This window comes from Macrotis lagotis, chromosome 5, assembly GCF_037893015.1.
Source record: "Macrotis lagotis isolate mMagLag1 chromosome 5, bilby.v1.9.chrom.fasta, whole genome shotgun sequence".
NCBI classification, from domain to species: domain Eukaryota; kingdom Metazoa; phylum Chordata; class Mammalia; order Peramelemorphia; family Peramelidae; genus Macrotis; species Macrotis lagotis.
The window spans coordinates 141806574-141950752 of record NC_133662.1 but is presented as its reverse complement, the minus strand read 5'-3'; the positions used below and the strand labels follow the sequence as shown (position 1 = coordinate 141950752).

The following is a 144179-nucleotide window of genomic DNA, read 5'->3' as shown; positions in this document are numbered from 1 at the left end:
CTGCGCCCAGAGTCATATTCAATTTCCTGATCTATGAAGTGACACAGGAACCAGATGGCTCTGGAGGAAAAGGTGACTTTGCAAAGCCCTAACTCGCTTAAATCCAATTCACTTGCATGTCATGGCATCAACTCCTTGATGTCTCTGCCAGTCATCAAAGTCTAATGGTAGCACAAAAATTGGACAGGCAATGACCTGGGGAGCACATTGATATATTTAATGTCTGGTCAAGTACTCCCTGGGAACTATTATAACTATCTTCATGTCTATTTTAATAAATTGTTTTCATCTGACCATTCTGAGGATTTCAAGAGGGGGTGGGAATTCTTCACCTGCTTGAGGTAGACCTAGCTCTAAATCAATTGATGACTTTGAGATCTCTTGGTTATCTTCAATTTTGTTTGCCTGTTTGCCAAAGCAGTTTTACTCAAATTTGACTGCTATACTTGCTACAGTTCCTTAAAACTAGAGGTGAGAATTAGGTGGCAGATAGATATCAGAGGTGGAGAAGCAGCCCTGAAAAGGGCTTATCAAGCCCTCATACCAGAGGTGCTAGTCCTCCTGGAACATCCTACACATCCTATGAATGATACAGCTTATTTCATTTCTCTGAGGAACTTATGGTATGAACACTCCCTCTGACAATGACAACTGACAACTTATCTGTCATTTATAAAACCTGAAAATTGGCTGCGGATCCTGATAGGGTATATGACTTGTGCTTGATCACAAGTATATTAAATGTTAGAGGTGGGGTAGGATTCCAAGACCCCAAGTCAATATTCTGACTTCAAACCAAGCCTCAATCCACAATGTCATGAAGCCTCTCTTCATTCCTCAGGAAAAAAGTAGATAAGTGTATGAATTAGCTATAAAATGACTATTATAAATATGAAGATAGTAAGAGTCTGTTTGGACAGCTAGATTTGAAGTAGCTAGAGTGCTGGGTCTGAAGTCAGGAAGACTCATTTTCCTGAGTCCAAATTTGATCTCAGACACTTACTAAATGTGTGACTCTGAGCAAGTCACTTAACCTTGTTGGCTTCAGGTCTTCATCTGTTAAAAGAACTGGAGAAAGAAATAGCACCACTGTCTTTGCCAAGAGAACTCTACATAAGGTCACAGAGTCAGACATAAATGAAATGACTGAATAAAAAAGCCCCTGATTAAAATGAGCACAGTTTCTAAGAAGCACAAACTTTTCTCAGATCCAATAGAGGAGAAATCGATGTTCTTCAAGGCTGTGTCACTATGGATGCATCTAGAATGGCATACCCTAGGTTGACTGGAAACTGAGTAGTACCTCTGAACATAGACTATTTAGAGTTCCAGGTTTTGTTCTTCTAATGATCAGTATGGGAATGAACTTGCCCTGTCAGCCTATTTTGATTTCAAATACCAACACTGAAGCCATGACACTCAACTGTCAGGTTGAAGGAGACTCTCTGGACTTAGAGAGAGGCCTTCTCAACTGCCCACCATCATTGGCAATATCACAGCTGACAGCTGTAACCTTTAAATATTAGAAAGGAAAAGAGACAATTCTTGAATCTGACTCCTAAAAGTATGGGAATGGGGGCAGGTGGGTGGCACAGTGCATAGAGCATTGGGCCTGGTGTCAGGAGGATCTGAGTTAAAATCCAGCCTCAGACACTTAATAATTACCTAGCTGTGAGAATTTGGGCAAATCACTTAATCCCATTACCTTACCAAAATAAAAAAAAAGTATTGGAATTATTAAGGAAGCAAACTTGGAAGGAAACAAAAAAGAAAGAAATCAAATCATGAGTAAATATTTCATAGAACCTCTCTGAAGTAGGAACTTAATGCTTCTTGGTTGATTAATTGGTTGGTTCTTGTCCTTCATTATCAAAGAAGACCAAAATGATGTCATTATATTTGAGACTAATTACAGTGAGTCCAACTGTGCCTGATCAGACCAATATGAGCTTGGAATGCTCTTCCACAGGTTGGGCACAAATAGTACACATGAACACCTTTGGGGTAGGTATCTAAATTTATGTATATCACATTTCCTTTGAATTGCTTCAATTCTGCCTTCCTCATAGAGTTCAGCACCACCTCTGATAAGAGCATACTATGCTGGGCAGTCCTGTGCCAGGGTCTCCTAAATGCTGTACAATCAATTCTAAAGTTCTTTAATGAAGACCTTCAGGGTGTCTTGGTATCTTTCTTCTGACCCCCTTGTGAATGCCTGCCCTATGTGAGTTCTCCATAAAATAGTCTTTTTGGCAAGATTCTGACATTTTAATAAATTGCCTGGTTCATTATAGTTGCACTCTGTGTAGTAGTGTTGGAATGTTAGGCAGTTTAGCTCGAAAAAGGACCTCAATGTCTGATATCTTCTCCTGCCAGGTGATCTTCAGAATCTTTGTAAGACAATTTAAATGGAAGTGATTGTTTCCTGGCATGGCACTGGTAGACTGTCCAGATTTCACAGACATATAGCAATGAGGGCACTACAACAACTCTATAGACCTTCAGTTTGGTAGTAAGTCTAATACCTCTTCTCTCCCATACTTTCTCTCAGAGTCTCTGAGATACTGCTCTAGCTCTGGCAATGCAGGTGTCAACCTCATTGTCAATATGTGCTTCCTTGGAAAGGACCCTGCACAGGTAAGTAAACTTGTCCACAGTACTCAAAACTTCTCCATTTGCTGTAATTGATTGTTCCACATATGGATGGATGGTGCTGGCTGTTGGAGCACCTGCATTTTCTTGATGTTAATTGTTAGACCAAAATGAGCACAAGCAGCAGAGAATCAATCCATACTTTGTTGCATCTCTGCTTCAGAGACTGCATTAAGTACGCAATCATCTGAAAATAGAAAATCATGCACCATCATTCCTTACACTTTGGTCTTAATTTGTAACCTTTTCAATGGGGTATATGCACTTAATGAATACTGATTGACTGATTGATACTGACTGAAGCTAAACCTGCTTCTACTAGTAAAATAATGTCCCATGCTATTTTTTTATGTAAGATTTTTTTTGCAAGGCAATGGGGTTAAGTGGCTTGCCCAGGGCCACACAGCTAGGTAATTATTAAGTGTCTGAGGTCAGATTTGAACTCAGGTACTCCTGACTCCAGGGCCAGTGCTCTATCCACTGTGCCACCTAGCTGACCCAAACCCCATGTTCTTTTTAATCTCATTTTGTAGATGACAAACAGACAGAAATTAAATAACTTGTCCAGGGTCACATAGTAAGTATCTGAGGCTAGATTTTGAACTCAGGTGTCCTCCTGATTCCATGTTCAGCTCTATACTGTACCACCTACTTCAGTAGTGAGCAGTCAAGGAATTATATCTCAAATTCCCTCTCCACTGTTTATTTTAACCCTCTTCTAAATTGTAAATTCACTATTAGAAATCAAATTCAGCCCCTTACCCTTACCCCTCTTCCCTTTGTCTGGCTCTTAGCTTTCCAAGGTGGATGCTTGATCCACTATCAGGCGGATCAATCCTTGACTCTTCCTCCCTGTTACTCCTTCCTGCACAAGACTAGGTCTAGGCTCTCTATAAAAGTTCAGCTCAAGCCCTTCTCCATTCTGGATCCACGTTAATCTAAACCCAGTCACCTAGTCACTGTCTTGTGGCTGTTTCATTTCCTCCTTAGCTGTCCTTGTTATTCTCTTCAGTTCAGCTAGTAGCTCTGTCTTCTTTGTTTAAACTTACTATGTTCTTAAAAACTCACATTCTTTAACTTGTTAAAGAACCTAACCTGTGAGCTTTTTGTAGTAACATGTGAACTTTTTCAGCAACCTGTGAATTAAAGTCTTATTTTTTTATATCCTCTTGAGTTACAAAGTCTGGTGATTTCCTCACCAGACCAAAGAACCACAGAGCCACCAAAGAACCACAGCTCTCTCTCTATGATGTCCCCACCCCAGCTGTTCTGACAGTAAAGTCCAGAGAAGAGAATTACAGCAATGACTGCGAAGAACTGGGACAAGGAGATCCAAGGGATGCTCTTTCATCTTAGAGGGCTGGGATACATTACAGCTGGAGAGATAGGTCATTTGGGGATGGGGTTGGGATATTTACAAATGGCTTTGTTTTGGAAAAGTTTCCTAATTGGGAGTCTACTTTGTCCCTCCTCAAAAATACAAGAGTTCTTATCTATTTGGGTCCTGAATGTAAGATCCTCAGGAGAAGAGAGTATTTCATTTGCCTAGATACTGAATGTTGGATGGATGAATAAATGGATTGGCCATCTACAAATGATAGCATATCTACAAATGAAGGAAGGACATGGCTTATGTGCAAGAAAGCAAATGAGCCATCCTGCAAAGGAGAAGAGATGTACAGAAGAGGGAGATTGAAATTATCAGGTTTTACATATGGCATTACATTTGGTGAAAGTATGGACTTCTAAAATGTTAATGAAAAATAAGAATAAAAGTAACAAGTGAAAAAGAGACCAAAGGGAATCTTGCCTTTTTCCTTCCTTACTCCTATAATGTTTTAAAGCAAAAAACAAAAAACAAGCAAACAAACAACAAATCCAATCCCTTGCTGTCAAGACAGGTATTTTATATAAAGAACAATTTGTATTCTGGTGTATTAAAGATTTCATAATGATGGGCTAGTCAGATGAATCTTTAAGAACATAGTAAGTTTAAACAAAGAAGACAGAGCTGCTAGCTGAACTGAAGAGAACAGCACAAGACAGTGACTGGGTGACTGGTTTAGATTAATGTGGATCCAGAATAGTCTTGAATAGGACTTGAGCTGAAATTTTATAGAGAGTCTGGACCTAGTCTTGTGCAGGAAGGAGTAACAGGTAGGGAGAGTCAAGGATTGATCCACCTACTAAAGTGGTGGTTAACAGACTACAACAGAATGGGCAGGGGACTTAAACCATACTTTCAGAAGAAGGGTGAGGAATGTTTCTGAACCAGTTTTTATTGGCAATCAAGGATTAAGTTATATACCATTGATAGATCAACAAATGACATCACAGCTATAAGTAGTTAAAGGCTGCTAGGTGTCATAGTGGAGAGAGCTCACAAATGGAGTGAGGACATGACTTTTTGAAGTCAAGAAGAACTGAGTTCAAATTCTGCTTCAGATCTTTACTAGTTGTGTAACCCTGGGCAAATCACTTACTTCTCCTGCTATAGTTTCTTCCCCTATACAATAGGGTCAATAATATTTGCCTCCCAAAGTAGTTATGAGTATCCAATGAGCTAATATATTTAAAGAGATTTACAAATCTTAAAGAACTATAGGAATAATAGCTATTAGTATAATTTTCTCTTAATAATGCAGTGTTATTTAAAGCAAGGTATATGCATTGAATTTTTGTGGAAAAATGTTCCATAACAAAAGAATGACCTATGGAAAATGGTTTAAGTTTTTTTTTTATACTTGGATTCAGACTTGGATGTTGTATCTAAGAGATCCATTTTGGTTTAGTACAAAGGTAAGACTAGGTGTTATAGTGGGCAGAAAACTGGACTTCCAGTTAGGAAGACCTGAGTTCAAATCTAACTTCAGACACTTAATATCTATGTAACACTGGACACACTTAACCTCTACCTGCCTCAGTTTCCTTATCTGTAAAATAATTCCTAGTACTATCAATTACCTTCTTTAGTAATTGCTTGTTGGGAGGATAAAATCCAATAAACAAATATAAAAATAATTTATAAGCCTTAATTGCATAAATTCTTTCTAGAGTAGAGAAAATACTATTTCTGGAACTAGCAGGACATGATTTCAAATACAGCCTCAGGTAATTATTAGTAGATCCTGGGTCAGTCATTCAATCTATCAGTCTTGGCCTCCTCATCTCTAAAATACTTCTCAAAATTGTTACAAGAATCAAATGAGATAACAAATGTTTACTATTAGGGTATAAGACAGAACTTTCTATTCAAAATTAGACTAGGCTACCACCAGAGGCAGAATTCCTGAACACAAGAGATATTTAAGCAGAAGGATCTTTTGGAAGGAATCCTTGAATAGTGAAGGGTACCGCTAGGACTATTATTCTGAGACAGACAGCATATTAGAGTGAAATGTTCAATTAGCTTTGGCGCATTAGAAAATCCATGTCTGCCATTTTTATCCATAAAATTTTGTACATGTCACTTGCCATTACTACATTTCTAAGTTGTTTAAAACTTTTTTTTAAAAAAATTCAAGCAAGGTTATAGGTCAGGATGATTTAACCCCAAAGGCTCTAAGCAATGGTATCAAGTGGAATTTCAGCTGAACCTGAAATGAAAGGTGGGACTTAATGTATGTGGAAAAGGGAGCCAAATTAAAGATGTGAACAAGTCAACAGATGTAAAAATATATTTGGTGTTTCAGGAGCATTGTAGAAGTTCAGTGTAATATTAGGTAGAGAAACTTTATTTAGGGGAGAAGAAAATATGGTGACATAGATCAGTTCCCAATTTTGGAGGGTCTTGTATATCTACCTTGTATGCAAGTCATAGAAAAATTTGAGTTTTTCATAATCCATATATTTAGAACTGAAAGCAACCTTATATGTCATTGAATTTACTTCACAAATTTTATAGATGAGGGAAATGAGACCCAGAAAAGGTTAAGTGATGTGTTCAAGGTAATAGATTGAAAATGGGAGAGCCAGAATTCACACTCAAACCTCCTTACTCCATGATTATCCCTCTTTCCCCTGTTTTATGCTTCTTTCCTTTAATTTCCACCTAGATTATATATTTGGTAAGAACAGATACAATTTCTAATCATTATTTGAATCCCCATTTTGTCTACTACTTAACTGAGGATCACCTAGTGTCTGTTGCTTGAATTTGTTGGATGATTTATTAATTCCTATTATAAAATACTAAATTTATGCAAAAAATCATTGATTTTGAAAGTTAATTGAAACAAATATCTCAAAATACAGTTGTAAATTATTTTTATTATCTGTAAAAGAATACTGTACATACACATTTAAAGGAATTTGACTACATGGGCTAGTGAAATGAAACAAGGATTCATCAATTCATCAATCACTAATATGCCAAGTAATTGATAAGCCACATTCAATGCTGTGAGATAAGGACACATTTGGCTATGGGGCAACTGAAATGAAAAAAAAAACCAAATCACATATTTTCAAGATGTCCCATAGACATCAATCCTGATCTCTTTTCCAGAGGTATAATTTTTACTTTGACTATCTGACCTAAATATCTGTTATCACTTGTATTGAAAGCAAATATTGAATTATTTTATATTGCAAAAAGACCTTAAACATGTCACATAAGAAAGATGACAGAAAATAGACTACTATGACTGATAAGACCATAAATGTGTGTGTCTGTGTGTGTGTGTGTGTGTGTGTGTGTGTGTGTGTGTGTGTGTGTATGGTTTATGTGAAAGCAGAAAGTCTGACCTGACAGTGGTCCAGTTATTCAGGCAGAAACTGATATAGAACAAGGACACAGGAAAGTGAAACATAGCTCTTGGAAGACTGATTCTGAGAAACAATGTTCTAATATTTCTCAAATAATAGAGGATGAGGAGAAATACTTAGAAGAAGAGTGAGAAGTGCTGGGGGGGATAAAAAGGAAAATAGCTTAAGGTTTCATAGTAGAAAAAGAATCTGTCAATAAATGAGTGCCATTTATTATCTAGGAAAGTTAGGTACAAGGAATACAAACAGAAATTCAAGAACATTTCTGTTCTCAAGATGTTTTATTTTAGGGAGAGGTTGTGGTGGTAATAGTCTGATATAATGTTCAAAGATAAATAAATATATATATATATTATATTATATGTAGCTACATATATATGTATAAGCTGAAGGGCATCACAGTGACTCCCACCAAAAAATCAGCACAGGCCAAAGAGCTAATGAGAAAATTGGCTGGAGAGTGCAATTGCTTGAAATGAAAGATAGAAATCATTACCAGTAGGTTTCCAAATATTGCAAGTAAAGCTCCAGAGCTCGTGTATACACATATGTGTGTGTGTATATATATATATATATATATATATTATATATAATATATATATGTATATATATGTGCATGCATATATATGTACATATATACATATATAAATGCTTTTTAAAAATGAGTGGATACAACTGTGGTTCTTGAGTTGTTTTGTAGAGCAATGGTAGGGACTCCAACATAAAGAGCTCAAGAGGGAAACCATTAAAGATATAGGGGGACCATTAAAGTCATAGAGAGACTATACAAAGACATAGAAGGCTGGAGAGGAATTTTTGGGATGGGAAACAAGAAGTCCAGCTTGTTTTGACAGATGATGTGAAACAAAAGGTTAGTAGGCTGGAGGAAGAAAATGAGATTTACTCAAGAGATTACAGAGGTCCTTAGTTAATCCTGCATAATTTAAGTAAGCAAAATCTTTTGCTCTAGTCATCAGGAAATCTACACATTCTAAGGCACAAGACACGAAGAAGTCTTATGACTAGCCCTATTTAATTTAAATTTATTTTTTCCTCTTTTGAAAGTCAACATTTTCTTGTTTCCTCTCTATATTTATGTAGCAATTATAAATACATTCAGAAATCATAAATACATAGGAATATGTTGCAAAATTCTTTATTCTAATGCTTTGCTTTGCTCAGAGAATAAATTCATGGTTGAAGAGCTGTCCTGTAAGATTTTCCCAGTTACAATCAGTTTTATTGCTTTCCTAAACCATGGATAAAAGAAAGCATAAATCAAAGGGTTCATGGCAGAGTTATAATAACCAAACCAACAAAGGATTTCATAAATATAGGCAGGGGTGATGAAGCCTATGAAGGCATCAATTAATGCATCAATAGAATAGGGTAACCATGAAATCAGAAATGCAATCACAGCAATGCCCAATGTTTTTGCTGCTTTTCTCTCTCTCTTGGCCACTCTGGCTTTGTAACTATCTGAGGATGAAGATTCCCCTTTGCTACTTGTGTTTTCAATCATTCTAGCTTGGAGTTTAGCTACAAGAAAAATCTTAGAGTAAAGAATGACAATAACCAGTGTGGGGATTAAGAACAACAAAAAATCTACCAGCACCCAATTTTGATTCACATAAACCTGACAGCTCCCTACACAGGTGAGAGCACTTATTAATTCCTCCAATCCATCATCATTGGCACCTGTGTAGAAAACAGAACCACTGTAAGTAATGGGGATAATCCAGGAGAGAGCAATGCACAGTCCAGAAATATTCACAGTGAACTTGGTTGGATAGATCAGAGGGTCAGTGACAGCAATATATCTATCGATGGAGATGAAGCACAAATGAAAGAGGGATGCATAACAAAATGCTACATCCCCACAGCTATGAAATATACAGAAAGTCTCCCCAAAATACCAGCAACTCTCCACAGATCTCACCATGCTGAAGGGCATCACAGTGACTCCCACCAAAAAATCAGCACAGGCCAAAGAGGCAATGAGAAAATTGGCTGGAGAGTGCAATTGCTTGAAATGAAAGATAGAAATCATTACCAGCAGGTTTCCAAATACTGCAAGCAAAGCTCCAGAACCAAATGCCATATAGAGGATCACACGGGGTCCTTGGGAATAGGAATTTTTAATACAGGACCCATTTACATTTTCAAAGCAGAAAAGCACAGTTGCAGGCTGGGACTCTGAGCTGTTACTCATTATTCTTCTCTTAGAAAAATCTGTTTTCTTGATGTTCTTGAAATTCTCAGTTTCCCTATAGAAAGACACATTACATTGAAATAAGTAGCATAATTTAATGCCCCCAAATTTTACTTCACCTGAATTCAGTATGATCCTATTCCTGTTTCATTTAAACTCCAAATTGTTATGCATAATTACAAGATGAACTTATAAGTGTATTTTCAATGTTTCCAGTAAATAAAAGCAAATGAATTAAATTACTAATGGTGAGCACATCTCCTTTGGATATGCATATGCAGAAGAAATGCTATACCTGCTCCTTTGATTATATTTCCCACTTCTTGTGCTTGTGCTCCTGCTAAATCATCTTTTATTAGAGTTGCCTGCCCTATGTTGTTAGTTCAAATTAATGCCCAAAGCACATTTTACTTTCAGGAACTTTGCCAAAGAAGTCCCATCTATGAAAACCCTTAAGATAGAATTCCCCATAGTGTAAGGTGTGAACTAAGAGGCTAAACTTGTTTTTTTCCTAGTATCATTATCTAGAAAGTTTTCCTTCAAAGTTGCACTTAATAATCCTGGATAACATATACCCATATTTAGAGGCATAGGATATATGCATGAATCTACATACAAAACAATACAATGTACAAGTATGCAATTATATTGTTATATATTTTACATGCCTGCTTATATATTACATATAAATAGCCATATAATAATATACTGTATATACATTTATTCATTTCATGGATGGTTTAAGATAAAATAAAGTTACCAAATTGCTGCTTACTTTATGAATCTCAACATAATAATAATTCTCTACTTATAGATTATAAAAATACAAGTTATTTACAAACCCATGTACAATGCAGTATAAATACATGTTGGATGTATCTTTCTATGCCCATATGTATCATGCCTAAGCATAATTTATTCAAAGTAGGCATTATGCACATTATTCTAACACATACACATATTTGTGTTCATATGCAGGTATATGTGTATATATATATGTAAATGTTCATGAGTATAATGTTCCTATGTAGTAATAATAGCCTAGAGGATAGAAAGTCAGTCTCAGGCTCAAGAAGATCAGGATTCTTACTTACTATATGTCCTTCTATTACTGCCTCAGCAATTCCATAAAATTCTAAGTTGCAGAACAAACACTAATCTATATTGGTAGAGGGAGCTTGCTATATTAAAGAAATTACAGGCTTGCCAACATAACGACAACAACAATAACTCATATGTGCTCATATTAACTACTCTTGAATCCTCTAAGACTGATTAAAGAACTTTTTGACACCTTATTATTCAGTTCCTCCAATATATTTTTAGTTTTATGGCTAGATTTCTTAAGGACCATACCTTAAACCCAAATCACTTTGATTGTCATTAATTAACCAATATCAGGTCCCAGATCAAGCTTCGATTGTCATTGTTTGGGAAATAATTAGACCAGAGTGAATATAAATGATGATGGTGATGATGATGGTGATGATGATGATGTTGTCCTTCCTTCTTGAAGTAGACCATGACCTACTGGAGGTGATGCCATGACAAGTAAGTAAATTGAATTTGAATGAAGGAACCTTACTTTCTTCTGGGTTCATCTCATTCCATTACTTAGATATGAATGAGGAAGACTGGAGATGGCCCTGGATGCAAAGCAATGAGTTAAGTAACTTGCCCAAGGTCACACAACTAGGAAGTGTCAAGTGTCTAAAGTCAAATTTGAATTCAGATTCTCCTGATTCCAGAGCTGGTGCTCTATCCATTGCACCACCTAGCTGTTTGAACTTGGAGATCTTTCCCTTCTAGATTGATTTTTTATTGACTAGTTAAAAGAGGCCATTCTCTGTCTTTGTTATTTAGCCTTAATCACTAAGTAGGCATTACCTCAGTCAAACTGAGACCTGTTAAAGACCTTGACTTAAAAAACCCAAGGTCTCCCACTGCACAGGCCTCTCTTAATTTATATCTTGCTGTAACTAGATGCCTCTGGAGGAGAAAGAGAGGAGACTAGTGGATTTACAGAGCCTTCCCTCTGCAATTCATTTGCATGTCATGGCATCATCTCCTTGATGCCACCAATCTCTTTTATTTTTATTCTATTTTTTAAATCGAGGGCAATAGGGTTGAGTGACTTGTCCAAGGTCACATGGCAATTATTACGAACGTATCTGAGGTTGGATTTGAACTCAGGTCCTCCTTACTAAAGGGCCTGTGCTCTATCCACCTAGCTGCCCCAGTGGATTTCTAGAATAAAGGACAAACAACAACAACAACATCTATTTGACAATAATGATTGATTCAGTCAAACCAGGTCAAACTAGTCCCACACAGGCAGCATAAGTCAAAGAACAAAAGTTTTTTTTTTTCAGAGTGATTAAAATGATTTTTATTAAGATATCTTAAAAAAATGGCACACTTCTCTCATGGTGGGAGAGAGGGGTGGGGAAACCCCAACATACAAGCTCTTTTATGTACTTTGAAAGACTTTGTTCCTTCCCCCTCATGCCAACCATAGGCCGGGGTCACAAATCTAATTGATACATTGGTTCCTATACATTTCCCCACCCTGCTCTTTATATTAATGAGCAAGAACATATAGATCTCCTTGAGCATGTGCAAAGGAGAAGGTCAAAACTCTAGATTACTCTTGACCAGTTAAGGACTAGTTTCTTCTAATGTTGGGTTTGTCATTTTTGGAATGGGATTAGGAGAAGTCTCCCAGTTTTGTGACTGGCTGGGACCATTCTCCCTTTGTAATGGGTTTCAAAGGGGCCCCCCTCCACACCCTGTGAAGACCAACAATGCCCTACATTCCTCACAACTCCCCCCCTTTTCTTTTTAATAGCAACTTAGTCTTCACACTTTAATAGTAGTGTCTTCCTCAAATTAATTCACAATCATCATTCTAGATAGGACTACTGACTTTTCCTATCAATAATTTTCTTAACCTCTTCATTATTAGAGGTGTACACCCATCCTAATTTACTGATAGAATTTTGTGTTATTTGACTTATTAACTGGATCATACATGAGAGACACACGAGGATAATGGGATTATCCCACTTGGAGTCAATAGTAAGATGCCCAGCAACTGTTTCCACCATGAACTAGTAAATCCATTCATCCAAGAGGTACTACTAAAGGGGTTTGTCCAGGTTTGGATTAGAACATGTGCCAACTTTCTGATATCTCTGGTTATCTCCTTTACCACTTGCCCATTGTCATGTATCTTTAGACAACAATTTGATAAATTCAGTCTACCCCAGACTCTTCCTTCTTCAGCCAACAGGTAGTCTATAACTAATTTATGTTGAATAATCACCTCTCTTGCTAGCATGGCTTGGTTAGCCAGTAAGTCTAAGGCCATAGTTGTTTGGTAATTTTTCCACTATACTTTGGAGTCTTATTAGTCTATTCAAGATAGACTTATTCAGGATAGACTATTCAATTGGAGTTCCATAGTCCAAAATTGCATCCTATGCCCAGGTAGTAGTCTAGATAACAACTCCCTGATCAAACCTATGTAGCAACTCCCTGACCAACTCTTTGGACAACTGGATGTAGACAGTAGTCCTACAAATCCAATGTCCCTTTAGTGTTAGTTGGTCTTCCAAGAATATAGTTTCCAATAAATGAATAATACTGTTCTTCTTTACTTCCAAGGGGTCCTCTTAAATAGGCCATATAATCATCATGATAATAGGTACATTTCCAAAGTTGCTGTACCTCCTTACACTGGCAAGTTTTTGTGCCAATGTCTTTAGAACAGTCTCCCTGTCTCCAAAATGTATCAAAATAAATTCCTGATTCTGTACCATTGGACCAACCCAAGAATAGCTAATATACCTAGTGATGTTCATTAAATTATTTTTTTTCAAATGGCCATTTCAGCACTTTCCTTACAAGTCCACCCTAACCCATAATCAATTTCCCTTAACAAATGCCCCAGTTTGTGAATCTTTACAAGGGATCCAGGTACCATCATTACATTTCACATGAGTCTCAGTCCACCTATCTCTAAGTTGTACAGTCCAGAATATATGTACCCTGCTTCTGGACATGTCCAGACATTTTCTACTCCCCAGAAAAATATCCTGGCCAGACTGGTGTAAACAATAGTCGCCCTAAACTGACTCAGTCATATGCCACTGGTGTTTCTCTCTTCTGGATCAGAATCCTGTGACACAGTGCACCTCTGACCAGGAACTGAGAATCTAGGCCAGACCCAGGGGTACTGCTACCCAAGGCCAATTCTCAAACTGCTGTAAACTACTGCAAGTCCAACAGTTAGCAATACCAAAAGACTGGGTATTGACTTCTATCAGCTAGATTCTCCTCCCATCTTTATTATACTCCATTTGTTTAAATCTGAGATAGGACTCTCCTTAGATAGGATATACAGACTCATGTAGTTTATAATCATGCCACCCAATAATCTCCCTCTTGTTCTCTCCATGGAGAACATCTTTACCCTGCTTCTCCTCCATAAGGAGAAGACAAAAGTAGGGTATCACATTTACAGAGTCAAGGGGAAGTTACAGATAAACAGTGTACACATAGGCAAGAGATGGAGATGAACTGAAAAGAATAATAGTTTATGTGAGGTGTGAATCCAAAAGTGCCTTTGAGTTTAATCAAGACATATCAAAATCCTCTGACAAGTGGTTAAATAATTTGTGTTTGAAAACCTCAAATTGAAAACCTTAGTCGTATTTTTGGCCAGCTCTAATGATTAAAAGATAAATTGTCTTTTCTTTTTTTTTCTTTTTTCTTTTTTGATTTTCATTCTTGGATTCCACTTCTCATTTCATCACTCAATTGGTAACAGAAAAATAAAATTAAAAATGTTTTCTCTTCACTAGACTAAGCATCTCTTTTTCTTTCAAATAATCCTCATGTCATATTTTCAAGTCCTCTCACCATATACTTCAATCTTCTATAGAGACATATTGATATTTTGACATTTTTCCAAATACATGGTGCCCAGAATGGCAAAGGGTCAAAACTGTAGATATGATCTAAAAAAGAGCAAAAGACAACTATCCTACCTTATTTACCTGAAGACTGCCCTTTAGGGGTTAAGTAAATTCTCTTGGTCTTATTCTTCTCAGCCATTAAAATGAGGCATGTGTACCCTGATTGCTTTTAGGTTTAAATTTATGACTCTATGACCTATGCTCCTATGACTTCAGAACCCCTACCTTTCTCATTTTGTTAGAATTATTTTGAATATTTGTCAGTCTTGAGCATTGAATGTATAATTTTTCTGTTTACTTTGTGTTCAGGAGTTCCTTTTAGCATTTTCTGCATGATATTCCTTTTTTTCCCCAAGACAGCATACTGCCCACAGCAAAACAGAGAACAGTCCATGGGCTGAAATGATGGGAAGGCCTGGCAATTCATTGATATCAGCAGTATAGATCCTGTTCCATTGGTAAAGTAAAAAAAAATTATCCTTAGAAAAAGTTTTCCAACCCTTTCTATCCTGTGTAGTTTTTGGTCTTACCTATTCAGCATTATCCACTGCCACATCTACCATTATGTGCAAAACACAAGAATCTGGCACAAATCCTGAGTAAATGATGGGATCTGCATCTCATCCCCTTGCCTCTACCTCCTCATCTCTCCTTCACTTTCTTTCCTCCCCATCACCATCTAATTCAACTCACTATTTGTCCCTCATCTCTTTCCCTTCCCATCTTCTTTCATCTCCCACTTCTCCTCTAGCTTGAAGAACTTAAACCAAGTTAAATACTAAGAAACCTGTACATTCATATTATACCACCTTCCAAATGAAGGTAAAATATAAATTCTAAAAGTTTTAGCAGCACCAGGAAAGGGTGGGAAAAGATGATGTTACAGACACAGACAGGTATGATTTTACTTCATGTGTCATCTTTCACATATTGAGTGTAGCATGTTGAGTCTCTGACTACATCTTCTTTGTACCCAATGGGAAGAAAATAGCTAAAGGTGTGAACATGGATGTTTGAAAGTCAATAGACTGATCCTAGTTTTTTCTAGAAGGAAGGACTTACATTAGCTTTAAACAAACCAAAAAAAGGTAGAATTGGTGATGGGGTCAACATCCTTACAGAGGTAGGGGAAAGGTTACTGTCCATGCCACAGTTCCCAGACCAGAGTCAGGGTCGAGAGACTGATTAAAGAGATAATACTGAACTGGATTAAAGTCCAGATAATTTGAAATCTTTTCCCTGACACTCTCCAGATTTTGCTATACCATAGATCAAGAACCAGTAGCTTGTTAATAAACACACAAAGGAATGAATATATAAATGAATGGATAGACAAAGAAATAATTGAACGAATGAAGAACTAAACAAAATGAACAAGGGAATATAGTTAGGGAGATAGACATAAATAAATAAATAATGCACATAAATTCACGAATAAATAAAAGAATGGAAACTTGTTTAAAAAACCAAATAATAGACTGAAAGGAAAATGATAAAGGATGGCAATGACTGATGTCTTCAATGGTCACTCTAGATCATCTTAGCCAAGACCAGGATCCAGGACAGATTTGTTGATAAAACATAGTGTCTCGAAGAAAGATGGTCTCATATTTTTGCATTTCAATACTTTCTCCCATTATTCTTCAGAATGAGTTGAATCCATGACTAATAACCAGCAATGCCCCTCACTATGACCACTTTCTTTCTTTTTTTTTTTTTAGGTTTGTGGTTTTTTTTTAAGGCAATGGGGTTAAGTGGCTTGCCTAAGGCTATGGCCTTAGGTCATTATTAGCTAGGTCATCATTAAGTGTCTAAGGTAGGATTTGAACTCAGGAACTCCTGACTCCATAGCCGATGCTTTATCTTCTGCGCCACCTAGCCACCCCTACCACTGCATTTCAGAAGAAGCATTCTATTAATTTTCAAAAGAAGATATTCAAAAAAGTACTTAATAAATTCTAATACTATATCACAAGAGTTGGATTCTAAGCAAAAGACAGACAAAATTAGGATCCTAGGAACTTTCATTGAATCAGAAAAGATAAATGTATTTTGAAAGATTATAATAATTAACACTTGACAGATCGGTAGAATTCAGGACATTGAGGCAAGATATTGCATAAAATGAACTTTTATTGCTATCTTTAGTTATGACACTCTTGTTTTTCGCCTATAGACTTTCCTATTCATTTTCTCCCAGATTTTTTTTTTTAGGTTTTTGCAAGGCAAATGGGGTTTAGTGGCTTGCTCAAAGGCCACACAGGTCCTCCTGACTCCAGGGCTGGTGCTTTATCCACTATGCCACCTAGCCCCCCCCCCCCCCCAGATATTTCAACAAAGAAGTCATTTTAAAATAACATGGATACTTTTTTATGTCTCAAATTAAAAATCAGATTATTTTCATCCAACAGTCATTGGCTAAAGGATTAAGGTAAAACAATTCTGATCTAAAAGTTTAGATATAAGTACTATTGGTAACCTTTAGGCCCATTACTATGAACGAGGGAAAAAAGAGGTGAAAATACACTCCCAATGTAGAAACTAGAAGTACTTAGGGAAATATGAGTTCTCTCTTTGAAGGAAGATTAAAGGAAGGAGTTGTAAAAAGACACCAACAACTTAGTTCCAAAATCTTTTCCACTCATTTCTGAGTGGAATATCTGTAGAAAGAAATTAGAAATAAGTATCTATCACTTTGGGAAAAAATGAAATCTTTATGTTAAAAAAAGATATTAGTAAATCTGTAAAACTGTAAGAAGAAACAAAAATCAGAGACTGGGGGGGAAAAACAATTTAAAAATAACTAAAGGATGCCTAGGGAGTTTTCACTTGGAATTGAAGGGCTAGACTACTCTAGTTTGAAAGACCTAGGTGTGAATATCATTGTGAACTCTGGTGTTACCATACCTAAGGACAAATGTTCTAACTAAACCCTATACCAGAGATGGAAAATATTTTTATTTACAGAACAAAGTAGTTCTCACCTATTGTGGGTAGAGTAAAGGGAGGGACTAACTGAAGGAAGACATTTAAAGAGTCCTAAAAATTTTTGGTGTCAGAACTAAAGGAAAAGAACTAGTGTTATATATCCTGAGAATAGGAAAGGACAGAATTAGAGGTAAGCTTTTATTTGTAAAATATTTTTTTTTATCGCTACAAACTCTTTTAAAAAGTAATCTCAGTCCAGGAAAGGAATAATGAATTACTGAGGGGACAAAAATGAGAGACTGAGGAAGGGGAAAAAGCATATGTTTAAGGTCTATTTTGGGAGGAGGAGAGGAAAAGTTAGTGGCACAAAGAGAGTGACTTGGATTTTCATTGCCTTGTTGTGTTAGATAAGCAGAAATATGATTGTCCTCAATCTTTAAAATGAAAATAGTTATTTTCAACCTACTTATAAAGTAGCAGGATTGGTCAAATCTTTCAGTAGTATTTAAGATAGAGTAAAGATGTTTTCTTCAGAAGATGGTGATCCTGAAATGTGGGTAAGAGGAAGAGAAAGTGAGAGTAAGAACTAGTAAAAGATAATTCCATCACCTTGATTCTTAGGAGGAAAGAGCCTCTTCAAGAAGACTATCAATGAGATTTCCTATAAGCTGGGCTTCATGTGGATTCTCTGAGACACACAATTTTTAGGTCACCTGACTCTATTTGAAAGCAAACGTAACATATCTAATGGATTCGTTTAGTATGTCTGGTGGATTATGAGATCACCTCACATGCGGACTCACTTTGACCTCTGAATCTTTGTAGCACAACCTTGCATGGAACAGGAATGCTCTGGTCGGAATTTTCGATGACTCTTTCTCAGGTCTAGGAATGTGGATGCCAAAGGTTTACTTGAACACCTAAAAGCAGATCTCACTTGCTCCATCTGTCTGGGCTACTTTACTGATCCAGTGACTGTCAAATGTGGTCATAACTTCTGCACAGAATATCTTCTCCAGTGTGGGGAGGAAGCTGGTGGCATATGAAACTGCCCAGAATGCAGGCAAGTTATCCACATCAAGATTTAGTGCCCAACAAGAGCCTGCAGAATCTGTCCACCACTGGCAAAGTGATCAGACTTCATTTACTTCAGAGCATGGTAGGCCTGACCATCTGTAATCAACACTGGGAAAAAGAGAAGGTCTTCTGCAAAAACGACCAGAAGTCTATATGTGAGTCTTGTGTTTTAGCTCCAGAACACAAGGATCACCAAGTCCTTCCCTTGGATAAGGCTGCTGAGAAATGCAAGGTAAAAGTGTCTGCTCCCTATCAATCTATCCCAGGGTAGAAAGGGTGGCTGTTGATTCAAATCTCTGTTTTGGCCCCTTGGGGCTACTGTCATATTGGATATACAGCTCAACCTAATGCATCCAAGGAAAATCTAGGGACTTCACATCAATGACTTTAATAGCAAATATAAAGCTCACTTATTTTTTTGGCCTTGCATATCAGTTTTGGCTTCAATATTCTCATCTTAAAAAAAAGAGTAATAACAATAGTCATTAATTTTTATGGTTATTGTGATGTTCCAATGAAACAATGAAAAAGACATAAAAACTTTGAGATCCTCAAAGTGATAAATAAATTCTAGTTCTAGTCAATAATTATAAATCATGTGGCCCTCTTTATTTAAAAACTGATTTGAGTAAGCTTTTATTTTTCTTACAGGAGAAGCTCCAGAACACAGGGAAAATTTTAAAAGGAAAAGAGAAATCATGTAAAATTTCACTGGACAAAATTCAAAGTAGAGAGGCACAATGTAAGGTCAGTGTCTAGTTTCTTGATGAGGAAGAATTAATGATAAAAATGGTAGTCAAGGAGTGCTTTTTTCTGCAAAGAAATAGGTTTATAATGTAATCAAATGATGAAATTTATTGTAACTTTTTTGGGGGAATAATCTGACAATGATAGTAGAAGAACTGTGTTTTTATGTAAACTGCTAAATTATATGCAAAAAGAAATACTTTCTAGGTATGATTTGTGTATTTTTAGGGGAAAAATTTGTCTCTGGTGTATTTTTGAATTCCTTTACACAGCATCACTTTCTCTATTCTCTTCATCATGAACTAGTCTTTAAAAGATCTTTTAAAGGGTAGTATAACTGAAAATTCTAGAAATGGAAGATGGGAACCAATCAGTCAGAAAAGCTGTGTCTGAAAATAGTCCATGAATCTTCTTTGATGACCAATGACATTTTTATTATTATTTTTCAACTTTTTACATAAATTTTATTTATTTTGAGTTTACAGTTTTCCCCCTGATCTTACTTCCCCCCCCACAGAAGGCAGTTTGTTAGCCTTTACATTGTTTCCATGTTGTACATTGATCCAAATTGAATGTGATGAGAGAGAAATCATATCCTTAAGGAAGAAACATAAAGTATAAGAGATAGCAAGATCATACAATAAGATATCAGTTTTTTTCTAAATTAAAGGTAATAGTCCTTGGTCTTTGTTCAAATTCCACAGTTCTTTCTCTGGATACAGATGGTATTCTCCATTGCAGAGAGCCCCAAATTGTCCCCAATTGTTGCACTGGTGGAATGAGCAAATCCATCAAGGTTGATCATCACCCCCATGTTGCTGTTAGGGTATATAGTGTTTTTCTGGTTCTGCTCATCTCACTCAGCATCAGTTCATGCAAATCCCTCCAAGCTTCCCTGAATTCCCATCCCTCCTGGTTTCTAATAGAACAATAGTGTTCCATGACATACCACAGTTTACTAAACCATTCCCTAATTGAAGGACATTTACTTGATTTCCAATTCTTTGCCACCACAAGCTGGGCTGCTAGGAATATTTTTGTACAAGTGATGTTTTTACCCTTTTTCATCATCTTTTCAGAGTATAGACCCAGTAGCAGTATTGCTGGATCAAAGGGTATGCATATTTTTGTTGCCCTTTGGGTGTAGTTCCAAATTTCTCTCCAGAAAGGTTGGATGAGTTCACAGCTCTACCAGCAATGTAATAGTGTCCCAGGTTTCCCACAACCATTCCAACAATGATCATCATCCTTTCTGGTCATATTGGCCAGTCTGAGAGGTGTGAGGTGGTACCTCAAAGAAGCTTTAATTTGCATTTCTCTAATAAGTAATGATTTAGAGAAATTTTGCATATGACTATGGATTGCTTTGATCTCATCTGTAATTTGCCTTTGCATATCATTTGACCATTTGATGACCAATAACATTTAACAGGGAAAATAAATGATGGTCACTCACTCCTTCTAACATATGGTTTTCATTTCTTTTCTTTATCCTAACTTCTCTTGGGGCAGGAGGAGATATATATATATATATATATATATATATATATATATATATATATATATATATATATTATCAAAAAATCTGTTACATCAGAATATGAAAAAATGCATGACTTCTTGTGGGAGGAAGAATATATATCTATATCTATCTATATATCTATCTATCTATCTCTATCTCTATCTCTCTATTTATCTAACTACAAAGACTGGACCAGGAATCCAGAAAGAAATCAAGGAGATGAAGTCCAAACTGTCCCAGCAAATTGAGAATCTACAGCAAATGTTATTAGAAATAGAGGGGAATTTGGAAAAGGCTCCCTTGAAAATGCTTCAGGTGAGTATATGAAACATGAAACATGGTAGAGTGGATCAGTTTAGGTTTCTCAATGGATTCTGCAAATGCATTTGGTTTCTGATGATCAGGCTTAGGGCTAAATCTCTCCCTCAGACAATCTGTAGCACAGGGATTCACAAAGACTGGATCATTTCAGTAAAACGTTATGAGTTTCAATACCTCTAACAGGTTGTGTTGAACCCAAATTTGTAATCACATAATCACACTTGAATGTCCTGATTCTTTTAAACAGTCATATACCTCATTCCTTGGTGAAATGGGTAGAAGTAGATCATTATATAAAGGTTCTTTTCAAGAGGAATAGTTAATGATTCTATAATTCTATCTAGACTATGAGGTCATGAGCAATTTATAAAACAATCAGGCAACCAATTAAGCAGGATCTTCCATGTGCTAGGTACTATACCAGGCTCCGCAAAAAAAAAAAAAAACAGTGAAAAGAGTCAAAAATCCTGAGTAATGAGTAAACTGGCAATGTTCTTGAAACAGAAAGGCAAAGAAGTTGATGGAGGAAATAAGTAAAGTCATCTGAAGGAAAATGGCAAAGTTAAGCTGTATCTTCAAGAAATAGGGGAATTCTTGGTTCTGTATAAGAGATGATGATAGAGTTAATTCCTGACTTGGGGAATTTACAGTGATCTCCCTCAAAAAATATGGGAATCTTTAAGCAAAAGTATTGCTTTTTATTCATGGTACATTCAACATTTGAGGAGTCTCAACAACAAGGAATGGGTCAAGAAAAAATTGTCTTGGATGATAGAGAAGATTCAATTCTATGTCCCAAGGTATTAGTTGTAAAAACAGAATGTTTAGAATTGTAGAAATGTTTGAAGGGAAATGTTATATCTATTCAGGCACTTGATAGGAGAATAAATTAATCTTTCAGGTACATGGGACAGAACTAGGACTAATGGGTTGCATAAAAACCAAGTAGTTTGGGGGTTTGAGATTCCAAAATGGCTGACATAATATCTTGTGAGTGAGTCATGATTACCCTTTGAATTGTTAAAGAGATTTTACTATCCCCATTCCATAGAGAAGGACAATGAACTGCAGAGCAATTGAAAAGCTCCCCTTGTGGGATGGCTAGGTGGCACAGTGGATAGAGCACCGGCCTTGGAGTCAGGAGTACCTGGGTTCAAATCCATTCTCAGACACTTAATAATTACCTAGCTGTATGGCCTTGGGCAAGCCACTTAACCCCATTTGCCTTGCAAAAATCTTTTTTAAAAAAAGCTCCCCTTGGATCAGAAAGATATCACCAGAAGTAATATTTAAGCTCATTTCCTAATGACTCCAAATTTCATATCATGTCATGCCATCACTTTGCAAACATGCTGTACAAAATTAGTTTGTCAGCCTTTAGATGTGATTTCCTCCCCTTGGTAAATCTTTAAAAGGAATTTGAATGAACACTTTTAAGTTCTGTAGACACCATTTATATGTCATGTCCATTGGCCTAAATCACTTCTCAGCTCCTTTTTTAACTCTCATATTCTATTTTACTACCTACCCCCTCTAACAATCAACACATTCATTTTTCTAATGGGAGGAGATATATGGACTGATGATTTTATTTTTTAAGTATGACAAAACTTTCATTTTTGGCCAATTTCAATCAAAAATGATTTTCAACATTCATTCTTTTGCGTTCAAGTTCCACATTTTTCTACAATCCTCCCTTCTCTCCCCGCTTCCATGGCAGTGAACAATTTGATATATGTTGTACACGGACAATGATGTTTAACCTACTTCCATATTAGTCATTTTGTGAACTAAGAGGGGGAAAAAACATGAGAAAGAAAGAAATAATATAAAAGAAGTTTTAAAAAGTGAACATCATATGGTTTGCTCTGCATTCAGACTTCATATTTTTCCTCTGGATGTGGATGGCATTTTCCATAATAGGTCTTTCAGGATTATCCTTGATCATTGACCTGCTAAGAAGGGTGCGCCGATGATTTCTTTGCTTCTTTGTATTCTAATATGATAGTGCTTGGATAGGTAGAGCCTCATTGCCAAACGTACCCTAGTAGGAAACTTCAGTTCAAGTTCTTTAAATTCTTTAATTACAATTAAATTTCTATAATATGGCACCATGCCAGTATTGTTTCAGAACTCACACTTCTCACTCACATCAACCATCAAAAAGGGTGACTCCCAGTCTCACATACCCTTAAATATTTTGCAGCTTTTTTTTTTATTAATTATTCTGTCATTTAGAGTAAGCAAAAGTTTTACTGTCAAATGACAGTGTGTAAGGGAGGGAGGGAGAAGGACAGAGCAGAATAGCACTTCTCTCACAGTGAAATTATTTCTTCATCTTCAAGAGGGTGGTAGGGGCATGAGACCAATCAGAGACCAATCAAAGACAAGTCAAAGGCTAGTTTGAAATTTTGCACAGACAAATTGAGTAATGCTCCAGGAAAAGATTTCTAATTGAAGTGGTGTGGTGGTATGTCTGGGCTGTCTGGAAAAGGCAATATTATAGAAATGGACTAAGGACCAAAACACTAAAGCTCTCTAATTTCTTCCCTCAGGATATAAAAGAGACCTTGGCAAGGTAAGTGTCTATTCTGTATTCAACTATTCAGAAATACTGGATCCAGAAGGGAATCCACTTTTTTTGAATGAGCAAACTCAGTTTTATTGTGCTGAAATACAATGAAGTATTTGATCTGGAAAGGGCTCTGAATCTCTGTGTAGAACGCAAAGGCAACCAAGTGTATTTATCCTTTTTGTAGGAATCAGGAGCTGTTACTCCAAGAACCAGAGGTTGCTTTCCCCACATGGAGCACCTGCTCCATTAGTGGCTTGAGAAAAATGCTCATGAACTTCCACAGTAAGTCACCATATCAGTCTCAATTAATGTTGGGGAAATTTCCAGGAGTTCCCATAAGCTTTACAATGGATTTCTTTAGTATGTGCTAGTACACACAAATTATTCCTTTTCTCAGTCTCTGCTATCCCATAGAGATCTTTTCTTTCCTCTTACATCTATTGAGAGTTTTTTCCAAATTTTTACTATCTCAATAGTGAAATAGGGCTATCTTGTAAGGCTTGAATGATCCTACTTATTTCAGTCATAAGCCCAAGTATGTTTTTGCAAATAGTTGGAGTATTTCAAAGTTGTAGCCGCAGTGAATTAATGTGTTTAATATCTCACTTCAACAGCAATATTGAATTTTTCTTTGTTTTGTTTTTAACCTCCTAGGTCTACAAACTAAGGCTAATTATCTTTTTTTTCTTTTTTTCTCTCTAGGAGATATAACTTTGGATCCTGAAATAGTCCAACCTCAACTCATCCTGTCTGAAGATTTGAAGAGTGTCACTTATACAAGTGTCCTACAGGAAATACCTGACAACAACAAAAGATTTGACTGTGCTCTTACTGTGTTGGGCACCCAGACTTTCACTTCAGGAAAACACTATTGAGAAGTGAAGATGGATGATCAGATGGAATGGTCACTGGGTATACAGATTCAGTCAGAAGAAAGGGGAGACTCTCCCTCTTATCCAAGGATATACAAATTCTAGTTGGCTTCAAATATGGAAATAATTTTTATTTCTGGAGTTCACAAGATGGGTTTCATGAGAATTCCACCTATCCACAAACTTGGCATTTTTCTTGATTATGAAATGGGACATATAGCATTTTATGATGTCTCAGACAGATCTCTTCTCCATAGTCCCCCCCCCCCCAATCTTTTCAAGGGCCTCTTCTTCCTTACTTGTCTCCTTGCTGCCCTAATAAAGAATGGATCCCTGGAGGCCCCTGGAATAATCAGGAGATGACTGTCAATGGCACTCATTGCTTTGGGAGTCTCTCACTGAAAAGTGACTGAAAAATGACACAGAAAATGCCTTTCTCTTCATTTGATCTTATGTTGAAGTGACCAATAAAGTTATGGGTGATTATCAAAACTAATGACAACAAAGTTCATCTTATTTATTCTTGGTTTCAGCCCTAGTGTCTCTCATTTTATATCAAAACCCAATGTGTCCCACTTCACTGACACTATGCTTAGAGCTTCAGCAATATTTTGCAAAGCTAATCTATACATGGAAATATTATTTTCCCATAGGAAATGAAATTGGATATCATACATAAATACTATATGTGTAATGCATTTCTTATATAGTATATATGCACACATATGCTTATTTTTCTTTGTATATGAACTTATATGTCTGCATGTGATTTCTTATTATTTTTCCTTCACCAGGTTATTTTCCAAGTACACTATATGCCCAATACCTTTGGCTCATTATTGATAAAATCTAAAAAGTTCTGCATTATTCTGTAGCTTGAAACATAGAGAACCGTATCATTTGCATAACTAATTCTCTAAGAAATATCATCATTAAAAAAAAACCTTTTCCACATCATGGCTCTATAGTGGAGCCCCAGGACATGCTTATCTTTTCAAGACTGCCTTGAAAACAGCCTTGTTAATACAAATATATCCCAAAAGGCTATGTGAAAATGCCTTATGCATTTGAATAGGTTGAATTACAGAGGAGAACCAGGCCTCATTCAGTTATAGTGTGAAAAATAGGTTGGTAATATGCTTTTCAGAAACATGAAATAACAATAAATCCCCCCTAGTATCATGTGTGGTTGTTCCCATGTTGAAATGATAGGAAATGGAATTTCCATGTTAACACTGTCACATTAAAGGAGAATAAAGACAAGAATAACAGAAGATGGAAAAGAGCTAGTGGAGGATAGAGGGGTCTGGTGAGCTATGGTCCATGATTTTACAAAGATTCTGAACACTACTGAATAAGTGCGAATCATCAACAAATATTTTTTGATCTTCCTCTTTAGAAGCTTGTGTGAAATCACAAAGGAATTATAATTTTATATGATAACAATGCCTTATAGGGTTCTGACTAGTCCATTCCCTCCAGGAAATAAGAAAACAATCTTGAGGAATATTAATAAATGTTACTACCTTCAAGATAATATAGAGAATGACAGAGCCCTTAACCCATGGCATGAGGGGGACACCTAGATGAAGCAGTATGCAAAGTTCCATTGAGAAATACTTTAGGGACTTCCAGCCAAGATGGTGGAGAGAAGCCAGGCACTGTGCTAAGGTATCCTGGCTTTCCCTCAGAATTAATATGAATTAAGCCTCTTAACAAAATTCACATACATAAAATCTATAGAAGAGCAAAGGAGAAGAACATCTACCAACAAGGTCTGTCTTAGGGGAATATGACTGAGCTGGGGGCAGAGAGCAGAGAGCCAGCCCAGGGCAGTGGGGTGAGATGTGGTTATACCCTGAGAACAGCCTCAGAAGCTGGAAGAGTGGGAGCTCCAGAGAAGTAACTAGATATCAATCTGCTCAGCTCCGCTCGTCTGGAAGAACAGGGCCATGATCTCTGTATTTTCAGCAGAGTTACCCTGTTTCCAGTTTAATCCTCTCCCCAACCCCATCCCTGTGGGAGAAAGAGTCTCTTTACAGAACAAACACAGTTATAATCTCCCCACCACCAACCACACCAGGATCCAGGCCTTGCTGCTCTCCCCCACCCCCTCAGACCTAGGGAGTGGGTTGCAAATCAAGGTCACAGAAACTCCAACACACTTGGAGTTACTAAACCCGGTGAGTTAAGCCTCTAGGGATTTTAACTCACAAGGTCTGTGAGCCCGCCTCCTCCCCAATACAAGATCCTAGGAAAATGAAGAAAGGGATCCATTGAAAGCTACCTTGAAGACAAAACCCTAACTCAGAGAGAGCTAGAACTTCTGAGGAGAATAAGAAATAAGAATATGAAGAAATACTTCTTAGAAGAGATCAAGAAGGAGTTTAAAAATCAATTGGAAAAATTGGGAAAAGAAATCCAAGAGAAAATTAACACCCTGCAACAAGTAAATCTTTGGAAAATACAATTGGGTAAATGGAAAACTCCTTCAAAAATAGAAATGACCAATTGGAAAAGGAGTTGCAAAAGGTAAATGTATGGAATCTGTGGAAACTAATGCCTTCATGAGACACCAAGAATCTGTTAAACAAATCCAAAAAATTGAAGAAAATGTAAAATACCTCATCAGCAAAATCATTGACCTAGGGGAATGGACCCAGAGAGTCAAATTAAGAATCATTGGTCTTCCTGAATACATTGAGGATAAAAAAAAAACAGCCTGGACTCAATATTTCAGGATCTATTGAAAGTAAACTGCTCTGATATAATGGAACCAGAGGCAAAAATAGATTGAAAGAATACATCAATCCCCCTCCTGAAAGGGATCCTCAAATGAAAAGACCAAGACATATTGTGGCCAAATTCCAGAAATATAAGATAAAAGAAAAAATCCTGCAAGCAGCCAGAAAGAAACAATTTAGATACCAAGGAGCTACAGTAAGGATTACAAAGGATGTGGCTGCATCAACATTAAGGGACTGAAGGGTTTAGAATATGATATTCTGAAGAGCAAGGGAGCTTGTAATGCAAGCAAGAATTCACTATCTGGCAAAACTGAGGCTTCTCATCCAGGAGGAAAGATGGACATTTAACAAAATAGGAGACTTCCAACTTTTCCTGACAAAAAGACCAGAGCTAAATAGAAAATTTGGACTTCAAACAGGAGGCTTAAGAGACACATGAAAAAGCAAAAAAAAAAAGGGAAAAGAAAAAAAATTGCTATTCAATAAGGTGATACTGGAAATATCCCCATATGGGAGAAAGATTCTCATAACTCTTGAGAATTGTAACTCTATTAGAGAGAATACACTTAGCCAGAAGTAATGGATACTCATGACTTAGCCATCACTCAGAATGATTTAAAAACAATATCTACTTAAAAAAGGGTGACATTAAAAAGATGGAAGAATGAAGGAGATTGAATGTGGGTAAATCACATTACATGAAGAGGTATAAAGGACCTATTGCAATAGAGGGGAAGAGGGGAGGAGGTGAGAACTGCCTGAATCTTACTCTCATCAGATTTAGCTCAAAGAAGGATTAACATGCACACACTTAAGTTAAGAAACTTATCTTAGCTTTCAAGTATTAAAAGGGGAAAAAGGGAGGGGTGAAGGAAAAGAAGAATTAACAGAAGGAAAAGAAGGAAGAAGGGGCAAAGGGAAAGGGTAAAGATGAGGAGGGCTGGATATAAGGGGGAAAACACACTGAAGGAGGTATGTTTGAAGTAAAATACTGGGAAATATGGATAAAGTGAAAAAAGGGGGGGAATAGAAACAGAGGGAAGAGAGCATAGAGGGCAATAAAGAGTTAGTAATTATAACTTTGAATGTGAGTGGGATAAATTCTACCATAAAATGTAAGCAAATAGCAGAGTGGATTAAAAACCAGAATCCTATAATATGCTGCTTACAAGAAACCCATGTGAAGTAGAGAGATACATATAGAGTAAAGTAAAAGGTTAGAGCAGAATATATTTTGCTTCAGCCAAGGTGAAAAAGGCAGGAATAGCAATCTTTATCTTAGACAAAGCAGTTGCAAAAATAGATCTCATTAAAAGAGATAAGGAAGGAAACTATATCCTCTTAAAAGGTACTGTAGACAGTGAAGCAATTTCAATACTAAATATGTATGCACCAAGTGGTCTGGCATCCAAATTCTTAGAAGAGAAGCTGAATGAGTTACAGGAAGACATAAACATCAAAACTCTACTGGTGGGAGATATCAAACCCCCTCTCTCAGATTTAGATAAACTTAACCATTAAAATAAACAAGAAGGAAGTTAAGGAGGTAAATAGAATGTTAGAAAACCTACATGATAGACCTTTGGAGAGAAGTGGATGGGGATAGAAAGAAATATGCTTTTTCTTCCTGCAGTACATGGCACTCACACAAAAACTGACCTTGTACGAGGGCATTAAAAACCTTATAATGAAATTCAGAATGGCAGAAATAGTGAATACTTCCTTCTCTGATCATAATGCAATAAAAATCACATGCAATAATGGGCCATGGAGTGATAGACCTAAAACTAATTGAAAACTAAATAGCCTCATTTTAAAGAATGAGTGGATCAAACAACAAATTATAGACAGAATTAATGATTTCATCCTAGATAATGACAATACCAAGACAACATACCAAAACTTATGTGATACAGCCAAGGCAGTTGTTAGGGGATATATTATAACTTTACTGCACACATGAATAAATTAAAGAAAGAGGAATCAGTTAATTAAGTATGCAACTAAAAAATTAGAGAAAGAATAAATTTAAAATGTCAATTAAATATCAAATTAGAAATTCTAAAAATTAAAGGAGAAATTAATAAAATCAAAAGCAAGAAAACTATTGAACTCATAAAATCAGGAGTTAGTTTAATGAAAACATCAATAAACATTGACAAACCTTTGGTTAATTTGATTTAAAAAAAGACAGAAAAACAAATTACTAGTATCAAATGAAAAATGTGAACTCACCACCAATGAGGAGGAAATTAACATGATAATTTGGATTTTGCCCAACTGTATGCCATTAAATTTGATAATCTAAGTGAAATGAATGGATATTTACAAAAATATAAGTTGCCCCAGTTAAATGAAGAGGAAATTAAATACCTAATAGCTCTATCTCAGAAAAAGAAATTCAAGAATCTATTACTGAACTCTCTAAGAAAAAATCTCCAGGGTCAGATGGATTCACAAGTAGGTTAAGACAGAACTCTGCCTAACTCCTTCTATGACACCATTATGGTGCTGATACCTAAACCAGGAAGAGTCAAAACAGAGAATAAAAATATAGACCAATTTTCCTAATGAATATGGATGCAAAAATCTTAAATAAGATCTTAACAAAGTGATTACAGTAAGTTATCACTAGGATAATACACTGTGACCAGATAGGATTTATCCCAGGAAAGTAGAGTTGGTTCAATATTAGGAAAACTGTTAGTATAATTGACTGTATCAATAACAAACCTAACGGAAATCATATGATTATCTCAATTAAAAGCTTTAACAAAGTACAGCACCCATTCCTATTAAAAACACTAGAGAGCTAGGAATAAATGAATTGTTCCTTAGAATGATAAGCAGTGTCTATCTGAAACCATCAACAGGCATCATCTGCAATGGGGATAAACTAGAAGCATTCCCAAGTAAGATCAGGGTGAAACAAGGAGGCCTGTTTTCACCACTACTATTCAATATTGTGTTAGAAATGTTAGCTTCAGCAATAAGAGAAGAAAAAGAAATACAAGGAATTAAAATTGGGAAGGAATAACAAAACTCTTACTCTACAGAAAACATGATGATATACCTAGAGAATCCTAAAAAATAATCTAAAAAAACTACTAGAAACAATTAGCAACTTTAGCCAAGTCACAGTATATAAAATAAACCCATAAATCCTCAACATTTCTATGTATTAATATCAGGATACTGCAAGAGCTAAAAAAGAGAAATTCTTATCTAAAGTAACTTCAGATATTATAAAATACTTTGGAGTCTACTTGCTAAGGCAAAAAAAATCATTTTTTTTGCCAAGGCAAAAATTCAGAAATTCAATGAAAACAACTATAAAATACTTTTCACACAAATAAAATTAGATTTAAATAAGTGGGCAATTATCAACTTTTCATGGTTAGGCTGGGCTAATATAATAAAGTTGACAATTCTACCTAAACCGAACTACTTATTTAGTGCCTTGCCAATTAAACTCCCCAAAAATTACTTTAAGAACTAGAAAAATTGTAACTAAATTTATATGGAGAAACACAAAGCCAAGACTCTCCAGGGATTTAATGAAAAAAAAGTACAAAAGAAGGTAGCTTAGTTTTACCATTATATTATAAAGCATCAGTCATCAAAACTGGTTGGTACTGGCTAAGAAACAGATGGTGGATCAGTGGAATAGATTGGGTACAAAAGAGACAACAGGAAATGATTATAGTAATCTGCTGTTTAATAAACCCAAATAGTCCAGCTTCTGGGATAAGAACTTTCTCTTTGATAAAAAACTGTTGGGAAAATTATAAATTAGTATATTAGAAACTGGGAAGAGACCAACATCTCACACCCTATATCAAGATAAGATCAAAATGAGATTTTTGACATAAAAGGAATTAGACATAAAAGACAATATTATAAGAAAACTAGAATATCAAGGAATAGTTTACCTGTCAGATCTATGGAAAGGGAAGCAGTTTATGACCAAGGAAGAGATGGAGAACATCATTAAAAATAAATTAGATAATTTTGATTACATTAAATTAAAAAACTTTTGCACAAACAAAACCACTGTAACCAAGATCAAAAGAAATGTAATAAACTGGGAAACAATTTTTACAGCTAGTATTTCTGACAAAGGATTAATTTCTAAAATATATAGAGAGAACTGAGTCAAATTTATAAAAAAAGGCCTTTCTCCAATTGACAAATGGTCAAAGGATATGCAAAGGCAATTTACAGATGAGGAAATCAAACTATCCATAGTCTTAAGAAAAATTTATGAAAAATGCAAATTAAAGCAGCTATGAGGTACCATCTCACATGTATAAGATTGGCCAATACGACCAGAAAGGACAATGTTCAATGTTGAAAGGGATGTGAAAAATCTGGGATGCTAATATATTGTTGATGGAACTGTGAACTCATCCAATCTTTCTGGAGAGCAATATGGAATTATGCCCAAAGGGAAATAAATATATACCTACCCTTTGATCCAGCAATACCACTACTGGGTATAAAGAGATCATAGAAAAGGCAAAAACATCACTTGTACAAAAATATTCATAGCATTCTGTTTGTAGTAGCAAAGAATTGGAAATTGACTGAATGTTCATGAATTAGGGATGAACAAATTACAATACATTTGTATTATGGAACACTATTATTCTATTAGAAACCAAGAGGGATGGGATTTCAGAGAAACCTGGAAAGACTTTCATGAACTGATCTTGGGCAAGAGGAGTAAAGGCAGAAGAACATTTTACATCTAACAGCAACATGGGGGTGATGATCAACCTTAATGGACTGCTCATTTCATCAATGCCATAATCAGGGACAATTTTAGAATACCCATGGTGGAGAATACCATCTATATCCAGAGAAAGACCTGTGGAGTTTAAATAAGGACCAAAGTCTATTACCTTCAACTTAAAAAAGTGTCTTATGTGCTACATAATTTTGCTATCTCTAATATTATATTTTTCCTCAAGAATATGATTTCTCTCTCAACACAATGGAAACAATATAAAGATTATCAGACTGCCTTCTGTAGTGGGATGGGGGGGGAGGAAAGGGAGGGTAAGGAAAGAAGTGTAAAATTTAAAATCTTACAAAATTAATAGGTAGACACTATTATTGTATATAATTGGAAAACAAATAAAATATTAAAAAAAGAGAGAAATACCTTAATTGAAATCTGGCCTGACATACTAGCTTTATTACCCTAGGCAAGTCACTTTACTTCTGATTACTTCAGTTGCCTCACCTGTAAAATAATGATACTTGCACCTACCTGGCAGAGTTGCTATGAGGATTGAATGAGACAATATTTGTAAAGCACTTGGTTATATACAATGTCTGATACAGAATAGGTACTATAAAAATGTTGATTCCTTTCCTCTTCCCTTCTTCATTAGTGACTTAGACCATTTTCCCTAACAGAAAGTTGTTTGTTAGGCACAATGTCTTCTGTGATGAACAGAACCTGTTATTCTATTTCATTTTTATTTGTTAGAGTATCATCACTGAGTAACAGCTACAAGAATAAAAGACTCATCTCACACCTTTCTAACACTTTCTATCTAGCTATCTATCTATATGTCAGGTAAACCCTTGTTCCCCACATTACCTTTTCCCCTTCTCCAATCTGTACCACTTGCTTCTCCACATTTCTTTCCTTTTTTCCTCTTCTCCACCTTCTTTCCCTTCTACCTTTTCCATTGTGTCTCTACTTCCTACTTGACTTTCCTCTCCCTTTTCATCTTCTCACTCCTCCTTTTCCCTGTCCTATCTTCTAACTGCCTTCTACTTCTGCTTCTACAGTGAGATTGTTAAGCAAAGTCAGAGACCCCCAAACCTAAATATTCAATCCTATTCTTCCATAAAGATAAAAACAGAATACAGTGAATTTTTGCTAGGACTACAATCGGTTTAGATAAGGAGAGTGATTGGGCTGAGCAGCTGGGAAATGATTCAGTCTCCATGATTTTAGGGCCAGAATCATGTATTTAGCCAAGACTTTGGGAGCCTCAGAATATGTTCTTCCTTTGCCCAATATTGAAAGAGAAAGACTTTAGGTGTGAGCAGAAATTTCTTTCAGGCCCTCATTAGCCCCAGGCTCTACAAAAGGAAGGGTCTTATAGGTCATGAATGCAAAAAGCAAATACAAATTTCCATTTCTGGGTCAGGAAGCAGGCAGATCCTAAGTGAGATACAAAGTCAGATAAAGTCATACAGACTTCAAAGAAGTTCCACTAGATCAAGGAAAATAAGACATGTAGAAAAACTCTTGTTTTAAACAAGAGATTACACTAAATAAGAATGGCAAAATGCAAAGGATGGAAAAAATATGAGATAGCAGTAAGAAGTTTCTCAAAATAAATTTTGAATGAGGTTGACTATCTATTACTTCTCTAATTTATTTTTTCCTGTCCAGAAACAAATTTTCAGTCAAGGCATGATGAAAATCAGACTATATTCTTCCTCAGTTTCACCCAGAAAGAGAATACATGTTCCTATAGATCAATAGATTGTCCTGAGACTGTCTTGAAGTATTGCCTTATTGTATCTAGATCAGCCCCCCCGCCCCACCAATGAAGAAGCATACAAATAAACAAAGGAACTAACAAATCTGAGAAAGTTAAGACCTGAAGTGGGGCAGAATCTTTATCCTTCAAATCTGATCTTAGATACTTACTACCTGTGTGACCCTGGGAAAGGCATTTATTCCTGTTTACCTCAGTTTCCTTATCTGTTAAATGAGCTGGAGAAGAATATAGAAAACTATTTTAGTACCTTTTCCCAGGAAACCCCAAATTTGATCAAGATGAGTTAAACAGTTAAACAGGACTGGAACCACTACATAAGAGAAGGATAAAAAGTTTCTATGAAGGATGTATATCATATTTCTTTTTTAATATCATTTTATTTTTTCCAATCCATGCAAAGATAGTTTTCAATATTTATTATTTTGGCAAGCTTTTGAGTGCCATATTTTTCTATCAATCTCCCTTCCCTTCTCTCATCCCTATGGCATCAAGTAATTTCATATAGGCTGCATATATATATATGTATACACACACATACATATATATGTATATGTATACATATATATGTATGTGTATGTAATTGTGTTTAACATTTTCATATTGGTCATGTTGTGAAAGAATAATTAGAAATAAAGGGGATAAACATGAGGAAGAATAAAAAAATCAAAAAAGAAGTTTCAAAAAGTGAACATAGTATGATTTCCTCTACATTCAGAATCCAGAGTTTTTTCTATGGATGTAAATGGCATTTTCCATCACAGATCTTTTAGAATTGTCCTTGATCACTGAACTGCTGAGAGGAGTGGAGTCCATTATACTTGATTATCTCACAATGTTTCTATTAAAGTGCACAATGTTTTCTTTTAATTCTTTTCTTTTCTTTTCTCTTTCTTTTCTTTTTCTTTTCTTTTTGTTTTGTTTTGTTTTGTTTTGTTTTGTTTTGTTTTCTTTTCTTTTCTTTGGTGCCTCCCCACCCCTCTGCTCCATTCATAGCTCTTAGCTTCCACAAGAAACTAGCTTATTTATAATAGTTCACCTATCTCATTTAAACTACAAGGAAATTGTTTCAAAGGAAAAGTAGATCATCAAGAAATGTTCACTGCCAGGATGATCCCTTAGCAAGTTAGGATATAATCCCAATTTGGAGTGAAAATACTATCCCATGATTTTATGTTCTCCCATTTATCTTTGATATTAACCTTCAGGGGTCTAGACACTTCATTTGACTATTTCTCTTTCCTGAGTGATATAACTGGAATCTGAAACAGTCAATTCCCATCTCCTTTTGTCAGATGATTTGAAGAATGATAAATATGTTGGTGCCCATTAGAAAAGGCTTGACAACTAAGAAAGATCTATTAAAAAGACCCTCACCATTAAAAGCCCCAAACTTCACCCTGGAGGAACATTAATGGAGGTGGAGATAAGACAGGATGGGAAGTGATTATATCAATATACAGTGTTTAAACACAGATTGAAGCAGATTTTTTTAAAATTATATTTTTCTTGAAGTTTTTTGGGGTCTTTTTTTCAGAATATGACTAATAAGGAAATATGTTTTACGTGACTTACACAAGAATGACTCAATTTTTTTCTCAATGAGTGAGGATGGGAAGGGAAGAAGAGAATTTGGAACTAATTTTTAAAAACAAATGTTAAATATTGCTTTTGCATGTATTTGGGGGAAAGTAAAATACTAAATAAATATTAAAAGTAAGTTTGTAAATCTGACCAAATAACTCCATTACTTTGGGCTTCAGTTTCCTTATCTTTAAAGTTGCAGGACTGAAGTAATGCTCTTTAATTCCATCCCTAACACAGTATGATTGTGTTTTCTATGGTTTTCATCCAGTTGTTTTATCTTTAAAGTAATACAGGTAGTACACTTTTTGAAAGAAAAATTATTTTACATATTGTGGAAAGGAGAGACTATTGAACTTAGAGACTAACCCTGGTGCCATTCCTGTGTGATAGTAGGTAAGCCATTTGTCTTCTTGGACCTTGGGTTTCCTTACCTATAAAGTGAGGGTACAGTACCAGGAACTTATTAAGGTTCTTCTAAATCCTATAAATGTATGATCCCACTTATCTAAGTGACCCTTCTAAGTCAATCAAATGACAGCCACTGTTATGACCAATTTCTTGAAATTCTCTTCTATTCATACAACAAAATAGTCAGGCATGAAATTCAATGTATTTTGCTTTTGGTGTGACTGACCTGGTGTGACTGACCTAGCCAACATTGTTAATATAAACACCCGCAGTTGAAAATGAAAAAGGAATTTCCATTCTGCCTGCCAATCTACCTATTTAGTCATTCATTTAGAAAATGTTTATGTCATAAGTCTTTGTAGCACAGTCACCTTCATACAAGTCCTCTTTCCTTGCCTTCCACATTATAACTTTTAACAAAGAAAAACAGTTATGCAACAAGATAACCAATATATTAACAACTTCATTTAATATATGCAACATACTCTGCTGGGAAGAGGCAAGTATATTGGACCAATATTGGTTTTTCAATTATTCAGAATTCAATTTCATTTTAAATAATATTTTCATTTATGTTTTCTTAGGTAAAAGAAAATTGTTCTTCTGGGTTTATATATCAGATCAAGAGATTTCATCTCTAGGGGTTCCATTTTGCCTCTTAGACAAGATACAAACTCCTCTGTATTTTAAAACCCTTGACAACTAGAATCAAGCATATCTTTCTGCCTTTTCTATGCATTATTTTCTTCAAGCACATTATCTCTAGCTTTCTGTGTTGTTTTTCAAAGAAGAAATACAACCTCCCATATTTGTACTTTTTACTCAGGGCTGTCAAAATGCTTGGAGCACATTTCTCCTCAATTCTATCTCTTATAATCCCCCAACTTCTTTCAAAAATTATTTTAAGTATCATCTTTGACAAGAAAGCTTCTCTAAATACCCCGCATTGTTAGGGCCTCCTATCCTATCCTTTGAAATTAGCCTGTATTTGGGCAGCTAGGTGGCACAGTGGATAGAGCACTGGCCCTGGAGTCAGGAGTACCTGAGTTCAAATCTGGCCTCAGACATTTAATAATTATCTAGCTGTGTGGCCTTGGGTAAGCCACTTAACCCCATTGCCTTGCAAAAAATCCTAAAAAACAATTAGCCTATATTTAGATGATCAAAGATCTGTGAGAGACTTTGGAAATTCCAGAATGTGAAAGTTTGTTTAGAAATGTCATTTCAAGTCAGGTCTATAGACCTCCAAGTTTACTTTTCTTTCCATTATATTACATTGTCTCCATATCTTAGCAGATAGGCTAACCTAGGTTGAAGTTAGGAACTAAATGACAGACTTCAAACCCTTTGGTAAGTTAGGGGGAGATCTATGCTTTTCATGAGAAAAGGGTGAATGAAAAGAATTTGTTCCAACAGTCATGAAAGTGTCAGAAGTAGGCACTATGGAGGGCTTAGGACTTGGTCAGACAATAAAGATGCTAAAGTCATTCATTGTATTCTACACCTTCACAAGTTTTTGTAATTTTTGTCTTGTAGGAAACTTTGATGACTCAGAGAGGGAGATTGATGACTTTGTGTAATTATGCATTACTTAAATTCAATTAATGGGTGAGTCAAGACATCACCCCATGATTTGATTGGTTCTTTTTGAAAATGAAGAGTGAACAGAAAGGGAAAAATATGGTACAGTGGATGAACAGGGTCTTTGGTATCAAAGAACCTGGTATTAATCCTTTTTCTATCACTTACTATTTGGGTGACTAGGCAAATTGTCTAATCTCTCTGAAACTCAATTTCCTTATTTTCAAAATGGACCACATGATTACTAAAGGTCTTTGGGGGGTTTCTAAATGTAAGAACCTATATTATTTCCCTTAATCAGTCTAACATCCTTGAGGGCAAAGTATTTGTTTTTTTTTTTTTTTTTGCTTTGTAACCACAGAACCCAGAAGTGTCCATGGCTAGTTTTACCATACCTGGATCACATTTCCCTTCTATTTCTTTCTTTTCTTTTTTTAGGTTTTTGTTTTGTTTTTGCAAGGCAAATGGGGTTAAGTGGCTTGCCCAAGGCCACACAGCTAGGTAATTATTAAGTGTCTCAGCCTGGATTTGAATTCAGGTACTCCTGACTCCAGGGCCGGTGCTCTATGCACTGTGCCACCTAGCTGCCCCCTCCTATCTATTTCAATAAAAAAAGCACAGGAGTTCAATGACCTCTGAAATACGTTGCCCTTCTGAGAGTCAATATGATAAAATATTATCTAAGTGATAAAACTTTCTAGTTTAAGCAGCAAAAGACCAATTCAAGTAAGGAGAAGAGCTTTGTAGTAGACAAAAACCTTGCTAGTGTTTAGAAAAAAAAATTCACAAGTATATAGAAATAGTCTTGATAGTTTCTGCCTTATAATTGAGCATTATTCAGTTTTTTCAGTCATGACTCCATTTGGGATTTTTCTTGGCAAAGATACAAGAGTGGTTTGCCAATTTTTTCTCCAGATTATTTTATAGACAAAGGCAAACAAAGTTAAATGACTTTCCCAGGGAGTAAGTGTCTGAGGCAAGATTTAAATTCAGGAAAATGAATGTTTCTGACACCAGCCCTGGCATTCTATCAACTGCTTCCTCTGGCTACCCCATTTAGCATTTTATTACTGCATTATTTTTATAAGCATTTAATCTCAGATAATACAAGATAAAATCGATGAAATAATGGAAAGTAAACTTAGCTGGGTTCACTAGAAACCAATAAAGATACTACCTCCAAAAAAAGCATCAGGAATGTTCAACCTATCTAAACAACATTTATTTTAGATGAATCTTAGAATTTATCTTGGACAATGTTATGAGTATGAAGGAAAAAACTGAGACCCATGGAGATGAATCCTGAAGTCATATAGGTGCTAAGTTTGGACTTCTGGACGTTTGGACTGACATATGACATTTAGGTGACAAGAGAATAGAGTGAATTTTGTGAACATCAGTGATATGGGAGGAGAGAGATATGATTCAGAATACAAAATCCTGAATTGTCAGGGAATTTGAGTACCTGGCTGCAAAGCAGGGTTATGTGACCCAATAAAGGTCTATTTAAAAATCCTATTTACCTATATTACTTCTGCTCCAAGAAAATTAAGTTGGGGGAAGGATTTTATAGTTCAGGAAATAAATACTTTTTTATGAAGAAGAGGTATAAAATAAACCTTCCAGTAAAGCTACAGGGAACTTCTCAGCATTGTGTTATCAGAAAGGCACACCAGTACAACAGAGTACAGTTTAATTAACTTGGAAAGTAAGGCTTGAAAAACATCAGTTTTGGAGTGAAGCCTTTATATAATCTGAGCCTTCTCTCCAAGACACTGGAGCCATTAGACAACTAAGCCACAATTCTGCTTGAAGAGTTTGAAGATTTGAGTTCAAAGCTTCCCTTGAACATATGATAACTATGGGGGGGGGGGCAGCTAGGTGGCGCAGTAGATAGAGCACCAATCCTGGAGTCAGGAGTACCTGGGTTCAAATGTGACCTCAGACACTTAATAATGACCTAGCTGTGTGGCCTTGGGCAAGCCACTTAACCCCATTGCCTTGCAAAAATCTAAAAAGAAAACATGTTAACTATGCCACAAGACACAACTTTTCTAATCCTTAGTTTCTTCATCAGTAAAATGAGAATTTTAGATTTGAGAGCCTAAAAGGTTCAGCACTAAATCTATGATCCTCCACATTCCATGTTAATGTCTTTATTTGGCTTCATTTCCCCTACACCAATCTTAGGGACAGAACACTCAGTATTAGTGTAGAAACTTCTCTCTAACAAATATGTGGATTGTGTCAGGTTTCTGAATAGAAGTCAGAGACTTTAGAAAATGACCCTGCTCACAGATGAGCAATAACACTGAACCAGATTATCTCTTTTAAGGCTAATTCCAGTTAGAAATGTGTTGTGAAAAATCTAAAATCTAAAATCCTTTTATGCCTATTGTATATTTTAAATGGGATATGAAAGGAGCCCACATCCCTTTTAAATAACTTTGAAAGTACAATAAAGACTGAAGGCATCCTCTGAACACTGACTAAACTAGGCCTTAATATAGAAAAACAAAGTTGAAGAAACTTTCCAGTTTTCCTAGAGACAAGCCCCTCTATTAAGAATCTGTGCTCTAGAGGAATGCAGTCCTATAAAATGTAGGATCTGATTCCCACCAAGGTGACTGAAGACTGATATGAAGCAAAGTATTATGTTATAAGGAAGACAAATTTTCTGCTTTTTTAATATAATTTTTTTTAATATCCAATTCACAGATCACAGTACAAAGAGAATCACATTTATTAACAGGTCTGCTATGCACTTAAATACAAAAAACTATTATAACATTTCAACATTTCTCCCATTCATCTCTAAATTATGAAATAATTTTACTAATTAGTATTAAAATTAAAAAAATAAAACATTAAATAAATATATTTACAATAACTTTTAAAATATCCTGAACTAGGGGTGGCTAGATGGTACAGTAGATAGAGCACCAGCCCTGGAGTCAGGAATACCTGAGTTCAAATTCGAGCTCAGACTCTTAATAATTACCTAGCTGTGTGGACTTGGGCAAGCCATTTAACCCCACTGCCTTGCAAAAACTAAAAAAAAATTCACTTAAAGAGAAAGTAACAGTCCATGGAACTGATGACTATTTAGCAAGTAGTAACAAAAGGTATAATCTACATAGTTGATAGCATATAGTAAGCAAAAACATTATATAGGTATATCCTATACACTCATACATACATATATATATATGTATAGACATATATATATATATATATATATATATATACACATATATAACTGTAATTTCAGCCTAAAATTTGGGTAGCTGAATTGCACAGCAGTTACAGTGCTAGGTCTGAATTTAGGAAGGCACATTGTCATGAGTCTGAATCTGGCCTCAGACAGGTAACTGCCTGGGTAACCTTGGGCACATTATTTAACATTATTTGCCTCAGTTTCTCATCTGTAAAATAAGCTGGAAAAGATAATGGCAAACCACTCTAAGATCTTTATCAAGAAAACCCCCAAATGGATCAAAAATGGTTGGACCCAGCTGAACAACAACCTAAAATCAATGCTCTTTCATATTAATTTTATGACTTTTTTTAATGATTAAAGGAGGCTCAGATATTAATGGAATGAGCAAATAGTTATGAAAGGAAATTACATTCTGCTCTAACTGCTCCTTTGGTAATATTATGTTATTCATGTATATTACTACTATTGATGCAGCAGCTTGGTATAGTGGAAACAATATGGGCCTTAAATCAAAAATATATAAATTCAAATTCAACCTCAGACACTTGCAATCCTAAAAAAGGAATTTTACTCCTGTTTGTCTCTCTTTTCTCATTTGTAAAATGAAGGTAAAAGTACATACTCTCCAGGATTGTTGTTAAAAATAAATAAGAAAATATTAGTAAATCACTCAGGACAGTGCCTAGTATATATAGTATATATTTGTTTGTGATTATTATTATTAATGAAGTGGTAGCATAAGAAACAATGATAAAATGCACTTACAATCCAAAAACAGCTGTATAAAGCTAAGGTAATTTTAGGTAGTTCTACCATTGACAAGAATATAAAGCCAAGGACATGGGGGCAGAAAATCCTTGCTAATGTATGAACTCCTTTTATACTGAGTTTCACTTCATTACTGGCCACAGGTGGGATGACTCTCTCACAAAATTATCTTTAAAAAAAAGGCAAAGAAAAAAAATTATATCCAGAATAGAGCTGAAAACTTTTTAGGGCTACTGATTTAAATAAATACAATAGTTAACTTCACAATAGAAGATTAGTCAAAATTATTATATGTAAAAATTAAATACAATTTTTAAAAGAAAAAAGATATCAGAGATGTTCTTGGAAGAAAAAATAGATGCTATATCTACTACAAATGAACATGTAACAGAGGGAAGGGATTAGATAAGATTATAAGGTATTCATTAGAGATAAAAAAGCATCTTTTTACCTCTTGGTCCAAGAGAGACTAAAAATGAATAAAAATAAATGTCCAATGAGAAAAAGACTGAAAAAGGGAGTGGAACGTTGAAGACAGTGTGCACACACCATTATTCACATGTTACTTGGCATGGTAAACAAATTTTACTAAACATCAACTGTAAAAACTGTAAAAACTGAAGAGACTACACTTCCATCTGATAAAAATTTACGAGATCCATTTTAATTTTGTCACATTTTAATTTTTTCACTCTAAATCTTATTTTGTTCAGAAAACAAATCTATTGTTGAAGAGTGACCCCTGAAGACTTTCCCAGTGACAATCAGTTTAATTGCTTTTCGAAACCAAGGGTAAAAGAAAGCATAGATCAAAGGGTTCATGGCTGAATTATTATAGGCAACCCAAACTAAAATTTCATAAATATATGTTGGGGTGATGAACCCTAGGAATGCATCAATTATTGTTTCAATAAAATAGGGGAACCACGAGAGCACAAATGCAATCACTGCAATACCCAGTGTTGTTGCTGCTTTTCTCTCCCTCTTAGACACTCTGGCTTTATAACTCTGTGAGGATGACTTGGTTTTACTGCTCACACTTTCAATCTTCCTAGCCTGTTGTTTAGCCACTAGAAAAATTTTGCAGTAAAGAATGATCATCACCAGAGTGGGAATGAAGAATAACAGAAAGTCTATCAGTACCCAGGTTTGATTCATAGCAATCTGACAACCTCCCACACAGCTAAGGGCACTTACTAATTCCTCCAGCCCATCATCATTGACACCTGTGTAAAAAATTGAAAAGCTATATGTAAGGGCAAGAATCCAGGAGAACAAGATACATAATATTGAAACTGTCAGAGTGAATTTGGTAGGATAGACCAGAGGGTCAGTGATAGCAATGTATCTGTCAATGGAGATGAAGCACAAGTGAAAAATAGAAGAATAGCAAAATGACCCATCAAAAGAAGAGTGAAATTTACAGTAACCCTCCCCAAAATACCAGCAACTCTCCACTGACCTCACGATGCTGAAGGGCATCACAGTGGCTCCCACCAAAAAGTCAGCAAAAGCCAAGGAAGCAATGAGAAAATTGGCTGGAGAATGCAGCTGCTTGAAATGAAGAATTGAAATCATGACCAAGAGGTTTCCTAAGACAGCCAGAACAGCTCCAAAGGCAAAGACCAAGTAGAGGATGACTCGGGGTCCTGGGGAGTAGGAAGTTTTAATGCAGGAGCCGTTGATGTTCTCATAGCAGAACTGTACAGCTGTAGGCTGGGACCCATTCCTGTTGCTCATTTTTCTTCTCTCTTGTTTATAAGCACCTTTATTTTTCTTAGTAATCACAGAAAAGTTATCATTAATGTTTCCAATATTCCTGGAAAAAAGATAAATATATGTCTTTACCAAGTCTAAAACTGTACATGAATTATAATTCCCCCCACTGAGATTAGTAAAACAACTTAACACATTGCCTGGCCCAGTAGGCAATATATAAATCCTTAATTCCTTCCCCCGGGCTATAAACAATCCACCATCCTGTTATACTCATGGTAAGTCCATTTAACTCAATATAACTGCTTTCCCTGAACCTAAAACACCACTAAATAAATAGCTTTGAAAAAAGTGTACTATGAATCAGCACCAAGACAGACCATGCTTATCTGCTTTGTCACTTTCTCTCTAATCCTCTCATTTTGTACCCCTGACAAGCTTCTCTCCAAACTTCCTTGTGATACTAAAGATTCCCAAGTTCAAGGATCACCTTTTATTACTTTGCCAGTCTTCACATTGTCAACTCTAAGTTCATGCCTCTGTAGCTCTACCTCTCTGGAACTTATCCAAGGAAGTACCAGAAAGCACCTGATATACAATCCCTGAGTGAAAAGGTGTGAATTAGAAGAAACTTCTTTCTAATAACAATTAGTAAAGAATTTATTCTGCTTTGCTACTGTTTAGTCTTAGGGAAGCATTATTTATGAATTTTGTTTTGTAAAACTGGCACATTTATGTAAATATCTTTTTTGTTCTATGGATTTATGGTGAATGTACTGCCCTTATATTGTGAATATACAAACATATATGAACTATAATTGTATACATATATGTATGTGCATGCATTTTTGTACATATAACAACTTAAGCTTAACATTATGACACCTTGCCTACATGTGTATAAAAGCATATATAGATATAAATATATATATAATAGGCAAATGTAGATATATTTAATAGTTTCCCTTGATAATTTAACAATGATCTCTATTTTCTTAGGTGCTGGCTGCCCATGTTAGAGCATAACCTCCTCAATTACTTTTTAGAAATTTTTCCAATGCTAGCTGATTCTTAGACTACAAATATATAAGCAGTTATTGTATCCATACTTCATCTTTTTCATTCCAATCTGCCTGAATATGATTGGATCCATTCATAATCTTTGGTGTTTCCATATTATATTGAAGCATCAAAGGAGGATTTTATTGGGAACTTTGAATACATATTATTCTTATAGCTATGCCTTGAATGTACATAAATTTTATTAGTGTCAAAAACAGCTAATGTGACCGAAGCAAATTGCAAATGCAGTGTAATTTTCAATGTTATCGAGTTCTGTGGGAGTGATTAAGGAGAGGACTGAGTGGCTAAAAGACTTTTCCAGAAATCAACCTTCTATCATAATTCCTTACAAAGCAACCTTTCCTTCTCCTCTTCAATGCTGCCCCTCTATATACAGGGTGTCACAAATGTTGCAGTTTAGAACTTTAATAGTTTAAGATAACACTAAGCTTTTTGGAAAACACTCCATATATATATGCATATATATATGCATATATATATTAAACAGAATTATACATTGTATATAACATATTTACACACATATGTATACAGAACATGTACAAGCCTACTTATATCCATGTCCATACTTGTAAAACACATGCATGCATTGTATAAGAAATAGCAGGCCAAGATGAAAAAATTGTTATTTCTTGAAATCTGATCAATATTTGATCTCGTTGGTGAGTTTTTGTATAGTATAAATATTTCACAACTTATCTGCAATTGGTTGGGGTTGAGACAGATTGCACCTTTTGTTTTTCCTTCATTTTTGAAGATCAGTGACAGCAAGAGAAGTATTGATTGGTAGGTGAATTGGACTTAAGAGTCAGTTTCTCAAAGTCATTAGCCTCACTCTCTTATGGAGAGTCATCAAGGTTCAGTGGCAGCATAAAAGTCAGATGGATGATGGCCTGAGATGTACCTTGATGTCTTCAATATTATACCATTGTACAGCAAATGCGTAAGGTGCCTTCCTATTGTTTTCATCTGCCCATTGGGGTGAGGGGAGAAGACTCACTGATGTGTTTGAGGTCTTTTGGTTATCCTCAACTTGGTTAGCCTATCTGTCAAGACAGTTTTATCTAGGTTTGGTGGTTGTTCTATAACATTTTCATTGAGAACTGGGTAGCTGGTGGAAAGTTCAAAGGTGAATGAGCAGTCCTGAAAAGGGTTTGTCAAAACTCCATACTAGAAGTGCTAAACCTCCTAATATAACCCTAGAGTGTACCTACCTGTCATTTCATTACTATGGGGAATTATTGGTATGAAAATTCCCTCTGCTAATGATAGCGGACAACTTCATAATCCTTGAGAGTTGACTGTAGGTAGTGATAAGTTATATGACTTGCCCTTGGTCACAAGTATATTAAGTGCCAGAGGTTGGAGAAGATCCCAAGACCCTAAGTGAAGATTCTGAATTCAAGCTTCAGTCAACAGTGTCATGCTGCCTCCCTGCATTCATCATAAAAATTAGATAGTCTAGCTTTATGTGTACAGTAACTTAATATCTATAAAATACATATAATGAATAGGCATCTTTTATGAACTAGCTAGGTGGGGCAGTGGGTAGAGCATTAGCCTTGTAGTCAGGCAGAAGGGAGTAAAATGCATTTACTAGCTGTGTGACCTTGGGAAGGTTCCTTCCTCCAGATTGCCTCCCACCCTGGGCTATCTCCAGTCTTCCTGCCCATACCTGCCTGATTCATATCAGATACCACAGGAGGACATACTGAGGTTGCTGACATTGCACAGGTTGATGACCTGCTCACTCAAATCCAATTCATGTGCTTGGCATGACATCACCTCCCTGATGTCATATTCTTCTTTGAAAATGAAGGACAAGCATTTTCAGTATGAATAGGAAGAGAGTAAACACCTGTTGGGACAGCTGGGTATATAGTAGATAAAGTGCTTGCCTAGAGTCAGGAAGACTCATTTTTCTGAGTCCAAATCTAGTTTCAGACCCTTATTAGTTATTTGACCCTGAACTAGTCACTTAATCCTGTTTGCTTTAGGTCCTCATCTATTAAATGAACTGGAGAAAGAAATGGCAGACAATTCTATTATCTTTGCCAAGGAAACTCCATTTGAAGTCACAGAGAGTCAGACATGCCTGAAATGATTGAAGAAAAAAGAGCCTGATTAAAATAAACACAGTTTCTAAGGAGCACAGACCTTTCTTAGACCCAGTAGAGGAGAAATTAATGTTCTTCAAGGCAGGGTTACTATGGAGGCATCTAGAATGGCATGCCCCAAACTGATTGGGAACTGAGTAGTGCCTCTGAACATAGAGTATTTAGAGTCCCAGGTGATTTTCCTCTGTTCTCTAATCAGCCTGTTTTGATTTCAAATACCTACACTTGGGGCAGCTAGGTTTCTCAGTGGATAGAGCACTGGCCCTGGAGTCAGGAGGACCTGAGTTCAGATTCAACCTCAGACACTTAATAATTACCTACCTGTGGGGACTTAACCCCACTGCCTTGCAAAAAAATGCCACTGATTGGGTACACCCAGCTTTAGGAAGTCTCTGGACCTATAGAGATGGTTCACCAACATTGGCGATATCACAGTTAACAGCTGCATCCTTTAACTGTTAGAAAGGAAAAGAGACAGTCTTTGATTCTGATTCCCACAATATTGGAGTTATTCTGGAAGCATACTGGAAAGAAAAACAAAATGAAAAGAAATGAAATCATGAGTAAATAATTCAGAAAATCTATCTCAAGTAAGTATTTAATAAATGCTTATTGACTGATACTGCCTGAAACTAAATTTCTAAGATGTTTTAAACTGTGATTTTTTTTTTGTTTTTATTCAGAGACTGAGGGCTTTAAGAGATAGGATGATTGATTCCCAAAGGCTTTAAGCAGAGGTTGGGGAAGGTATCAGGTAGGGTTTCAGCTGAACTTAAAATGAAATGTAGTACTTGTAGAGGCAGAGGACAAGACCAATGTAAGCCAAGGGAAAGGTGTGAATAAGTCTACAGATGTAGAAATGCATATGATGTTCCAGAGCTTATTACAAGTTCAATGTAATGGTAGAGAAAGACTAACAATAGAATAATTTTTCATGGGATAATAAATTTAGAATGGAAAGCAATCTTAAATGTCATTAGCTCAGTTCAAAAATTTATAGATGAGAGAAATGATACCTAGAAAAGATTAAATTATTCATTCAATAACAATATCTATGTGTGGGACAGAGTCAGGATTCACAGTCAAGTTTACTGACTCCATGTTCAGCCTGTTTCCCACTGTTTTTTGTATCTTCCTCTTTATTTCCACCTAGATTTTATATGTTTGTGTGTGTATAAATAATAGAGAGAGATGATTCCTAATTATTATTTGCATTGTGTCTACTTCTTAACCCTGGAATGTCTACTATTTCTTGCCAAAATTTCTTGGATGATTTATTAATCCTTATTATAAAATAATAAATGGATGTAATAAGTAAAACACTGATTTGGAGAGTTAACTGAAACATCTCAGAATGTAGTTGCAAATTACTTTTAAGACTTTACATATTCAATAGGGGGTATAAGACATGTCCCTAGATAGACAAGAATCCTTGCATTTTTGAGGAGGGAAAGCATAGACTCCAAATTTGCAAACTTGTCCCAAATTTTGTAAACATCCCCCCCCCCCAATTGGTTCATCTCTCCTCTGCTATGAAAATGCTCTTCAGCTGTATTTCATCCCGCCCTTCTAAGATGACAGAATCTCCTTTGGTCTCCTTGTTCCAGTTTTTCCAAGTCATTGCTATAATCTCCTTGTCTTGACTGCTGCCAGAGCAGGTGAAGTGGGGAGTTCAGAGGAAATTAGTAGACTCTAACTCAGGAAGGTAAGAAAAGTCATAGACTTTAATTCACAGGTTGGTGCAAAAGTTCACAGGTTACTACAAAAATCTCACAGGTTCAATCCTTTACCAAGTTTTTCAGAAGATAATAAGTATAAACAAAGAAGAAACAGTTATTAACTGGGGCTGAGGAAAACAGAAAGGACAGTTAAGGAAAAAAGAGAAAAGGCTACAAGCTAGCCATGATCAGCATACATCCCCCTGAAACTAAATCAACTTCTACCAGTCATATCAGGTCCCATGCTCTTATTAACCTTAATCTGCACAATGCAAAATCAGAGAGAAATTAAGTAACTTTTCCAGGGTCACATTCTTAGTAAGTATCTGAAGCTAGATTTGAATCTTCCTGATTGCATGTTCAGTTCTATACTGTACTATTTAGTTGCCACAATAGTGGGCAATCAAGGAATTGTGGAAAGAGAAATATAAGAGAAATATTTGTCTAACCTCTACTGTACTATTAAGGAACTATTATTTGTGGACCTGACTCCCTCTCCATTTTTCATTTAAACTCTGTTCTAAAATGTAAATTCACTAAGATAATAGAAAGGAAATTCATTCTTTCTCCCTACCCCTCTTCCACCTGTCTGATTCTTAGCCTTCTAATGGGTATGCTTGATTCTAGTCACTACTGCATGAATAAGTGTATGCTTGACTCCTCTCCCCTTTACTCCTCCCAGTTCAAGAGGTAGTCTAGGCTCTCTATAAAAGTTCGAACTTTGATTACTTTTACTACTTTTATTATCTGAAAAGGGAAGATTGTAGAAACACAGGTAAAGGAAATTTGACTATAAAACCTAATGGAATTAATCAAGGATTTATCAGTAATTAATATGCTAACTAATTGATCATCTATACCTCAATGCTGTTGATATGAGAACCCATTTCTCTATTTGGTGACTGAAATGACAAACAAATCACATATTTTCAAAACGTCCCATAATCATCAGTCCCAATCCCTGTGCCAGGCTTATATTATTTTACTTTGATCATCTCTCTCACAAGGAGTTTTGACTTGTACTGCAAAGAAACATTGACTTAATTTATTTTGAAAAAAAAGAATAAACATATCACATGAGAAGAATGACAGAAAATAAACTAATATTACTGATAGGATGTCATGGCTGTGCAAGTGGTTGTTGTGAAGGCTGAAAATCTGGTGGGACTGTAGTCTAGTTGTTCAGGACAGGGCACTTATACAAAACAAGGACACAGGAAAGTGAAAGACAATTCCCAAAAGACTGAGTCTGAAGAATAATGTTGTAATATTTCTGAAATAACAGGTGAACAAAGTGAAAACTTAGAAGAAGAATGAGGATTGCTTAAGGTTTCATGGCAGAAAAAGAATCAGGAAGTTAGATATTGGGAATAAAAGTACAAAATCGAGAATATTCCTGACAAGTTATTTCATATTAGGGAAAGGTGATGATAATGGGGGGCAAGGGTAGTATCCACAATATTCAAAGATAATTAAATACAAGACAGATAGATATACAGCAATATGTACTGTATATTTATATTAGAATATGAATATAACATATATTCATACTTCACACACTATGTACACATGCATATATGTGTATATATATATATATATATATATATGTAAATGTTTTAAAATGATGGGTATGTGCTGAAACAAATAACTAGGAGATTAAGTTAGCATGTAACTGGTGCTTGAGTGGTTACTTTGGAGGGTGATGGTAAGGATTCCAAAGTAAAGAACTCAGGAGGGAACAAAGATGCAGAAAGCTGGAGAGGAATAGGAAAATCCCTGATTCTGAGTAACAGTTGAAGAGAAGGTTAATTCCTGGCTTGGGAGATGTTCAGTGATCGCCCTCAAAACATTTGGAAATCATTTAGTAAGAGGATTGGTTTTTATTCGCGGTACAACATTTGAGGAGTCTTAAGGATATAGAACGGGTCTACAAGAATTGTCTTGGATGAGAGAGAAGATTCGATTCCATTTTCCAGGGTATCAGTTTTAAAAGCAGAATGTTTGTTTAGAACTCTAAAAAGTGTTTGGAGGGAAGTGATGTTTCTTTTGAGGTACTTGAAAGGAGAATAGATTTGATCTTCCAGGTACTTGAGGCTGAAATAACGGATTGCCTAAGAAACGATCATAGTTTTTCCTTTGGATGTGGATGGCATTTTCCATCACAAGTCCTTGATAATTGTCCTTGATAATTGAACTGCTGAGAAGGGCTGAGTCCATTATACTTGATCATTTTACAATATTGCTGTTAATGTGGACAATGTTCTCTTGGTTCTGCTTACTTCACTCACCATCACTTCAGGTAAGTCTTTCCAGGCTTTTCTGAAGTCTCACCACTCATGATTTCTTTCAGAACAACAGTGCTCAATAAAATTCATATGCCATAAGTTGTTCAGTCATTCCCCATTTGATTGACATCCCCTCAATTTCTAATTCTTTGCCATTAAAAAAAAGCTACTATAAATACTTTTTGTATATGTGGGTCTTTCTCCCTTTTTTATAATCTTGTTGGGATACAGACCTAGTAATGGTATTGCTGGATCAAAGGGTATACCCAGGTTTATTGCCTGTTGGTCATCATTCCAACATCCAGAAAGGTTGAATTAGTTCTCCAACACCAACTCCAACACCCTGCAATTAGTATTCCAGTTTTCCCTCAACTTCTCCAACACTGATCATTTTCCGTTTCTGTCATATTAGTAAATCTGATAGATTTGAGGTGACACCTCAGTGTTGTTTTAATTTGCATTTCTCTAATCAATAATGATTTAGATTATTTTTTCATGCAACTAAGTATAGATAGCTTTAATTTCTTCCTGTGAAAACTGACTGATTATATCTTTGACCATATATCAATTAGATTACAACACTATTCTTATAAAATTGACTTGATTCTCTATTTTAGAAAAGAGTCCTTTATCAGAAACAGTAGCTGTGAAATTGTTACCTATTTTTCTACATTCCTTCTAATCTTGGTTGCCTTGGTCTTATTTGTTCATAACCTTTTTGATTTAATGTAATCAAAATTATCCATTTTGCAATTCATAATGTTCCCTATCTTATATTTGGTCATTAAATGCCTTCCCTCTTCATAGATCTGATAGATTATTCCTTGTTCTTTTATTTGGCTTATGGAATCATCCTTTATGTTTAAATTCTGCATTCATTTAGACCTTAACTTGATAAAGAATGTGAGATGTTGATACATTCCAATTTCTTCCCTGGACAACATATTTCTATCAGAGACTTGCGTATAAAGCTTAGGTATTTCTAGTGATAATTCCATTGGAATCCAGAGGTGGTTATTCTTTTATAGGGTAAATTCATTAGCACTAATTCTGTCATGCTATGTGTTTTCCTATGAGGGAGTGTAGCAAAGTTATTGTTATACCTCCCTTTAATTATTTTCTTTTCTCTGGTGCCTACACCCTCTCCTGTCATATCCTTACCTACAAGGAAGCTGGCTTATTTATTATAGCTACATAGCTCTCGTTTATAGGCCAAGTCAGTATAGAAAGTGATACTGAATATTCATAAGAAAACCTGTGATTTACTCTGACAGAGATGGACAAAATAGATCCTGACAGAGTATAGCATGAACTTAAATTCTAGCCAAAGAAGAAGACTCCAGGCCTTCTTCCTGTTCTGTTAGCATTTTCAAGCGATTTGGCTCTGACTCTGTCTAGGATTTTCATTCATTGAGCCCTACATCTATCTAGTGCTTAAGGATTCTCTCTCTGCTTTGTTGTTTTTTCCCCCTCCCTATATCTTCCCCTTTCCCTCTTTCTCTTTACTTTCATTTTCTTCCATTAATTTTTTCTTTCTTTCTTTCTTTCCTTCCTCCTTTCTTTCCTTCTTCTTGTTCTCTCTCTCTTCCTTCCTTCCTTCTACCATCCTTCCCTCCCTCTTTTTCCCCCCTTCCCCCTCCTTCCTTCCTCCTTATGTTTTCAAATTAGAAGCCCCAAATTTGACCTCATAAAACAAAATGGAAAGTGAAGGTGGGAGATGACACAGGGTGGGAATTATCTACATCAAAGTATGGTGTCTGAATACAGATTGAAGCAGATTTTTTTAACTTTAATTTTTCTTTGGTAATTTTTTGATCTATGCTTTTTGCACAACTTGACAATTTATTTTTTCATGTAATTAGGGAAAAATAAAATGCTAAATTAATTAAAAAATTTTTGCAAATTTGACTAAGTAATTTCATTACTTTGGGTTACTTCAGTTTCCTTATTTTTTAAATTACAAGACTAAAGTACATGCTCTTTAATTCCATGCCGGACAGTATGATTCTGTTTTCTTTGCTTTTCATACAAATGTTTAATTTTTAAAGTAGTACAGGGGGGTGGCTAGGTGGTATAGTGGATAGAGCACCAGCCCTGGAGTCAGCAGTACCTGAGTTCAAATCCAGCCTCAAACACTTAATAATTACCTAGCTCTGTGGCCTTGGGCAAGCCACTTAACCCCCTTGCCTTGCAAAAAATAAAATAAAATAAAATGAAGTAGTACAGGAAACTTACGTTTTGCAAGCATTTTACATATAGTGGAGAGGAGAGATTATAGGACTGAGAGGCTATTCCTGGTGCCATTCCTGTGTTTGTATGTGCTAGTGGGTAAGCCATTTGTCTTCTTGGACCTTGAGTTTCCTTACCTATAAAATGAGGGTACTAGACCAGGAGCTTATTAAGATCCCTCAAGCTCTAAATCCTATAACCATTTGGTCCCATTTATCTAAATGACCCTTCTAGGTCTAAAGCTGCCAAATGACAGCCACTGTTATGACTAATTTCAGCAAAATTCTCTTCTATTCATTCTAATACAACTGAATAGTCTGACAGTGTGTTTTGTGTTTGATGTGACTGACCTAGCCAGCATTGTTAATATAGTCATCTGCAGTTGAAAATGAAAAAGGAATTTCCAGTCTGCCTGATCTAATTCAGTCATTCATTTAGAAAATGTTTATTTATGCCATAACTCTTGTACCACAATCATTTTAAATCCAAACTTCTTTCCCCAGTTTCCACATTTGAACTATTGACAAAGAAAAACAATTGCGAAACTAGATAATTAGCTACATCATTTAATTTTTGCATCATTCTCTGCTGGGAAGAGGCAAGTATATTTCATTATTCACTTTAGTGCCATTATAGGTTTTTCAGTTACTCAGAATGTAGTTCCATTTTCAATATATGTTCATTCATGTTATCTTGGGTACTAGAAAATTATTCTACTGGTTTTATTTATCAAATAATAAGATTTCATCTCTAGAGGTTCCATTTTGCCTATTAGGCAGGATACAGACTCTTCTGATTAAAGCCCTTGACAGCTAGAATCAAGAATATTTTTCTAGGTTTTATATGTATTATTCCCTTCAAGAACACTATATATAGTATCTAATTTTTGTGCGGTTTTTTAGCAGACAAATTCAACCTCCCATATTTGTCCTTTGTCCAGAATGTTTGGAAGTAATTTTCTCCTCGCTTCTACCTCTTAGAATCCCCATTTTCTTTCAAAATATTTCCTTAGCACTCTTCTGACAAAATAATTGCCCTTATTGTCCAATCGTTAGTGCCTCCTAATATTTTTGAAATGTATTTCTTTGGGGTTTTATATATATGTAGAAAATCATAGATCTATGAAAGACTTTAGAACTCATCCCTTTCAATCCTCCTCATTTTGCATGTGAGGAAACACATCAAGAGAAGTGATGTGAAGTTTCCAGATTGTATAAGATTGTGTTAGAAATTGTCATTTAACTCAGGTCTGTAGACCCCCCAAGGTCACTTTTTTCCCTACCACATTGTTTCCATATCTTGGCAGATGGGCTAAATCAGGTTGAGGGTAACTGATAGACTTTGAATGCATTAGCGATTTAGGGGGATGTCTGCTCCAAACATGTGAAGATTTTCTTCCTGAAAAAAGGGTGGGTAAAAAGAATTTATTCCAGCATCCATGAAGGTGGCAGAAGTAGACATTAGAATTTGGTCAGACAGTAAAAATGTCAAGGTCATCCACTGTATTCTGCACCATCACAAGTTGTCCTAACTTTTGTCTTACCACTGGACTTTGATGACTCTGAGAGAGTGAGGTTGATGACTTTGTCCAACTCTACCTCACTTAAATTCAATCAGTGGGTGAATCAAGATGTCACCCCATGAAATGATTACTTCTCTTTGAAAATGAAGGGTGAACAACAGGAAGGAGAGAAATATGTTATAACAGGAAGACAGGGCCTTTGGCATCAATGAACCTGGTATTAATCCTTTTTTTCCTACCACATACTATTTGGGTGACTTTAGGAAAACTGTCTAATCTTTCTGAAATTGAATTCCCTTATTTTCAAAATGAGGGGGATTGGAACACATGACTAACTGAAGGTCTTTTGGGGGTTTCTAAATCCAAAATCTTATATTGTTTCCCTTGATATAATCCAACATCCTTGAGGACAGACATTTTTTGTTCTTTTGATTTTGACTTTATATCTATGGGACCCAGAAGTGTCCATGGTTAGTTTTACTATACCTGGATCACATTTCCCTTTTATTTATTTCAATAAACAAAGCAGAGGAACTCTATGACCTCTGAGGTTGCCCTTCTGAAATTCCATAGGATATAATGTATAAGTACTAGAACTTTCTACTTTAAGCAGCAAAAGACTGAGTCAAGAAAGGAAAGAAGCTTTATAGTAGACAACTCAATTATGTTGATAGTGTTTAGAAATAATCTCACAAGTATTTAGAAATATTTTTAACTGCTATTTTATCATTTAACATTGCTCAGTCTTTTTTCTATGTTCTATTCTATTCTTTTTTGTATTGCTACATTATTTTTATAAGCATTTCATCTCAGGGAATACAAGATCAATAGGATTAGGTCATGAAATAGCAACTTAGCTAGACTGAGTGGACAACAATAATGATACTACCTCCAAAGAACAATCAGGAATGTCCAACCCATCTAAAAAGATTTAATTTTACTGTCTCTTAGAATTCATCTGTGCAATGTTCTTATTTAATATGAAGGAAAAAAATTAATGAAGCATGTAATGGACAGTGATATCGGACGTCATATAGTTATTAAGTTTGGACTTCTGGACATTTGGACCAACATATAACATTTAGGGGAAAAGAGAATGGAGTGAGTTTTGTAAACATCAGTGCTATGGGAGGAAAGAAACATGTTTCAGAATAAAAAAAAAATCAGTATTATCAGAGAATGTTGAAATTTGAGTGCCTGGGTGCAAGGCAGAGCTAGATGATCCCAATAAAAGACTATTTAAAAATCCTATTTACCGTTATTACTTCTGGCCCAAGGACTGGAACACAGCAGAATGATTTTATGGTCCAATAAATTTTTTTTCATAAAGAAGAGGTATAAAATAAACCCTTTACCTCCAGTAAAGATATAGGGGACTTCTCAACATTGTGTTATCAGAAAGGTACATCAGTGCAACAGAATACAGTTTAATTAACTTGGAAAGGAAGGTTTTTAGAAACATCAGTTTTGGAGTGAAGCTTTTGTTATCTGAGCCTGCTTTCCAGACACTGGAGATATTAGAACAGTTAAGTGGCAAAGAGTATATAGTTCTGGATGTAGAGTTTGGAAGATTTGAGTTTAAATTTTCCCTTGAACATATACTAATAGTATTACTATGGACAAGATACAAATTTCTCTAAAACTTAGTTTCTTCATCTGTAAAATGAGGGTATAAGATTTGATGGCCTCTAAGGTTCCTTTCAGAACTAAATCTATCATCCTCCACATTCCATTTTATTGTCCTTGATTTGTTTCATTTCCCCTAGACCAATCTTAGGTAGTGAACATTCTCAGTGTATTGAATTTTCTCTCTAAGAAACAAGTAGAATGTCTCAGGTTTCTGAATAGAAGGATACTATAGGAAATGACACTACTCACAGATGGACCCTTTGCTCACCATACTAGCACTGAACCAAATTATCTTTTTTAATATTAATTCCAGTTAGAAATGTGTTATGAAAAATCTAAGGTGTAAAATCCTTCTTTTCCCACTGTACATTCAATTGGTTTATGTGGGCAGCCCACATAATACAGTACAATAATGGCTGCAGGCATCCTCTGAACACTGACTAAATGAGTACTAAATGTGGAAAATCAAAGGGGAAAAAAAATCTTCAAATTAAACCAGAAAAAGGCCCTTTATAAAGAATCTGTCCTCTAGGGGAATAGAGATGAGACACTGATTCTCATAGTGATATAAGATTGATATGTCACAAGTATTAAAAAATAAGGAAGAAACAAATTATCTGATATTTTAATATTTAATTCATAATTCATAGCACAAAGAGAATCAAGGATTCTGACAGGTCTGCTGCACATTAAAATACAAAAAATTATACTAATTCAGTATTTTTCCTATTTATTTATGAATTAGTTCACAAAGATTTAAAATAAATACACCCACAATCTCTTTTAAAAATTTCCTATACTATTTACTGAAAGAGAAATGTTGTTCAAAGTATTGATGACTATTCAGAAAGAAGTAACAAAAATTATAACCTACATAGTTGTAAAAGAGTTGATAGCATGTGACAGGCAGTAGCATAATATACATGTGTATCTTACATATATATATGTATATACCTATATATGTGTGTATATATATATATATATATATACATATACATGTAACATATAAATATAATTGCAACCTAAAATTGGGGCAACTCTGTGACACAACTGAACAACACCCCACAATCGATGTTGCCTGATTAATTTTTTGACTCTTGTAAATGATTAAAGAAGTCTCATTTATTAATGGAATGAGCAAATAGTTGTGAAAGCAAATTAGATTCTGCCCTAACTACTGGATTGGTAATGTTATATTACTGTAGGATATTGTTACTAATGAGAGAGCAACTAAGTCAAGAAGATCTGAATTCAAATCCAGCCTTAAGCACTTGCAAACCTGAGGAAGTTACTTTACCTCTTTTAACTTCAGTTTTCTCAACTACAAAATGTGGGTGAAAGCACATACTCCTCAGGCTTTTGTGGAAAAAAATAAGAAAATATTTGCAAATCACTCAGAACAGTGTCTTGTATGTATGCTATAGAATTGTTTGTGATTCTTCTTCTTATTATTATTATTATTGAAGCAGTGATATAAAAAACAATTATAAAATGTACTTACAAACCAAAAATAAACCCATCTGTGTAGAGTTAAGTTAACTTTAGGTAGTTCTCTCATTGACAGTAATAAAAAGCTAAGGATCTTGGGGGCAGAAATCCATTGTTGTGTATGAATTTCTTTTACAGGGAGACTCAACTCCATTATTGGCCATAGGTGGAATGGATCCCTCACCTACATTATAATTAAAAAATAAAAGGCAAAGAAAAAATCTATAATTCAAAGTAGAGGTGAAAACATTTTAGGGCTACTAATTTAAATAAATACAATTGGTGCATTCATAATAGAAAATCATTCAAATTTATTTTGTGTGAAAATTTAGAAATAATTTTTTGAAAGAAAAATGGTATCAGATGTTTTTGGAAAGAATCAGCAAAGGCAAAATGGGTGCTGCATCTACTGCAAATGAACTTCTAACAGAGGGAGGGGGATTAGATAATATTATAAAATATTCAGCAGAGAAAAAAAAGCATCCTTTTATACCTTGATCCAGAGGAATAATAAACAGAAATAAATGTCCAGTGGGAAAAGACAAGAACAGTAGTAAAGCTTTGAAGACAGCATTATTCTCATATAACTTGGAATAGTAAGCCAATTTTACTAAACATTAACCCTAAAATTGGGATTTGGACTGAATGAAGAGACCACACATCTCATAATAATTCACTTGTTTTATTTTTAACTTTGTTCCATATTTTAATTGCTTCAATCTAAAATCTTAATTTGTTCAGAAAACAAATCTATTGTTGAAGAGTGACCCCTGAAGACTTTCCCAGTGACAATTAGTTTAATTGCTTTTCAAAACCAAGGGTAAAAGAAAGCATAGATCAAAGGGTTCATGGCTGAGTTATAATAGGCAACCCAAACTAAAATTTCATAAATACATGTTGGGGTGATGAACCCTAGGAATGCATCAATTATTGTTTCAATAAAATAGGGGAACCACGAGAGCACAAATGCAATCACTGCAATACCCAGTGTTGTTGCTGCTTTTCTCTCCCTCTTAGACACTCTGGCTTTATAACTCTGTGAGGATGACTTGGTTTTACTGCTCACACTTTCAATCTTTCTAGCCTGTTGTTTAGCTACTAGAAAAATCTTACAGTAAAGAATGATCATCACCAGAGTGGGGATGAAAAACAAAAGAAAGTCTATCAGTACCCACGTTTGATTCACAGCAATCTGGCAACCTCCCACACAGCTGAGGGCATTTACTAATTCCTCCAGCCCATCATCATTGATACCTGTGTAAAAAAGTGAAAAGCTATATGTAAGGGCAAGAATCCAGGAGAACAAGATACATAATATTGAAACTGTCAGAGTGAATTTGGTAGGATAGCCCAGAGGGTCAGTGATAGCAATGTGTCTGTCAATGGAGATGAAGCACAAGTGAAAAATGGAAGAATAGCAAAATGACCCATCAAAAGAAGAGTGAAATTTACAATAACTCTCTCCAAAATACCAGCAACTCTCCACTAATCTCACCATACTGAAGGGCATCACAGTGGCTCCCACCAAAAAATCAGCAAAAGCCAAAGAAGTAATGAGAAAATTGGCTGGAGAATGCAGCTGCTTGAAATGAAGGATGTAAACCATGACTAAGAGGTTTCCCAAGACAGCCAGAACAGCTCCCAAGCCAAAGATCAGAATACAGGATGACTTGGGGTCCTGGGGTGTAGGAAGTTTTAATACAGGAGCCGTTGGTGTTCTCATAGCAGAGTTGTACAGCTACAGGGTCAGACTCACTGCTGCTACTCATGATTCTCAGCTTATATGTATCTTTTTTCCTTAATAATCACAGAAAAGTTATCAATGACATTTCCAATATTCCTGAAATATAAAATAAATTCATGCTCATATTCGTTTCACTTAGATGATATTTGTAAAACAACTTTGCACATTACCTGGCACAGTAGGCACTATATAAATCCTTAATTCCTTCTTCCTTTCCTATTAGCAATCCCCCATTCTCAGCTTTATTTTTGATATATCCATTTAACTCAGTAGAACTGCTTCCCCTAATCTAAAACACCACTAAATAAATATCTTTGGAAAAGTGTACTAAAGATCAGCACAAAGACAGTTCATTATTATTTGTGTTGGTCATTTCCCCTCTAATCCCCTCATTATCTACCTCTGATAAGCTCCTCTTTGAAGTTCATTGAGATATTAAAGACTCCCCAGTTCAAGATTCACCTTTTATTACTTTGCCCATCTTCATATTTTCAATTCTAAATTAATGTCTAAAGTACCTCAAACTTCATGGAACTTAGCCAAGGAAGTGGCCAAAAATCCCTAAAATAACAATCCCTGGGTGGATAGGTGAGAATTAGGAGAAGAAATTTTTTTTTCTAATAATCATTAGTAAGGAATTGATTCTACTTTGTTTCTATTTACTCTTCATGGAGCATAATGTGTCCATTTTGTTTTTTAAGGTTTGCACATTTATGTGAATATCTTTTGGTTCTATGGATTTCTGGTGAATGCCCTGCCCTTATGTGTATGTATGCATATATATATAATATATATATGTGTGTGTGTGTGTATACATGTACATGTATATATATATATATATATACAAAAAGATATGAGAGGCAGTTATATACATAGGTGTGCATGCATTTTTCTACATGTAACTACTAAAAGCTTAAAGTCAGAGTATATTTTATGACACCCTGATTACAAGTGTAGAAAAACATATATAGATATGTATGTATGTATTAACATATATGCATGAAAATGTAAATATATTTTAACAGTTTCTCTTGATCATTTAACAATGATCTCTATTTTCTTAGGTGCTGGCTGTCCATGTTAGAGCATAACTCCTCAAGTTACCAGAAAAAAATCTTATAATAAAGAATGACCAAAACCAGGGTGGGGATTAAGAACAACAAAAAATCTACCAGCACCCAATTTTGATTCACATAAACCTGACAACTCCCTACACAAGTGAGGACATTTATTAATTCCTCCAATACATCATCATTGGCACCTGTGTAGAAAACAGAATCACTGTAAATTATAGGGATAATCCAGGAGAGGGCAATGCACAGCCCAGAAACATTCACTGTGGACTTAGTTGGATAGATCAGAGGGTCAGGGACAGCAATATCCATCAATAGAGATGAAGCACAAATGAAAAAGGGAAGCATAGCAAAATGCTGAATCATCACAGCTATGAAATATACAGAAAGTCTCCCCAAAATACCAGTATCTCTCTTTGGACCTCATCATGCTGAAGGGCATCACAGTGGCTCCCACCAAAAGAAAATTAGCACAGGTCAAAGAGGAAATGAGAAAATTGCCTGGAGAGCACAGCTGCTTGAAATGAAAGATAGAAATCATTACCAGCAGGTTTCCAAATACTTCAAGTAAAGCCCCAGAGCCAAATGTCATATAGAGGATCACTTGCAGTCCTTGGGAATAGGGTTTTGAATACATGACCCATTTATATTTTCCTTTTTTCCTGAATTTTTATTTTATTTTGTTTTCCCGATAACTTGGTGCAAAAGTTTTTCAATATTCATATGTATATTCATAAGTTACATTTTTTTTAAAATCCTCCCTTCCCAACCCCCTCTCTTCCCCGGCAAACTCTATGGTGAATAGTGTAGTTTTACATTTGTGTTTAACATGTTTGTAGATTGGTCATTTTCTGTAAGAGAATTTAGGACTAAGGGAAAAGAAAGAAAACTATGGGATAGGAAAGAAAATTGTAAGAGAAAAATTTTTAAAAAGTGATCATAGTCTTCATTCAGATTCTGTCAGTTTTACTTTGTTTTGCTTTTCTTCCTATGGATATGTTTAACATTGTCCATAACAAGTCTCTCAGGGTTGTTTTAGCAGTGAGCTGCTGAGAGGAGCATCATCCATCAAGATTTATCAAATCAATGTGGCTGTTAATGTATACAGGGTTCTCTTGGTTCTGTTCCCTTTGCTCAGCACCAGTTCCTGTAATTCATTCCATGCTTCTCTACTGTCTGACCATTTATGGTTTCTTAAAGAACATTAGTATTCCATAGCATTTATATACCATAACTTGTTCAACCATTCCCCAATTAATGGGCAGCCTCTCAATTTCCAGTTCTTTGCCACATGCTTTGGAACATGTGGGATTTTCCCCATATTTTAATATTTTTTCTGGCTATAAGACTAGTATTGGTATTGCTGGGTCAAAGGATATGATCAATTTTCTTGCTCTTAGGGAATAGTTCCATATTGCTCTCCAGAATGGTTGGATCAGTTCACAATTCCACCAACGTTGTGGTAATGTCCCAATCCTCCCACAACCTCTCCAACATTGATCATTTTCCCTTTTTCTCTTCTTAGTCAATATGCTATAATATAAGGTGGTACTCAATAGTTGTTTTAATTTGCATTTCTCTAATCAGTAATGATTTAGAGAATTTTCTTCATTTGCTTATATATAGCTTTAATTTCGTTATTTGAAAACTGCTTGTACATATCCTTTGACCATTTATCAGTTCAGGACTGACTTGTAACCTTATAACTTTGAATCATTTCTTTATATATTTTAGAAATAAGACCTTTATCAGAACCCAAAGCTGTGAGGATTGTTTCCCAGCTTTTTGTTTTCCTCCTAATTTTGGCAGGTTTTATTAGTGAAAATCTTTTTTTAATTTAATTAAAATCATTTATTTTGCAATTTATAATGCACTCCATTTCTTGTTTGGTCAAATTCTCCTCTTTCCATAAATCCAATGGACAAATTCCTTGATTAATTCACTGGTCTATGGTATTTGCTATTTAAGTCTAAATCCTGTACCCATTTAGATCTTATTTTGGTATAGGGTATGAGATGTGGGTCTTTTGCCATACAATTTTCTGTTTTCTAACAATTTTTGTCAAATAGGGAATTCTCATTCCAGAAACTAATGTCTTTAAAACAATAGATTTCTGTACTCATTTACTACTGTTTCTTTGGAACCTATCCTAATCCACTGGTCCATTACTCTCTTTCTTAACTAGTACCAGGAAGTTTTGACGACTACCACTTTATAGGATAGTTTTAGATGTGGTAGAGCTAGGCTACCTTCCTTTACATTTTTTTTTTATCATCAGTTCCTTTGATATTCTCGACCTTTTGTTGCTCCAGATGCATTTTGTTACTATTTTTCCTAGCTCAATAAAATAGTTATTTGGTAGTTTGATTGGTATATCACTGAATAAGTAATTGAATTTGGATAAAATTGTCCTTTTTATTATTTTAGCTCAGTCTAACCACGAACAATTGACATTTTCCCAATTGTTTAGATCTGACTTTATTTGGGTAAAAATTACTTTGTAATTCTGTACAGTTTCTGACTTTGCCTTGGGAGGTACCCATTTATATACCCTGTATAGCTGCAGGTATGTACTTAAAGCTCCTACTCATGATTTTTCTCTTAGAAATTTGGATCATTTGTTTTCTTGACAGTCCTGAAATTCTCAGTTCTCCTATAAAAGACACATTACATTGAAATAAATAAAGTAATTGGAATTTATGTCCATAAATTTTCTCTATTACTTCACCTAAATGCAGTTTTATTCTATTCCTGTTTAATCTAAACTCTAAATTATTATATATAATCAAAAGAAAAACAAATATATTTTCTTTATTTTCAGGAAATAAAAGCAGATGAATTAAATTACTAATTGTGAGCACATCTATGTTGGATGTACATAAGCAGAAGAAATGCTATGCCTGCTTCTATGATTACATTTCCCCTTAATCTTCTGCTTCTGTATCACATGATTATGCTGCTGCAGAATCACCTATGTTGTCAGCTTAAATTAATGCCCAAAGAACATTTTGCTTTCAGGAACTTAGCCAAAGAAGTTTCATCTGTGAAAACCCTTAAGATAGAATCCCAAAAGCATATATGCATGAACCTAGATACAAAAATAATAAAATTTATATGTATGCAATGACATAAATTTATAGCTAGATGTCACCTGCCTGCTTATAGGCATTACATATGTATGGCTATATAATAATGCCATGTAATATCATATATCCATTTCATGGATGTTTTAGGCCAAAATAATAATTTCAAGTTGCTGCTTACTTCATGGATCCTAACATAATAATGATTTTATACTTATTATAGAGGGCAAAAATGGAAGTTAAAATGTATGCACAAACTTTGCACAATGCAGTATGAATTCATTTTGGATATATGTTTCTGTGTACATATGTATACATACCTAAGCAAAGTAGGTATTATACACTGTGTATACATATAGAAATAATTTATTTATATGCATGTATGTACATGTTCATGAATATAATGTTCATATGTAGTAATAATATACTAGAGGATAGAAAGCCAGAATCAGGATCAAGAAGACCAGAGTTGTTACTCTGTTTAGGACACTTCCTGTCCCTTCACTTAGTGCCCCTGCAATTCTCTTAAAATTCTAAGTTGCAGAACAAGTACCAATTTCTATTGATAGATGGAGCTTGCTACATTAAAGAAATCAAATTCTTGGTTGAGACAACAACAACTCATATGTGCTTATGTCGATTATTCTTATATTAGATTTATCTATAATCACAAATCCAAAGATTTATAAGTTTCTGTCCAACATCTAGCTTGCAGTTTAATGCTTGTTAACTGCCAACACCAAGGATTCAATAAATTGACAAATTGTCATTAAATAGGAACCTAAATTTTAGCAATTACTTGGAAATGTTTCTCCAATGATTCTCTTCTGTTATTGGATTCTGTACTGTCTCTTGGACTTGTATATTAACTAAATTAAATAAGACAATCCTTTTGTATATAGCTGGAGATACATAAAGATAGATGAGCAACAAAAAATTTCTCTCCAGTTTTTAATAGGAGCCCAAGCTTGGAAGACATCCTGAGCAGGGTGGGGGAATCAAATCTATAAGAATTAGAATACTATTTTCCTATTGAAAAATGTTAGATATTAACAGAGTTTTCTGAGGGATAAATGATAGTGCTAACCATATTATAATGCTCCAAAAATACTAATAACTAGAGAAATATGCATTTAAGGAACTCTGAGATATCAGAAACTGGACCTGAATGAGAGAAAAAGGAAAATGACATGTTAGAAGGAATATGGACTATAGGCTTACATATATCTTGCTAATAGAATGGTGCACTAGTCATCATTCTAGAAAGAAATTTGAAATTATGCCCCCAAAGCTATTAAACAGTTTATACCATTTGACCTAGCAACATCACTACTACACCTGTATACCCAAAAGGATTCATTTTTAGTAGCTTTTTTTGTGCTAACAAAGAATTGGAAGCTAAGAAGAAGAATACCATTTAGGTAATGTTGGAATAAATTGTGGCATATAAATGTAATGGAATGTCATCATCCTGAAAGAAATGAGGAAAGTAATGTTTTCAGAAAAAAAACTTGTGAAAATTTCTATGAAGTAATGCAAGGTGAAGTGAGCATAATCTATTCAGTAAAAGCTTTATTGTAATGACAAAAAATGTTGAAAGATTTAGTTACCCCTCAATACAATAACAAACCATAGCTCCAAAGAACTCATGATGAGATATGCTATCCATCATTTGAGTTAGAATTATTAGACTCAGTGCAGACTCTGAAGTATATATTCTCTTTTTCTTGCTTAAAGAAGCCTTGGATTATATGGATTTTTTTTTGCATGACTATACCTATCTGTAATGGGTTTTGCTATTCTTGTCTTATGAATGTGCATGGGTATATAGAAAGAGTTGGAGAACATTTTCTTTTTTTTAATTTAAAAAAATTTTTTTTAGTTTTTTTGCAAGGCAATGGGGTTAAGTGGCTTGCCCAGGGCCACAAGCTAGATAATTATTAAGTGTCTGAGGTTGGATTTGAACTCAGGTACTCCTGACTCCAGGGCCAGTGCTCTATCCACTGCACCACCTAGCTGCCACTGGAGAACATTTTCAAGTAAAAAAATAGAATAAAAGTCTCTGTGTTTTAAAAAAAAATAATTTAAAAATAAAAAATAAATAACAAAAAATTATGTGATATCCCTGTTTATCTCTTTTAATCTTAGATGTATTTTTATTACCTTTTCTGAAATTATGATTGTTCTCTCTGCTTTTTTGAGTATAACTCAAAGAATAATAGATTTAATCTTAGCCATTTAATTTAACTCTGTATGAATCTTTTTCAAATATTTTTCTTGCAAACAACATATTGTGAGATCCTATTTTTCTAATTCATTCTGCTACCCTCTTCTGTTTTATTAGTGAACTTATCCCATTCGCTTCCAATTTTAATTGTTAATTTGGTGTTCTCTACTTTTCCTCTCTTTGCCACTCATCTCAGTTGGATAAAGAAAAGTGTTCCTAATAGAAGTGATCTATATGAAGTTATATGTTTTCTCTTTTCTACTCTTCTTTTCTAGAATGGTAGTTCTGGGCATGCTATTAACATTGTTACCTCAGTTTTATTAAAGCATTTTGTGAAATTTCTAATAATTTTTCCTGTGAAAATTCTGCATAGGCATGGGCTATGAATAATATAATTAGATGTATTTGGAACTAGTTGAATGACAAGATATAAGAATAATGCATTGTTCTGTTTCTCTTCCAAAAACTTCCCTTTCTGGACTCTAAGTTATGAAGAGCTTATTTTTTGACTGCTTCAGTTGATTTTCTAGGGCATGGTTGATTCACAACCAGCTCTGGACATTTCCAGTTCTGTAGTCTTAATCCATTGACTAAAGTTTTATAATCTGCTTACTTCCATATACTTCCTTTTACTGAACAAGGTCCTAGAATCCTCTATGGCTGATTTAAGAACTTTTTTCACAGCTTATTGTTCAGTTACTCCAAGATATATTTAGGTTTATGGCAAGATTTCCTAAGGACCATGCCTTGAACCCAAATCATTCTGACTGTTATTGTTTGGCCAATAATAGGTCCCAGGTCCAACCCCAACTGTCATTGTTTGTACAGTAATTGGCCCAGAGTGAATAAATCACTATAAGGTTGATAATGATGTTTGTTCTTCCTTTTTTTTTTTTAAGGTTTTTGCAAGGCAAACGGGGTTAAGTGGCTTGCCCAAGGCCACACAGCTAGGTAATTATTAAGTGTCTGAGACCGAATTTGAGCCCAGGTACTCCTGACTCCAGGGCCAGTGCTTTATCCACTAGGCCACCTAGCAGCCCCTGTTCTTCCTTCTTGAAGAAGATCATGACATCAGGAATGTGATGCCAGTGCAAGCAAGTGAATTAGATTTGAATGAGAGAGCCTCCCTTCTGAATTCATCTCAGTCCTGTGGACAGATTTAAATTAAGAGGATTGTAGATGATCCTGGATACAAAGCAATCAGAGTTAAGTGACTTTCCCAAGGTCACACAACTAGGAAGTGTCAAATGTTTGAGGCCAGATTTGAATTCAGATTCTCTTGATTCCTGAGTTGGTGCTCTTATTCTCTGCACCACCTAGTTGTTTGAGCTTGAGGGGGTGGGGAGATGGGGGTCTTCCCCTTCCAGATTGATTTTTTTATTGACTAGGTAAAAGAGACCATTCTGTGTCCCTTTGCTTATCTAGCCTTAATCACTAATAGCATTGCCTCAGTCAAACTGAGACCCACTAAAGACCTTGAACAAGGTCTCTCTCTTCACCCAGAGTCATCTACAGTCGCCTGATTTATATCTTATCACTGTAACCAGATGCCTCTGGAGTAGGAGAAAGTGAGGAGCCTGGTGAATTTGCAGAGCCCTCCCTCACTTAAATCCAATTAACTTTCTTGTCTTGGCATCACTCCTGTGATGGAATTCTTCTAGAATGAAGGACAAACATCATCTAGTGTATAGACTTGTCCCCGACAGGCAGCATAGGTCAGAGAGCAATAGTATATGTGAGGTGTGAATTCAAAGATGTTTCTGGTTTTTTTCAAGACACATCAAAATCCTCTGACAAGAGGTCAAATGATTAGAGTTTGAAAACCTCAATAATTTCTTTGGATTACCTATTATATTTTTGGCCAACTAATGTTTAGGAAATTAATTGTCTTTTTATAATTTCCTCTCTTGAATTCTACTTCTACTCATAGGTGACAGAAAAAATACTATGAAAATGTCCACAAATATTTTATCTTCTCTAACTTAAGCATCTCTGTTTCTTTCAAATAATCCTCATTTCATATTTTCAAGTCCCCTCACCATATGCTTCAATCTTCTCTAGAGACATACTGGTTTTATGCTACTCTTTCGAATATATGGTGCCCAGAATGGCACAGGCTCAGAACTGTGGATGTGCTCCAAAAAAAAGAGCAAAGGACAACTATCCTACCTTAGACAATTACTTGATGTCTGTCCTTTAGGGGTCAAGTAAGCTCCCTGGGTCTTATTCTTCTTCATTAAAATGAGGCATTTGTACTCTGGTTTCTTTTAGGTTTAAATTTATGACTTTATGACTTCTGCTCCTATGACCTCAGAAATCCCCATCTTTCTCATCACTTAATTTGCTTTAAATATTTGTCAGTCTTGAGCATCGAAAATATAATCCCCCCTCACTATATGTGCAGGAGTTCTTTTAGCATTTTTGGATGATTTTCCTTGTTTTCTAACATAGCATATTGCACACAACAAAACAGAGGACAATCTATGGGTTTAGGTGATGGGAAGTTCTGGTGAGTCACTGATACAGGCGGAATAGACCCTGCTCCATTAGGTTAGAAGCATTTGGTAAATTGAAGTCCTCAGGGGGAAAAAAAATCCCAGTTCTGCTAACCCTGTGTAGCTTTTTGTCTTACTCATGTAGCATGAGTTATGGCCTCACCTCCTGATAAGGAAGTTATGTAAACCAAAACAATCTAGCATAAATTCGGAGTAAATGATAGAATATCCATCTCCCTCACCTTGCCCTTACTTCCTCTTCTCCCATTTTCTCCCATTTTCTCCCCATTACCATCCATTTCAATCCACCATCTTTTTCATTTTCCTCTCCTCTTCCAGTGTGAAATTATCAAGTTGTCAAATACTAAGAAATCTAAACATTCATATTATACCACCTTCCAAATAGATAAAAATTAAATGCAAAAGATTTTTAGCAGAATTAGGGAAGAGTGTGAAGAGATGGCTGGTGATAATCCCAGACAGGTGTGATTTTACTTCTTCACCTATCACATATTGAGTGTAGCATGTAGAGTCTCTGACTACTTCTCTGGATCCAATGGGAAGAAAATAAGAAAAGGTGTGAACACAGACTCCTGAAGATCAATAGGTTAATCCAAGGCTTTACAGAAGGAAAAACTGAATTGATTTTGAAGCAAAAAAAAAGGTGGAATTGGTGATGGAGTCAGCAAACTTACTGTGGTAGGGTAGAGACTACTGACCTTGTCACAGTTTTAAGACCAGAGGCAGGGCCAAGAGACTGGTTAAAGAAATAATACTGTGGATAGACTGAATTCCAGATCATTGCATTTCAAGTAGCTTTGAATTCTTTTTCCTGATATTCTCTTGCTCATCTTAGACCAAGAATCAGTATCTTGTTATTAAGCACAGAAAGCAATGAATACATAATTGTCAGGCTAGACAGAAAACCAAACAAAAGAATATAGGTAGTGAGTTAGACAAATAAATAGTGCGCATATGTACAAGATAAAAGAATGGAAGTTTTGTGATAAAATCAAGTGAAAATGATAAAGTAAGACAATGACTGATGTCTTGGATCCCAACTCTAGATCATTTTGGCCAGGACCAGGATCCAGGACAAATTTGTTGGTAAAAAAAGAATGCCTAGAAGACAAATGGTCTCAGAATTTTGCCTTTCAATCCCTTCTCCAATTACTGAGTGAGTTAAATTCCTGACTAAGAACCAGCAGCCCTCTATCACTATGCCACTTTCCTGAATTGACATTCAGAGAAAAGATGAATTAGAACTAGGCATCTTGGGAAAAGAATCCAATTAAAATTGAAAAGAAGCTATTCAAAAACATGTGCTAGGTGGTACAGTAGATAGAACAACATCCCTGGAGTCAGGAGAACCTGAGTTCAAATTTGACCTCAGACACTTAATTACCTAGCTGTGTAACCTTGGGCAAGTCACTTAATACTTGCAAAAAAGAGCATTCAGTAAATTCTAATGCTATATCACAAGAGTTGGATTCTGAATGAAAGACTGGATAAAATAAGAATCATAGTAGCCTCAAAGAAATTCCATTGAATCAGAAAAGATAAATGTATTATGAAAGATAAAAATTAACACCTTGACAGATCAATAGAGAGTAGAACATTAAGGCAAGATATTTAGAAAATAAACTTTTGTTGCTACCTTTGGTTCCTTTTCCCCCTTATTGCTACCTTCTTCCCCTCTAGATATTACTAACCTCTTTTCCTAGAGACAACCAAACAAAGAAGATATTTTAAAATAATATTGACACCTTCACTATGTCTCCAATTAAAAAACCAGATCATTTCACCACTGTAGCCACTGGCTAAAGAATTGAAGGTAAGACAATTCTGGTCTAAAATACTTTGTGTTCCAAAACTATTGGAATCATTGAAACCATTACTCTGAACAGACTAGAAGCATTTAGAAACATAGAAATTCTCTTCTTTTAAAGAAAGATTAAAGGGATAAGTTGTAAAAAGACACCAACAACTTAATTCCTAAATCTTTTGTTGGTACAGTTCTGTTTATCATTTCTGAGTGGAATATCTGGGTAAAAAGGAATTAGAAATAAGAATCTATCACTCGAGGAAAAAATGAAATTTTTATGTTAACAAAATCTAAATTCAATTAGTAAATCAGAACTGTAAAAAGCAACAAAAATGAGAGACTAAGGGGGGAAGGATTCCTAGGAATGTTTTATTTGGAATTGAAGGCCAAGACTTCTTTAGTTTGAAGGGCCTTGCTGTGAATATTATGGTGAACTCTTGGTAGATTACTACACAAAAGGACAAAGGCTCTAACTAGAGATAGGAAGCACTTCCAAAACAAAGTTCTCACCTTTTATGGGTGGAGTGAAGGGGGTGGGGCTAACAGAAAGAAGACATAAAAAGAGTTTTGCAAGTAAGTCTTGAGAATTTTTGCTCCCAGAGCTCAAAGAGAAGAATTAAGGTAATGGATTTATCCTGAGAAGAATTTTGGAAAAGGACAGAATCAGAGGTAATCTACTCTTGGGAAAAATATTTTTAATCTTCACTCTGTCTTTTAAAAAAGCAATCTAATAAAGGAATATTGAATTAAAGAATGGACAAAAATAAGAAAATCAATAAGGGAAAGGAAGATGTTTATGGTCTATTTTTGGTGGAGGAGAGGAATTGTTAGGAGCACAGAGATAGTGAGTTGAGATTTTCTGTCCCTTGTAATGTTAGTCAGAATGGTGAGTGTCCTCAGTCATTTTTTTAGGTTTTTACAAGGCAAATGGGGTTAAGTGGCTTGCCCAAGGCCACACAGCTAGGTAATTATTAAATGTCTGAGACTGGATTTGAACTCAGGTACTCCTGACTCCAAGGCCGGTGCTCTATCCACTGTGCCACCTAGCTGGCCCGAGACCAGTTATTCTTAAACTTCTTAATAAAGTAGTAAGTTTGGGCAAAGAGAATTCCATCATGTAGATTTCTTGGAGGAAAAAGCTCAGGTTCACCTTTGAGACCATCAACTTCAATGGTCCCTAGAAGACCCTAAACAAGAAAATAATCAGCCTATTCAAGATGACTAGGAACGAGACTTCTTGTAAGTTAGGCTTCATGTGGATTCTATCTTAGTACATGTTCTCTTGAGTCCCACAACATTTTGCTTAAAGGCAGGCATAACATCATCAATGGATCTGCTTAGTATGTGAGGTAGACATGAGATCACCTCTCTTGAAGGTCCATTTTGACCTCTGAATCTTTTTAAAACAAACTGTACAAGAATTCTGAAATATCTTGCTTGACAAAGGAATGCTCTGGTCAGAATTTTCAATGACTCTTTCTCCTCAGCTTTTAGAAATATGGATGCCAAAGATTTACTTGAACACCTAAAAGCAGATCTCACTTGCTCCATCTGTCTGGGCTACTTTACTGATCCAGTGACTGTCAAATGTGGCCATAACTTCTGCACAGAATGTCTTCTCCAGTATAGGAAGAAAGCTAATGGCATATTAAATTGCCCAGAATGCAGGCATGTCATCCACATCAATGATTTGGTGCCCAACAAGAGACTGCAGAATCTGTCCACCACTGGCAAAGTGATCAGACTTCATTTACTTCAGAGCATGGTGGGCCTGACCATCTGTAATCAACATTGGGAAAAAGAGAAGCTCTTCTGTGAAGAAGACCAGAAGTCTATCTGTGAGTCCTGTTTTTTAGCCCCAGAGCACAAGGGTCACCAAGTCCTTCCCTTGGACAAGGCTGCTGAGAAGGGCAAGGTAAGAAAGAGTGTCTGCTCCCAATCAATCTATCCCAGAATGGAAAGGGTGTTTGTTCATTCATATCTCTTTTTGGTTCCTTGGGGCTACTGAGAAATTGGACATACCACTAAACACAATGAGTAAAGGAAAATCTAGGAACCTCACATCAGTGACTTTAATAACAAATGCCAACTTATTTTGATTGACCTTCAAGATCCATTTTGGCCTCAGTATTCATATCATTAAAATGACAGTAAGAATAATAATAATAATAGCCACTAATTTTTATGATCATTGTGAGTTTCCTATGCAAAAGACATATAGAAGTTTGATAGTCTCAAAGTTGTATATAAATTCTAGTTCAAGCCAACAATTATAAATTCTGGGGGGGGCCTCTTTGTTCTAAAACTGGTTTGAGTAAAGCTTTGTTTTTCTTACAGGAGAAGCTCCAGCAGACTGGGAAAATCTTACAAAGAAAAGAGGTAGAATTTAAAATTTCATTGGACAAAATGAGAAGGAAAGTGATACAACATAAGGTCAGTGTCTGTTTTCTTGGTAAGGAAGAATTAATGATGAAAATGGTAGGAAAGGACTTTTTTCTGCAATGGAAGAGATTTATATTATAATCAAATGATGAAATTTATTGTAACCATTTTTGGGGATAATTTGACACCCAATTTTAATAGAAGAACTTTAGTTTTTTACCCATAAACTGCTAAACTATGTGAACATAGAAACAGTTTCCAGATATGATTTGTATACTTTTAAAGGGGGAAATTACCCTTTTTGAAGACTTTTCTTTTACATAGTATCACTTTCTGTATTCATTCATCATGAGTTAACTTTTAAAAAAGATCTTTGAAAGGAAAGTATATCTCAGAAGTTCCAAAGTGGAAGATGTATGTAGATCAAATAGTTAGAAAACTTGCATCTGCAAATAGTTAGTGCTTTGGATCTTCTTTGATGACCAAAAACATTTAGTAGGGAAAAAATGATGTCCATTCACTCCTTCTAACATGAGCTTTTCATTTATTTCCCTTATCCTAACTTCTCTTGGGACAGGAGGAAACAGATGCTATTAAACAGTCTGTTACAACAGAATATGAAAAAATACATGACCATTTGTGGGATGAAGAATATACACACCTGCAAAGACTGGACCAGGAATCCAGAGACAACCTGGAAGAAATCAAGGAGATGAAGGTCAAACTGTCACAGCAAATTCAGAATCTGCAGCAAATGTTATTAGAGGTAGAGGGGAATTTGGACAAGGCTCCATTGAAAATGATCCAAGTGAGTATGAAAAACAGAAAAATACTATTGCTTTAGAAATGAGGGGCAGAAGGTTTATACCCTGTCCCTTACAGAATACTAAGAAAAATATAGTGGAACCATTTGGTAGAGTAGATCATACTTGAATCTCCTGATTCTTTTAGAGCAATCACATACCTCATTCCTTGGTGAAAAAGGGTGAGGTAGATTGTTCCTTGAATATGCTTCAAAAGGAATAGTTAATGATTCTAAAATTCTTTATGCAATAGCATAGTAGAGGTCATAAAGAAAAATGTAAAAAACAATAAGGTGGGGCAGCTAGGTGGCTTAGTGGATAAAGCACCGGCCCTGGAGTCAGGAGTACCTGGGTTCAAATCTGGTCTCAGACACTTAATAATTACCTAGCTGTGTGGCCTTGGGCAAGCCACTTAACCCCATTTGCCTTGCAAAAAAAAAATCACAATAAGGCAACCAATTAAGCAGTATCTTCCATGTGTTGGGTGCTATCCCAGGCTCTACAAATAACAGTAAAAAGAATAAAATAATCCTAAGTGATGAGTAGTGGGCAATGTACTTGAAAAAATATTAAGGACTAAGTGCTATATGCTGGTGTGAAGGAGGAAATAATCAAAATCAACTGAAAGAGAAAGGCAAAGTTACTAACTCAAGTCTTCAAGAGTCCTATCTAAAACTTCTATCTCCGGGCCGCCTCCCTCCCTGGCCGCCAGCAGTGTCATCCGTGGCTTTGCCACCCGGCCCACTCGCTGGCCTGCCGTCGGTATCAGTTTTAAAAGCAGAATGTTTAGAACTCTAAAAAGTGTTTGGAGGGAAGTGATGTGTCTTTTGAGGTACTTGAAAGGAGAATAGATTTGATCTTCCAGGTACTGGGGTTGAAATGGGACTAATGGATTGCCTAAGAAACAATCATAATTACTATAAGTAGTTTGGGGGTGACTGACATAATATCTTGTGTATGTGAGTCATATTCATACTTTGAGTTAAGCTACAGATTGTATTATCCCCATACTGTAGAGGAGGACAGTGAGATCCAGAGCAATTGAGAGGCTTCTCTTGGTGCAGAAAGATATCACCAGAAGTAAAATGAAACTCATTTCTTAATGACTCTAAGTTCTCAAGTCATACTGTCACCCTGCCAACATGTTGTCCAAAATGAGTTTGTCTATAAATGTTATTTCCTTCCCTTGGTAAATATATTAAAGAAGTTGAATGAAAACTTCTGTGAAGCTCTATAGATGCCTTTATATGTCAGAATTCAATTGACCTAAATAACTTTCAGCTCCTTTTCAACTCACAGATTCTATTTTTACCACTCACCCCCTCCAACAATCAACATATTCATTTTTCTAATGGGGAATATATGTGGGCTAATGACTTTTTTTAAAGTCTCAAATATAGTTTTCATTCATCCTTTTCAAGCTTCTGAGCTCCCCCGGCTCCATGGCAGCAAACAATCTGATATAGATTCTTAATTTGCTTCCATATTAGTCATATTGTGAAAGATGAATTAGAACCAAAGGGGAAAACCCATGAAAAAGAAAGAAACAATGTAAAAGAAATTTTAAAAAGCAAACAACATGGTATGCTTTGTTCTGCATTCAGGCTCTATAATTTTTTTCTCTGGATATAGATGGTATTTTTAGCAGGTCTCTCACTGAACTGCTAAGAAGAACTGGGGCTGATGATATCTTTGCTTCTTTGTATTCTGACATGATAGTATTCAGGGAAGTAAAACCTCACTGCCAAAAGTACCTTGGTAGGCCACCTCAGTTCAACTTCTAAGTTCTATAAATCTTTATAAGATGGCACATACCAGTATTGTCTCAGGACCCACATTTATCATTCACATCACCTTCAAAAAGGGTGACTACCAGTCTTACATACCCCAATACCTTTTGCAGGTTGTTTTTATTAATTGTTCTGTCATTAGGGCAAGCAAAAATTTGACTGTCAAATGAAATTTCTGTGAAAAGGAGGGAGGGAGAAGAACAGGGCAGAATGGTACTTCTCTCACATTGAAGTCAATTCTTCATCTTCAAGAAGATGGCAGAGGCATGAGACCAATCAGAGACTAACCAAAGGCTAGTTCTAACAATTCTGCATAGACAAATAATTTTGCACAGAAGATGTAGTGGGGTCCCTGGAAAACAGTTTTGTTTAGTGACAAAATTGGGGGGCTGTGTCTGGGCTCTCGGAAAAAGGCAATATTATAGAAATAGACTAAAGAGCAAAATGCTAAATATCTCTATTTTCTTCCCTCAGGATACTAAAGACATCTTGGGAAGGTAAGTTTCTATTCTGCATTCAACGAATTCAGAAATACCAGGTCTGTGAGGGAATCAGAAGGGGAAAATTGGGATCTATTCTACTAGAACACAATGAAGGGTCTGATCCAGATAGGGCTGTAAATCTCTGTGTAGAATGAAAGTAACTAAGTGTGTCTTATTTGTAGGAACCAGGAACTGCTACTTCAAAAACCAGAGATTATTTTGCCCAAGTGGAGCACCTTCTCCATTCTTGGATTGAGAGAAATGCTCATGAGCTACCAGAGTAAGTCATTAAATCAGTTTCTATTGATATTGGAGAAATTCTCAGGAATTCCCATAAAGTGTACAATGGATTTCCTTAGTATGTGCTGGCATGCCCAAATGATCTTTCCTCAGCCTCTGCTACACCATAGCCATCTTTTCTATTATCATCATCATATGCATCAACTGAGATGTTTTCCAAATTTTCAATGGGTCCTCTTTATATCACTCATTAATTCAACTGTTTTCCTAAATAGCCTGAACTATTTCAAAGATGAAGAAGCAGTGAATTAATGTGCTTAATATCTTACTTCAACAGCAACACTGAATTTTTCTTTGTTTTGTTTTTAACCTCCTAGGTCTGCAAGCTAAGGCTAATTATCTTTTTTTCTTTTTTCTCTAGGGGATATAACTCTGGATCCTGAAACAGCCCACCCTCAACTCATCCTGTCTGAAGATTTGAAGAGTGTCACTTATACAAGTGTCCCACAGGATGTACCTGACAACAACAAAAGATTTGACTGTGCTCTTGCTGTGTTGGGCACCCAGACTTTCACCTCAGGCAAACACTATTGGGAAGTGAAGATGGAAAATCAGATGGGATGGTCAGTGGGCATCTTCACAGATTCAGTCAGCAGAAGGGGGAAACTCACCCTCTTATTTAAGAATATAAGAATCCTGGCTGGCTTCAAATATGGAAATAATTTCTATCTCTGGAATATACACGGGTTTCTTGAGAGCCCACCTGTCCACAAACTTGGCATTTTTCTTGATTATGAAATGGGACATATAGCATTTTATGATGTCTCAAGAAGGTCTGTTCTCTATAGCCCCCCAAACAAAGATTTTCAAGGGCCTCTTCTTCCTTACTTGTCTCCTTGCTGTCCTAATAAAGAATGGATCCCTTGGGGCCCCTGGAGTAATGAAGAGATGGTTATGAATGACCCTCATTGCTTTGGGAGACTCTCACTGATAAGGGACTGAAAAATGGCATGGAAGATGATTTCATTTGATCTTATAACCTTATTGATCATTTCAACATATGTGATTATCAAAACTAATGACAATAAAGTTCATCTTATTTATTCTTGGTTTCAGCCCTAGTGGGTCTCACTTTGGATCATCACCTAATACATCCTGTCTCACTGATGCTTTGCTGAGAGATTCAGCAATATTCTATAAATTTAATCCACATATTGGAACATTACTATTTTCCTATAGCAAATAGAATTAGATATATAAGCACTATACTTGAAACATAGTTCTTCTATCATTATTATTTATATATATCTTCATATTCACATTTTTCCCTATAGATGAGCACACATCTGTGACTGTGAATTCTTACTGTTCTTCATTCACCAGAGTATTTTCCATGTAGACTGTTTGCCCAACACCTTTTTCTTTAAACTATTTATTTATTTGGAATTTTCCAATTTTTCCCCTAATCTCACTTCCCTTCCCCCCCACCCCCCACAGAAGGCAGTATATTAGTCTTTACATTGTTTCCATGGTATATATTGATCTAAGTTGAATGTGATGAGAGAGAAATCATATCCTTAAGGAAGAAAAATTAAGTATAAGAGATAGAAAAATTACATAATGGGTTTTTTTTTCTAAATTGAAGGTAATGGTCTTTGGCTTTTGTTCAAACTCCACAATTCTTTCTCTGGAAACAGATGTTATTCTCCATCACTGCTACCCCAAAATTGTGCATGACTGTTGCACTGATTGCCCAATACCTTTGAATCATTGTTGATAATATCTAAAAAGTTTTGCTTTATTTTGAGGCTTGAAGCATTGAGAACAATATTATTTGCATGCCTAATTCTCTAAGAAATATCATCATTTGGAAAAAAATTCTAGATCTTGGACTCTACAATGGAACTCTAGAACATGCTTATCTTTTCAAGACTATGCCTTGAAAATAGCCTTGTTTCCTTGAACATAGGTATATCCCAAAAGAATTTCCCTAGTATCCCAGATGGATCTCTCCATTTTGAAATGATAAGAAATGGAATTTAACACTGACCACATTTAGCAGTGTTCATGAAATTATAGGAAGATAAAGACAAGAATCACAGAAAATGACAGAATTAGTGGAGTGTAGAAGGGTCTGGTGGGACTGGTCCATGATTTCACAAAGATTCAAACATGACTGAATAACATAACATCAAATATTTTTTGATCTTCATCTTTAGAAGTTTGCATGAAATCACAAATGAATAAATGTGAATAAAAACAACAATGCCTCCTAGGGTTCTGACTAATCCATTCCCTTCAGAAAATAAGAAAACAATTTTGATGAATATTCATGAATGCTACAATCTTCAAGAAGGGGGGAGCCCTTAACTGATTGGAATGAGGGAGGCACTTAGAAGATTCAGTATGTAAAGTGAGGAATACCTTAATTGAAATCTGGTAATACAAACTGTATTACTCTAGGTGAGTCACTTCACTTCTGATTACTTCAGTTGCCTCATCTATAAAATGGTGATATTAGTGCCTACCTGGTAGAGTTGCTGTAAGGATTGCATGAGAGAATGAAATAATATTTGTAAAGTAATTGGTTATACAGTGCCTGGTACAATTCAGGTACTATAAAATGCCAATTCTCTTCCCCTTTCCTTCTCTACTATTGACTTGAAACCTTTCCCCAATAGAACGTTGTTTGTGTAAGTCCAATGTCTTTTGTGAGGAACAAAATCTCATTTTTATTTGTTAGAATATTGGAATATCACTGATTAATGTGTCTCTTTCCATCACTTTATTTTATATATATATATATATATACATATATATATATATATACATATATCTGAAGGAGCATAAAAGTGATATTTCAATTGTTCCCTTGTCCCCTGAATTACCTTCACCATTCTCTAACCTATGCCATTTGTTTCTGTATGCATATTCCCTTTTTCCTCTTCCTCTTCAACCTTTCCCATTGTGACTACTTACTACTTTTCATCTTCTTACTCCTCCTTTCCCCTGTCCCATCTTCTACCTGCTTTCTATTCCTGCTTCTACTGTGAAATTGTTAAGCAAAAATCAGATACCCCCAAACCTAAACATTTAATCCTATTCTTTTAAGATAAAAGCAGAATATAATTAACTTTTTCTAAGACAAAGACTGGTTTAGATAAGGAGAGTGTTTGGGCTGAGCAGCTGGAGGTTGACTCAGTCTCTATTATTTTAGGGCCAGAAACATGTATTTAGCCAAGACTTAGGGAACCTGAGTATGTTTTTTTTCTTTGCCCAGCACTGAAAAGAAAGACCATGTATGGGCACAAATTTCTACTGGATACTATATTAATCCCAAAAGGAAGGGTCTTATAGGTCATGGATGAAAAAGCCTACAAATTTCCATTTCTGTGTCAGGAGACAGCCAGACCCTGAGTGAAATCCAAAGCTAGATGAAGACGTACAGACCTCAAAGAAGTTCCACTAAATCAAGGAAAATAAGACATCTAGGAAAAAAACTGCTGTTTTAGTAAAGAGATTACACTAAATAAGAAATCTACAAACAAGGCAAAGTAGAAGATGGAAAAACATTACATTGAGTAAGAAGAGTTTCAAAATAAATTTTGGATGGGACTGGTCATCTATTACTTCTCTAATTCATTTTCCTTGTCCAGAAATAAATTTTCAGTCAAGACACAATGAACATCAGGCTATGTTCTTAGCCCCCCCAGGATGAGAAAGACTGTAGATATGAATACAAATTCCTTCCTCTAGGTCAATAGGTTATCCTGAGACTTTCTACAAGGATTGTTTGATTGTGTCTGGATCACTCCCCCCCCCCCCCCCCCCGCCCCTCCCTACCCCCCCCCCCAAGAAACATAAAGCAATTAACAAATCAGCAAATGAATAAATGAGTATCACTAGATAAAGTTCAAGGCCTGAAATAGGGAAGAATCATCATCCTTGATTCAAATCTTGCCTTAGATAGTCACTACTTGTGTGACCCTGAGAAAGTCATTTAATCCTGTTTGATTCAGTTTCCTCATCTGTTAAATGAATTGGAGAAGGATATAGAAAATCATTTCAGTATCTTTTCCAAGAAAACCTGAATTTGACCATGATGAGTTTAACAGGACTGAATCAACTACACAAGAATGAAAAGACAAAACATTTCTATTAAGGGTGGATATCATATTTCTTTTTTTAATGTTTTTCTATTGTTTCTCAATTACATGTAAAGTTAGTTTTCAGCATTCATTTTTTGCAAGTTTTTGAATTCCACATTTTTCTACCAGTCTCCCTTCCCTCCTCCCCTCCTGCTAGCAGCAAGTAATCTGATACAGGTTGTATATGTACAGTTATGTTTAATATATTTCCATATTTGAGATGCTGTGAAAGAATAATTAGAAATAAAGTGGGTAAAACATGAGAAAGAATGAAAAATAACATAAAAGAAGTTTTTAAAAGTGAGCTTATTGTGCTTTGCTTTGCATTCGGATTCTATTGCTTTTTCTCTGGATATTGATGGCATTTTCCATCACAATTCTTTTAGAATTGTTATTGATCACTGAACTGCTGAAAAGAGCTGAGTCCACTATACTTGATCATTTCACAATATTACTGCTAATGTGGACAATGTTCTCTTTGTTCTGCTTACTTCACTCACCATCAGTTCAGGCAAGTCTTTCCAGGCTTTTTTGAAGTCTGCCCATTTATGATTTCTTTCATAACAGTAGTGCTATTCATATACCATAGACCTGTACAATCATTCCCTAATTGACTGATATCCTCTCAATTTCTAATTCATTGCCACTACAAAATTTTATTAGAATACAGACCTAGTAATGATATTGCTGGATCAAAGGATATACCACATACCCAGGCTTATTGCCCTTTGGGCATAGTTCCAAATTGCTTCCCAGAATGGTTGAATCAGTTCACAACTCCACCAATACTTCACTAGTGTCCCAATTTACCCTCTCTAACATTGATCATTTTCCTTTTCTGTCATATTAGTAAATCTGATAGATTTGAGGTGATTCCTCAGAGTTGTTTTAATTTGCATCTCTAATCATAATAGTTTAGAGTATTCTTATATAACTAATTATAGATAATTTTAATTTCTTCATCTGAAAAATTGTTCATTTCCTTTGACCATTTTTCAATTGGATTATGACATGTATTCTAATAAATCTGTCTTAGTTCTCTATTTTAGAAATGAGTCCTTTATCAGAAACAGTACCTGTGAAAATGGTTTGCCACATTTCTATACTGCTTCTTATCTTGGTTGCATTGGTCATATTTGTTCAAAACTTTTTAAAATTAATGTAATCAAAATTATCCATTTTTTGATTTATATTGTTTGGTAATTAACTTCCTTCTCATAGCTCTGATAGATTATTCTTTGTTCTATTAATTGACTTTTGGTATCACCCTTTATATCTAAATTCTGTACTCATATAAAGGGAGAGAGATGTTGATCTATACCTGGTTTCTTCCCTGGATATTATATTTCTATCAGAGATTCGTATATAGAGCTTAGATATTTCTCTTGGTATTATCATTGAAATCCAGAGGTGGTTATTCTTTTTGTATTGTAAATTCTTTAGTACTAATTTATTCAGTTATTCTCTGAGTTTTCCTATAAGGGAGTATAATAAAGTTCTCCTTATGACAACCCCTTTTAATTTGTTTTCTTTATTGCTGGATCAAAGTATATTCTTAAGTATATACTTAAAATCACTTCCCCCTAGTCCTTAGCTGCCACAAGGAAGTTGAATAATTTATAAGAGCTCACTCCTTTATTCTCTAGTTTATAGGCCAAGTCAATATAGAAAATGACATTGAATATTCATAAGAAAACCTGTGATTTACTCTGACAGAGATGGACAAAATAGATCCTGACAGAGTATAGCCTGAAATTAAACCGGAAGCAAGGAAGAAGGCACCATAACTTCTTCCTGTTCTGTTAGCATTTTCAAGCTATCTGGCTCAAACTTTAACTGGGATTTTCACTAATTGAGCTCCCTATATATCTAGTGCATAATGATCCTCTCTCTGCTTTGTTATTTTTTTCCCCTCCCTATCTTTCTTCCTCTTTCCCTCTACCTTTTTCTCTTTACTTTCTTTTTCTTCCTTTAATTTTTGCATTCCTTCCTTCTCTTTTTCTTTAGTTCTCCTTCCTTCCTTCCTTCCTTCTCTAATTTCTTTCTCTTCTTTCTTTCATTAACTATGCTCTCACTCTAATTAGAAGCCCCAAACTTCACCTCAGAGAAACATTAATGGAAAGTGAAAGTGGGAGGTAAGGCAGAGTGGGAATTGCTAATCTATATCAATATATGGTATCTGAAAAGAGATTGAAGCAGATTTTTTAAAACTTTATTTTCCTGAAAGATTTTATCTATGTTTTTTTCTCACAACATGAAAATAATATTTTTCATGTAATTGGGAAAAACAAAATGCAAAATTAATTTAAAACATAAATAAGTTTGTTAATTTGACCAAAAAACATCATTTTGGACTTCAGTTTCCTTACCTTTAAACTGCAAGACTGAAGTATATATTCTTTAATTCTATTGCTAACACAGTATGATTCTGTTTTCTATGTTTTCATACAAATTTTTAATCTTCAAAGTAGTACAGATTGTATATTTTTTGCAAAAAGTAAATCATTCTACATGTGGTGGAGAGGAGAGATTATAGATCTTAAGAGGCTATTCCTGGTATTATTCCTATGTATGAAACTTTATAGTTGTATGTGCTACTGATTAGCCATTTATCTTTTGGGACCTTGAGTTTCCTTACCTATAAAATGAGGGTACTAGTCCAGGAACTTATTAAGGTCACCCAAGCTCCAAATCCTGTAAGTGTATGGTCCCACTTATCTAAGTGACCCTTCTCAGTTAAAAGCTATCAAATGACAGCTACTGTTATGACTAATTTCTGAAAAATTCTCTTCTATTCATTCAAATCTACACATTCTCTTCTATTCATTCAAATACATTGTCTTCAGTGTATTTTCAGTGTATTTTGCTTTTGGCGTGACTAACCTAGTCAGCATTGTTAGTATAAATATCTGTAGTTGAAAATGAAAACAAATTTCTATTCTGCCTCCCAATCTACCAATTCACTCATTCATTTTGAAAATGTTTATTTATTCCATGACTCCTTGTACCAAAACCAGTTTTAGGCAAGTTCAATCCTCTTCTCCAGTTTCCACACATCTGAACTATTAACAAAGAAAAACAACTAAGCAATATTCTCTAGTGGGACAAGACAAGTATATTTCATTATTCTCTTCAGGACCCTTATACATTTTTCAATTACTCAGAATTCAGTTTCATTTTCAATAATTTTCATTCATGTTATCTTAGGTATTAGAAAATTATTATCCTCCTGTTTCTATTTATCAGATAAGATTTAATCTCCAGTGGTTCTATTTTGCCTCTTAAACAAGATACATACTCCTCTGCTTGCAATTTAAAGCTCTTGAAAACTAGCCAAGTCTCTTAGAGTCCCAACTTTCTTCAAAATTTTTATTAAGCACTACATCTGATAAGAAATATTACTTAATTTCCCAACTCTATTATTTAGAATACAATTGAAAACTTTTTAGGGCTGCCGATTTAAATAAATAAAATTGTTAACTTCACAAAATTATTCAAATTTATTACATGTGAAAAGTCAAAAACAATTTCTAAAAGGAAAAAAGATATCAGAGATGTTCTTGGAAGGAATCAGCAAAGACAAAATAGGTGCTCAATCTATTGCAAATGAACATCTAATAGAGGAAGGATATTAGTTAAAATTTAAAGATATTCAATTGAGAAGAAAAAAGCATCTTTTTTTATAACCCCTTGATCAAGAAAGGAACAATGGACAAAAATAAATGTCCAATGAGAAAAGACAGCAGTGCAACTTTGAAGAAAGTTTGGAAACACTGTTATTCACATATAACAGCATAGTAAACACATTTGACTAAGCATAACCCCTAAGATTGGGATTTCGACTGGAGGAAGAGAGTATACTTCTATCTCATAATAATTCATCTGTTCCTGCTTTAATTTTGTTCCATGTTTTAATTTCTTCAATCCAAAACCTTAATTTGGTCAGAAAACAAATCTATTGTAGAAGAGTGACCCCTGAAGACTTTCCCAGTGACAATCAGTTTAATAGCTTTTCGAAACCAAGGGTAAAAGAAAGCATAGATCAAAGGGTTCATAGCTGAGTTATAATAGGCAAACCAAACTAAAATTTCATAAATATATGTTGGGGTAATGAACCCTAGGAATGCATCAATTATTGATTCAATGAAGTATGGGAACCATGAAATCAGAAATGCAATCACAGCAACGCCCAGTGTTTTTGCTGCTTTTCTCTCCCTCTTAGATACTCTGGCTTTATAACTCTGTGAGGATGACTTGGTTTTACTGCTCACACTTTCAATCTTTCTAGCCTGTTGTTTAGCCACTAGAAAAATCTTACAGTAAAGAGTGATCATCACCAGAGTGGGAATGAAGAATAACAGAAAGTCTATCAGTACCCAGGTTTGATTCACAGCAATCTGGCAACCTCCCACACAAGTGAGGGCACTTACTAATTCCTCCAGCCCATCATCATTGACACCTGTGTAAAGAAGTGAAAAGCTAAAAGTAATGGCAAGGATCCAGGAGAACATGATGCATAGACCTGAAACTGTCAGAGTGAATTTGGTTGGATAGACCAGAGGGTCAGTGACAGCAATGTATCTGTCAATGGAAATGAAGCACAGGTGAAAAATGGAAGAATAACAAAATGACCCTTCAAAAGAAGAGTGAACTTTACAGTAATTTTCCCCAAAATACCAGCAACTCTCCACTGACCTCACCATACTGAAGGGCATCACAGTGACTCCCACCAAAAAGTCAGCACAGGCCAAGGAGGAAATGAGAAAATTGGCTGGAGAGTGCAGCTGCTTGAAATGAAGGATTGAAACCATGACTAAGAGGTTTCCCAAGACAGCCAGCACAGCTCCCAAGCCAAAGATCAGGTAGAGGATGACTCGGGGTCCTGGGGAGTAGGAAGTTTTAATACAGGAGCCGTTGGTGTTCTCATAGCAGAGCTGTATAGCTGTTGGTTGGGACTGATTTCTGCTGCTCATTATCCTTCTCCCTCAGCTTATAAGGACCTTTTTTTTCTTTGTAGTCACAGAAAAGTTATCATTAACATTTCCAATATTCCTGAAATCAAAAAGTAAATACATGTTTGTAGAAAGTCAAAAATTGTCATGAATTATAATTAATTTCACTGAGATAATATTTGTGAAGCAACTTAACACATTGCCTGGCACAGTAGGCACAATATAAATCATTAATTCCTTTCCCCTTTCCTATAAGCCATTCCCCATCCTCAGTTATACTCATACTTTGTCCATTTAACTCAGTAGAACTGCTTCCTTGAGTCTGAAACACCATTAAATTAATAACTGAAAAAGTATACTAGGAATCAGCACACAGAACATGCTTATCTGCTTGATCATTTTCTCTCTAATCCTCTCATTCTGTACCTATGACAAGATCCTCTCCAAAGTTCCCTGAGATATAAGAGTTCAAGGATCACCTTTTATTATTTTGTCCATCTTCACATTGTCAATTCTAAGTTAATGCCTAAAGTACCTCTACCTTTTTGGAACTTAGCCAAGGAAGTGGCAGAAAATCCCTAAGATACCATCCCTGGGTGGATAGGTGTGAATAGAAGAAACTTTTTTCCTAATAATCATTAGTAAGGAATTCGTTTCTAGTTTGCTTCTGTTTACTCTTACAGGATCATAAATTATCATTTTTGTTTTGTAAGCTTTGCACATTTTTGTAAGTGTCTTTTTGTTCTATGAATTTATGGTGAATGTACTGCTCTTATATATGTGTTTTTGTGTGCATTTATGTGTATACATACAAACATGATCTATATATAGATATATAAAGGTGACTGAATTTTTGTGCATCTAGCTTCTAAAGCTTAAAATTGGAGTGTCATAAAATATTACATGTGCATAAAAATTATATATATATATGTAGATAAATATATGTAATTATAGATGTAATTTAACAGTTTATCTTGATCATTTAACAATAATCTCTATTTTTATTGGGTGGTAGTTACCAATGTTAGATCATATCTCCTCAATTACTTTTTAGAAAATTTTCCATTTCTAGCTGATCTTTAGACTACAAACATTATTGAATCCATACGTTGTCTTTTTTTATTTCAGTCTGCCTAAACATACTTAGATTCGTTGCCAGAATCTTTGAGAATCCTTTGTTCTTTCCATAAAACAATAAGGCATCAAAAGAGAATTTTTTAGGGAATTTTGAATATCCCATATTATTCATATATATATATGTATATATATATATATATGTCTTGTTTGTGCATACATTTCATCACTGTGAGAAGCATACATATTTCTACAAAGCAAATTGCAAATATAGTATAATTTTAAATGTTATAAAGTTCTGGGGAAGTGATTAAGCAAGGTATAGAAATGCCAAAAGATTTTCTCAGGAACTCACATGTGTCAGACTTCAGACCTTCACAATTATAAAACAAACCTTCTTTCTACTCTTCAAAGTTGCCCCCTCTATATGTAAGGTGTCACATAAACTTTAATAGCTTAAGACTACATTAAAAAGAAAGTAGCTTAGCCTTATCAGATCTAAAATTATATTATAAAGCATCAGTCATCAAAAGTGTCTGGTACTGGATAAGAAATAGAGTGGTGGATCAGTGGAATGATTAGGTGCAAAAGAGACAGAAGGAAATGATTAGAGTAATCTTTCTGTTTGATAAACCCAAAGAGTCCAGCATCTGGGATAAGAACTCTCTATTTGATTAACAAAAAAAAAACACTCGGGAAAATTGGAAATTAGTATGGCAGAAACTTGACTTAGACCAATATCTCACACCCTATACCAAGATAAGATCAGAATGGATACAGGATCTAGACATAAAAACAATATTATAAGCAAAGTAGAATATTATATGAAAAGTAGGAGATCAAGGAATAGTTTACCTGTCAGATCTATGGAAAAGGAAGCAATTTATGACCAAGGAAGAGATGGAGAATGTCATTAAAAACAAATTAGATAATTTTGATTATATTAAAATAAAAAGCTATTGCACCTAGTCTATTCCACTGTTGCTCCTAACATACCATTACTATAGGTTTTAAATTTCTGTTTCTTTCATTTTTCCATCCACTCTCCCATGAGGGTGTTTTGATAATTTGAGGATTCTCTAAAAACTACCTCTCTCTTTCCCGATCTATTTTCCTTTTGAATTTAGTATTTGTCTAAAACAAACTTATGTATATGTACATGTGCAAACATGTCTCTGTGGGTGTTCAATCTTACCTTTGTTCAGAGCAGCTGAAAGTGAGGTTCAGGTGATGTTCTTTCCTTTCACCCCTTCTTCCATGTTGCTATACTTCTTGTTTCTCACACCTTGATTATGTAAGGTCCCCTTTCCTCTTCCTCTTTTCTTCCCTAACATATAACTGTCATTCCCTTTGTTTTAAGAACATAAAATAGAGCAAAAGCTACCCCAAAATATCCATCTGTCTTATATAACTCTGTGCCCTAGTAAGACATTTAGTTACATAATAGTTGTTCTTCCTTCTTTATTGGAATGAAGGCCCTTCATAGTCCTGTAGCACTTCCCATCTGTTCAAATCTACTGAGTTTTTTAGGATTCTTTTGACTTTTCTATTTGTATTTGAAAGTTTGTACCTTTCTCTGACCTTTTCCTTAAGAATCTTTGAAGTCAGTGAAACTGGCATCCTCCCCCATGGCTGAAGGAATCTAAGGAAAAGGTATCCAGGGGCATTTTAAATGATAGTGTAGACAGTTTTTAGAACTACACTGTTGCATGCATGTCATTATAAATTTTACCCCCCCAAAAAAAAAAGAATTACAGTCTTTCTTTTAAAATTCATTTATTTTTTCCCCATGGAAAGTCCCAAATGTCCTGTGGGAAACTTTGTAGGGCCCTGGATACCAGGTAGATTGATTAGTCTTTCAACATTATACTCAAGTCTATAAGGTAGATGACTAACACTGAATATTTTGGGCACTTCCACACCTAGAATGGAAATTATGAAGTGAATAGTTTAACATTTATTGAGTCTATCAGTCAAATATTTGTTAAAATGTACTGTGTATCAAGTATTACTGTCCTCAGGCTTGAAGGGCAAAAGACAGTCCCTTCTCTCAAGGTTCTCATAGTCTAATGAGGTAGAGAACACATAAATATTTATGTGCAAATAAAAACTATATATAGAATAAATTTGAAATTATCAATAGAGGGGAAAGGACTAGAATTAAAGGGTTTTGGAAGGCCTTCCTATAAAAGTAAGATTTTTATCTGGAATATGGAAAAAGCTAAGAAGTCAAGAATTAGGAATGAGGACATTGAGCATTCCAGGAATAGAGGGACTGTGTGAAAATGTCTGGAATCAAGAGATAGATCATCTTGTTCTGGGGAAAGCAAGGAGAATTGCAGAATCCATGAAAATTTTTTGGGGGGTATAGTATAAGAGGACTGGAAAAGTAAGGGAAGGAACAAAAGAAAAGCAGTGAGAAAAGAAGTTGGGATTTCATGCCACGAAACAGTGAGAGATTACAGAAAACTTTACCACTTCACAATTACAAGCTATTCCTACACCAATCCTCAGTCTTTATAAAGCTAATTTTTATTATACATCTTTTAGTGCTGTGGGAGTTGTGGGTGTAGGAAGACTGGTCCACCCTTACTGGCCCTTGAACCCACCTCTTTCATTTTGACTGTGGCTTTTCAGTATAGAGTTGAAACCCATGGAGGTGTATGACAGGATTGTGTTCTCTGGTTCACAATCCTTTTTTGGTCAACTGAATTGAATTGATTTGGGCAAAGTTGACTACCTAATTACAAAGTATATCTACTCTGGATAGGAATTATAGAGTACAGTTGAAATTAAAATAAGTTAGCAAAAATAGAAAAGAGGCCATTGAACTGATATTCCTTTTTAAACAGTTTTTTTTCTGAGGTGTATACATTTCCAAGAAAAAAGTTATAATATTGTTTATACTAAAGAAATAAAAACTTACTACCTACCAGTTATACCCTTATTCTGGATGGTCAGGTACTTCATGTTTGGAATTCAAATAAAATAAGATATTTGTTAATCATCTCACAATTCAGAAAAGGAATTTTTATTGCACATAACTGAAAAAGATATTCAGCAAAAATGTAGCATTATTTCATCATAGGTCTCCTGAGTTGGTCATGTGAGAATGCCAGTTAAACCTGAATAGAGTAACTTCTGCCTTTTTGGGGCAGGCATTTATTGTTAAGGCACAAGAAAAGATGATTGTGAAGGGAAAACAGAATTCTGTTTTGACATTTTAAGTTTGAGATTCTATATAACATTCAGTTCAGTGTGTCCAGTAAATATTTGTGGTGTTGGAAAAAAGGTTGGATATATAGATCTAGAAACAATCTACCAAGAGAGGATAACTGATCCCTTAGGAAGTGATGGGGTCACCAAAGGAAAGTATATAGAGCCTAGAGAAGAGGATGCAGGAGAGATGCTTAGTGTATACCTACTCTTAGGGATAAGATATGAACAATGATCTTGCAAAAGAGACAGATAGGGATTAAAGAAAAAGACAAAAGGAAAACCATGAGAAAGCAGTATTTAAAGGCATGACCAACAGTATTAAGTGCAAAGAGAGGTGAACAAAGGTGATCTTTGGATTGAGAAATGACCTTTGGAGTTGGCAAATAAAAAAAATGAGAAAAAAATCCAAAAATAGTTATACTCTAAAGGTGAGGTTAGAAGCCAGGATGTAAACAGAGTAGGATAAAGAGAAAAAAAAGAGGAAGTGGAAATAAGGAATTCAGACAGAATTGGAAGAGTTTTACTCTGACATATAAAATAGTAGTTTAAGGGGACAGTAGGGTAAAATGAACTTTTAAATTTTTTTTTTAAATTAACTTTTTTAAATGATGGTGAACCAAGTCATGTTTGCAGAGAGCAGGAAATTAACCTAATAGCGAATGAATGTCAGAATCTACTCATTGACCAGGAGATTGTACTAATAGGAGTTAGTATGACAAAATATGCCCAAGAACAACCAATAGTGGAAATAGTGACATAGGACCAGGGAGAGGTTATGCTGACCTAAACAGTGAAAAGTGATCAAAATAAGGGCAAGATGTGTGACCAGCCCTCATGACTAGGTACATATATTGACTCTAATTAGGATATCATTTCTAATTGTCATTGCTTCTTTCATGGATTAATATTTTAAAGTATCAGGCAAAGCAGAAAATGAATAAAATGAATTTTTTTAAAAAAGAACCACAAACACAGAAACATAGAAATGTAACAGAGAAAGGAACCCCAATTTGATACTGTAGAATCATAGGATCATAGGATCATAAATAGATGGAAAGAATTTAATCTAATGTAATACTTTCATTTCCCACTGAGGAAACTGTACAGGTAGTTAATATGAGAGGCTCGTTTTGAACCCACATCCTCTGGCTCTTGAACCTGTACTCTTTCTATTAGATCACTCTGTTCTCTATTCTACTCAACTTTGTTACTAGAAATTGTGACATCTTAAAGTTATTTATCAAAGTCAACTATATAGAATACAGTGAAACCATGATATCTGAGGTCTATTACTTTTCAGAGATTTAATGTTATGTAGGAGCTATGATTAAACTTTAAGAAAGCCAAACATTACAAATCAAGAATGATAAAAAAGTTAACAGGAAGGAAAGAAAAGCCTAGATCAATTTAAGTTCTGAATCATATAGTGTTCAGAAATGATCTCAGTGTCATATAGAAATAACTTTCCTTTGGGGCAGCTATGTGGTGCAGGATGAATTGAGTTCAAATCTAATTTCAGACATTTAATAATTACCTATGTGTAGTTTAGGCAAATCGCTTAATCCCATTGCCTTGTAAAAACCAAAAAGACAAATAGAAAAAAAAATTTCTAACTTGTGCTATGTCAATTAGGATAGAATAGCTATGTAATTTATTTATTCATTTAGTTATTATGTATTTAGCAATTTATTTATCAGTTCATTTTTATCTATAATCTATCTATCTTTCTGTCATCATTCTTACAATCTTAAATTGAGGAATAGAGGAGAAACCAGAATGGATTTTGAAATTGTTAATTCAGTAGGATTCAGTGGACACTAAAGGATGGAACCATCTCCCAGGAAGTTCCATAATGCCAAGTCAACCAGACCAAGGTTAAGGTAATCAGGGGGTTGTGAACCACATGTTTGAAATAACCTCACTTAAAAATTGGTCATTGATAGATTAAGAGATTTAGGTCAATGGTCATTAACAGATTAAGAGACTTAGGTAAAGGGAGGTTAAGTTAAGGTAAGGAGTAAGAAGCAGAAGGTTTTGAAGCAGATCATCTATGTCTGAACTCAACATCCTTTCTACCATACCACCTTAAAGAAATTAGGAATAAAGTCATCAGTTGGCAATATTCCCAAGAAAATAAAATTATTCACTACAAATTGGGCTAGTTATGTCAACTATTTCAGCAGTGACAGAATGCTAGATAAAAAATAGCAGAAAAAACTCATCAGGACTAATATTAGATTGCTATTTGGTAATGAGAAGAAATATTTCTGTATCATGAGAAGAATAGAAAGACTTTAGTTTTCTGATGACCCCTTCTACTACCAAGAGAAACTGAAATTTTAATTACCTTGATGAAAAGCTCTTTCCCCAAAGTTATCAAACCAAAGATGAATGGTCATGATAGACATTTCAAATTTTCTTGGAATAGAGTGGAATGGAAAATTATTTATTAAGCACATTTTATGTGCCAAACCCTTTGCTAAGGACTGTGAGTAGTAATATAAATTTGAGACCTTTTCCATTATTGCAGAGCTCATTTTCCAATTGGGAGATGAAGTACTTAAAAGAAAGTTCAATGGTAGAATATACTGAAGGGAGTTTAGAATAATCTGGGATTATTGCAAGGTGTAGGGGTTCTTCATCAGACATTGTAGATGGGAATGGTGAATGAATTTCCTTATATTACTCCGCCCCTAGAAAGACAAGAGAGAGAGGGAAGACTGGAGAGTAACAATATAACCCTTTGAACAAAAGAGAAACTTTGATTTTTCAAGAAAGAGAGTAAACCAAACCTTTTACTAGATGCCACTCTACAGATCAACTTCACTAGGAAGGGATACAATGCTGTAAACTAGCATATAATAGATTTGGATGAAGCAGTTCTAGAAGCATCAATGGGAGGACTGGAAACTTAGTCTTTGAGTAACCTGAATATGCTCTCCACTGGACCTATTGAAAATTTTCCATTTTTCATACTCCACGATTTAATTATCTCTGTGATACATAATTGGCATTGTACTTGATAATGGTAGAGATTATCATAAGTAGAATGGCCCTCCCTTTCTGAATGGGAGCTCAACAATCCTCAAATCTTCATTATTTTTGATAAAAAGGTTTATACAGAAAAACAGAATTTGATAAACTGTTTTTCAAAAGTCATTTTAATAAATGAACATTAAAAATTTCAAATACTTCCAGGTCTCATTTTGTTTATATTAACAAGATAACCTAGTAAGAGCTTAAATAAAAATGATTAGTATTTACATGGAAATTTAAGTTTTTCAAAACACTTTACAAATATTATTTCATTTGTTCTTTACCACAACGCTGTTAAGAAGGTATTACTATTTTCCACATTTTATAGATTAAAAAAACTTGAGTCAGAGGTTAAATGACTTCCCCCAGTCACACAAAGAATAAGTGTCTGAGGTTGCTTTTCAAATCATGTCTTCTTTATTTCCTGTCTAGGATTCCATCTACTATGCTGCCTAGATGCCTCTAGTTCCTCAAAGCCCTCAAGTGTTAGAAAGCACAAAACTGATCATTCCTTAGAAACAGTATAGTAAGGTTCAATGTTTTCACTGAGCTAGACTATGATGACAATCCTCAGAAAAATGTATCTAGCTCCCACAAGTTCCAAAGATGACCTACATGTGTATCATTTTAAGGCAAAACAAAATTTACCTCATACTTTGACATGCATATTTATTAGATTTATTTCCACAAAACACAGCATAAAAATCAGGTTTCCAAATTTGCCAAGAATACCTAAAATGGATCCAAAAATTAGTAAAACATTTTAGTATTACAAGATCTTTAATGGAGTGCTTCCTAAAACCAAATTTATCCACAATTTTCTTTAATTTAATTTTTTACTAGGAAGAAAAAGTAAAATACCTTATTTTCTGAATATATGAGGTTTTAGAGTTGGCAATGTTTCCAACTTTATCATTCTTAGTTAATATATTTAGTATTTTGTGCAGAACTTTTATGTTCTTGTTTTTATTTTAAGAGCAAAATGAAATATATATATGCAGATTTTTAAAAAATTATCTGAATTTAAGAAATAACCAATTTCCATTACACAGTAGAATAGAAAAAAAGATTATTGCACATGAAACTGCAAATTTAATATGTATACTTGCTATTTCTCTTAATTATGCTATCATGTAACTTTCTTTCATTTCCTTTTTTTCTTCTTTCCCTTTCCTCACCACAGAGATGACTCCCATTAGACAAAATATGCATATATGTATACATAATTATGCTATGCATGCTTCTCTTTTTGTTTTTCCCAAACAATAATAATAATGTAAGAGCAAAATGATGAGAACTCCAAAAAAGTGGTAGCTATGTGAATACTGAGGTGACATATATGAGAGGTTAGAAAGTTAGAAAGATAATGCTTGGCAAGATTGGCTGTGTGTATTCAGTGGAAAAAAAAACAGCAAAACTGAGGTCAGGAACCAAGGTGACTGGGAGAATAGTGGTACCTACTATAAGTTTAGAAGTAGGGAGAACTTTGGTAGAAAGACAATAGGCTCACCAAAGTAAGGTTAGAATGGATACAAGATTTAGACATAAAGGATTACCATAGACCAGTTAAGAAATCAGGAAATACTCTTGGAGAAATTTATGCACAAACAAGAAATAGAGAATAGTATAAATTGCAAAATGGATGATTTTGACTATATTAGCTTAAAAAGATTTTGCACTAATTAAAACAATGCAGCCAAGATTAGAAGGAAAACAGAAAACTGAGAAACAATTTTCACAGCTAGTGTTTCTGATAAAGGTCTCATTTTTAAAATTTATAGAGAACTGAATCAGATTTATAAGAATGCTTGTCATTCCCCAATTGATAAATGATAAGTGATCAATGACAAATGATAAAACAGGCAGTTTTCAGGCGAAGAAATTAAAGCTATATACAACAATAAGAAAAATTCTCCATATCATTATTGATCAGAGAAATGTAAATTAAAATAATAATGAGGTCCTACTTTACACCTATCATATTGACCAAGATGAAAAAAAAAGGAAAATGATCTGTGGTGTAGAATGTAGAATGTAGAATGTAGAAAATTTGGACATTAATTCACTTTTAGTGGAGTTGTGAACTGATTCAACCATTCTGGAGAGCAATTTGAAACTAGGCTAGAAGAGCAATTAAACTGATCATATCTTCTGATCCAGCAATGCCAAAACTAGTCCTATATCTAAAATAAATCATAAATATGTGGGAAGTCCCACATGTTCACAAATATTTATAGCAGCCCTTTTTGTAGTGGCAGAGAATTGGAAAGTAGGGGAATGCCCATCAATCGGGCAATGGCTGAATAACTTATGATATATGTATGTCATGGAGTGCTATTATTCTAGAAGAATCATGGAAAGAATTACATGAACTGATACTGAAAGAAGAAAGCAGAACCACATTAACAACATTTTGAGTTGATTAACCATGATGAATAAAGCTCCTCTCAGCAGTTCAGAGATTAAGGACAACCCTGGGAGACCTGTTATATATTCTATAGCCAGAGGAAAAAACTAAACCAAGGAATAGGAATGTATGCTAGGTTCACTTAAAAAAAAACAACCTTATGTTTTTCCTTCCTATCTCTTTTCATCATAATTTCTAATGACTAATATATAAATATGTTAAAAATATGTTAAACATAAATGCACATGTACAACTTTTACCAGACTGTTCACTATCAATGGGAGTGGGGAGGGAAAGGAGAGTGGTAGAAAAATGCATAACTTATAAATTTGTAAATGGATAAAGTATGAAAAACTACCAAGGCATGTAATTTGAAAAATAAAATAAAAATAAAATATCAATTAAAGAAAGAAAGATAATAGGTTTATTTTTTGATATATTAACAAAATGTAGAACTAAAAAATTAGAATGGAGATTAGGGCTAAATAAACAGAACTAGGAATTGAGACTCCCCAATCGGAATAGAAACTGCCCAGAGATGATAAATGAACCCAGGAGAGCTAAAAAACATCATTATGTGAAATAATTCAAAGGTTCCCCTCTAGAGGACTTAATCTGAAACCTATAAACTATTTGAACAAATATTTTCATACAATTGGATTCTATCTAGTGTCAGCTAGATGACATGGTGGATTTAGCCCTGGGATTGAAGTAATGATTTGTATTCAAATCCATCATCAGACACTTACATTATGCCTGAAAAATCACTTAACCACTGTCAGAATCGGTGTCAAAGGAATCTAATAATAGCATTTATCTCTCATTATTTTTGTTGACAGGGTCCAAGAAGTTAATATTTGTAAGGTGTTTAAGTACAGTATCTGGCATATAATGAACTCTTAAGAGTTAATCTTTCCTTTTCTTTCTGCCCCTCCCTCCTTTCCTTCTTTTCCTTCTTCCTTCATGCCTGCCTTCCTTTCTTTCTCTCTTCCTTTCCTCCCTCTCTCTTTCCTCATCCCTCCTTCCTCCTTGTCTCTCCCTCCTCCTTGTCTCTTCCTCCCTCCTTTCCTCCCTTTCTCTTTCCCTCCCTCCCTCCCTCTCTGACTTTCTCTCTTTCCTTAATCCAATGAATCTTATTTTTTATCTTTATAAATAAAACTCTGAAAAAAGATCTCTGTACTTTGTCAATTGAAGATCACTATACTTTATCACTCTATCATAAAAATTATGACCTTCTGGATTAGGGGTTTAGAGCCTTGAAGAACAGGCCTTTAGGGCTATACTCACAGATAGTTGTCCTGATATTGATGTTGAACCACTATGGAAAAGTTGGACAGATAGGAAGAAAACCGAGAAAGGGAAATGTCATGGAAACTAGAGAGGAGATAGTATTGAGGAGATGGTGATTGACACGGAGAGGTTATGGATACGTTTTAAGGCAGCAGGCAAAAAGACAGGAGGGAGAGAATGGTGAAGACGCTAAGAGCAGCAGAGAGTAGGTATGAGAGAAGACCAGTCTACTAGGGAAGATGGAATGGGATGATATCAAGAATGCATGAGTAAGGTTTCTGTTATTATCATATAAGAGCTACCACAAGTGTTCTTATGGACTGTCAACTAGGCAAAAATTGCTGTTAGAAAATGTATTTAGGAAATAGCAATAACCAGCCCAAACAATCCTCCCAAACTTGGGACATAATCTTCCTTTGCACAACACTGAGATCAAACTGAGAGAAGCCATGTAACTCATAACTCCTATTGACTCAAAGTCCCTTTCTCCCTTGGTGAAGTTTCTTGAAATTCCTCTCAGGGAATTCTCTTTTGGCCTATGAGGATTGGGGCCTTTGGCACATTCTGAAGTTGCCTTTCCTAAATGTGTCTATTTTGTTCCCAGGTACTTCTCGGGTCCTGGTGAGATGCTGTCATCAGTCATTCTAAACACACTATTATCAGATCTTGTGGGCACTTCTACTTCGGATAAAGGAAACCTCCATTCTCCCAAAGTTCACAAGGAAATGGATAGAAAAGCACAGAGGGAAGATTCAACCCAAATTGACTTGGTTGCCAGTGGAATGTGCACATTACAAAGTAGCGTCTTGTGTTATACATAGACTCAGAGACATATCTGATTATTTCAATAAACTATAAGAAAATTCTTACATGAAATGTCTTCTACTACAGATCAAAAAGCACTTGCGCCTTCCAAATTGATTAAGGATTTGGTAGAATACAGTTTTTACCTTTGGTTGATTGGTTCAATCCAATTTTCTGGGCCTTCTTTGATTATATTTATAGGGGTTGAAGTGAAATCTCTCACTATTACACACACACATGCAAAATTGTATATAATTATTAATATATTGTATTATATGTAATTGTATATGCTCTTGTAGATTATATAATTATTATTTTCCCTTCAAATATGAGCTCTTTGATGTCAGAGAATGCTTTATCATTTTATTTATAGGATCAAGAGCCCAGTAACTGACACAAAGTAAATATTTAATCACTGCTTAATGCTTAGTGATTGACCTAAAATTTAATAATTTAATACTTCTTAAGTATAAAAGAAATTATGAACACACACACACTCTCTCTCTCTCTCTTAGAGAGAGAGAGAGAGAGTGTGTGTGTGCCTGGGACCATTCTCCATATGAAGAGAATGCAATATGGAATAGTAGAGCTTTGGAAAGACTGCTAGGCTAAAATTTTATAATTAGTTCTAGTCTTTTAACCATGTAATTAGGAAAACTGTATAACCTGAAATTAAACATCTTTAAAAGACTTGCTCAGCCTCAGCTATCTCTCTTTGCTTCATTCTCTCAAGAATCAATGTTGGAGGAGCCTTAGTAACTTCTTTGCTTCCAGTGTCCAGTGGGAGACAGTCCTATTAGGAGAGAGGCCTTGTGTTCTCCTCTTCTTAAACCATTACATAGAATAGAAAAAAAGATTATTGAGCACGAAACTGCAAATTAAATATATACTTGCTATTTCTCTTAATTATATATTATCATGTAACTTTCATTTCCTTTTTCTTCTTTCCCCTTCTCTACCCTAGAGAAGACTCCCATTATTCTATACATACTTCTCTTCATTGTTTTTCCAAAACAACAATAATAATGAAAGAGCAAAATGATAAGGACTCCACAAAAGTGGTAGTTGTGTGAATACTGAGAAGGTGACCTATATGAGAGGCTATAAAGTTAAAAAAAAATTATGCCTGGATAGATTGGCTATGTGTATTGAGTGGGAAAAAAATCAGCAAGCCTCTGTGTTTGAGAATCAAGGTGATTGGGAGAATGGTTCTATTTTCTATAGGTTTGGAAGTAAGGAGAGGTTTGGGAGAAAGACAATAGGATCACCAAAATAAGGTTAAAATGGATACAAGATTTAGACATAAAGGATTATACCATAGACTACTTAAGAAATCAAGAAATACTCTTGGAGAAATTTATAAGCAAACAAGAAATAGAGAATAGTATAAATTGCAAAATGGATGATTTTGAGCATATTAGCTTTAAAAAATTTGCACTCATTAAAACAATGCAACCAAGATTAGAAGGAAAACAGAAAACTGAGAAACAATTTTCACAGCTAGTGTTTCTGATAAAGGTCTCATTTCTAAAATTTATAGACAACTGAATCAAATTTATAAGAATACTTGTTATTCCTCAATTGATAAATGATCAAAGGACATGAATAGGTAGTTTTCAGATGAAGAAATTAAAGCTATATACAATCATATGAAAAATGCTCCAAATCAGAGAAATGTAAATTAAAACAATGATGAAGTACTACTTCACACCTATCAGATTGGCTAAGTGTTGAGTCCCTCTACCAGACATCATATGAAGAGTCCCTTTTGTGGACTCTTATGTTGAGTACCACTTCTGGACTCCTTCTGTCTTCCCCAGGTGAGCCTTGGAGGTGTGGAAGACAAGGAAGACAAAGGAGATACTATTCCATCAAGATCTCCAGGTGCTCAGCTTATTTACCAAAACACCAGTGCCTAAATAACTTTCCAGTCTCTAATCCCCTGCTAGGGCACTTAGTAAGATAAGATTCTGTTGTTCAAGGACCCCAGGTGAAGATAATTCACAATACTCCCATAGACAATAGTTTGCAACAGCTAAGATGACAAAAAAAAAAAAAGGAAAATGATCAATACTGGAGAATGTGAGAAAACTGGGACATTATTGCACTTTTGGTGGAGTTGTGAACTGATTCAACCATTCTGGAACACAACTTCGAACTAGTCTGAAAGAGCAATTAAACTGATCATATCCTCTGATTCAGCAATGCCAAAACTAATGCTATATCCAAAAGAACTCATAAAAATGGGAAAAGTCCCACATGTTCACAATTATTTATATCACCTCTGTTTTGTAGTGGCAGAGAATTGGAAATTGAGAGGATGTCCATCAATTGGGGAATGGCTGAATAGGTTATGGAATATGTATGTTATGGAGTACTGTTATTCTATAAGAAATCATGAGTGGTCAGACTTTAGAGAATCATGGAAAAATTATATGAATTGATGCTGAGAGAAGGGAGCAGAACCACATTAACAAGAACATTTTGAGGTGATTAACTATGAGGGATGTAGCTCTTCTCAGTAGTTCAGAGATTAAGGACAACCATGGGAGACCTGTTATGGTTAATACCTTCTACATCCAGAGGGAAAAAAACAAAAATAAAATCAAGGATTAAGAATGTATACTATTTTCACTTTTTAAAAAATGCTTATTTTTTCTTTCCTATCTCAAGATTTTCTTTCTTTTTTGTCATAATTCCTGTTATACAAAATAAATAATATGTAAATGTGTTAAACATAAATGCACAAGTACAATTTTTACCAGACTGTTCACCACTAAGGGGAATGGGGAGAGAAAGGAGAGTGGTAGAAAAATCTGTAACTTATAAATTTGCAAATGGATGAAGATTGAAAAACTATCACAGAATGTAATTCAAAAATGAAACAAAATAAAATATCAATTAAAGAAAGAAAGAAAGACAATAGGCTCATTTTTGATATATTAATGAAATGTTGAACTAAAAGTTAGAATGGAGATTAGGGTTGGATAACAGATCTAGGAACAGAGTGCCCAGAGATGATAATTGAACCCAGGGGAGCTCAAAAAATCATTATGTGAAATAATTCAAAGGTTCCCCCTAGAGGACTTAATCTGAAACCTATGAACTAGTTAAACAAATATTTTCATGCAAATGGTTTCTATCTAGTGTCAGCTAGATGACATAGTGGATTTAGCCCTGGGCTTGAAGTAATGATTTGTCATCATCAGACACTTACATTATGCCTGACAAGTCACTTAAACATTGTCAGAATCAGTTTACTCACTGTAAAATGGATCTAATAACAGCATCTATCTTTCATTTGTGTTGACAGAATCCAATGAGTTAATATTTGTAAGGTGCTTCTGGCATATAATTAACTCATTTTTTTTAGGTTTTTTTTTTTTGCAAGGCAAATGGGGTTAAGTGGCTTGCCCAAGGCCACACAGCTAGGTAATTATTAAGTGTCTGAGACCGGATTTGAACCCAGGTACTTCTGACTCCAGGGCCGGTGCTTTATCCACTAAGCCACCTAGCCGCCCCTATAATTAACTCTTAATAAGAGTTTTCTTTGATTTTTTCTTTCCTTCTTTCCTCCCTCCCTCCTTCCCTTCTCTTCTTTGCTTCCTTCTTTCTTTCCTTCTTTCCTCCCTCCTTCTCTCTTTCCTCATCCTCCCTCTTCCTTCTCTCCTTTCCTCCCTTTCTCTTTCCTCATCCTCCCTCCTCCTTGTCCCTTCCTCCCTCTCTCATTTCCTCCCTTTCTTTTTCCTTCTCTCCCTGTCTCTCTCTCTCTCTCCCTACTGTCTTTCTCTCTCCCTCCCTCCTTTCTTAATCCTCTGAATCTTATTTTATATCTTTATAAATAAAACTCTGAAAAAATATCTCTGTACTTTATTAATTGATGATATCTATACTTTATAAATCTACCAAAAAAATTATGAACTTCCAGATTAAAGGTTTAGAGGCTTCAAAAAAATGGGGCTTTAGGGCTATACTCACAGATAGTTGTCCTGATATTGATGTTGAACAAGTAAAGAGAAGGTGGATAGATAGGAAGAAAACCAGGAAAGGGAAATGTCATGAAAACTAGAGAGGAGATAGTATTGAGGAGATAGTGATTGACATGAAGAAGATATGGATATGTTTTAAGTCAGCAGGGGGAAAAAGGCAGGAGGTAGAGAAATGGTGAAGACACTGAAAGCAGCAGAGAGTAGGTATAAGAGAAGACCAGTCTACTAAGGAAGATGGAATGGGATGGTATCAGGAATGCATGAGTAAGGTTTCTTTTATTATCATATAAGAGATACCACAAGTGTTCTTATTGACTGTCAACTAGGCAAAAACTGCTTTTAGAAAAGATATTTCATAAGTAGGAATAGCTAGCACAGTTATTTGGAAAACAATCCTCTTAAACTTTGGACATAGTCTTCCTTCACACAACTGAGATCAAACTGAGAGAAGCCATGTAACTCAAAGTCCCTTTTTGCCTTGGTGAAGTTTCTTGAAGTTCCTCTCGGGGAATTCTTTTATAGCCTAGGAGGATTGGGGCCCTTCACACTTTCTGAAATTGCCTTTCCTAAGTGTGTTCTATTTTGTTCCCAGGTGTTTCCTCAGTTCCTGGTGAGTTGCTGTCTTTGTTGCTGCTAGTTATTTCTTGAGCTGGATAAGTGCCCCATGTTGAATCACAACTCAGACTAGGGAATGCAGGTTTTAGAAAGAAGATAGAGATTTATTAAAAAGAACTTGGAATACATTAAGAAAGTGATAGAAAAGTTAAGAAGAATAGAAATTAAAGAGAAAACCACATGGATTGCTTATTGAATTGATCGGGCCAGCTGACCAGGGTTTTCAGCAGGAGTCTGAAGGTCAAAGAGATGGAGCACCTTCCTCAATCTCCTTAAATTCTTCCTCAGAATCTATGGGAGAGGTGGTGACCTGGGAGTGACCCAAGTCTGGCATTGGAGATTTTGCCTTTTGTGGAGGGGTCTCTTTTGGATGGTTTTAGGAGTTACCAGCACCTGAGCTTCCTGCTTGCCCCACCAGAAGACAATGCAATCCAAATCAGGTTGAAGGTTAGGCCCTCAGGTATGGCCTAAATTTGATAAAGGAAGAAGGAAGATTCCCTTAACAATGCAAACAAAATATTTACAAAGTTTGTTTCCAACTGATCTCAGCACTCTGTTTCTCTGCATCATCATCAGCCATTTTAAACAATTACCAGATCTTGTGGGCACTGCTTCTTGTGGTAAAGGAAACCTCCATGCCTCCAAAATTCACAAGGAAAGGGATAGAGAAGCAGAGAGAGAAGATTTAACTTCAACTGGACTTACTTGACAGTGGAACATACAAATTACAAAGTGGCTTCTTGTGTTACACATAGACCCAGAGACATATCTAATTATTTCAATCAACTATAAGAAAATTCCTATATGACATATGTCTTCTGCTACAGATCAAAAAGTACGTTGTGCCCTCCAAAAAGATTAAAGATTTAATGGAATCCAGTTTTTACCTTTGGTTGATTGGTTCAATGCAATTTTCTGGGCCTTGTTTGGTTATATTTATGGAAGTTGAAATGAAATCTCTCACCATTACACACATACACACATAATTATATATAATTATTAATATGTTATATGTAATTATATATGCTTATAGTTTATATAATTATTATTTTCCCTTCAAATGTCAGAGAAGTTTTATCATTTTCTCTGTAGCATCAAGAGCATAGTAACTGGCACACGGTAAATATTTAATCAATGCTTGTTTACTGATGGATCTTCTAAAATTTAATACTTCTAAAGTGTAAAAGGAGTCTTGTATGTAGGTATTGTGCCTGGGACCATGTCTCCATATGTAGGGGAAACCTGATGGGAGAGACATGATAATATGGAATAGTAGAGCTTTGGAAAGACTGCCAGGCTAACATTTTATAACTAGTTCTAGTCTTTTAACCACATGATTAGGAAAACTGTGTAGCCTAAAATGAAACGTCTTTAAAGACTTACTCAGCCTCAGCTATCTCTCTTTACTTCATTCTCTCAAGCATTAATTGGAGGAGCCTTGGTAACTTCTTTGCTTCCAATGTCCAGCGGGAGAGAGTCCTGTTAGGAGAGAGGCCTTGTGTTCTCCTCTTCTCTGAGATCATGAAAGGGACTTTGTCCATGACATCTACATTTGTTATTTTCCATTTTAAAGAGAAGGGCATGTATTCCTCAACCTTGTGAGTCTAGAAGGGTCAGGATGTCAACCAGAACAAAATCAATGCACTGATAGAGACAGTGACTTTAAATGACTTCTGGAACAAGACTAATAGTGATTGGGACAAAAAAATCATCCATTAGTCTAGTCACATCTGGACCTGAATTTGTTGAGACCAATATTATTTGGGAACTAAGGAACAATGTAAGTCCAAGGAGTTTGGGGGAAAATGTTAATGCCTTTATTATAGCAATATCTTTGAAGTAAACATCCCTTCAAAGGGCAGATAGATGGTGCAGAGGATAGAAAACTGGCTATGAAGGAAGACCTGAGTTCAAATTTGTCCTCAGACACCTGCCACTTAGAAATTCAAATCTATCCTTAGACATTTACTATGTGTGACCTTGGGCAAGTCACTTAACCCTGATTGCCTCTCATCTAAGGGCCATCTCCAGTTTTACTGATTCATATCTGACCACTGGATTCAAAAGGCTCTGGAGAAGGAATTGAGGCTTATGACCCCCTCACTCAAATCCAATTCATGTGCTGGTCATGGCATCATCTCCTTTATGTCATTATCTTCTTTGAGAAGGAAGGAAAAACATTATCATCAAATATTCCTTCATAAAATCTAATCATTTTTAACTGGAAGACTAGATATTTTGGTCTAACAATGAATGCATGGGCAGGGAACCGAGCCAGTATGATCTTGAGCAAATGTGAGAAGGAAAACAAAATAAAACAAAACACCACAAGAACCTCTGGCAAAGTGAACCAGTATATTCTTGATATAGAAGAACTGATCAGTTATGTACTTGAGAGTGCTTTTAAAACTCACCTTTCTGCACGTAGTCAGATCTTAGCCCTGTTACATCAAAGTTAAAATTATTTTCCAATTAAAAAGTGGATATGTTGATTAGAGCAAACCAGTCTAACTCCTATAGCCTCATTCCAGGATGAATATATACATATATACATATATATATGTATATATTCTAAACAAAGAGAATAAGTATTATCCCACTCTTTCTGAATAGGCATAATTAGAGTTAAGTTACCCCTCTTTATTAAGAAATTTAGAAAATATCTTCATTTCATTGAGTCTGAATTTACTTATATTACTGACTTCTCTGATGGATGATGAGGCAGCCTCCTATTCTAGACAGTCAACTTTTTTGTCTAAGCTGTGTGTGTATGATGGAGAAAATATAATTTTGATCATTTTAAGGAAGTAATTCTGAAGAACTTTAAAAGGAAGAGATCTCAAATTGTTTGAGAAAATTAAAATATCAATAACTACAGATCCATATTGAACGACCTCTCTAAAATCTTCAAGGAAATGAACACATCAAAGGCATTCTTAATGAAACTATGACAAGGGAAAAGTTATTTTACAAATGATGTACTTTAACACATCACATGTTTTCAGATAATACTGAATGATTATGAGTATCTAAGAACTCGTATTTTTTTGTGGTCTTTCTTCTCTTTACCCAGTCTTCAGTTGAGAGTAAGCCAAGTCCCTGTTTGTGACCCTCATGGAATCCAGTAAGACAATGAAGTCCAAATCGGTTCCAAGTCTCCATTATAGTTTTCTTGAGATTGACACCTAGGCCCTGAGATGATCCTTGTTCTTCATTGTGGTTCCTAATGCTATGAGAAATGTGTTGTATATCTCTGCAGTGACCCCTGAGGTAAATTTAAGCTAGAATCTCACTTCAGGTGTTCGATTGTTTTGGCTGATATTGCCTTCTGATGCCCCTGTTACTGCTTGTTTTTTTTTTTTTATCAGTTTGTCAGAGTTCATGCTGGCTCTTTCTCTCCACCTATTCTCTCAGAGCATCTGGCCTAGTTTTCAGACCTACCATCTTCACTGTCTCCATAGTTACCTAAGCTGATTCTGCTTTCCCTTATTTCTACTCCCTCAACACCCATTCACCCTTAACTCTCTCAGTCTTTTTGTTTGCTATTATTCTAGACTGGATAGAGAAGCTTACTTGGCTTTCTTTAAAAAAAATTATCCTTAGGTATTTTGGTGTCCCTTTTCTGAAACTTGTCAGGGTTTCTGCTGGAGAACTGGGCTTTTCTATGATCTTTCATCTCTCCATTTATGATCTTTCATCTCTCCATCTTAACTGATCAATATACCTTATAACCTTTATTCTGCATTATGCCTTTAATAGAGAGACAAACTATCTTCTTTATTCTTTCTTGTATAGAACAGTCCACTTCCTATCTCTGTACTCTTGTATTAGTTACAACCTGTGTTATGCTGGGGCATCTTCCTTTCTTACCTCTATCTCATCAAATTCCATATTTTATTTAATACCAACTTTAGACCTTATTTCTAATTGCATTATTTTCTTATTACCATCTTTCTTCTCCTTTTCTAGACTCATTTGCACATAAATATATCATCATATATTTAATATTAAATAAGGTGTAGATTATAAAATTATTTATATAGTGTAACATAATCTATTCTCTCCTCAGATAGAATGTAAGCTACTGGAAAACAAGGACTATACTTCATATCTCTAAGACCTAGCACTATGCACTGTCTCTGGCACATTATTGGTAATTTAAAACTATTTGTTCATTAATAGTTCTATGATAATATAATTTCATCCTGGTTTTTGTTCATACAATAATTCCAATATGTATTTTCCTCAATATGCATTCACTTTTTTATGATTCATAGATTGTATTCATGAAACCCAGACTCTTTGAATGAAAATCTCGCCAAACTTTTATATAGAAAGGTCTTTATTTGAAAAAAAAATGCTTTCAAGGTAATATGTGGTTGATGCAAGTGATGAGTTCCTTACCATGAATACATGAGTACTAAGAACTTCTCTAATCCTCAATTTCCTCATCTGCAGAATGGGGGTTTATTTGATGACTTCTAAGGCCCCTACTAGCCCTGCATCTATGATCATCCATATTTCATTTTAATGGTTTATTTTGCTTCATTTCTTCCAGATCTGCCATAGGGAGAGAAAATTCTCTTTCTCTCACACAAATATATGGATTGGTTTAGGTTTTTCAATAGAGGCTGGAGACTATAGAGAAAGTCCCTCCTCACAGATGGGTTCTTTTCCCATTATAATAGCACTGAGCTAGATTCTAAAGTTATTCTAAGGTTAATGTCAGTTAGAAATGTGTTGCTAAAAACTAAGGTGGAAAATCCTTCTATATCCACTATATTTTCCAACTGGGGTATTCCACCCGCTCACACCCCTTTTATATAACCCAGAAAGTATAATGAAGGCTGGAGGCATTCTCTTACAACTAACTAAACTATGACTAAATGTGGAACAACAAAGGGGAGAAACCTTCTAATTTCCCCAGAACTATAGGCAAATCCCTCTATAAAATTTTTTTTTCTCTAGGGGGATTTTGGACCTTTAACCTTCTGGTTTCCACCAGCAGGATCTAAGACTAATATGAGGCAAAGTATTAAGATATGAGGAAGAAACAGTTTATCTGACATTTTAATGGTCAATTCACAAATCACAACACAGAGTCATGTTTTCTAACACATCTGCTGTGCATTGAAATGAATAAAAATTATTAAAACATTTCCACATTTTTTCCTTTACATTTCTAATTTAGCTCTTAAAGATTTAAAAAATATATGCCTACAAATCTTTTTACAAAGGAAACTATAATCCATGGAATCCATGACTGTGTAGCAAGTAGTAAAAATAAGTAAAACATACATACATGTTTGATAGCATGTGGTAGACAATAGCATTATACATACATATATATACATATATATACACACATACATATACATACCTGTATTTTTATGTGTGTGTGTAATTACATCCCAAAATTGGGGCACCTAGGAAGTAAGTTGAAAAGTAAATACTTCAGGAAGACTCATCTTTATATGTTCTAATCTGGCTTCAGGCACTTAACTACCTTGGTGACCCTGGGCAAATCACTCTACAGTTTGCCTTAATTTCTCATCTATAAACTGAACTGTGGAATGAAATGGCAAACCACTTCAGCATCTTTACCAAGAAACCGCAAATGATCAAGACAATCTTGACATAACTAAAGAACAATCTATATTCCATAGTGTTCCATATTAATTTTATAACATTTAAGGTGATTTAAATAACTCTTATATTAATGAAATGAGCAAACAACTGTAAAAGCAAATTACATTCTGTTGTAACTGCTGATTTGGTAATGTTATCTTATTGAAGTATATTGTTGTTAATGATATAGCAATTTTAGTAGAAATAATTAAAGAGATTAAATCAGAAAGTCATGAATTCAAATCAGCCTCAGACACTTGTAATCCTTAGCAAATGACTTTACCTTTGTTCAATTCATTTTACACCGCTTTTCAAAATTCTTTTTGTAAAACAAATGATTAAACATTCGTAAATCACTTAGCATTTGAAGCCTAGTATGTTGACTATATAATTACTTGAGATCCTTATTTTTGTTAATGAAGCAGTGATATAAGAAACAATAAAATATACTTGCAGCCCCCAAACTACCTGTATGGAGCTTAGTTAACTTTAGATAGATTCCCTCATTGATTAGAATATAAAGAAAACCAAAGACTTTTGGGGCAAAAACAATTGGTATTGTGTAAATAACTTGTGCAGGAATTTTCATCTTTCATTATTAGGTATAGGTTGATATTGATTCCTCACTTCACTTTCATTTTAAAAGAAAAGAGAGAAAAGGCCAATAAGCAATATTCTTTTATCCAGAATAGAAATGAAAACATTTCTCAGGGATACTGATTTACAAATATGATTAAATAAATGATTGTTAACTACACAAAAATTATTTGCATTTATTATATTTGAACAAAAGCTTTGAAACATTTTAAAAGGAAGAAAAGACAACAGAGAGGTTCCGGCAGAGATGCCATAGTTACTGTAAATGAAAGTCTAAAAGAGGGAGTAGATTAGATAAGATTATCAATTATTCATTAGAAAAGAAAAAAAATCACTTTATCCCTAAGGGCAAGAGAGGAGTAATGAACAAAGACAAATGTCAAATGAGAAAAGACAGGAACAGGAGTGCAACTTTGAAATCAGTTGATAATTATCATTGTTCAAAGGTAATTTAGTATTTTATTAGACATCAGCCCTAAAAATGGGATTGAAACTGAATGAAGAAAGTTCACCTATTCCATATTTTAGCTTCTTCAGTCTAAAACCTTAATTTGTTCAGAAAATAAATCTATTGTGGAAGAGTGACCCCTGAAGACTTTCCCAGTAACAATTAGTTTAATTGCTTTTCGAAACCAAGGATAAAAGAAAGCATAAATCAAAGGGTTCATGGCTGAGTTATAATAGGTAAACCATATTAATATCTCAAAAATATATGTTGGGATGATGAACCCTAGGAATGCATCAATTATTGATTCAATAAAGTATGGGAACCATGAAATAAGAAATGCAATCACAGCAATGCCTAGTGTTTTTGCTGCTTTTCTCTCCCTCTTTGACACTCTGGCATTGTAACTCTCTGAGGATGACTCAGTTTTGCTGCTCATACTTTCAATCTTTCTAGCCTGTTGTTTAGCTACTAGGAAAATCTTACAATAAAGAATGATCATCACCAGAGTGGGAATGAAGAACAACATAAAGTCTATCAGTACCCAGGTTTGATTCACAGCAATCTGGCAACCTCCCACACAAGTGAGGGCACTTACTAATTCCTCCAGCCCATCATCATTGGCACCTGAGAAAAAAAGTGAAAAACTAAAAGTAATGGCAAGAATCCAGGAGAACAAGATGCATAGACCTGAAACTGACAGAGTGAACTTGGTTGGATAGACCAGAGGGTCAGTGACAGCAATGTATCTGTCAATGGAGATGAAGCACAAGTGAAAAATGGAACAATAACAAAATGACCCATCAAAAGAAGAGTGAAATTTGCAATAAGTCTCCCCAAAATACCAGCAACTCTCCACTGACCTCACCATGCTAAACGGCATCACAGTGGCTCCCACCAAAAAGTCAGTACAAGCCAAGGAAGCAATAAGAAAATTGGCTGGAGAGTGCAGCTGCTTGAAGTGAAGGATTGAAATCATGACAAAGAGGTTTCCCAAGACAGCCAGCACAGCTCCCAAACCATAGACGAAGTAGAGGATGACTCGGGGAACAGGAGAGTAGGAGGTTTTAATGCAGGAACCATTGATGTTCTCATAGCAGAGCTGTACAGCTGCAGGCTGGGATTCATTGGTGCTATTTATCATTCTTCTCTCTCAGCTTCTAAATATCTTTGTTTTTCTTGGAATTACAGAAAAGTTATTATTGGCATTCCCAATTTTTCTGAAAAAAAAACCATATATCAAATATTTATTTATAGAAGGTGAAATAATATCCCTTCTGAATTATGATCTCTGACATTACATTTGTAAAGCTCTCAACATTTTTCCTGGCACAGTAGACAATGAAGCCCTCATCCTTTTTTATACTAATTATACATTCTTTTAACTCAGTAGAGTTAAATCTACAAACCACTAAGTACATAGCTTTGAAAAATGTAAAGATCAGTACCAGGGTAGTCAGGGCTCATTTGCTTGGTCCCATTTACCTCTACTTCTATCATTCTTTATCTCAGAGAAGCTCCTCTACAAAATTCTGTAAGACACAAAGGATTTTTCAGTTCAATGGTCGCCTTTTATTTCTTTGCCCTTCACATTGTCAACTCTGAGTTAATGCCTCAAATACTTCAACCTTTCTGGAACTGGGCCAGAGAAGTGACAGAAAACCTCTAAGATACACTCCCTGAGGAATTGGGTGTGAATTAGGAGAAAAAAAATTTTTTCTAACAACCATTAGTAATGAATTCATTCTGCTTAACTACTGTTGCCTCTTACATAAACAAGAATTATCCATTTTGTTTTGTAAGATTTGCATCTTTATGTGTAGGTTTTTTTGTTCTATGAAATTTTTGATGATTTAATTTATGGAGATTGTACTGGGATTTTATGTATGTGTATATAATGTGTGTATACACATAAATGAGATATCTATATAACTGTGTATATAGATGTAAACTTTATGTGTGTATATTTGTATGTGTAGCTATTAAAGCTTAACGTTCCTCTGTCATTAAGACATCCTAACTATAGGTATATAAAAACATATACACATACATATATACATCCCTACATACACATACATTAAGAGTTTCTCCAAATCATTTAAAAATAATCTATACTTTTTTTAGGTGCTGGCTACAAATGTTAGAGTATAATTCCTGCATAATTTAAAAAAAAATTCCATTGCTGATACCCAGACCACAACCATCCATTATTTTTTCCTACTTTATTATTTTAGTTTCAATCTTCCTGAATATTCTTGAATTCATTGGTAGAATATGAGCACTTTTGGTCTTTTCAGTATTACTTGGAAGCATCAGAAGAGAATTTCATTGGAAAATATGTCATGCTGCTTCTCTCTGCATTCATCAGAAAAAGTAGATAGACCTTCTCTATGTTCACAGCAACTTAATTATAAATACACATTTTGAATGGGAATATAGTAAGACCTGTAGTTTGGACAGGTCTGGAGTCAGGAAGAATCATTTTTCTAAGTTCAAATCTGCCCTCAGACACTACTCTGTGACCCTGAGCAAGTCATTTAACCCTGTTTGCTTCAGTTCCTCATAAGTATGTTAAATGAAATGGAGAAAGAAGTGACAAACCATTCCATTGTCTTTGCCAAAAATGGAATCACAAAGAGTCAGACACAACTGAAATGACTGAATAAAAAAGCCCTGAATGAAATGATCACAGCATCTACAGAACCTAGATCTTTCTCTGACCCAGTAAAGGGGAAATCAATAATCTTCAAAGTAGTGTCACTGTGGATGCCATCTAATATACCAAACTGACTGGGAACTGAGTAGTGCCTCTGAACACATAATATTTATAACTTTATAAGTAATTTTTCTTTGTTATTCCAATATTCAGTAAGGGAAAGAAATAGTCCTACCAGCTTATTTTTATTTTAACACTGAAGCAACAACACTGGATGCGTGTATATGACGGGTGCTGGGGACACTCTGAAACTATAGTGAGACCTTCTCAGTTGCTGGCAATATCACAGTTGCCAGATGCCACTTGTAACTATTGGAAAGGAAAAGACACTTTTTAAACCTGACTCTTTCCTGTATTGGAATGATTGTGGAAGCCAGCTGGAAGGAAAAAGAAAAGAAAAGAAATAAAATCATAAATAAATACTCCAGAATATCTCTCTGAAATAGGTCTCAATGAATGTTTATTGACTGTCTGAATCTAAGCCTGCTTCTAGAAGTCAAATCAGGTCACATGCCCTCATTAACCCAGTTTTAAGGATGATAAAATAGGGAGAGAGTAGTTAAGTAATTTCTCCAAGTTCACATAGTAATTATCTAAGTTTAGATTTGAACTCAGGTCTTTCTGATCCACATTGAGTTCTATACTGTAGCACTCAGTTGCTGCAATAGTAGACAGTCAAGGAGTCAAGAGAAAAGTAATGACTGGGAAGAACTGGTAAGAGAAAACCCGAGGAACACTTTTTATATTTGAGGGGTGGTATGAGCAACTAGTTGGAACGGTGGATAGAGCACTAGCCTTAGAGTCAGGAGGACAGGAGTTTGAATACACCCTCAGACACTATGTGACCTCCGGAAGTCACTTAACCCTGATTGCCCACATCTAGGACCATCTCCAGTCATCCAGATTCAGATCGGGCCACTGGACCCAGATGACTCTGGAGGAGAAAGTGAGATTGGTGACTTAGCACAGCCTCCCCCCCACACTCAAATCCAGTTCAGGTGCTTGTCATGACATCACCTCCCTGATGGCATAGTCTTCTTCCAGAATAAAAGATAACCACCAGCAGAGGGGTGGGATGTAGTGCAGTTAAGAGCATTTCTATAGGAGAAGAGAGATGAACTCATGGGGACTATAGTGATTTTCACAGTGGTCTTAGTTTGAAGTCTGCTTTTTCCTCCTCAAAAATGCAAGAGTTCTCATTTATCTGGGTACATGTGGTATGCCCCAATTGAATATAAGGTCCTTGGGAGAAGACACTATTTCACTTGCCTAGATATTTACTGAATGTTTTGTGGATGAATAAATAAATAAATAAAAACATCTACAAAATAAAAAATAAAATATCTACAAAGATAGCATCCTCTCTAATTTAGTAGGACAGGAAAAAAAACATAGTTCAGGTTGGGGAAAGCAAATGGACCAACCTGGAAAGAAAATGAGGGAGAATTAAGATTATCAAGATTTGGAATTGATCTGGCAGAAGTGTGAACATCTCCCAAAATGTTAAGGAGAAATAAAAATAAAGTTATCAAGTGAAAGAGATGCCAAAGAGAATAGTTAGGTGGCTAAGAGAATAGAGCACCAGCCCTGGAGTCAGGAGGACCTGAGTTCAAATCCAACCTCAGACACTTAATTATCTTTCTGTGCACAAAAAAATGCAACAAATTCAACCCCTTGCCATCAAGGCAGTTATTTTTATATAACGAACAATTTCTGTTATGATACATAGAAGCCTTTACTCCTAAGATGTCCCTAGGGAAAAAACATCAAATTCAATCTCTTGCTGGCAAGACAACTATTTTTTTATATAAAGAGGTATTTGTACTATGATATATAGAAGACTTCATTATAATGGCCGAATCAGACTAAATTTTTTTACTCAATAAGTTATAACATATCTATATTCAGTATACAGCTAAAGTGGTGGGTAACAACTAAGCAGAATGGGCAATGGATTTAAATCATGCTTTCAGAAGAGGGGCGAGGTATGTTTTTGACTCAGTTGTTATTAACAATCAAGGATTGAGGTCTTTATAATTGATATTCAACACCTGCCATCAGTTATGTAGTTAAACATTGTTAGGTGGCACAGTGAATAGAAGGCTGTATTTGGAGGGAGAAAGACTTGACTTTTTGGAGTTAAGAAAATCTGAGTTCAATTTCAGCTTCAGATCCTTACTAGCTGGATGACCCTGGGCAAATTATCTCTCTTGCTATTGTTTCCTCATCTGTAAAACAGAACTGGCACCTGCCTCCCAGGGTGGTTGTGAGAATCAAGTGATCTAATATATGTAAACATTAAAGTACCACATACATAATAGCTATTATACTAATTTCCTATTAATAATGCAATATAATTAAAAGTAAGATGTATGCATTGTACTGAGGGAGGGATGGGCTAGCAGTGATCATTAACAAAAAGATTGCCCTATGGAAAAGGGATTAGATTTCTACTGCTTGGATCCACAGTCCAATACTAGATCCAGAAGATAGAGTTTGGTTCACACCAGGGTAAGAGTAGGTGATGCAGGAGACAGAAAAGTAGACTTCCAGTTAGGAAGACCTGAGTTCAAATCTAACCTCAGACACTTGGTATTCATGTAACATTGACAAGTCATTTAACCACTATATGCCTCAGTTTCCTTATCTATAAAATGAGGATTTATTTTATAAGTATTTGAGAAGATAAAATGAAATGATAAATAAAAATTATTGATAAACTTTAAAGTGCTGAATCAAAATTAGCTAGAGCAAAGAAGAATACTGGTTCTGGAGCTCAGAAGATTTGAATTCCAATCGAGTCTCAGAAATGTATTAGTTTTGTGATGCTAGGCAAGTCACTTAATCTTTTTCAACCTCTGTATCCTTATCTCTAAAATACTTTCCAGGGTTAAAAAGTATAAAATGAGGTAATAATTGTAAAGTGCTTTGCAAAATGCAAACCCCTATATAAATGCTTGCTATTAGGTTGTAAGGCAGAATTTTCTATCAGAATTATCCAAAAGTAGATAAGGCTGTCTATCACCAGAGGCAGAATTTTTTGACCTAGGAGACATTTAAACAGAGAATAAAAGACTACTTTTACAGGATCATATAGAAGGAATTCGTTAATAGGGAAGGGTACTGCTATGACTCCGTTATTCTGAGGCAGGCAGCATAATGTAGTAAAATAAATAATAACTTTGGCATCAGAAAAAGGAGTTCCATTGTAGATATGCCATTTTTATCTCTATGACCTTGAACAAGTCACTTGTCATTGCTAAGTCTCTAAGTAGTTTAATATTTTTTTTTCCTTATTCAACCAGTCAGGGCTAAAAGAGTCAGGATGATTGTTTCCCAAAGACTCTAAGCAGAGATTAGGGGGGTATCAGGTGGGATTCTAGCTGAACCTGAAATGAAAGATGGGACTTGATGGATAAGGGGAGGGAAAAACCATGCTAAACCAAGGGAAAGGTGGGAGTGAACCTACAAATGTAGAAATGCAGGTGACATTTCAGGAGCATGTTAGAAGGTCAGTTTAATGGTAGAAAAGATTTATTGAGGGGAGAAGTAGAAAATATAGAGACATAGGTAAGGTCTAGATTGTGGAGGGTCTTGAATGCCTACTAGTCACAAAATAACTTCTCTCTTAAATATTTCACAGGATCGTAGATTTAGAGCTGAAGGTGCCCTGAAGATGTTACCTTGCCCAGTTCTCACATTTTACAATTGAGGAAAATAAGGTCCAGAAAAGATTAAGTGATGTTGAAGGTGAAAAATGATAGCAAGTGACGGAGGCAAGATTCACAGTTAGGCTTGGTTCCATATTTCTTATTTTTTTATTTCCACATAGATTATACATTTTCTGAGAACAGAGACAATTTTTTTTAATTTTTGTGAGGCAATAGGGTTAAGTGACCTAAGCAAGAATTTGATTTGAACTCAGGTCCTTTTGACTCCAAGGTCAGTCCTCTATCCACTGGGCCACCTAGAGCACAGATAATTCCTAATCATTATTTGTTGCCTGAATTTATTGGATGATTTATTAATTCCTATTATAAAATAATAATAATAATAATAATGATCTAATCATTTAAAAGCTAATAGAAACAAAAATGTCAGAATGCAGTTACAAATAAGCAATTTTGACTCCATGAGCTAATGAAAAGGACACAACAATGACAAATATGCCAAGTAATTGATAATCCACATTTCAGGGCTGGAAGGTGAGAATACATTTTGCCTATTGACTGGAATGACAAAACAAATCATATATGTTTAAAATATCCCATAAACATCAATCCTGATTTCTGCCCCAGACATATAATTTTACATTGACCATTTTATCTAAATAACTATTATTACTGGTATTGAAGACATATATTGAATCATTTTATTTTGAAAAAAGACTATGAAGAAATAACATAAGGATGACAGAAAATAGACTAATGTGAGTAATAAACAGGATGCCAGGGGTCTGTGTGTATGTGTGTCTGTGTGTGTGTGTGTGTGTGTGTGAGTGTGTGTTTCTTTGTTTTGTGTGTGAGAGTTTGTTTTTTGTCTGTTTTGTGTGTTTTGTGTATGTGTCTGTGTGTGTGAGTGTGTGTGAGAGTGTGTGTGTGTGTGTTTTGTGTGTGTGTGTGAGAGTGTGTTTTTGTATGGTGGTAGTGAAGGCAGTGGTCCAGTTTTTCAGGCAGAAACTGACAAAGAGTAAGGACTCAGGAAAGTGGAAGATAGCTCCCAAAAGATTGAGCCTAAGAAAGAGTAGATAATGTTTCAATATTTCACAAATAATAGGAGATGAGATGGAACCATTAGAAGAAGAGAGAAGGATGCTGATGTGAGTAGAAGAAAAAATGCATAGGGTTTTATAGCAGAAAAAAACTGGTCAATCAATCGGTTCCATCTAAGCACCATGCATGTTAAATACTGGGAATGAAAGTCCAAAATCAAGAAAATCCCTGTCCTCAAGTTTTCCATTCTGGGGAGAGGTGATAGTGGGAGTAATGGTAGTATATACAATATTCAAAGATGAATATGTACAGGATAGAAAGACACAGAGATTAGATATTTAGACAGGCATATAGCTATATATAATGAAATAATAGTAAAAGTGATAGGGATGGGCTGATACTATTAGGAGAGTCAATAAGGTTAAGGCGGTGGTGCTCGTGCTCGTGCTTTGCAGGGTGATGGTAAGGATTCCAATGTACAAAACTTAAAAGTGACACCATTAAAGACAAAGGGGGACAGCCTATAAAAAGATACAGAAATCTGGAAGAGAATTTTGTGGAAGTGAAGTCCAGCTTGACTGGACAGGCCAAAGAAAAGGAAAGAACAGAAGGCTGACAATACTCATGGGGACTCTCCTAATTAAATCTTTGTAGCGATCGTAGGTAGAGAGGTCCTTAGCTAATCCTGAATAATTTGGTAAGCAAAAGACATTGAAGCAGTGATCAGAAAATGCACACATTCAAAGATATTAAGCAGCCTTTTTGATTTGCCCTTTTTAATTTAAAATTTTTCTTCTTTTGAGAAGTGATTGCTTTCATAAATGTTTCATTCTGTAATTATATAGCAATTGTTCATACATTCAGAATTCACAAATACATAAGAATACATTATAAAAATCTTTATTCCAATGCTTTGCCTTGCTCAGAGAATAAATTCATGGTTGAAGAGCTGTCCTGTAAGATTTTCCCAGTTACAATCAGTTTTATTGCTTTCCTAAACCATGGATAAAAGAAAGCATAAATCAAAGGGTTCATGGCAGAGTTATAATAAGCAAACCAACAAAGAATTTCATAAATATAAGCAGGGGTGATGAAGCCTATGAAGGCATCAATTAATGCATCAATTGAATAGGGTAACCAAGAAATCAGAAATGCAATCACTGCAATACCCAGTGTTTTTGCTGCTTTTCTCTCCCTCTTGGCCACTCTGGTTTTGTAACTATCTGAAGATGAAGATTCCCCTTTGCTACTTGCATTTTCGATTTTCCTAGCTTGGAGTTTAGCTACAAGAAAAATCTTAGAGTAAAGAATGACCATAACCATGGTGGGGACAAAGAACAACAAAAAATCTACCAGTACCCAACTTTGATTCACATAAACCTGACAACTCCCTACACAGGTGAGGGCACTTATTAATTCCTCCAATCCATCATCATTGGCACCTGTGTAGAAAACAGAACCACTGTAAGTAATGGGGATAATCCAGGAGAGAGCAATGCACAGTCCAGAAATATTCACAGTGAACTTGGTTGGATAGATCAGTGGGTCAGTGACAGCAACATATCTATCAATGGAGATGAAGCACAAATGAAAGAGCGAAGCATAGCAAAATGCTGTATCCCCACAGCTATGAAATGTACAGAACATCTCCCCAAAATACCAGCAACTCTCCACGGACCTCACCATGCTGAAGGGCATCACAGTGGCTCCCACTAAAAAATCTGCACAAGCCAAAGAGGCAATGAGAAAATTGGCCGGAGAGTGCAACTGCTTGAAATGAAAGATAGAAATCATTACCAGCAGGTTTCCAAAAACTGCAAGTAAAGCCCCTAAACCAAATACCACATAGAGGATCACACGAGGTCCTTGGGAATAGGGATTTTTAATACAGGACCCATTTACATTTTCAAAGCAGAATTGTACATGCTGAGACTCAGAGCTGCTATTCATGATTCTTCTCTTAGAAACTTGGATTATTGTCTTCTTGATGATCCTGAAATTCACAATTCTCCTACAAAAAGACACATTACATTGAAATAAAGTAATTTAATTTTATGTTCCTAAATTCTCTCTGTTACCTTACCTGAATGCAATAGTATCCTATTCCTGTAACAGCCAAATTCCAAATTATTATGCATACTGACAAGATGAATTTATAAGTGCATTTTCCATGTTTGCAGTAAATAAATGCAAATAAAGAAAATTACTGTGAGCACATCTACTTTGGATGTGCATAAGCAGAAGAAATATCATACCTGCTCCTATGATAGCATTTCCTATTAATCTTCTGGTTTTGTATCTTGAACAGCTTCTTTTTGTCAAAAGATGGAAGATATGACATGGTTATGCTGCTGCTAATCACCTTTTATTAGTATTGCCTCCCTGATGCTGTCAGGTTAGATTAATACCCAAAGCACATTTGACTCTCAGGAACTTTGCCAAAGAAATCTCATCGATGAAAACCCTTAAGATAGAATCCCTGCAGTGTAAGGTGTGAACTGAGAGAATAAACTTTGTTTTCAGAGATCATTATCTAGAAAGTTTTCCTACAAAGCTGAGGTTTATAATCAAGTACCATATATACATATGCATATATGCACATACCTATATACAGAACAATAAACATGACCACATATGTAATGATACAAATGTTGAATATATGACCATATACACATATGCATGGCTGTATAATTTAAGCATTATATAAATATGTATACTTTTCATGAGTTGTCTAAGTCAAAATAATAGTTGCAGGTTGCTATCCACTTTATGGATTCAAATGACTAAATTTCATATGTTATATAAATATATGTTGTGAATGTAACATATGCACGCATGCAAAATTCAAAATAAACCTCCTTGAGAATTTGTTTATGTGCATGTATGTACATATCCCAAGCACATTTATTAAAAACATGCATTATACACATTCATGTATACATATATGGATTTAATTTGCCTTTTATGTATGTATATGCGTGTACTTATTGTGTTCATATGAAGAATTAGTATCCTAGAAGAGAGGACGCTAGCTTAAAAATTCAAGAAAACTAGAGTTAATACTTACTATAGGATACCTCTTGTCCCCTCACTTAAAGTCCTAAGAACTATTTGTAGAGCAAGTACTGATCCAAATTTGTAGATGGAGCTTTCTGGTTAAAGAAATCAACAGAGAGCAACAATAAAAAAGAAACAGTCACAAACCCATCCTTATTTTTTTTTTTAGGTTTTTGCAAGGCAAATGGGATTAAGTAGCTTGCCCAAGACCACACAGCTAGGTAATTATTAAGTGTCTGAGACCGGATTTGAACCCAGGTAACTCCTGATTCCAAGGTCGGTGCTTTATCCACTATGCCACCTAGCCACCCCTATCCTTATTAATATAATAAAGTTAACAACCTTTATATTAGAACTGATCTATAGCCACAGTGATTTACAAAATTTCTGTCCAAAATCCAGTACTTATCACAGTACCTGGAGTTTAATAAATGTTTTTTTTGACTAACTGCCAACATCAAGGATTCAATAAATTAACAAATTGCTCATTAACTAGGAACCTAAATTCTGTGAGGAACCTGGCATAGGTTCCCAATCATTCTTTCCTTTTGTTTGCTTCTTGGGCATTTACTTTAAGTAAAATAGGACAAGGCAATCATTTTATACTCAAAGTGGAGATCAGTAAAAATATATGAGCCATAAAAAGTAATGATTTCCAGTTTTTTAGTAGGAGTCTAAGCTTGGAAGATATCCTGGGAAGAAGAAAAAGAACTGAGGGAAACATTTATTGGAGATGGATGTAGAATACAACCCAAGGTAGGTGATGGTCTCTCAGTACACAATATGTACAAATCTAGATAATTTTCCTTTGTTTCCTTAGATCCCTGTTGGAATTAACTAAGGAAATGTGAAGATATCTTGGCAGCCTCTCTATATTTGACCTTTTCATCAAGAATGCTTGAAAAGTAAATAAGACTTGCACCCTCTCCCATGGCTGAAGGATTCTAAGGAGAAGGCATCCAGGGATATGATGAATGAGTGTAGATAGTTTTTGGAACTACACTGTTGGAGGAATGTCATCGCAAAATTATCAAAAAAATATTCACTGCAAAGTGGCACAGTGGATTGAACGCTGGTCTTGGAGTCAGGAGACTGGAAACTCAAATCCAACCTCAGACACTGGACACTTAGTAGCAGTGTGACCTATGTGCTTGTCATGGCATTAACTCTTGGATGTCATGGTCTTCTTAGATAACAAAGTATAAAAACGACATTAGTTTTCCATGGAAACTTGTAGAAAATGCTATTGAGTGGGAGATCCTGGGTAATTTGATCAGTCTTTCAACATACCCAAGTGTATTATGTAGTTGGCTGTCACTGAGTATCATGGGCAGTTCCACATCTAGAGAGGAGATTATGAAGTGAATAGAAAGGTTAACATTTATTGATAACATTAGTCAAATATTTATTAAGCATCCTGGACTACAGAAACAAGAGATAGTCCAGCCCTCAAGATGCTCACAGTCTAATGAGGAAGACAGCATACAAATATTATGTACAAATAAGCCATCAATGGGATAAATCTGAAATAATCAGCAGAGGGAAGGCACTAGAATTAAAGGGTTTGGGAAAGGCTTTCTAGAGAAGATAGGATTTTATCTGAGACTTAAAAGCTAAAAGAATTAAAGAATCTAAAATGTCAAGAGACAGTATGAAGAGAATGAATATTCAGAAATGGGGGACTGTCAATGACAATGCCCTGAGTAAGGGGATAGCTCATGTTGTTCCAGGAATAGCAATCTGGTGTCACCACATTGAAGAGTTTATGAAGGGTTGGAGAGTTAATAGTAAGACTAGAAAAGTAAGGGGAAGGAAAAAATTAAAAGTGAGGGAGGAAAGGTTATAAGGGTTTGGAATATCTACTAGCAGCTTTTATTTTTGATCCTAGAAGTAATAGAGAGCCACTGGAATTTATTGAATAGAGGAAATGACGTGGTTAGACCCTTTCTCTAGGAAGATCACTGATGACTGAGTAAAGGTTGAAGTGGAGACATTGCAGGGAGACCAATACCAGGGTATTGAAATAGTGTAGGTGTGAGGTAATGAGGATCTGCATTAGGGTGGTTGCAGTATCAGAGGAGAGAAAGGGGCATATAGAAGAGATATGAAAACTGTAAAATTAAAAAAAACCATGGCAAATGACACCTAAGTTTTGAGTCTGGTTATCTGGAAAGATGGTAATAGCACGTTAGGAAGAGGGGAGAGTTGTGGAGGACAGATAATAAGTTTAATTTTAATTAATTTAAAATATTTATAGGACATCTAATTTGAGCAATAAAAAAATGAGAGGTGAGCCAAGAGGCTAGGGTTGGATAAGTAGACTTGAGAATATTAAGAATGAAGTTGACAATTGAATTCATAAGATCTGATCAGGTCAAATTAAATTTTAAAGAGGTAGAAAAGGTCCCAGGATAGACCCAGAAGACACTGAAAGTCAGCATAGGCATATGCTAGCATAGACTAAAGCGACAGCAAAGGAGAATGAGAAAAACTAGTCAGACAGAAAGAGGAAAAAAAACTGAGAAAATAGTGAGGAAAAACCATAAAGAAGAGAGTGATAGTGTCAAAGACTGCAGAGGTGTATGTGATATTAATTATTCAAAGAGTTACTTATATAACTACAAACAACACAGCCTTTGTCCTAAAGAAGCTTATATTCTAATGGAAAAAAGAGTAAGATATGTGTGTGTGTGTGTTTGTGTGTATAAAGAAGCTTATATTCTAATGGTAGAAGAGTAAGGGTTATTGGAAAAGGAGGAGGAAGGGAGGGTTGTTTTCCTGGCAAGGAGAGACAAAAATTTCATCTACTGCAGTCAGTAAGAGTAAGAGATGAAATATAAATTTCCTCTGGCATGGTGGCCATCAGAAAGTGAGTCAATGGTGAGAAGACTGCAGGAAGTAGTATGGGTGCCCTTGCCTAATATGGTATCTTTGTGGGCATTTATTTGATCATTAAGGTATGGGAAGGGTGGTTGGTTGCAAAAGAAAATGTGTATTACAGTGGAAAGGGAAGGAAGTTGAAGTCCTGAAAATTAGAATGGTTTTTCAGTATAGTCAGTTCTGCTACATTGCTTGTTTTGAAAGTATGAATTTGTTGCAACAAATCCGATATATTAGGGAATGATTTGATCCTATCAGGAATTTTCTGTTCACTCATATGATTTCACCACAAGAAATAGTGAGAGAACACACAAAACTTTACCACTCTGAATTTATTCATAAGCTGCTCCCAAATCTTCCATTATGGTTGAGGCTTTCCAGCTCACAGTTGAAACCCATGGCAGCATGTGACAGAATTATGTTATATGGTACAAAATCCTCTATTGGTCAACAGAATTGGATTAAATTTGCAAAAAAAAAGTTGACTGTTTTATACACACACACACACACACACACACACACTGACAAACATATCAAGGAGGACCTTGAGCTGATACTCCTTTTAAATAGATGTTTTTAAGATATATACACTTCAATGAAAGAAACAACACTATTCATTGCATAAAGAAAACAAATCCCAATATCTACCTGTTATAACTTAATTTAGAGTCCTCAGTTACTTGAGTTTTTTTATCATCTCACAGTTCACAAAATGAGGTTTAGTTGGCCACATGAAAAGATATTCACCAGGTATAAAAGCATTAATACAGTTTGGAACTCTTCTTTTGTCCATGTGGGGATGCCAGTTAAGCCTGAAGGAGAGTTTCTACTCCCATGGGGACATGACTTTTGAACTTAAGGCACAAGAAAAGATGACTGGAAAAAGAAAAGGAATTCTGTTTTGACATTTTGAGTTTGAAATTCTATACAACAGCTTGACAATGTCATATGAGAATAAGGTTGAACATATAGAGAGGGTAACTCATCCCTTAGGAACTGATGAAGTCACCAAAAGAAAGAGTATAAAGAAAGAAGAAGATGATGAAGGAAAGAGCCTTGGTATCTAACTATAGTTAAGAATAGGTTATGGTTACATGAATAAAATAAAGAGGGAAAATCAATGAACTAAGCATGCAACTAAAAAAATTAGAGAAAGAACAAATCAAAAATCCCCAATTAAATACCAAATAAGAAATTCTAAAAATTAAAGGAGAAATTAATAAAATCAAAAGTAAGAAAACTATTAAACTAATGAATAAAACCAAGAAAAAACAATAAAATATATAGACCTTTGGTTAATTTGACTTACAAAAAGAAAGAAGAAAATCAAATAACTAGTTTCAAAATTAAAAAGGTAAACACCACCAATGAGGAGGAAATTAAAGTAATAATTCAGAACTACTTTGCCCAACGGTATGCCAATAAATCTGATAATCTAAATGAAATGGATGAATATTTACAAAAATATAAGTTGCCCAGGTTAAATGAAGAGGAAATAAAATATCTAAATAATCCTATCTCAGAAAAAGAAATTCAACAAGCCATCAATGAACTCTCTATGAAAAAATCTCCATGGCCAGATTCACTTGTGAATCCTATCAAACATGTAAGGAATAATTGTTTCCAATTCTATATAAACTCTTTATAAAGATAGGTGTAGACAGAAGTCTGCCTAATTCCTTCTATGACACCAATATGGTGCTGATACCTAAACCAGGAAGAGCCAAAACAGAGAAAGATAATTGTAGATCAATTTCCCTAAGGAATATGAATGCAAAAATCTTAAATAAAAATCTTAGCAAAGTGATTACAGCAAGTTTTCACTAGGATAATACACTATGACCAAGCAGGATTTATTCTGGGAATGTGGGGTGGGTTCAAAATTAGAAAAACTTTCAATATCATTGACTATATCAATAACAAACTTAACAGAAATAGTATGATTATCTCATTAGATGCTGAAAAAACCTTTGTCAAAATACAGCACCCATTCCTACTAAAAACACTAGAGAGCATTGAAATAAATGGATTGTTCCTTAGAATGATAAGCATTATCTATCTGAAACCATCAACAAGCATTATATGCAATGGGGATAAGCTAGAAGGATTCCTAATAAGATCAGGGGTGAAACAAGGATGCCCCTTATCACCAATAATATTCATTATTGTATTGGAAATGTTAGCTTCAGCAATAAGAAAAGAAAAAGAAATTGAAGGCATTAGAATTGGGAAGAAAGAAACAAAACTCTCACTCTTTGCAGATGACATGATGGTATACCTACAGAACCCTAAAAAAGTCATCTAAAAACTACCAGAAACAATTAGCAACTTTAGCAAAGTCACAGGAGATAAAAGAAACCCACATTAAATCCTTAGTATTTATATATAATTATATATATATATATATACATATATATGCATGTATATATCACTAGCAAGATACAGCAGCAAGAGGTAGAAAGATAAATCCCATTTAAAATAATTTCTGACACATAAAATACTTGAGAGTCTACCTTTCAGGGCAGACTTAGAAACTCTATGAAAACAACTATAAAATACTTTTCACACAAATAAAATTAGATTTAAATAACTGGGCAAATATCAACTCCTCATGGATAGGGCAAGCTAATATAATAAAAATGACAATTCTACCCAAATTAAATTACTTATTTAATACCATATCAATCAAACTTCCAAAAAGTTACTTTAATGAGATAGAAAAAATTGTGACTCAATTCATATGGAGAAAAAAAAGTCAAGAATAGAAAGGGACATGATGAAAAAAAGTACAAAAGAAGGTGGCTTAACCTTATCAGATCTAAAATTATATTATAAAGCATCAGTTATCAAAACTGTCTGGTACTGGCTAAGAAATAGAGTGGTGGATCAGTGGAGTAGAATAGGTGCAAAAGAGAGCTAGAAATGATTATAGTAATCTGCTGTTTGATAAATCCAAAGAGTCCAGCTTCTGGGATAGGAACTCACTCTTCAATAAAAAACTGCTGGGCAAATTGGAAGATAGTATGGCAGAAACTTGGATTAGACCAACATCTCAGACCCTATGCCAAGTTAAAATTAAAATGGGTGCAGGATTTTGACATAAAAGACAATATTATAAGCAAATTAGGAGAACAAGGAATAGTTTACCTGTGAGCTCTATGGAAAGGGGAGCAGTTTATGACCAAGGAAGTGATAGGGAACATCGTAAAAAACAAACTGGATAATTTTGATTACATTAAGTTAAAAAGCTTTTGCACAAAATCACTAAAATCAAGATGAAAAGAAATGTAGTAAATTGGGAAACAATTTTTACAACTAGTATTTCTTTTTTTTTAAGGTTTTTGCAAGGCAAATGGGGTTAAGTGGCTTGCCCAAGGCCACACCGCTAAGGTAATTATTAAGTGTCTGAGTCTGGATTTGAATTCAGGTACTCTGGACTCCAGGGCTAGTGCTCTATCCACTGAACCACCTAGCTGCCCCTACAACTAGTATTTCTGACAGAGGACTCATTTCTAATATATATATATATATAGAAAGAACTGAGTCAAGCTTATTTTTAAAAAAGCCATTCCCCAACTGTCAAATGGTCAAAGGCTATGCAAAGGCAATTTGCAGATGAGGAAAGCAGATATATACATATATATATATATATATATAATCATATGAAAAATTGCTCTAAATCATTGCTGATTAGAAAAATACAAATTAAAGCATCTCTGAGGTACCACCTCATACCTCTCAGATTGGCCAATATGACCAGACAGTGATCAATGTTGGAAGGGATGAGGGAAATCTGAGACACTATTACATTGTTGGTGGAGCTGTGAACTCATCCAGCCTTTCTGGGGAGCAATTTGGAATTATGCCCAAAGGGCAACAAAAATGTACATACTCTTTGAGCCAGCAATACCACTTCTGGGTCTATACTCTGAAGAGATCATGAAAAAAGGGTAAAAACATCACTTATACAAATTTATTCATAGCAGTTCTGTTTGTGGTGGCAAAGAATTGGAAATCAGGGTATATCCATCAATAGGGAAATGGCTAAAGAAACTGTGGCACATGTATGTTATGGAAGATTATTGTTCTATGAGAAGCCAGGAGGGATGGTATTTCAGAGAAACCTGGAAAGACTTGCAGGAATTGATGCTTAGCAAGATGAACACAACCCGAAGAACATTGTACACCCTAACAACAACATGGGGGTGAGAATCAACCTTAATGGACTTGCTCATTCCATCAATGTAATAATCAGGGGCAATTTTAGGGTATCTGTGATGGAAAATAACATTGGTATTCAGAGAAAGAGCTATGCAGTTTAAATAAAGACCAAAGATTATTACCTTCAAATTTGTTTAAAAAGTTGTCTTATGTACTACATCATTTTGCTATCTCCAATATTTTATTTTCTCCTCAAGGATATGATTTCTCTCTCAATACATTCATTTTTTATCAATGCATAGCATGGAAACAATGTAAAGAGTATCAGATTGCCTTCTGTGGGGGGAGGGGAAGGAAAGGGAGGGTGGAGGAAAAATTATAAAATTCAAAACCTTACAAAAATGATAGGTAGGAGCTACTATTGTATATAATTAGGAAACAAATAAAATATTTATATAAAAAAGAATGAATTATGGATAATGATTCAGCAAGAGACTGGGAGGGAATGGCCAAAAAGACAAGTGGAAAATCATGAGGAAGCAATGTTAAAAAACAAACAGAAAGGAGAGAATATTTAAGAGTAGAAATAGCCAACAGTGTTAAGTTTAGAAGAGAAGTCAAAAAAAGATGAGAATTGAGAAATGATCTTTGGAGTTGGCAAATAAAATTGGTATCTTTGGAAAGAATAGTTTCACTTTAATGGTGAGGTGAGAAACCAGAATGAAAATTGAGGAAAAAAGTTGAGGAAGTCAAAATAAGGAATGTAGACAGTAATTTGAGGAGTTTTACTCTGGCATATAGGGCAAGTGCTTGAGGAAATGGCAAAGTAAAATGAATTTTTTTAAAGATGGGGAAATCTGGGCAAATTTGTAAGAAGCACTGATTTTTAACTTATTAGAGAATGAAAGTGACAATCCATGCATTAACCTGGAGAATATATAACTATAGGAAGATAGCATGACAAAGAGTTCCAAAGAACAACCAAGAATGGCAAAGGTTACATAATACCAGGGAGAGGTTAACCTGCCTTAGTAATGAAAACTGATCTCATAAGAGCAGGAAGTATAAATGACCCTCTTGACTTGCTTCATATAGTTATTCCAAAAGAAACCATTTCCATTTGTCATTGCTTCTTTTGTGAAGTAATATTACTAAATGTGAGGCAAAGCAGATAATTGATAAAATAGATTTTTTAAAAAAAGTGTCACAAATACAGAAATCTAGAAATGAAATAGAGGAAGGAACCCAAATTTGTTATTTCAGAAGCACTTACAAAGATCATAGGATTATAAATAGTTGGAAGGGAATCTAAACCTCGGGGAAGTTAAATACCTACCACAAGATTACACAGGTAGTTAAGTATGAGAGGCTGATTTTGAACACATATCCACTGACTACAGAGCCTGTATTCTTTCCCTTAGATTACTCTGCTTCTTTTTATTCTGAACTTCTGCACGATAAATCATGTCACAAAGTTATTTATCAGTTTCAACTACATATAAGGCATATGAAATGTAAAGTCCATTACTTTTCAGAGATATAATGCTATATGGGAACTAAATTATTAAACTTTATAGAAGTTAAACAATGAAAGTCAGGAATAAGGGTGGGGGATATAGCAATAGAGGAAAAAGGAAAACCTAGTTCAATTTCAGTTATGATTCACCAGATAGTGTTCAGAAATGTTCTCAATGTCACTTGGTAATAACTTTCCTAATTTCTACTTTGTCTTTTAAGATCAAATATCAACACAATTTATTATACAGTTTTTGTTTAGCAATTTATTTATTCATTATCCATTCATTCTTTTTTTTATATATCTATCTTGAAAGCATTTTAAATCAAGAAACAAGAATGGATTTTGAAGTTGTAATTCAGGAGAATTCAATGGATGTAATCTCCTGGGAGATGCCACAATGCCAAGTCAACCAGAACAAGGTTAAGGTAACAGGGGATTATGAACCAAGTGGGAAGTAACTTTGCTTAAAAATTGGTCATTAGATTAAGAAAGTAAGGCCCAGGGAGATTAAGTTCAAGGTAAAACATAGGAAAGACATGAAGATTTGAAAGTAGATCATCCATGTAATCATCCTTTCTACTATGTAGAACTTAGGAACTGTTACAAGTTGACATATATAACAGAATTGTTCCAAAGAAAATGGAAGAATTCATCACTGTAATTTGGCTTGATTATGTCCAATAGTATGTCATTGATATGATGAAGGTAAATTACCAAAAAATACATATCTGCTCTAATATTACATTGAAATTTGAGGATAAGCAGAAATGAAAGATTCTGGTTCATTAGCATCATGGAAAAAGGAGAAAGACATTTTTCTTTCTGTAAATTGTCTTCTACTACCAAGAGAAATTGGAATTTGAACTGTATTGAGTAAAATGCTCATTCCACAGAGGCACAAAAAATAGAAGTTGTGATAGACAAATCCAATTTTCTTAGAGTAGAATGGAGTGGAAAAAAAACATGTATAAAGTACTTTTTATATGCCAAGCAAGTATTAATATAAATTTGAATCCTCTTCTGCTATTACAGAACTCCCTTTCTAATTGAGATATGAAGTCCATAGAAGAAAGTTAAATGTTATACTATATGGAAGGAACTGCAGTTCCTCAATGTGATCAGGGATGATGGCAAGGTGGAGGGTTTTTTCCAAGGCACACTGTAGGGAAGAGAAGATCTGAGTGGCAGCTAGGTGGCACAGTGTACAGAGTACCAGCCCTGGAGTCAGGAGTACCTGAGTTCAAATGTGGCCTCAGATACTTAATAATTACCTAGATGTGTGGCCTTGGGTAAGCCCCTTAACCCCATTGCCTTGCAAAAACTTAAATAAATAAGCAAACAAATAAACAAATAAACAAACAAACAAATAAATAAATGGATGAATGAATGAATGAATGAATGAATAAACAAACAAGAAAGAAAGAAAGGAAGGAAGGAAGGAAGAAAGAAAGAAAGAAAGAAAGAAAGAAAGAAAGAAAGAAAGAAAGAAAGAGGTTAGCTATATCATATTGTTGCAAAGTTGTCACCAAAAACCACCAAATTGGTGGTCTGCCTAGCATTACTGAAATGCCTTGGTACCCTACAGATATGGGAGGGAACCCACTTCCTAAAGGCCAAGGATTCTCACAGTACCCAGACCATCAACAGAAGTCCTGTTTTCTACTAGATCAGGCCAAGGGATAATGATGGCTCTGGAAAAGGCAATGAGAAGGATGTCTCTGCACAACATTCCCATCACTAAAATCAACATAATGTGCATGTAATACAATCATTTGATTGATATCATAATTTTATTTGATTATTCTAAAAAGGCTTATATAAAAATATTGAACTAGACACAAACTTTCTGCAAAAGTAATTTAGAAAGTTAGTAAATTAAACATTTCAAATCCTACCAGATCCACTGTTTTTCACTTTTATATAAACAAGATAACCCAGTAAGAGCTTAATAATAATGGTTAGAATTTATATAGAGCTTCAAGTTTTACAAAATACTTCATAAATGTTACTTCATTTGTCCTTCACAAGCTAAGCATTATGATTATCTCCATTTTATAGATAAGAAAACTGAGTCAGTGGTTAAATGACTTCCCCAGTTACACACATAAAAAGTTCTGCAGCTGGGTTTGAAATCTGGTCTTCTTTATTTCAGATCCAGGGTTCCATCTACTATGCCACCTCGCTTCCTCTGTATCTAGGAGAGCACTGGGGTTGGAAAGCACAGAGTTGGCCTCTCCATAGAACAAGGATTAGGAAGACTCAGTGCTATCACTGAGCTAAATTCTGTTGAGAAATTTTTTTCTCAGAACAATGTATCTAGTTCCCCCAACAAGCTCCAAGGCTGACCTGTATGTGTATGAAATTACAGGCATGATGAAATTTATCTCACATTTTGACATTTAGTAGTTCAATTTCCACAAATCATAACAAAAAAATTGGGTTTCCAAAGATGCCTCAAATACTCTGAAATGGCAAAAGATTAGTAAAACCTTTCAAAGTTTTAAGATCTTTAATGAAGTGCTTCTTAAAACAAATATATTCACAACTTGTTTTTCATTCAATTTTTGCTTGAAAGGAAAAGTAAAATACCTTGGATTTTCTGAATTTATGAGATAGTAAAAAATGTAGCATCCTTAGTAACTTAATTGATAGTTTTTGTTTTATACAGATGTTTAATAATATTTATATCCTATTTGTAAAAACAAACTGAAATATGTGTAGATTTTTTTATTTTATTGTATTCTGAATTTAAGAAAAAACAAACATTTCCAAAATATAGTAGAACAGAAAAAAGATTACTGCATATAAAACTGCAAATTTATTATCTATGATTTACTATTTTTCTCTTAAATATATAAGCAAATCATCATGTAACTTTATTTATTTCCTTTTTCTATTCCCTTTATGATACTCTAGTTATGGATACTTTTATACATAGACACATACATACATATATATAATATATATGTATATACATACATACATATATATATGTACACACACACACACACACACATAACAGACACTTGAATGTGTGTAATCATTCCATACATACTTCTACTTATTTTTTCCCCTGGATGAAAGTAGCATCTTCCTTCACAGGTCCTTAGTTCATCTGAGTATTTATAATAGTCATTCAAAGTTGTCAAAGTTGTTCTTAAAATATTATTTCTGTTACTGTATACCATGTTCTCTTGTTTCTGCTCATTTTGTTTTTTAATCATCTCATTCAAGTCAATCAATTTTTTTCTAAGATCAAACCCATTATTTTTGTACTATATTAGTAATCAATCACAATCATATTCCACAGCTTGTTCAGCCAATTCCCAATGGTCTTGTTTATAATTTCCAGTTTTGTGTCACCACAAAGAGAGTTATAAATATTGTAGAATATAAATATTGTAGAATATATATTTTCTTTCCCTTTTTTCCTTAATCATCTTGAGAAAGAGAACTAGAGTGATATTGCTGAGTCAAAAAAGAATATAGCTAGTTTAATACTTTTTTGGACATATTTCCAGGATGCTCTCCAAAATGGTTGGATCAATTCACAATTTCCCTCCAACATTTGTGCCAATCTGATAGGTGTAAAATGATATCTCAAGGTTGTCTAAGTTTGCATTTTTCTAATCAATAATGATTTAGAGCATTTTTTCTTGTTATTTTTATTGAATTTCTTCATTGTAAACCTGCCTGTTTCATTTGAATCTGATCATTTATCAAATGGGGAAGTGCAGAATTAACTTAATGGGTATTATTGTATTTATCAGATTGTGGAAGTTGTATATTATATTAATGGAATGATCAAATAATTGTGAAAACAAATTTCAACCTGTTTTAAGTGCTAATTGTGTATTGTTATGAGTATTGGTGAAATGTCATTTAAGAAAATATTAAAAATGTTTTTAAACTCAAAATCTCACAAAAATGAATGTTAAAAACTATCCTTATATGTTATTAAAAAATATAAAATTGTTTTTATGTGCAATTGGCAAAAAATAAAATGTTTCAAAAGAACAGCAATGACTAAAAGCAATTTATAAACCAACAACACTTTTGGGTGATTAAAGATAGCCCTGGTTAGTTCTGTGATTGAGGAGAAAATAGAAACACAAAAGGTAAAGGACATCTTTAGTAATAAAGTCATTGTCTTTCTTTACCTATTTATAAAATGAATGAATAAACATTTTATTAAGTACTTACTATGTGCTATGTGCTGTGCTAAGGACTGAAGATATAAATGCAAAAATGAGACAGTTTCTGATGTCCAAGAGTTTATCTTCTGGTTGAAATAGTATGTTCGGATATAAATAAATACAGGATTTGTTCAAAATGAATATAAAGTAATATGGAGGATGGAAGATGCTTAACAATTATGGAAACTGGGAAAGGACTCTTGAATGAGATAGCATTTGAACTGAACCTTAAAATGATTTAGGAAGCTAAGAAGTAAAGGTGAGAAGAGAGTATTTTAAAGGTACACGGGACAGTTTTGTAAAGTTGGTGATATCTTTTTTTTGCTTCAGTCTTTATAATAGAACAAGCATAATAGAACATATATATATATATATATATAATAGAACAAGAAACAAAATTATAATAGAACAAGAAACAAAATTCTTAGATCCAGATTTGAATGGCTTGGAAAGAATTAAAGGAAGAGAGAGAGAGAGAAAGAGATAAAGAGATAGAGACAGAGACAGCCAGAAACAGTCAGTGACAGAGCCAGAGAGAGAAAGAATAGTACAGATACATTGCAGAGAAATTTGAAAAACCAAAGAAACATGGGAAGGGGATTTTTGAAAACAAAATTTAAAAAAGGGTAGTGTTCTACTTCATTTGAAATACTAACCCAAAAAAGGAAATAGATTGAAAAGTTCTATGAAATAAGGGGAAAATAAGAACTAAGGGAACCCAGGACTTACGACAGAAACAGATAAAGTGAGTTGAGGCAGGTACTGGTAGGAAACTTTGAAACCTTGTAATCTTTCTTAGCAAATGAATTTTACCAAATGCTATTTATTGGGACTGAAATTGAAGTTTTTTGTCTGATATGAATAGCAGCAAAATTTGTATATTCTGAAAAGTCCTGTCTCTTAGGTTTTCCATCACTTGGTAGTAAATTTCTTTCAAATGAACTTTAACTTCTTCCATCTGAAGTCTTTACCTGCTCAGAAAACAAATCGGTTGTTGAAGTGTGACCTCTGAAGACTTTCCCAGAGACAATCAGTTTAATTGCTCTTCGAAACCAAGGGTAAAAGAAAGCATAGATCAGAGGATTCATAGCTGAGTTAAAATAAGCAAACCAAACTAAAATTTCATAAATATATGTTGGGGTGATAAACCCTAGGAAAGCATCAATTATTGTTTCAATAAAATAGGGGAACCATGAGATCACAAATGCAATCACAGCAATGCCCAGTGTTTTTGCTGCTTTTCTCTCCCTCTTGGCCACTCTGGCTTTGTAACTCTCTGAGGATGAAGATTCTCCTTTGCTACTTGCATTTTCAATCTTTCTAGCCTGTTGTTTAGCTACTAGAAAAATCTTACAGTAAAGCATGACCATAACTAGAGTGGGGATGAAGAACAACAGAAAACCTACTAGTGACCAGGTTTGATTCATAGCAGTCTGACAGCCTCCCACACAGGTAAGGGCACTTACTAATTCCTCCAATCCATCATCATTGACACCAGTACCAAGGAGTGAAAACATATATATAATAGCAAGAAGCCATGAAAATGTGATGCACATTAAGGAAACCTTCAAAGTGAACTTGGTTGGATAGACCAGTGGTTCAGTGACAGCAATATATCTATCAATGGAAATGAAACACAAGTGAAAAATGGAAGAATAACAAAATGATCCATCAAAATAACAGTGAACTTTACAATAACTCTCCCCAAAATACCAACAACTTTCCACCGACCTCACCATACTGAAAGGCATCACAGTGGCTCCTACCAAAAAATCAGCACATGCCAAGGAGGCAATGAGAAAATTGGCTGGAGAGTGCAGCTGCTTGAAGTGAAGAATTGAAATCATGACCAAAAGATTTCCTAATATAGCCAGCACAACTCCAGAGCCGAAAGCCAGGTAGAGGATGACTTGGGGTCCTGGGGAGTAGGAGGTTTTAATGCAGGAGTCATTGATGGTCTCATAGCAAAGTTGTACAGCTGCAGGCTGGGACCCATTGCTGCTGCTCATGAGTCTTCTCTCTGAACTTTGAAGAATTTTCATTAGTCTGTATGTTTGGTATTATTGAAATATCCAGCTCTCTCCTTAAAATAAAAGATTCATTGAATTAATGCTTTAAGAAATCTACTAGTTACTATCTTTGATAAATTATGAATCTTTTCCATTGATACTATAATTTATGAATCTCATTCAAATTCAGAAGTTGCATATGTAACTTAGAAACTTTTGCAATTTATCTCTAGGCAATTCAATCAAGTCTCAGCAAGTTTAAAAATTTCTAAGAATATATGTAAATGCCTTAGTTACCTATTTAAAAAAATTTCTCATTGACCCACTACCTGTGAGAAGCTTCTCTGTCAAGAGGAAAGATGTGATGGGATTACCCAGCTCAAAGATCAGCTTTTATTTTGGTGTTCTCTCCCATGGTATCAGTTAACAGTTATTGCCCAAAGCACCCTGGAAGTGTTTAGGAAGTCAGCCAAAGAAATCCCATCCCCTTAAAACCTCCAAGATCAAAATCCCAATAGTGTGAGGTGTGAATTGAGAAAAGAAACTTTTTTCCCCAAGTCATTATCAGAAAACAAAACCTGCTGTTTAGACTATAGGAAATCTCTTTTCCTTCTGAATTTGCAATACATGCACATCTATTCACATGGATTTTGTTTCATGGATTTTGTTGTCGCTTGGGGAATGTCATATATACATGTATACATAATATATATATGTATATATATACACACATTTAAATAATAACAGTGAGCATATATATATATATATATATATATATATATATATATATATATATATATATATCACTTTTATGTTTCCTGAGAACTTTGCATATGTTAGCTCAACCCTTACAACAATATGGTGAAATAGATCTCTATTTTATAGTTGGGGAAACTAAACCTGAAAGTTTAAAGTTACTTGTTTATGGTGACACAGCTTGAAAATGTATGAGGCAGCAATCAATCGCAAATCTTCCTGCTTCTTAATTTCTGCTTCTATCCACTGGTCCACCTACCTGCTTTTTTTTATAGTTCTCTGAACAATTTTTAAAAAAATTTCTATGTAAATCTTTGGTCTCACAAGATGTTCGACAGAGGGAAAGATATTTATGGAACAAACCACTGAAAAAGAGAGAGCCCTGACTCTTTTGCCCTTAGATCAGAGAAAGGACGATGGAGCAGCCTGCTAGTAGAATGTGGGGGAATAGAAATGTGTGCTTCAGGAAGAATGTGTTTGAAGCTCAAGAATGCCACTTGGTCAAGTCATAACCACTCCATGTCAGTTTTCTCATCTATCAAATATGAGGCTTGGACTAGATGCCCTTTAAGATCTAAGTCTAACCCTTTCACCTTTGATAGAATTTAGAAATATCCATGGCCCATGATACTTTCTTCCCTTCTCCACTCAGTTTTCTTTTCTTTTTATTTGGCTTAAGTTCTCTTCATCTAACTATTTGATGTAAATTTTCTCTGAAATATAGTGCTAAAGACCAACACACTCCATTCCAATAGTTCCTCAACTCAGCTAACAAATAGTTACTAAAAGTACACATCTGGTCATACCATCATCTTTTGTTTGGTTCTAAAGAACTTGGTCCTTTCAAACTTGCCAATCTACCTATATCTTACTTTCCCTCAATGTAACCTGATTTTCAGTGGCACTAACTTCTTACTGTTCCTCCTAAAGGACATTTTATCCCACCTTTCATGATTTTCATTATCTCTTTTCCATGCCTGTAATGTTCTTCCTCTTCATTGTTAATTTAGAACTTCCTTGGTTTCCTTCCATTGTCAACTAAGACCCTTCTCCCATTTTTGCAAGAAACTTTTACAAGTCCTTTTTAATCTTAGTGTCTTCCTTTTGCATTTACCACAAATTTATTCTGCCTATGTTTTGTTTGTACATGATTATTTTCATATTGTTTCCTTCATTAGACTTCCTTGAGTTGCTTTTGCCTTTCTTAGGATTCTTAGGGCTTACCATGGTCCCTGGTATGTTGTTATTCAGTGATTTGATTATGTACCACTCCATTGGAGTAGTTTTCCATTTCCTTCACTTAGTATGTCCCCATTTTACAGATGAAGAACTGAGTAAAATGGGAATTGAGTGACTTGCCCAGTCTGAATCAAGATTTAAACCCAGATCTTTCTGACTCCAGGCCCACTCAATGGACTGTATCACTTATTTGCTCCTTAATAAATTTTAATTGGTTGTTTAAACTGATATATGCTATATGAGCATAAATAAATGTGACATAGATGATGGAAGAGTTAGACCAAGATAGTTGATGATAATAATAACTTGGTTAATCATAAACTCATTAATATAACAGTTAAAGATTTGTAAAATGCTTCACCAATATTATTTCATATTAATTAATTTAAAATAATTCTTTACCTTGGGAAGTAGGTGCTATTATTTTCTCTTTTTTTAGAGATGAGTAAACTGAGCAAGAAGAAATTACATGACTCAGGGTCACACAGCAACAGTGGGTTGCGAGCATGACTCTTGGGGGGGTGCTTATTCTCTTCTCTTATTTTCCTATTTTACCTTGTCTGACTTATGGGTCTATTTCTCTCTCCCTGTTCTTTTCCCACAAGGAACAGGAAAACATATGTTGCATTTTCCTATAACTGTAACTCAAAATAAGGGGGAAAATGATATGGATTCTAGAAGATAGTTCATATAGTGGTGATTATTATAGACGTTAACTTTAGGTCCCATTATGTGTGTGTGTGTGTGTGTGTGTGTGTGTGTGTGTGTGTGTGTGTCTGTGTGTGTGTGCCTGTCTGTGTGTGTGTGCCTGTCTGTCTCTGTGTGTCCATGAGTCTGTGTGTCTCTGTGTGTCTGTCTGTGTGTGTCTGTGTGTCTGTGCCTGTCTGTCTGTCTGTGCCTGTGTGTGTGGTTGTGTGTGTGTGTCTGTATGTGTATGTGTGTCTTTGTGTATGTCTGTGTGTCTGTGTCTGTCTGTGTGTCTGTCTGTGTGTGTCTCTGTCTGTGTGTGTATCTCTGCGTGTGTCTGTCTGTGTCTGTGTGTTAAATTCAAAATTGGCAAATAAAATTAAATTATTTGATGATGAAGAATCCAGATAGGGTGAGAGACTTAGTTCAGCTGGAGAGCACATTTCTTATTTTAATATTTTGAGCATAGCTCATTTTATCCCCTCAAATAATCTGATACCTGGATAACAAGAGATTTAACCCAAACTATTTAGGGAGATTGTTATTTGATCTTGGTAGAGAGCCAACAGCTACCTAATCATGGTCAGAGAGGATATTGTGGCCTCTTAGGAAAGAGCTTTCCTCATGTCTGTACTAGAGTCAAACTATGCCATTCTTTGCCTCAAGTCTTACTTAGCCTTAATCACTGAATGGATGTTACCTCAATAACCCTGGGAAAGACCTAGCTTAAAAAGGTGGAGATCATTCATTGCATCCCAGGCTATCACCAGTCATCCTGACCTATGTCTTGCCACAGGACTTGGATGAGTCTGGAGGAGAGAGTGAGGCTAAAGACCTTACACTATTCTATTTCATTTAAATTCAATTCACTTGCAAATCAAAACCTCTTGGTACTGATGTTATTGGTCTTCTTCAAGAACAAAGGACTGAACAAACACCACAAAAAAGTGATTAAGGCTGAGCTAATGGCTCTAGGAGAAAACTCCTAATGGATAATGCAAATATCACATTACTTTGCTGTATAATTAACACATAGTAAAATACTATTTTTTCCTTCACAACACTGTAAGAATCTGGGGCAGATAGATGGTGCAGTGGATAGAGCACTGGCCCTGGAGTCAAGATGACCTGAGTTCAAATTCAGCCTCAGACACTTAATAATTACCTAGCTGTGTGACCTCGGGCAAGTCACTTAACCCCATTGCCCTGTAAGAATCTAATGAAAAAACTTATAAAGTGCTTTCCCAACCTGAAAGCAGCATATAAAAGCTAGCTAGTATTATTCCTTTATACTTCAACCTCCTTCAATTTTGTAGACTCAAGAGAAAGCAGTAGAAAATGTATTAACCAATAAATATTTATTAAGCACCTACTTTGTCCCAGACACAGCACAAGTCACTGAGGAAAAAAGTACACACTTTCAGATGGTAATAAGTACTTATAATTTGACATTGCAGTAGACACTAGGGATACAAAAAAAAAGTAAATCAATAATCTAGCCTTCAGTAGCTCACCTTCTAATAGGGAAAACAACATGTAAATAACCATACACACATGAAACAAAATTTAGCCAAAAACTTTAATGCAGTTTTAGGGTTTAATTGCTTAAAATTATATTAAAATGTTTGGGATACCTTGCAAATAGAAGGTAATATCAGACAGAAGGCATTAGCAGGATGTGAGAAAGCAACTAGCAAAGGCTTCAAAGGCTTCTGTGATCTCAAAGGGATATGAGATGAATGCTGAAGGAACCAGAGTCTAAGGTTAAGATGGAGATCATTCCAGGTAAGACAAGGCACAAGTAAAAAGGTCCAATCAAGAAATGGAATGTCATGGGTGGGGAATAAGAAGAAGAACAGAGTCACTGGATCACACTGGATCACACAGGTGAATATTTGGAGGCAATGTAGCTGAAGAATAAAACAGTATGAAGGTACCATATTATGAAAGTCTTAAAATACCAAAGAGAAGAATGAGTATTTGATCCTGGAGATAATGAGCTGTTGATATTTAATGGGTATGGGCAGGTTGTGGCCAAATGTTTGGTTTAGGAAATCACTTTGGCAACTTTGTGTAGGATAAGTTGGAGTAATGAGGGACCTGATAGAGAGAAACCAATAAAACAATAACAATAATCAAGAGTGAAGTGATGAGAGCTCCACAAAAGTGGTGAGTAGCTATGTGGGTGGTGGGGTGACGTCTGTGAGCTGACATCTACCATGTAAAGGTAGAAAGGATAGTGCTTGGGAAGACTGGCTATAAGCATTCAGTGAAAAATCCAGCAAGAGTCTGTGGTTGGGAGTCATGGTGACTGGGAAGATAGTGGTTTACAAGAACACTTGGAAATAGGGAAAGATTTGGTAAGAAGATAATAGGTTCATTTTGGGGGGGGGGGGGATACAGTAACTTTAAGATGCCTGCAGGATATAAGATTTCAGATCCACAAAGAGTTATGAGATATAAAACTAAAGATTAAAATAGAGATTAGAGCAGTACATATAAACCTAGGAATAGAGTCTTCCAATTGAAATAGAAACCAACCAGAGATGATTACCTGAAGCCAGGAGAGATGAAAAAAATCATTGGGTGAAATAATCCAAAGATTCCTCCTAGAGGACTTAATCTGAGTTCTATGAACTATTTTGTTAAATATATAAATATATTTTGGTAAATATTTCATACAATTTGTTTGTCTAGAGGCAATTAGGTGGTAAAGTGGATACAGCACTGACCCATCATCAGATACTTAGTAACCACATTATGCTGGGCAAGTCACTTAACCAATTCAGAATCAATCTACTCAACTGTAAAATGGGTTTAATAACATCATCTATCTCTCAATATTTTGTTGAGAGGATCAAAGAACTTATTATTTGTAAGATGCTTAGCATAGTATCTGGCATATAGTAAATTCTTAATTAAGAATTTTCTATCATTCTATTTTTTCTTTTTCCTTTCCTTTTTTCTCGTTTTCTTTCCCTCTTTGCTCCTTCATCCTTTCCTTCTTTCCTTCCTTCATTTCTTTATTTTTTCTTTCCTTCCTTTATAAATCCTATGAATTTTATCTTATTTCTTTAAACCATGAAATTATGATTAGGGATCTCTAGTCTTCATCAGATTGTCAAAGAGGTCCATGACACAAATAATAAAGAACTCCTCGTTTAGAGGTTACATAGACAGGGCTATTATGGGTATACCCGAAGATGGTAGGTATGATATAGATGTTGAATTAGTAAAGAGAAGATGTACAAGTAGGAGGAAAACCAGAAAAAACAGATTATATTTGTGGTGTTAGAGTGAAATCTCTCAGTATTACATACAAACATATACACATAATAGTATTGAGAAAAATGGTGACTGACAAGCTCAAAAGAAAGGACAAGAAAAGGGTTATTATAAATGGAAACAAAAAGATTATTGATGACTTTGGAAAGAACAGTTTTAGTTGAATAATAGCATAATCCAGATTGCAAAAGATTTAGAAGAGAATAAGAAAATAGGAATTAGAAGTATAGACCACTTTCTCAAAAACTCTCTCTTAAGAAGAGAGATGTAGGATAATAAGATCAGATCAGAGACTTTTTGTGTTAATTAATTTTTATTAAAGATATTATTTGAGTTTTACAGTTTTCCCCCCCAATCTTACTTCCCTCGCCCCACCCCTCCATAGAAAGCAATCTGTCAGTCTTTACTTTGTTTCCATCTTGTACCTTGATCCAAATTGGGTGTGACCAGAGAGAAATCATGTCTTTAGAGAAGAGATAAGAAGTCTAAGAGGTAACAAGATCAGACAATAAGATATCTGTGTTTTTCAAAATTGAAGGGAATAGTCCTTAAACTTTGTTCAAACTCCACAGCTCCTTATCTGGATACAGATGGCACTCTCCTTTTTAGACAGCCCCAAATTGCTCCCCATCCACAGCTCCTTATCTGGATACAGATGGCACTCTCCTTTTTAGACAGCCCCAAATTGCTCCTGATTGTTGCACTGATGGGATGAGCAAGTCCTTCAAGGGTGATCATCACTCCCATGTTGCCATTAGGGTATAAAGTGTTTTTCTGGTTCTGCTCATCTCACTCAGCATCAGTTCATGCAATTCCCTCCAGGCTCCCCTGAAATCCCATCTCTCCTGGTTTCTAATAGAACAATAGTGTTCCATAACATACATATACCACAGTTTGCTAAGCCATTCCCCAAATGAAGGACATTTATTGATTTCCAGTTCTTTGCCACCACATACAGGGCTGCTATAAATATTTTTGTACAAGTAATGTTTTTACCCTTTTTCATCATCTCTTCAGGATATAGACCCAGTAGTGGTATTGCTGGGTCAAAGGGTATGCACATTTTTGTTGCCCTTTGGGTGTAGTTCCAAATACCTCTCCAGAAGGGTAGGATGAGTTCACAGCTCCACCAACAGTGTAATAGTGTCCCAGATTTCCCACGTCCCTTCCAACAATGAGCATTATCCTTTCTGGTCATATTGGCCAATCTGAGATGTGTGATGTGGTACCTCAGAGAAGCTTTAATTTGCATTTCTCTAATAATTAATGATTTAGAGCATTTTTTCATAAGGCTATGACTTGCTTTGATCTCCTCATCTGTAAATTGCCTTTGCATATCCTTTGACCATTTGTCAATTGGGAAATGGTTTTTTGTTTTAAAAATATGACTCAGTTCTCTATATTTTAGAAATGAGTCCTTTGTCAGAATCATTACTTGTAAAGATTGTTTCCCAATTTACAACATTTCTTTTGATCTTGGTTACAGTGGTTTTATCTGTGCAAAAGCTTTTTTTAATTTAATGTAATGGAAAACATCTAATTGGTTTTTGGTGATGTTCTCCAACTCTTCTTTAGTCATAAACTGTTCCCCGTTCCATAGATCTGACAGGTAAACTAGTCCTTGATCTTCTAATTTGCTTATAGTATTGCTTTTTTTTATGTCTAAGTCCTGTAACCATTTGGATCTTATCTTAGTAAAGGGTGTGAGGTGTTGGTCTAATCTAAGTTTCTTCCAATTATTCCAGCAGTTTTTTATCAAAGAGGGAGTTTTTATCCCAATGGCCAGACTCTTTGGGATTATCAAACAGCAGATTATTATAATCATCTCCTGCTTTTACACCTAGTCTATTCCACTGGTCCACCACTCTATTTCTTAGCCAATACCAAACAGTTTTGATAACTGATGCTTTATAATATAATTTTAGATCAGGTAGGGCTAAGCCACCTTCTTTTGTACTTTTTTTTTCCATTAAGCTCCTGGAAATTCTTGACTTTTTATTTCTCCATATGAATTTACTTACAATTTTTTCTAACTCATTAAAGTAATTTTTTGGAATTTTGATTGGTAGGGCACTAAACAGATAGGTTAGTTTTGGTAGAATTGTCGTTTTTATTATATTAGCTCTACCTATCCATGAGCAGTTGATATTTTCCCAGTTATTTAAATCTGATTTAATTTGTGTGAGAAGTGTTTTATAATTATTTTTAAAAAAGATTCTGAGTCTGTCTTGGCAAATAGAATCCCAAGTATCTTATATTGTGTGAGGTTACTTTGAATGGGATTTCTCTTTCTAGCTCTTCCTGCTGTATCTTGCTAGACATATATAGAAAAGTTGAGGATTTATGAGGGTTTATTTTATAATCTGCAACTTAGCTAAAATTGCTAATTGTTTCCAGTAGTTTTTTGGATGATTTCTTTGGATTTTCTAGGTAGACCATCATGTCATCTGCAGAGAGTGGGAGTTTTGTCTCTTCCTTCCCAATTCTAATTCCTTCAATTTCTTTTTCTTCTCTAATTGCTGATGCTAACATTTCTAATACAATATTGAATAGTAGGGGTGATAATGGGCACCCTTGTTTCACCCCTGATCTTATTGGGAATGCCTCTAGCCTCTCTCCATTGAATATAATGCTTGTTGATAGTTTCAGATAGATACTGCTAATTATTTTAAGGAACAGTCTATTTATTCCTACACTCTCTAGTGTTTTTAATGGGAATGGATGCTGTATTTTGTCAAAAGCTTTTTCAGCATCTATTGATATGATCATATGATTTCTGATAGGTTTGTTGTTGATATAATTGAGAATACTAACAGTTTTCCTAATATTGAACCAACCCTGCATTCCTGGAATAAATCCTACTTGATGATAATGTATTATCCTAGTGATAACTTGTTATAATCATTTTGCTAAGATTTTATTTAAGATTTTTCTATCTATATTCATCAGGGAAATAGGTCTACGATTTTCTTTCTCTGTTTTAATTCTTTCTGGTTTAGGTAACAGAACCATATTGGTTTTATAGAAAGAGTTAGGCAGAGTTCCATCTTTCCCTATTTTTCCAAAGAGTTTATATAGAATTGGAACCAATTGTTCCTTAAATGTTTGGTAGAATTCACTTGTGAATCCATCAGGCCCTGGATATTTTTTTTAGGGAGTTCAATGATTGCTTGTTGAATTTCTTTTTCTGAAATAGGGTTGTTTAGGTATTTAATCTCTTCTTCACTTAACCTTGGCAAATTATATTTTTGTAAATATTCATCCATTTCACTTAGATTATTAAATTTATTGGCATAGAGTTGGGCAAAATAATTTTGAATTATTACTTTATTTTCCTCTTCATTGGTGGTGAGTTCACCTTTTTTGATTTATGATACTAGCAATTTGGTTTTCTTCTTTCTTTTTTTTAATCAAATTGACCAGAGGTTTATCAATTTTATTGGTCTTTTCATAATACCAAGTTTTGGTTTTATTTATTAATTCAATAGTTTTGTTGTTTTCATTTTTATTAATTTCTCCTTTAATTTTTTAGAATTTTTAACTTGGTATTTAATTGGGGATTTTGATTTATTCTTTCTATAATTTTTTTAGTTGAATATTTAGTTCATTGATTTCCTCTTTCTTCAATTTATTCGTGTAAGCATTTAGACCTATTATATTTCCCCTGAGAGTCACTTTGAATGAATCCCATAAGTTTTGGTATGTTGTTTCATTATTATCATTATCTAGGATAAAATGATTAATTCTTTCTATAATTTGTTTTTTGGTCCACTCATTTTTTTAAAATGAATAAGTTTCCAACTTGTTCTGGGTCTATATCTCCTTGACCCAGTATTGCATATGACTTTTATTGAATTGTGATCTGAAAAAGATGTATTCACTATTTCTGCCTTTTTGCAGTTGATCATTAGTTTTGTATGTCCTAGTACACGATCAATTTTTCTTTAAGTTCCATGTACTGCAGAGGAAAAGGTATATTCCTTTCTCTCCCCATTCACTTTCATCCATAAGTCTACCATATCTAATTTTTCTAACAATTTATTTACATCCTTAACTTCTTTGTTGTTTATTTTATGGTTCGATTAATCTAGATCTGAGAGTGGGAGGTTGAGGTTTCCCACTAGCAGAGTTTTGCTGTATATGTCCTCCTGTAGTTCTTTCAGCTTCTCCTCTAAGAATATGGGTGCTGTCCCACTGGGTGCATGTATATTCAGTATTGAAATGACTTTATTGTCTATGGTACCTTTTAGGAGTATAAAGTTCCTTCATTATCTCTTTTAACACTGTTTTTCTGCTGCTTTGTCTGAGATAAGACTTGCTACTCCTGCTTTTTTTACTTCAGCTGAAGCAAAATATATTTTGCTCCAACTCTTTACCTTTACTCCATATGTGTCTCTCTGCTTCAAATGAGTTTCTTGTAAGCAGCATATTGTAGGATTCTGGTTTTTAATCCAATCTGCTATTTGCTTACGTTTTAAGGGAGAGTTCATCCCATTCACATTCAAGATTATGATTACTAATTCTTTATTGCCCTCTGTGCTATCTTCCCTCTGTTTCCTTTTTCCCCCTCCCCCCCTTTATCCATATTCCTGAGTATTTGCTTCTGAATATCGCCCCCTTCAGTGTGTTTGCCCTCCTATATCACACTCTCCCCTTTCTTTCCCCTTTCCCTTCCCTTCCCTTCCCTTTTTTTTTATTTCGCCCTTCCCCCTCCCCTACTCCCCTTCCTTTTCTCCATCCACCCCTCCCCTTTTCCCCTTTTAATACTTGAAAGGTTAGATGTTTTATAAGTTAACTGAGTATGTACAGGTTGACTTTAAGCCAAGTCTGATGAAAAGATTCAGGTGTTTCTCATCTGCTCCCTTCTTCCCCTCTATTACCATAGGATTTTTTGTACCTCTCAGTGTAATGAGATTTACCCCATTAAATCCCTTCCAGTCTCTTTTCTGTCCCCGCTTTTTAAAGAAGTAGTACTTTTTAGATCATTCTATCTAAGCCATAGAAAATTCTGAGTGTCTGTCCCTTCTAGTTCAGTATATTCTATTGAATAGAGTCAAAATTCCTGAGAGTTATTAGAGTCTTTTTCCTAAGTGGGGTTAAAGCCAGTTACATCTCTTTAGATAGTAGTCTCATGGATAGGTCATGAATGTCCTTCATTTCTGGCTAGGTATATTCTCTTTGTTAGAGTTACAATTCCCAAGATTTATGAGAATTTGTTTCTCCATGCTGGGATATAGCAAGTTTCAACTTACTGGATGGCATTTTTTTCCTTTTACAGCCCCCCACCCTTTTTTAACCTTTTCATGTGTCTCTTGAACCTCCTGTTTGATGTCCAAATTT

At 35.0% G+C, this 144179-nt stretch overlaps 8 protein-coding genes and 2 pseudogenes across 9 annotated transcripts; 2 read left to right on the top strand and 8 right to left on the bottom strand.

Annotated features, from left to right (window-relative positions):
* Positions 1-8575: 8575 nt before the first annotated feature.
* On the bottom strand, positions 8576-9631 carry LOC141489912 (trace amine-associated receptor 6-like). Its single transcript, XM_074190262.1, has one exon. It carries the CDS (start codon positions 9629-9631, stop codon positions 8576-8578), a length of 1056 nt encoding a protein of 351 aa, XP_074046363.1.
* An 8444-nt stretch (positions 9632-18075) lies between these two features.
* LOC141489395 (putative E3 ubiquitin-protein ligase TRIML1) lies at positions 18076-25065 on the top strand (annotated as a pseudogene).
* A 17118-nt stretch (positions 25066-42183) lies between these two features.
* Positions 42184-43230, bottom strand: LOC141489911 (trace amine-associated receptor 7a-like). Its single transcript, XM_074190261.1, has one exon. It carries the CDS (start codon positions 43228-43230, stop codon positions 42184-42186), a length of 1047 nt encoding a protein of 348 aa, XP_074046362.1.
* Positions 43231-58082: 14852 nt separating this feature from the next.
* Positions 58083-58997, bottom strand: LOC141489909 (trace amine-associated receptor 7d-like). The gene has a single exon (XM_074190260.1). The coding sequence runs from the start codon at positions 58995-58997 to the stop codon at positions 58083-58085; it is 915 nt and encodes a 304-aa protein (XP_074046361.1).
* A 1121-nt stretch (positions 58998-60118) lies between these two features.
* LOC141489394 (trace amine-associated receptor 8a-like) lies at positions 60119-67468 on the bottom strand (annotated as a pseudogene).
* A 3751-nt stretch (positions 67469-71219) lies between these two features.
* Positions 71220-76420, top strand: LOC141489393 (putative E3 ubiquitin-protein ligase TRIML1). The gene is made up of 6 exons (XM_074190044.1): positions 71220-71636; positions 72059-72164; positions 72691-72911; positions 75171-75193; positions 75361-75458; positions 75840-76420. The coding sequence occupies exons 1-6, from the start codon at positions 71220-71222 to the stop codon at positions 76418-76420; spliced, it is 1446 nt and encodes a 481-aa protein (XP_074046145.1).
* Positions 76421-83486: 7066 nt separating this feature from the next.
* Positions 83487-84539, bottom strand: LOC141489908 (trace amine-associated receptor 7d-like). Its single transcript, XM_074190259.1, has one exon. The coding sequence runs from the start codon at positions 84537-84539 to the stop codon at positions 83487-83489; it is 1053 nt and encodes a 350-aa protein (XP_074046360.1).
* Positions 84540-107710: 23171 nt separating this feature from the next.
* LOC141489907 (trace amine-associated receptor 7a-like) lies at positions 107711-110159 on the bottom strand. 2 transcript variants are annotated; one of them, XM_074190258.1, is made up of 2 exons: positions 110135-110159; positions 107711-108732 (listed from the first exon to the last, which is right to left on the bottom strand). In XM_074190258.1, the coding sequence occupies exons 1-2, from the start codon at positions 110157-110159 to the stop codon at positions 107711-107713; spliced, it is 1047 nt and encodes a 348-aa protein (XP_074046359.1). The 2 variants fall into 2 exon arrangements, with proteins under 2 accessions (XP_074046359.1, XP_074046358.1); XM_074190257.1 differs by lacking the exon at positions 110135-110159 and having other exon boundaries at positions 107711-108766.
* Positions 110160-115950: 5791 nt separating this feature from the next.
* Positions 115951-117000, bottom strand: LOC141489906 (trace amine-associated receptor 6-like). Its single transcript, XM_074190256.1, has one exon. The coding sequence runs from the start codon at positions 116998-117000 to the stop codon at positions 115951-115953; it is 1050 nt and encodes a 349-aa protein (XP_074046357.1).
* A 14807-nt stretch (positions 117001-131807) lies between these two features.
* On the bottom strand, positions 131808-132905 carry LOC141489392 (trace amine-associated receptor 8b-like). The gene has a single exon (XM_074190043.1). The coding sequence runs from the start codon at positions 132903-132905 to the stop codon at positions 131808-131810; it is 1098 nt and encodes a 365-aa protein (XP_074046144.1).
* Positions 132906-144179: the final 11274 nt, after the last annotated feature.

What these genes read in the sequence shown, in the direction of transcription:
- LOC141489912 (XM_074190262.1), bottom strand. Translation starts at nt 9,631, where the DNA reads ATGAGTAACAGCTCAGAGTCCCAGCCTGCAACTGTGCTTTTCTGCTTT.
- LOC141489911 (XM_074190261.1), bottom strand. Translation starts at nt 43,230, where the DNA reads ATGAGCAACAGGAATGGGTCCCAGCCTACAGCTGTACAGTTCTGCTAT.
- LOC141489909 (XM_074190260.1), bottom strand. Translation starts at nt 58,997, where the DNA reads ATGAGAACACCAACGGCTCCTGTATTAAAACTTCCTACACCCCAGGAC.
- LOC141489393 (XM_074190044.1), top strand. Translation starts at nt 71,220, where the DNA reads ATGGATGCCAAAGATTTACTTGAACACCTAAAAGCAGATCTCACTTGC. An exon ending in AGGCTGCTGAGAAGGGCAAG is followed by an intron (nt 71,637 to 72,058) that starts GTAAGAAAGAGT and finishes TTTTTCTTACAG; the next exon opens with GAGAAGCTCCAGCAGACTGG. An exon ending in ACTAAAGACATCTTGGGAAG is followed by an intron (nt 75,194 to 75,360) that starts GTAAGTTTCTAT and finishes TCTTATTTGTAG; the next exon opens with GAACCAGGAACTGCTACTTC.
- LOC141489908 (XM_074190259.1), bottom strand. Translation starts at nt 84,539, where the DNA reads ATGAGCAGCAGAAATCAGTCCCAACCAACAGCTATACAGCTCTGCTAT.
- LOC141489907 (XM_074190257.1), bottom strand. Translation starts at nt 108,766, where the DNA reads ATGATAAATAGCACCAATGAATCCCAGCCTGCAGCTGTACAGCTCTGC.
- LOC141489906 (XM_074190256.1), bottom strand. Translation starts at nt 117,000, where the DNA reads ATGAATAGCAGCTCTGAGTCTCAGCATGTACAATTCTGCTTTGAAAAT.
- LOC141489392 (XM_074190043.1), bottom strand. Translation starts at nt 132,905, where the DNA reads ATGAAAATTCTTCAAAGTTCAGAGAGAAGACTCATGAGCAGCAGCAAT.